This window comes from Carcharhinus amblyrhynchos, chromosome 24, assembly GCF_965287045.1.
Source record: "Carcharhinus amblyrhynchos chromosome 24, sCarAmb.v2.hapA, whole genome shotgun sequence".
NCBI lineage: Eukaryota > Metazoa > Chordata > Chondrichthyes > Carcharhiniformes > Carcharhinidae > Carcharhinus > Carcharhinus amblyrhynchos.
The window spans coordinates 24,713,335-24,857,513 of record NC_137347.1 but is presented as its reverse complement, the minus strand read 5'-3'; the positions used below and the strand labels follow the sequence as shown (position 1 = coordinate 24,857,513).

Below are 144,179 nucleotides of genomic sequence, written 5' to 3'. Positions count from 1 at the left end.
TCTTATAGTATAGCAATGGCCTTTTAGCTTTAAGCCACTTGGATGGACAATGACCACCAACAATGTGACCAAGGCTGACTTCTGATACTGAGATCCTTTATTATCCTAAGATTCAGCAGACAGTGGAACAGACTACAGAAGAACACTAACAAAACAACAGCTGCAGTAAAAGACAGTGATATTTGCTTTTTCAGAACCATCCATCAACAGCCAGTCTGAGAACCAGACACTGAAACCAGCTCTAAGTATTACAGCAACGAAGAAACTTAACCTGTTTAATTTTCAAAGTTCACTCAAGAACCAACTTCTCAAGAAACATTGCAGCCTTCTGTGAATTCTTCACTTTACAAGAACCTCACTTAAATTTCATACCATTAAATCTGTTCAAGAAACTACAGATCCATCACGTGAGAGATCAGAAATCGTAATTCAGAGACTAAAGTAATTTATAAAATATACTTTGATATATAACCAATTTTTGCCTGAGCCTGTATACGAGTGAGACTGAGTACATAACATTGCATTAATTCAGGATAAATGTGTGAGGACAAATGGCCCTTATTTTTTAATTCACAAAAGCTTGCTGCTGAATTATTTTAATTGGAATATACACAGCAAGGGTAAGAAAGGGAATATTTCTTTCTATACAAAGCCTATTGATTATGGGCAGTAAGAGACAAATACATTCTGTCCATGATATTGGGCTTTAAGAGTATCAATTGAAAATATATATAGGGTGAGATTTTCCAGTCTCGTTCACTGCAAGGCTGGAAAATCCTGCCCGAGGTCAATGGACCTTTGCATGGAAAAATTCTGCCCATAGTTTCCGAATGAAAATATTTTTAATTTTGTGTGGTTTATAAGCTGCATATCTGTATTAACCTGCAAAAATTCATTAGTTTCATTTCAGTTAAAATACAAAAGTAGATAAGATGCACACATAAATAAAGATGACAATTCGGCGTAGCGGTAGAACAAGTAATTTATCCAGTACAAAGGTGGCAAGTCATCTGGCTTGAAACAAAGTGTCTTTACCTACTGTTACGTTAATGGCTTAGCACACTCAGAGACTAAGTGCATGGATCAGAAGCGCCGGGAGCTGGATTTGTAACCAGAAGCAGATTACTAGGCCCCAGGTAATGAGTGGCAAAGAGTCAGCAGATAGCAGCTGGAAACTGGGGCTGAGTGACACAGAGTTCTATCGTATGTCCAAGTTGATTGTGTTGGATGATGATGGGCTCACCATGGGGTAGGGAGCAGATCAGGCAGGACCACCTCACTTAGCAGGAGGTGAAAGCTGATAGCGAAAGGACTGGCATTGAAATAGAACTTGCAACACTTCCTCAGGTCCTGTCAGAGTGGATTACAGTGCATTACATTCGAGATGTGATGACAGTTGTATGTCAGCGGGAGCTCAGAAAGTTTCTACAAATGCCAAATGAACATGCTATCTGGTAGTGATTGTGCCAGTAAATGCAGGTAGATTAGGAATTCCTTACTTTGTTCTTTGTAAAAGGACATGGAGTCTTTTAAAGCTTCCTGAAAAGGCAGACATAGTCTCTGTTCAATAATATCTCCTCTAAAAGATGCTAACACCAACAGGGCTGCTACTTTGCCCATCTCAATTACGGAGGCAATTTTAACTCTGCCTGCCTGGCAGAAAACTGGCAGGCAAGGAGTTAAAATCCGCCAGGGTCTTGTCCACCAAGGTCCTACTCTCTTCCTTAGGTTTTGATTTTAACTTGTTTTTCTGAGCAGGCGGGGATAGGCATCCATTGTCAGGGTCCTTCTTGAAATACGCAGACCCAGGCTCTGATGTATGTCAAACGTATGGGAAAAGAGAGTGCCTGCTTAAAGAAAAAGCAAGCTCTAAGTAAAGGCAAGAAACAAGAACAAACCAAGACTGCATTTAAACAGAAAAAAGGGAGAAATGTTCATGTTGTACAAGGGGATCAAGAAAAACACAGCGATTAAAGAAGAATTATCACCTAATATGCTAGCCATTGTGAATGCTGCACACCAATACTGGGTTACTCCACTGCTGGATAGGCAGCCAGCAAGGATGGAAGTTGACACTGGGGCAGCAGTCTTGCTGGTGCCAGAGACTGTTTGTAAGGAAAAACTCCAACACATTCCCTTGAAGCCATCAACTAAGTTTTGTGTTGGTGATGTACTCAGGTGAAATGGTTCCATTAAAGAGTTGCATTGAAGTAGCTGTGCGAACTAAAAGGTAAATAGCAGATATGTTTCTACATGTAGTAAAGGGCTACTACTCAGCATTGATAGACCATACATGGCTGGAGAAGATTTGACTGAACTGGACCAAGTCAACACAATGACCAATGGAGAATTAGGCCTCAAAAAAATTTTAAAGAAGCACACAATTGCTTTTTTAAAAAAATCATTCGTGGGAATGGGCGCCGCTGGTTGGCCAGCATTTATTACCCATCCCTCATTGCCCAAGGGCAGTTGGAAGTCTACCATATTGCTGTGGCTCTGGAGTAACATGTAGGCCAGACCAAATAAGGACCACAGATTTTCTTCCCTAAAGGACATTAGTGAACCAGATGAGTTTTCCGACAATCATGGACATCAGTAGATTCTTAATTGCAGGTTTTTTGTTATTGAATTTGAATTCCACCATCTGCCATGGCGACACTTGAATACAGGTCCCCAGAACATTAGCTGAGTTTCTGGATTAATAGTCCAGTGATAAGGCCACTAGGCCATTGCCTTCTTTTTGATGGAGAATTAGGGAACATGAAAGATATTACGGAATGGAAAATAAAAGATGGAAGCCAAGCAGAATGCTTGAAGGCAAGGTATTTACCAGATGCATTTAGATCGAAGGTGGAAGTTGACTTGGAGTGATAATGATGAAGATTGTCAGAGAATACAGCAGGATATTGATAGGCTGGAAAATTTGGCAGAGAAATTGCAGATGGAATTTAATCCAGACAAATGCAAGGTGATGCAGTCTGGTAGATCCAATTCAGATGGGAGCTATAAAATAAACCATCAAGGGCATAAACATAGAGAGAGATCTGGAAGTACAGGTCCATAAAACTGGCACCAGAAGTGGAAAAGCTGGTGAAGAAAGCATATGGCATGCTTGCCTTCATTGACCGGGACATTGAGTATAAAAGTTGGCAAATTATGTTACAGTTATATAAGATGTTGATGAGGCCATAGATGGAATACTGTGTCCAATTCTGGTTGCCACTATACCAGAAGGACATGGTGGCTTTGTAGGGGGTACAGAAAAAGGTTTACTAGGATTTTGCCTTGTATGGAGGGTTTTAGCTATGAGGAGAGATGCAATAAACTGGGATTGTTCTCCCTGGAAAGATAGAGGCCGAAGGGTGACCTGATATAAGTTTATACAATTATGAGGCACATAGATAAGGTAAACAGCTGGAAGCTTTTCCCCAGGGTAGAAATGACAATTACAAGAGGGCACAAGTTCAAAGTAAGGGGGAAAGGTTCAATGGAGATGTTTATACAGAGGGTGGTGAGGCACTTATTTGGAAAATCTCTTTCTCCAATTGTCCTAGTGTTGAGCCTGTTGCGAGCCTTTGGCATTTCTGAATAGTTCTGGGAGTGGCAATATAGACTCTGTGCTTACCTTAACCTCTGGTCCTATTGCTGCTTCAGATGTTTGGCTTGTAGATTGTGACCTGTACTCACTGCTGTTCGGACTCCAGGTCTATATCTAAACTTGCATAAGCTACACTCATGATGCTCCATTCTCAGGTGGGTCTATGATCTTTTCTTTATCCTTTTTTTGAAGGATTTGTACGTCTCTCAAGTCTGCAATCTTTACTAAAGAGTTTTCCCAGGTCTTTTATACACTGTTCGCTGCCACTACATTAAGTCTCGGATTCAGGTCTTCATTGGGGCTTCCTTTGGTTTGCTTGTTACCCTAAGAATACTACTGTTATTTGTAAAAGCCATTCTTGTTTAATTACAGATCTTTGTAAAACTCAGTATTGCACGGAGGTTGTACTTCTGTTTCCTATCAGATCTCAATTACTTAATCATGTGACATTATATTACAGTTACATCAGTAACAGATGATATTGTACAGCAGTGTTTCCCAAATTGGGTTCCACAGAACACTGGTGTTCTGTTGGATACACAAGATCAAAACAGGAAGTGCAGGGAAAGCTTGGCAACTCCAGTAGTATCTGTGGTGAACCGGACAGTGTTCTGAAGAAGATTTTGATTTGATTTGGTTTATTATTATCAGATGTCTGGGATACAGTGAAAAGTGTTGTTCCTTGTGCGCTATGCAGACAAAACATACTGTTCATGGAGTACGTAGGGGAGAAGGAAAGGATAGGGAGCAGAATATGGATAGAATTTTACAAGAATGATTCTTAGCGTCCAGCTAGCATGTAAATGGGACAGTTGCAGATCCGTTTTGCAAGTTTTCACGCCCAACCTTGTTCACACAGTGCATAACAAACTGGTCTAGACCGTTACTAGCTGCTGCAGATAGTGGGCTGGGCTTAATTCACCAGCCAGCCTGCAGAGGGAGCTATTGCATTTGTGCAGACCTCTGATTCTGCACATGTGCAACAGCAACAGCAGAGGTCTGACAGACAGGGAGAGAGCTGTCAGACCCCTGCTGCTGCAGGCAGCTTCAACAACCACTCCCCCACCCCCACTGCAGTTGCAGTGGCCCACAGCCTGTTGCAAGCCTCACACCACCCAAAAAGCAGGCCCTGCTGCTCAGAATGATCACACCCCCTCTGACCCCCACGCCCCCGTACTGATTGCCTGCAGAGCAGCTGCAGTCACCCCCCCCCCCCCCCCACCCACCAACCCCCCTGCCCTCAATCCAATCACAGGCAGAGTGCACTGTGGCCCCTCTGCCTTCCTGTTCGGGCAGTCCCTTCAGGCTCTGCTCCCATAGGCATTGTCCCTATAAGACCCACTCCCTATAAGCCCCATCACCAATAGGCAGTTCCCCTGTAAGCTCTGCCTCCCTGGCACTGCCCAGTGGCAGTGCTGAGATGCCTAACAGGCATTACCAGATGGTTCAGGGCTGGGCTCGCTAGTACCATGCAGATCAACATTAAAATACATTTGAATCATTTATTCAGCCTCTCGCCCATTTCTGGTGGGAGGAGCTGAGCTCACCAGAAATGCAGCTCTCACCAGATTTCCAGAGCTGAGAAATCAGGCATGATCCTGATTTCTCATTTCTCACATGATTTTACTGGCTCGTTCCACCCATCGATGGGTGGGGTGAGCTGGTAAGATCCCAGCCATACTGTTTCAGTTACAGGTTTAAAGTTTAAAGTTTTATTTATTAGTCACAAGTAAGGCTTACATTAACACTGCAATGAAGTTAGTCTGAAATTCCCGTAGTCGCCACACTCCGGCGCTTCTTCGGGTCAATGCACCTAACCAGCACGTCTCTCAGAACGTGAGAGGAAACCGGAGCAACTGGGGGAAACCCATACAGACATGGGGAGAAGGTGCAAACTCCACGCAGACAGTGACCCACACCAGGAATCGAACTTGGGTCCCTGGCGCTGTGAGGCTCACTGTGTCACCGTGCCGCCCTGGGGTGAAGAGAAGAATCAATGTGATTAACAACTCAAAACGTTAACTCTGTCTCTTTCTCCACAGACGCTGTCGGAACTGCTGAACTTTTCCTGCACTCCTGGGTTTTTAATCTCACAATTTAGTCTGCGGGTTAGGCAACTTTAATAAAAAACTTCAAAGATAACATTAATGATATTGTTAACCAACTAATGATAACCGAGGTTAATGGTTTATAATTTCCATCAAATACGCGCAGTATCTGAAAACTTAAACTCAAAAGTATGAAACAAAAGTCTGCAATACTCTTTCTAAAAATGCAATTTGGGCATTCAGTCAAGAAGGCACTAGGAGCAATGCCTTAAGAGATGTACTAATAATGGATAAACTACGAACAATTGATAATATATTGATAACTGATTCACAAATATAGTGGCTCGATGAAAAAGTCCTATGCTAATGCACCCTCTAAGTAACAGTAAAGCAGAAGTATTTATATGCGAATCCTTCTTGTTGACCTTGTATATTAGACAGCTGGTATTGATGTTTGCTGACAAGAAATTTGATGATAACTATAATTAAGCTTTAAGTTACATCTCATTTCAGTCAGTTATTATTTGGCTGGCTAGCAGATGACACATTCCAGATATTGTTTCAAAGATCATTTATGTAATAAATAATCATTGTCAGTGTGTGACCAAGGTTCATTCATTTACATTTTGCTTTCCTATTTTATAGACTTCCATAGGATACAGTTGATGAATTATCTCAGAGCTTCAGCAATTTAACTGGATTGGTTTCCAGTGTGGTTGCTCAGTGTGGTTACTGTGTCCCTTGCTTTTCGTGGTATATATGGTTTCACCAGGGCTACCCAGCTCCTGATACATCGCAGCCTTGATACTAACATGGAGAAAAGAGCTCAGTTCTAAAGGTCAAAAGAAAGCGACTGTCCTTGACATTAAGCCAGTGTTTAACTGAAAGTGGCATCAAGGAACCATTCAATTCAATGGGGATTGGGGGCAAGTCTCCACTGGTTGGAGTACTACCAACACAAAGTAGTTGGAGGGCATTGTTGGAGGGAGGCCAGTCATCTCGACCCAGGACATGGCTGCAAGAATTCTTAGTTAGGCAATGCTAGGTCCAACCATCTTCAGTTACTACGTCCATGACCTTCCCTCCAACATAAGATCTGATGGAAGGATGATTGATGATTGTTCAATGTTCAGTACCATGTGCAACTGCTCAGATACTTAAACAGTAAATGCCCAGATGCAACAAGACCAGGACAACATTCAGGGTTGGGTGAATAAATGGCAGGTAACATTCAGGCCAAATAAATACCAGGCAATGACCATCTCTAAGAAGGAGCAATCTAACCAGCTGTTTGACATTCATTGATATTACTGTCACTGAAACTCCATCGTCAACATTTTGGGATCACCATTAACTAGAAACTTATCTGGAACAGTGATAAAAATACTGTGGCTGACTACAAGAATGTCACAGGCTGAGAACTCTATGGATAGTAACTCATTAGGACTCCAAAGCTTGTCCAATGTTCACATGTCACAAATCTGGACTTTGATGGAATACTCTCCACTTGCCTGAATGAGTGCTTTTCAAGTAACACAAAAGAAGCTTGACACATTCCAAGACAAAGCAGCCTGCTGCTGGTTGCAGTGGCATAATGGTAATGTCACTGGACTAGTAACCCAGAGAACCCAGGGTTATGCCCTGGTGACCCGGGTTCGAACCCCACCATGGCAGATGGTGAAATTTGAATTCAGTAAACTAAAAGTCTAAAGATGACCTTGAAACATTGTCAATTGTCGTAATAACCCATCACTAATGCCCTTCAGGGGAGGATATCTGCCATCATTACTCCAGACCCACAGCAATATGGTTGACTCTTAAATGCCCTCAGGGATAGCCCAGCCAGTGACGCCCACATTCCATGAACGAATAAAAAAACAGTCTGCTACATCAGCATTCCATTCGCCACCATAAACTTTCACTTCTCCCATCACTGGCATGTAGTCACAGCAGTATGTACAAGATACACTGCAGCAACTTGGCTAGGCTCCTTTGACAACACATTCCAAACCCGTAACGTCTACTATCTAGAAGGACAAGGGCGGAAGACGCATGGGAGCACCACCACCTGCAAGTTTCCTTCCAAGTCGCACATCATCCAAACTTGGAAATATATCACCGTTCATTCACTATCGCAGGTTCAAAATCCTAGAACCCCCTCCATAACAGTACTGTGTGTATTCCTACACCACAAAGACTGTAGTTGTTCGAGGAAACAGCTCACCACTATATTGTCAAGGATAATTAGCGAGAGCCAATAAATGGTGGTCCTGCCAGAATTCTCACCTCCAAGAATGAATAAAAACATGTCAATAATTTAGATATCAATGTAGGAGGGGGTATGATTAAGAAGTTTGCAGATGAAACAAAAATTGACATATAGTTAATAGCGAGAAAGAAAGCTGTAGACTTCAGGAAGGTATCGATAGACTGCTCAGGTGGACAGAGATGAGGCAAATAAAGTTCAATCAGAGAAATGTAAGATCATGAATTTTTGGATGATTAAACAAGATAAAAGAATGCGCTATACATGACAAGATTCTCAGAAGTATAAAGGAACAGAGGGACCTTAGTGGCTAAAAATCCCTGCAGGTAGGAAGACAAATTGATAAAGTAGTAAAGAATGTCTACAAGATACTTTATTTTCTAGAGGCTAGAATATAAGAACTGGAAGGTTATACTAGAACTAGCTGAAATATTGCATGCAGGAAGGATCAGACTTGAGCAGGTACAGAGGAGATTTACCAAGATCTTGCCAGGAATGGACAATTTTAGCAATGGGCTAAGGATATGTTGGGGTTGTTTTCTTTGAGAGAGAGAGCATTGAGAGATTTCATTGAGATGTATAAAATTAAGAGAGAACCTAGATAAAGTGAATGAGAAGTTTCTATTTCCCTTGGCAAAGAGATCAATAATCAGGGACAACTGATTTAAGGCAACAGCAAGAAAGATTAGGGGAGAGTTGAGGAATAATTATTTTAAGAGCGGGCAACCAAAAAACCTTATCAAAAAGGCTTTCTTACAAAAAAAGGGAAAGTGCAGGAGAGAGATTCAAGGAGAAAATTACTAAGCTTAGGGTTATGGCAATGGAATCAGGGATGCTGGTGATGATTACAGAAATAGGGATGGGTGAGGTCAGGGAAGCATTTGAAAACAAGGATGGGAATTTTTAAATTGAGATACTAGTTCACTGGGGGCCAATATAGGTCAGCAAGCACAAGGATGGTGCGTGAACGGGACTTGATGCAAGTTAGGACCTGGACAGGAGAGTGTGGGATAACCTAAGTTTACAGAATTGGGAGCTGGGCAGGAATGTGTTAGAAGAGTAAGGAATGATGAAACATAAACATGGAAGATGATTTCTGCAGCAAGTGAACTGGGCCAAGAGGGTTTACCCTTATGGATTTATAAGTAACTATTGTTACTTGGATTAATGAGAATAGCAGATAAGTATCACAACATTTGCTTTATCAAACTATGAGTCATGTTAGCAACTTAAGGGTGGGGTTTTCTGGACCTCCCGCCAAAGGTAACCTGCCATTCCCCTGGCACAGGATGGGCGAGCCACAGAAAATGCCATCGGCAGGGCCAGAAGATCGCCAATAACTGATGGCAATCCTCCTCTGCCTATTGGAAAACTCACCATTGGGAAGGGGAGGGGGGCAGTGGCAATGGGTGGAAAATCCCAACCTTACCATGTTGAATAACAATAAATCATGATCATTCGGCTCAGTCTGAAACTAACCTATATAATTGTTATCGAATAAAATCATTCTAATGATGATATTTGTTTACAAATGCATATTCATTTTAAACTATTTCTGCTGTATCCAAACCTTTTCGCTATATATTTGCATGGAAAAATAAAGGAAGTTGTATATTTCTTGTTTTCACACTTTGGGCACAGTGGTTAGCACTGCTGCCTCACAGTGCCTGGGACCTGGATTCGATTCCCGGCTTGGGTCACTGTCTAGGTGACTCGGAGATTTTAACAGTAACTTTTTTGCAGTGTTAATGTAATACTACTTGCGACAACAATAAACTTAAGGTTTGGGGCGACATGGTGGCACAGTGGTTGGCACTGCTGCCTCACAAGGCCAAGTGCCCAGGTTTGATTCCTAGCTGTCTGTGTGGAGTCAGCATGTTCTCCCCGTGTCTGCGTGGGTTTCCTCCAGTGCACTGGTTTCATTCCACAGTGCAAAGATGTGCGGGCTAGGTTGATTGGCCATGCTCAATTGCCCCTTAGTGTTAGATGGTTTGTAGAGTAAATAAGTAGGGTTAGGGGCTTAGAGCCTGGGTGGGATTTTGGTTGGTGCAGACTTGATGGGCCAAATGGCATCCTTCTCACTGTAGGGATTCTATGATACATATTATTTTGTTCAGTATATATCACTGTTTCAGAAGGTGGTGACACTTAACAGTTCTCCGCACCAGCCTTCAAAAATTGGTTGTGCTAAAAAGATGTTCTTGGCTGATTGCAATTCTTTTCCACTGTGCAATCATACTACTTCTGTTTAACAACAGAGATACTGAGAAATGTGTGATATACTCATTATACACTCATTATATGGAATTTTCACAAAATAATTCCAAATGTCATAACAGCGTAAAAACGGGAGTGTTCTACAACAGGCTTTTGGGTGAGTCAGCGCTGCAGTCTTCTAGCAATCTGTTAGCTTTCCTGACAACTGGGAGATTTGCACCATCGGTGAGAAGGTATTTTGGGGGAGATTGCCCAGGTACGCCAGGGAAGCTGGCTTCAGAGTGCTTGAGCACAGGGTGCCCAATCACATACTGAACTGGGAGACCTCCTCCCAGCCCCACCATCTCCCCCCAAACCCAAACCATTATTGGCACAGTATCACTACTCTGCCCCCCCCCCCCCCCCCCCCAACATCAACAGAGGTTGCCAGCATCAGGGCATCAGGACCCTCTCGATGAGTTCCCCAGTGAACCCTGACATGTCCCTCCCTAAGTCACGAGCCCCTCTTTGGCCAACACCTGCATACACAGCCCCCCTCCACTTCCCCCACCTGCATTGTTCAATGGGCACTGGCTGTCCATGCCCCCTACCACGGGGGTGGGGATGTGGCCTTCAATGGCCTCCGATCCCCTCCATGTGACCATGGCACCTGGTCTCCGCTACTGCAGAGCAGGAGTGATTCTCGCCAGCATAAGGGCGGAAGCATCCAAGAGGGCGGAAGTAGCCGTACTGACCCAGGTAAATATATTTAAATGTTGTCATTTTGATGTTAGTAGGTTTTGTGTGGCCATTCTCACGGGTACAAAGGGGCTGAACATGAATCGGATTTTTGGTCTCCCACACTATCTTCCAGGCTTGCAATGCTTTTCAGTCAGTGCAGTGAGGCTGGTGAGATTGCACCCATTATGTGCACAGAATCATAGAATCCTACAGTGCAGAAGGAGACCATTCGGCCCATCAAGTCTGCACCAACCACAAACCCACCCAGGCCCTGTCCCCATAATCCCATGCACTTCCCTAGCTAGTACTTTGCGTGTTCCTGATATGTACTCCGTGAATATATCATATGTGAACATTATTTATTTTTTCAGTCAGGTTAAAAACAAAAGGATCTTGACAAATATTACCTTATGCAAAATGCTGTTGATTGGGCCGATAGTCAAGCTACTGAGCAAAGGACAGTTACTGCAGAAATTGGGCTATGAAAAGAGATCCATTGTTTAAGATCTAGAGATGTCAAATAAATTTTACAGATGGGCACATCATCGAGAGTTAGATTTAATAAACAGATAGTGTATGACCTGCATAAGAAATTAAAGATGCAGAATGTTATACCATCAAGATTTATTCAGCGCAGTACTGATCAGATAGGGATTCTATTAAAGATTTGTTATAAAACACAGAACAAAATCCATTGATAATGAGAGGGGAATGAATCAGAAATAAACTTAAAGCAAAAGAATTTAATATAACAAAATAAAACTATCTTGTATCGTTTTAGATCAGGGTAGTCTATCAGACACGACAATGCAGCTTCTTACAGTTTGCATAATATCTAATACCTAATGTAAATGTCATTATTTATTATTGTGGCTATTTGTCCCCTGACGAATGTGTTGAGTTCTTTTTACAGGAGAAACAGATTAATTAATAAAGTTAGACCTTCAAGAAAGTCCTGAATCCCTACTGAAGTTAGGGTGAGGCGCTGGCCTGGTGGTATTATCACTAGACTATTAATCCAGAAACTCAGCTAATGTTCCAGGGACCCGGGTTCGAATCCCACCATGGCAGATGGTGGAATTTGAATTCAATAAAAAAAATCTGGAATTAAGAATCTAATAATGACTATTGTCAGGAAAAACCCATCTGGTTCACTAACAGGGAAGGAAATCTGCCGTCCTTACCTAGTCTGGCCTAGAAATGACTCCAGAGCCACAGCAATGACTCTCAACTGCTGTCCAAGGGTGACTAGGGATGGGCAATAAATCACAGGCCTCCCCCTTCCAATTGCTAGTCTTCCCTCCCTCCCTCACCCCACCCCATCACCCGGGGCAATGCATTGTTGGCACTGCCAAGGCACATGGCATGAAGGTGGGCCTGAGTGGGCATCTGAGGTGGAAGGAGGACTAGGTGACGAGGTCTGGGGTAGCAGAGGCTGAATGGGGAGGGTGCTAAGTGGGGGATAGAACTGAGTGGAGTGTGAGGGAGGTGGGAAGGCTGAGTGGGGATCTGAGGGGAAGAATGGCTGAGTGGGGCGGGGGGGAGCCTGGAAGGGGGGAGGAGGCTAAGTTGGGGTTCTGAGGGGGGAGGGGGCTGAGTGGGAGTTCTGAGGAGGATTTGGCTGTGTGAGAGTGGTCTAAGGGGGGAATGGGAACCAAGTGGGGGGGTCTGAAGGGGTGAAGGGGCTGAGGGGTGTGTCCGAGGGGGAGGGGCTGAGTGAGATGTTTGTGGGAAAACTGAGTGGGCTGAAAGGGGGGGGGGCTCGGAGGCTGTTTGAGGGCTGATTATTGAGTCTGAGGGGGCATGAATAGGGGTAGGGGGGCTGATGGTGGGGATCAGGGCGGGTCATCTTTATGCCTGTGTGATGTGGGGAGGTGGGGGTGACCCGTTATTTGATAGGTGTTTGGGGGGAGGATTCCCCTCTTTGGCGAGGTGTTGCTGGTACTCCCTGGTCAGCAGGGTGGGGGGGTAGTGGGGGGGCTGCTGTTTTTAAAAACAGCACCCCAATCTCTGAACAGTCGGGTGGCCAGTGGGTTTTGCAGCCTGGGCTTATTTGCCTCTTTCAGATGGGTTAATCCCATCTGCCAGGTGCTGCCAGCACCAGCGGAAAATACTCCCATTTTCCCACTGGCATGGGCGCTTAGCCTGAAAACAGGATAATTCTGCCCATTATCTGTGACTGACCTATAGATCTGTATTTACTTATAGACATTGTAGTCTTTCATAGAATCATAGAACTTCTACAGTGCAGAAGAAGCCACTCAGCCCATCAGGTCTGCACCAACTCTCTGTCTGAGTATCTTACCCAGGTCTTTTAGAATCATAGAAAAACTACAGCACAAACAGGCCCTTTGGCCCACAAGTTGCACTGATCTTATCTACCACCTTATCCCTAATCCATCTAACCTGCTCATCTTGGCACACTAAGGGACAATTTAGCATGACCAATCTACCTAACCCACACATTTTGGAGTGTGGGAGGAAACCGGAGCACCTAGAGGAAACCCATGCAGATATGGGGAGAATGTGCAGACTCCACACAGTCAGTGACCCAAGCCAGGATTTGAACCCAGGTCCCTGGCACTGTGAGGTAGCAGTGCTAACCACTATGCCACCAGGCCATCCTGTGTAGTTTAGAACAATTCCTGTGTCACATTTGTACTTGACTGACTGAAAACAGATGTTCATAAAACAGCGGTAGAGCATACCAATTAAAAATCCAATCAAACATTAGGTACTGGCAAACAGCTACCAATATCTAAGAGAAAGCAAAATCTTATCAGCTTTTTTGGCTGTTCAGGTAAATCAAAAGAGATAGGAAAAGAAAGAACTTTAGTAGTTACTTTGCACTTTTCACAATGTTAGGATTTCCCAAAGTGCTTTGCAACAAGAAGAACTTTTTGTTAATCAGTGCCTTTAATGGAGTTGAATGTGCTGAGGCAGTTCAAAAGGGCATTGCTTGAACAAAGTTTCATATTGAACCACGGAAAGAGATATTAGCGCAGATAACCAAAAGCCTAATAGGGTTCGAGAATCGTCTTAAAGGAGATAAGAAAGGAAGTGGGATAAAGGCAAAATATGGCAGAAGCTGGAATCTGAAACAGAACATGCTGTAAAAATCTCAACAACAGCTGTGGAAAGAGAATAGAGCCAACATTTCAAGTCTGGATGACCCTTCTTCAGAGAAAGGAAATGATTCATTTTTCCAGAAACGATTAAACTATGAACAGGGGTGTTATTAGTTTGTTAGTTGAGAAGGAACTCTGGAAAGCTACACGCGTTTTGAGGGAGAGAGATTCCATAGAAGTGTGTCTTGCTAATGATAATCATACAGGTCAAACTCAAAAGACAAAAACTATTGTTGTGTAGTACACCTGACCTACCCTCTGTGAGTAGGGAACAGCATTCTATGGAACTATGTAGCTACATAATGCCACATTTGTTCAGGGAGTGAAGCTGTTGCTTTTACAATACCCAAAGAAGCACCTTTGTTGTATCAAAGTGAAACTTAACTTTTTATTTGAAATATCATTTGCCTGTTAATTCATGTGTGATTTGTGTTGAAGTAAAAATGGAATCTTCTTGGTACTTTCGTCATTTTCAGTTATTTTGGTTTACAGTCGTCTCATGGGGATTGTAACAACAGAATAATAGAACCATAGGACATTACGGCACAGAAACAGGCCTTTTGCCCCTTCTTGGCTGTGCCGAACCATTTTTCTGCCGAGTCCCACTGACTTGCACCTGAGAGAAATGAGACATTTGACAAATAAATTTGGCAGGGGGGTCATCTGAACTCGAAACGTCAGCTTTTTTCTCTTCGTGCAGATGCTGCCAGACCTGCTGAGATTTTCCAGCATTTTCTCTTTGACAAATAAGCCTTCTTGTTTGAAATTTAGCCTTTATTTAAGTTTCAATTACATTTGTATAGCTCCGGGAGTCAGCTGTAAAGGAACAGTGCTACACTGCCCAAAATAAAGAAAAACCACAAGCCCGTGGAAAACAAAAGCAGGTTCCATTAGGACAATTCAATAATACTCAGGGACCTGCTTTATAAATGGCTCAGTATACCAGCTCCACTTGGTGAGTTAATTACCACTCCCTAGGGAGCTTGTATCCAATGAATCCCACAGAGATACAATGCGAGTCCTGGGGGTTATCACAATTTAATAATGTGTTCTAAATTGACAAAAATGGCTCAAAATGTGCCATGTTGGAGAAGCTCCGTATGGTGAAAATAGCCAAAATGGTAAAAAATCCTAAGTCCCATTGCAAAGCAAGGCATTTCCTATTTTTGCAGGGAAAGGGCTGGAGATGAGCCAAGGTTTACATTTGCAATGGCAGCTGGCCATTTAGATCATCAGCTGCCTCCACTGAAGTGGGAGTTTGGTTGAGCAGTGCCATGATTTGAGCCCGAATTTGCCAAGCAGAACCCTGGGTGCAAAATCTCATGAGGTTCGGAAAAGAGAACGTGACATAATGAGGTTCCTGCCCAGGAATGTTGGTCAGGTGAAGAGCATGAACTGGCATAGGTTGGCATGAATGGGGCCTGGGGAGTTTTCGGGACAGAGGGGTGAGAGATGATAGCTTGGGGGCTTTTTTTGTTTTAATCATTTATTTAAATTGAATTCAGCAAAGAGCTGGGGCACAGAGGCAGACCTTCAGCACTCATTCCGAAAATGGCAAGCCCATCTCCGAAACCAGCCTGGACTCCAGAACAACAATTCGAACTGCAGGCAGCCATTTCTGAAGGTCGGGTAAACAGAGCTGGGAATTCTCCCATTTTGGTGCACCTGACCTGGGAGCAAAAACCTGGGTCTGGAATATACGGGTTTAAAGAGATTGACATGCAGTGTAATCTATTCTGTGCCATTAGTCAAGTTCAGAGTGAGTAAAGTCATTTATTTCTGAATTTCTAAATCTGACTCTATGTCTAAATTGTTTTTTTTCACCGGAGGAAGATTTACAGTGCAATTTCCAACTCAGAAAATTTCATTCTCTGGGGAAATCATTAAGATTTTATGTTTTCAAAAGTATGGCTGTGGTATGTATTCCTCACAGGCTGCATTGCGGCAACTCGTCAATGCTTGTTCAACAACACTTTCTAAACCCACGACCTCCACCACGAAGAAGGACAAATGCAGCAATTTCCTTTTTGGGAACACTGTCACCTTCAAGTTCTCATCAAAGTCACACCATCACCAATTGTATGAACTGAACACTCTTTCTTCGTTGGAACTGATTCAAAACCTTCAGACTCCCTACCTAATTGAACTGGAGAAGTAACTTTGCCACACAGGCTTTAAGAAGAAGGCCCACCACCATCTGAAGAGCAACTTGGATTGGACAATAAATGTTGGCCTTGCCAATGGCATTGGCCCCCAGGGAGCCAATGAAAATAAAACACCAGTATCAATTTATTAAATTGGTGAAAATTATTTTCTAAGTTCCTACTTTACAGATTTATTTATATGTCAGAATTCCACCGCCCCACTTCCCACAAGGAATTGGAGCGGGTGAGGGGTGAACAATGGGAAGGTCCCTTGACATCAGGTAGGGTTTTCCAGTCTTGAGTTGTGCGAGGCTGTAAAATCCCACTTATGTTGTTTAAATTAAGTTATTAGTCTTTTTAATACTATAGGTACATCAGAAAATTACTTTATCAGGAGTAGACAGTACCAGGTTAATGGAAAGTATCAAGGCATCAAGTATCAAGGGGATTATTCCAATAAAGAACCATCATAGACACATAGTTACAGGGAGATGGGGAGGGTGGAAAGGAGAGGCAGAAGGACCTGTCATTGGTCAGGATGTGAACCATTTCTTTTGATAATGGGCTTGGTCCCTACCAATCAGTTGGGGGGAAGGGGAGAGGTAGTGGGGTGCAGTTGGCCACCAGGGGATGAGGAGAGATTGGCCATTGTGCTAAATAAGGGAGAGACATTCTGATAGCAGACAAAGGACAAAGGCTTCCTTGAAAAGTTGGGTTGAAGGAGGGGAAGTGATGCATTCATGTTCTTCCTGACCCACAAAGAGTGCTGGGGGAAAAAAAAACCACTTATCTTGTGGTGCCAATAGCTTAAGCTTCCCTTCTACCACTGGGTTTCTTAATCCCTTGAAAAGCCATGTAGCAGCCGTGAATTTTATATTGGGCTTCTAATTGCACTATTGTAGTCTCTCTTGTGGTAATCAAATGCCATGATATCAGTTGTCAAAAAAGGAGGTCGGCATGTGTGTGGCAAATTGGCCGTGCATTTCCCATATTCAAGTCTTTGACTTTCCCAATCCTATCTTGTCTGTCAGAGAGGTTTTAACATCATGGCCAGTTGTGCAAATAGGCTCCTTTTGTGTTCTAAACTTCCAATCTTTTACGGAAGTGTTGGCCATGTAAGAATGCAAGGAGGCATGAGATACTCAGAGCAGTATGAATGAGTGTGGAAGAATACATGAGTGTTAAAGGGGAGTGAGCAAAAAAGAAAATACTGAATACAATACACCGTATCAGTTATCCCAAGAGTATGGCTGCAATGGAAGTGACCAAACTATCCTCATGTTTTCAGGGGAATTTGTCTGTTTTGTTCAAAACAGAATTATGCATGTCTGTATTATGAAAACAGATCAATAAAAAGAATTTTCAAAAGCTGTTGCTCATAACAGTTTATATTACAGCAAATTAAAATAGTTTGGGGTAAGCTGTCTCCAAGTTTTAATTTTGATTTAATCCAATCATTAGTTGCTTCTGAGTGAATGGAACTATATTATTACTGCCTGATGTACAATGAGTGGTGAGTGCAGTAAGTTTTCATTAATGTTTGTCAGCCTTCACTATTTGCTTGACTTAAAATCTACTCTGATGAACTGCCTCATAATCTTAACTATTATCTGTGAAGTACCTGCACGCTTTATTGTTGTCCCACAGTCACCTCATGTAGGCTGCTTTGCTCTTCAGAACAGTTGGAAGCAGACATTTTGGGTGGAATTTGTGTTTCCTGTGACATCAAGAATGGGGAGTTCTACCCACAATGCATTTTGCAATTTATGATGTTGTTGGGCTGGAACTTTATGAAAGTTGCAGGAGGAAACATTTGGCGTTAAAAGGTCAGCTGCTAGGTTGCCTGCAACTAACAGATTTAATGCACAACAGGGGGCATCAAGAGGTAACTATGAGACATAGGGCTGAATTTTCACATGGAGTGGTTCCACCACTGTCAGAATGAGACTCTTGCCCACTGTGGTGCCATTTTCCTACGTTGGGGATACAGGGTGGACCCAAGGTGGGATCTCCACCGCAGAGTGTGCGCTGGCCACTGTCAAGACATCCACTGCAGTGCCCGAAAAGGTGTCATGTTTAGAGGAGCTCAGGAGAAAACCTAACAGTCAGTGACCTCAAACAAAAGTGTAAGGGGCCTTGAATGAGGAAGAGGATCCCACATCTGGAGCTTCTCCTAAAGTTTAGGGGGATGAGCATGTTGGCACTGGCCCAGGATTCACTGCCATTCCTTGTCTGGTGGTCAACAGGATCGGCAACAGTCGGGAAGCAGGGAAATTTGTTATGTGTCTCAGCCCCTCTCTGTGTTTCACCCCACATTTAAGTGGGGTGCAATGAGCTACATGGATCTCTACAGTGAGGCTGGGATTTAAACCATCACTGACAGGGGCGAAAAAACATCAATAGGCATCTTTGTTCAAATCTCCTTCATTTTCCATCAATGTTATGCCCAACGTTTTAGTGGTAGAGCAGAGAAAAATCCAAACAATTTTTACTTGTTCGTTCTTCAGTGTTCCCCTGGAGCCCTTTCCTTTCTTCTTTAAACTTCTTTAAGTTTCAGCTTTGCAACTGTACACCCACAGAATCCTGGAAGCTGCTCAGCGGCTCATGGGAATAATGCCGCCGGATTGCTCGCAGCATCGTTTATAGTTGGAACTACATTGGTACCTGATCATCTTCGAACATCCAACTTTCATTCTTGAGCACATACTCATGATAGTCTTTTGTTCCACTAATACCAGGGCTTTCCAGTACACTTTTCATTCATCCCTGCAACATATCACCTCAACGATGAATCCATCCCAATTAAAATCTATCCTCGTTGAATCCATACCTCTGCAAAGTTTCCGCAATGAATTCACCCAAGTCCCATGTTCCACTCTTTGGGTGTCCATCTGGTTGCCATCTCTCCATTGCGCATGCTCTCCGTTGAGTCTGCTCTCTCCAAATTATCACTTCTGCAATAAGACCATAAAACCATAAGACATAGGGGCAGAAATAGGCCATTCGGCCCATGGAGTCTGTTCTGCCATTCAATGAGATCATTCATGACTGATCTGATATGATAATCCTCAACTCCACTCTCTCATCTTGTCCCCATAATCCTTGATTCCCTTTTTGATTACAAATCTGTCTATCTCAGCCTTGAACATACATAACAACCCAGCCTCTCCAGCCCTCTGTGGTAAAGAATTCCACAGATTCTCAATGCTCTGTGAGTACAAATTCCTCTTCATTTCTGTCTTAATTGAATGACCCCTTACTCTGAGAAATAAAATTATGTTAATCTTAACCAAAGTAAACATTATTCTAAAATTAAATGATTGGTTATTAAAAATTAATTATTTTGTGTCACCGTGCCTGAACTCTTCATCTGCAAGCTATGACATAGAAACATAGGGCGGGAGTGATGCAATTCTCCAAACAAAATGACCAAGTGGAATCTCTGGTAGGAAACACGGTATATTTCCCATTGGGTTAGTTGACCCACTAGAGTCCTTTAAGAGTAACTTAGACAGGCACATGACTGAGTTGGAGATGGGTGGATATAGGAGATCTTTTTAAATAAGGGTCGTCCCTGGTAATGTAAATGGGTATCGTATGATAATAATGTTTTTTCTCTTTTCATTCACAGATTTTAAGTCGGTCCACCTCGTGTCCAATGAGGGGCATACACGCGATGGGTCGTACTGGGGCTGCTCTTGGTTGTTCGAGATTGGCCTAGTGCTTCATGTCGTTAGTGTGTGCCTAACTGGACAAGATACTGGGCAAGATGACAGCTCAGTGACTATCGCTGATTGCTGTGCAGACACATGGATTTGGGCCGGTGTCTGTGGGAGTTTGTGCATTCTCCCCGTGCTTGCGTGGGTTTTCTCCCGGTGCTCCGGTTTCCTCCCACATCCCAAAGATGTGCTGTTAGGCTGATTGGCAGGAATAAATTATCCCTAAATCAGTTTCCCTCAATCTGGATGGCCATAAAACATTAGGCAGGGGTCGTGGGTGGGGAGGGGGACTGGTGGTGTTGAGATGGCGGCGCGGGCTCGTTGGGCCGAAGGGCCTGTTTCCCGGGCTGATTTTGTTCTTTGTTCTTTGGTACGATCCCGATTGCAGTCCTCCCCTATTTAGTCATTATTTTGGAGAGTGAGTGAATTGTACTGTGAATGAGACGGGTGGGGCCTAAAGATGCCGAAAGGCCTGCTCCTCAGAGATCGGGGTGCCATTTCTAGATGGTGCAGGAGTGTTTGGGTGGGTGAGGGGAGGGGATCCTTCCCTCAACCCCCCTTCACCCACACCCGCATCAAAGGCCCCCGCCCACTCTTAATCACTGGCATATTGGGATGCCCTTATCACCAGCATCAAAGTAACCCCTCCCACCACGTGAGTGAATGCACGCTATGAGCTTGCCACCTTCAGGCATTGCCTGTTGGGAATGCCAACCTGGCTGTGCCAGGATGCCAGGTGACACTGCCATGGCACTGTACAGCCATGTCCCTGTCCACCTGAGGGTTCCAATGGCCTCCTTGCTCCCCTAGCATGGTCATCACACCTGGTATCTGTTTCTGCATGCCAACAGTGATTCCCACCAGCTGATGATGGAGAACTCAGCTTTTTATTACTTTTTGCATTTGAATATTAGTTTTAAATGATTTATGAATCTCTCAAATCTCTTAGTTCCTCTTCACCACTTAGAAAGTTCTCTGATTTATCTTTCTTAAATCCCAAAGTGGACTTCACTTTATCCACATTAACCTCTGATTGTCATAGTTTTTCTTGCTCTTTTAAACTGTCTTTATTCCTTAAAGCTTTCTGTTTCCATCTATGCTATTTACTGTCCCTCCTGACACCTTCCAGGAGGTATTTCATAAAGATTATTGGCAAAAAGGGAGGCACAAATAAGTGGAGGTTGTTAGGCTTTGGAAATGTACTGCCTGGTTAACTGGCTTTCCATAGTCATGTGACTCTGCCCTAAGGCAAGCACCTGATTCTGCTACTTCCAGCCAGTTCAATAAAGACTTTCACTGAACAGTGCATTGATGAACACTGCTGTCCATATATGTGAAATAGAGGTAACCTTTTCACTTGTGTTGGAAGATGTTTGAGACAAACAAGATATTGCTTCCAGGAGCTTAACATCGGTTTACAGGTCTCCCCTATTAATCAGATGGAAACTTTGTTTGTTACAATAATTCTAAGCATTGATGGTAGGTAGGACAGAGGCATGATCATTCGAACCTTCAGGGATTTGACATTGCAGTAATGGAAATTAGAACACCATTACCTTAGCTGTAGTTCAGATCAGTCCACTCAGTACAAATAACAAATCAAATATATTCCACTTCTGTCTGCTAGTTAAAGAAATGACTCATCCATACTTGTGAGACTTCCGGACTCAACTGCTCTCATGCATTCCTGGCCAATCTCCCACTTTATGTGCTGTGTAAATTCGATCTACATCAAAATTCTGCTGCCCATACACAAACACAGAGCAAGTTCTACTCATCCTGTGCTCATTGACCACAGGCGGTGAACCAACGCAAAGTGAAAATTCTTACCTTCGTGCTCCAATCCCTTCATGATCTTACCCCACTCTATCCCTGCAACCTCCTCCAGCCCCCAAACCCTTACAAGAATTCTGTGTTCCTCCAATTCTAGCCTCTTGTACATCCCGACTTCCTTCACCCTTTACATGGTGTTCATGCTGGAAAGGCGATGGCCCAGTGGTATTATTCCTAGACTATTAATCCAGAAACTCAGCTAATTTTCCAGGAACCTGGGTTCGCATCTCACCACAGCAGATGGTAGAATTTGAATTCAATAAAAAATATCTGGAATTAAGAATCTACTGATGACCATAAAACAATTGTCAATTGTTGGATAAACCCATGTGGTTCACTAATGTCCTTTAGGGGAGGAAATCTGTTGTCCTTACCTGGTCTGGCCTACATGTGTCTCCAGAGCCACAAAAAAGGGATGGGCAATAAATGCTGGCCAGCCAGCGATGCCCATGTCCCACAAAAGGATAAAAAAAAGTCTTCATCTTTCAGTCCTGAATATTGGAATTGCCCCTGTCAATCTTATCTCTTTACCTCACTCTCCTTAAATTCCACCTCTTTGACCAAGTTTTCACTCACCAGTCAATTTCAGTCAAACTGTGCTCTTTTGGAGTACCTTGTGATGTTTGGTGATGTTAAAGGTGCAATATAAATGCAATAGGTTTTGTGTTTCACTGGACAAACATCTTGAGTCTTTAAAAAATCTACAGGTACATTTTTGATTCTCTGTTGGTAAGTCGATCTAGCACGGCATTGACCTGAGTAAAAGATGGCAATGTTGACTGTAGATTACTGATTGATTGACAACCATAGTTGCTCCATGATGTGAAAGGACTGATACTATTGAAGATGAATGCAACAATGCATGGGGATTTCTGGGCCTTCCTTCAACAGCAGTAAATGATTTTGCAATTAAGCAACTGGTTAGCCATACTGGAAAATGTACAGATGATATCTAATACTAGGAATACCATTGCAAACATGACCAGCAGTTACACTAGTTGCATTCATTGTAACGTTACTCATGAAATTCTGGCCCATGCAGTAAAATTAGACAATTAAAGTGGTTGTTGGTTGCTAAGGAAATGGTCAAGTTATGAATCTGTACCTGCCTTGAAAAGAGTAGCAAGTTCCTATTTTAAATTTAATGCACGCAATAGGCCAAGATTTAAATTCCCCAAAAATCATTCACTTACACATGGTCAAAAATCAGATTCCATAGCTTTCTAATCCAACCAGAATTGGATATATACCACCAAGGAAGTCAATTACAAATGAGCTGTTCTGAGATTTCATTGTTTAGGCTTCACAAGATCAAAGCACATCTCTGAGCTAAGCTACAATTGTTTTCTGATCTACCCTGTACTTGGTTGTAACAATGTCTGGCACTACCGTCTTGTCCTCGGAGCGGCTCCGGACTCGCGCAACAAACCGCCCTTTCTGGGATAAGAAGCAGCACGATGGCCGAGGAATGCGTAACTGCAGGTGGTATCATGGATGTCAATACTGCACTTCAGGAAGTGTTTTAAACTGTGTACCTCCACGATGGCTTGTGTTGTGGTCTCCGGGAAGCTGTCAAGGTGCTGGACAAATGACAAGCTCATTTGTGCGTCCTGGCAGGCAATTGTGATGAGGCACGGAATGTTAAGTTGGTAGAAGCCCTCTGTGTTGAGCATCAGATTAACCTGATTAAGTTGATGACAACAAGAAACTTGGTGAATGGATAGGCCTGTGCAAAATACTACCATCAACATGCCAGAGGTTACAAGTGAATGTGGATGACGACGTGGGGGACACTAACTGTAGGTAACACTGGTTAGATTCTGGAATGTGCGTAATCACTTTTTTGTTCATAATTGGCACTTACATAAGGCTTAGATGTTCATTTAGTAAGATAAAGAAAAGATCATTTGTATTAGATGTAATTTGAGGACTTCCTACATAAAGATTTTTCGTTTAAATTATAGAGCAGTAAAATTTTAAGTATTAGCTAGGGTATCTCTGTTGACACTCTACACTAGACATTTTGTGAATGAGGGCAGCATTTTCCGTCCTTCCTGCCGACGGGATCTTCCAGTCCCTGCCGAAGGTGACAGCCACTCTGTGATGGTGGGACAGGTGAGGCATGCAAACCGCTGTGAATGTCAGCAGGACTGACAGGTCCCACTGACAACCAGTAGCAAGACAGCTCCGCCAATGGAAAACTTGCCACAGGGAAGACGGGGATAACCAGGAACTGGAAAATCCCACCCTAAGACTGCAACATTGATTTTTGCAGTCCACAGAGCAGGAACTTGGCGGGGGGGGGGAGATGAAGGTCAGCTTTTATGTGAGGATGCCATTGAAGAAGCAGGATGCAGACGATCTGCCCGTGCCACACTGATAGCCACAAGATCTCAGGAGGTGTAATGTGCAGGCAGTGGGACATAACCACTTCTCTTTTGCCCTTTAGAGCCACGTCAGTGCACGAGAGACCTTCACAACCAGGAACATCAAGAGCAAGGTCAACATTTGGGCTTCCACCTTCAATCCTCGTGATTCACCAGGACCTAATCTTTTGGAAAGGTTAGTTGTAAACCCTGTATCTGTGTAAGTGAAAGTCAGCAGGGGCTACTGCAAAGGACTTGGTGTGGTTGTTGCCACCCTAATTGGAATGAGATGCGCATATGGTTAGAGATACCATCATGGCTGCAGGTCCTGTGCATTGGCGCTACCAATGAAGATAGCTTTCTCATTTTAAGAAACAATATTAGCTAACCCTCCAAGGTTATTGAGCACGCCTAGCTCCATGTTGGCTTGTAAGCAGTAGAGATTGCTAACATGTTTTGTGCCAATTTACAGTAAGGAGTTTGAAACGTCTCGCTAACGTAATACAAGAACTGAGTAACTGACATGACTCAGCTGTGCCTCACTGAATGGGAGCATGGCTCACCCTCGCAATAAGAGGGCACATCGAAGCATTTGCACTCAATGCTCTCAAAGGACGAGACCATTCTCATGAACAGCAAACATATTTAGAAAGGTGCCTGCAATATACAGTGATTGAACACCCTTGACTCAGAAGCAATGTTGAAGTTTCTTAATTTTTCTAACCCTACCACTTTGGTACCTCTGTGACATCCACAGCAGAGGTGGAGCCAACCTGCTGACTGCTACCTGTTATCTTTGTAACGTTTAAGGATGAACTGAAGGGCCAAGGTCTGGAGGGCCCTGGCCTGCTTTAGATGTCCTGTTGGAGCAAATGCACCCTCGTCGGCCTGTCCAGCTGGAAATGATGGGATCCCGCGCAGAGGGGATTGGGATTGGCTGGACACTCTTGGAATCACCTGAGTGGTTAGCCCTGATCTGTCCAGCTGCTGGCCCTTCTCCCTATGAATGCCCATGGGCCCCGGGGACTAAATCCCATGGCAGTGAATGGGAACTTGGAGTGATTCCTGCTGCAGAAGCTGATGGGAAAATACGCTAAGTCTTCTGGCCCTGACCTCATTAATTATGCAAGTGGGTGTCTTGCACCATACTGCAAGGCAGGCCTAATAGTGTCTATTCCACCAATCTGGGCGCTGTATTGAAAAGGCGCGCAGAAGAAGGTGGACTAATTGAAAATGAAGATGGATCTCTGGAAACACTCTGAGGCCAGAAAATGAAATTCCAAAGAACAAAGAAGGAGCTCCAGGAACATTCTGAGGCTGAAAGATCCCGCTCCAGGACACCAAATCTGGGAGGTCCCTCAGCAGATATATCCGCCCCCCAACCCCATCCACTGTTGCTGGCAGTCACTATCCTAAACTCCAGACACAGTGCCAGGCATGGTTCGATGAGTTCCAACATCTGTACACCACGTTGTTCCAGACTTGTTTCACACCGGCGTGCTTTCTCACTGGGGAGTCAGGCATGGTGGTGGTGGGGCGGGGGGGGGGGGGGGGGGGGGGTGGCGGGCGGAAATCTTCGTCTACAACCATTAATGGAATGTAAATGAGGTTCACGCTGGCCTCTGGCGACTTTCCTGATCCGCCATGCTGAACACCAGCGGAAGAATTTGCTGTAAGTTCACACCTGTGTAAAGAATCATAAAATCCTACAGTGCAAAAGGAGGCCACTTGGCCCATCGAGTCTGCAATTACTACAATCCCACCTAGGCCCTATCTGCACAACCCACTTATTCACCTTGCTAGCACCCCCCACCCCGGCACTAAGGGGCAATTTACTATGACCAAACAACCGAACCTGTACATCTTTGGACCGTGGGAGGAAATCAGAGCACTTGGAGGAAACCCACACAGACACAGGGAGAATGTACAAACTCCACACAGACAGTCACCCAAGGCTGGATTTGAAGCTGGGTCCCTGGCACTGTGAGGCAGCAGTGCTAACCGCCGTGCCACCGTGCCGACCTAAAGCCAATTTTTAGGCCTCATGTCGAATTCTCCACCCATTCCACCTGCCCCTCTACCAACCATTGAATCCACGAGCGGGAGCTTAAGAGAATTTTGCCCCCTGAGGAGAAGGAATTTCTGGAGGAAGATCAGGTACTCCACCCTCCTCTCACTGAGCTACTAATGAGCACACATAGACACCAATGCCTATAGCGATCGAGTGCTGACCCAAGTGCCAATCTGGCGGGTTCTGCTGGACCAAGGTGTCCAATCTGGCTACCACCCTTCCAATGGAGACCTCAGGACACTCACTTGTCAGAGCCCCAAGATCAAACTGGAGGCAGACAGACACCCCTATCCTTCGTTCTAGTCAGTTGATAGCCTCTTGCACTCTTACCTGATTTTCTGCTGTCTGTCATTGCATCTCCAGCATGTCCAAGACAAACCACTTGCAAAGGATCATCATCCGACTCTGACCCGGCAGTGCCAGATCTCCAGCAGTCCTCCGAATGTTGTCACTGCCTCTGAACGCTGTGGAGACGTGTCAGTGAGGTGTTTCCCATAATGTGACCCCAAGCCTAATTTGGGTCAATGACCCACTGGAGAGTGTGTGTCTGCACTGGCGAGAGTGCAGGAGTGCTGTGGAGATGCTGGCGTTAGACTGGGGTAAACACAGTAAGAAGTCTCACAACACTAGGTTAAAGTGCAACAGGTTTATTTGTAACAAACACCACTAGCTTTCAGAACTGGCTGTGCCTCCACCTGGCTTAGGAATTGCCAGTTCCAAAAGCTGCTGGCGTTTGCTACGAATAAACCTGTTAGACTTTAACCTGGTGTTGTGAGACTTCTTACTGAGAGTGCAGGAGAACAGTGATGTTTTTCATCCTGCTGTGAGACGGCTTTGGACTGGGGCTTGTGGTTGGTCTGTGATCTGTCTGGCTCTGCTAGTGCCTGTAAGAGAGAAAAGATATTGTTTGTTTATAAGTAGGCAGAATATAACATTGAAAGCCACTCACTGATTATTAGATGTGACCAACTCACGGAGGGTTCATTCATACTGACTTTCTGAGAAAGGCTGATCTGGCCTACTTCTACAGGAATGATCTTTGACTTTACCACGTGGCTCAGCAATATTATCCTCAAATAGGGACGGTTTCTGGATGTCTGTTGTGCCTCCTGCTGTCGGTGATATCACCCTGTGGTTGTGGCTGAGCTTGATCTGCATGAAGATGAATGGAATGTGATGAGAAGAGGTTGAGGAGAGGTTGGGAAATGTCTATGTCTGCTTTATGTGCTGAGCCCTCCCATATAGTAATATATAAGATTATGAAGGGAATTGATAAGATAGAAGCAGGGAAGTTATTTCCACAGGTGGGTGAAACTAGAACTAGGGGGCATAGCCTCAAAAAAAGGGGAAGCAGATTTAGGACTGAGTTGAGGAGGAACTTCTTCACACAAAGGGTTATGAATCTGTGGAATTTCCTGCCCAGTGAAGCAGTTGAGGCTCCCTCATTGAATGTTTTAAAGGCAAGGATAGATCATTTTTGAACATTAAAGGAATTAAGGGTTATGGTGAGCGGGTGGGTAAGTGGAGCTGAGTCCACAAAAAAGGTCAGCCATGATCTTATTGAATGGCAGAGCAGGCTGGAGGAGCCAGATGGCCTACTCCTGCTTTTAGTTCTTATGTTCTTTATAAGGGCTGAAAGTGGAAAGGGTGCAGCATGATAGCTGAGATGTTGGTAATGTTAAAGTGCCCATGAAACAACAAGTGATGATGTCTATCTAGCCCGACAGTATTGTGTAACCCTTTGAGTGCATACTGCCATTATGAGCATGTGAAATAAGAGAGAACTGAAGGTTGACTGACCCTGACAGAGCGGATTAGATCATTCATCTTCTCCCTGCACTGGATGGCATTTCTCAAGTGAGTGATCGATGAGCTCACCTCTGTTGTAACTGCCTCACAGACCAGCAGGCTGAGGCCCCTGGAGTCATCCCTTGGATAGAGGACATCCAGGTGCTGGAGGATTCCATAGATGAGGGCCTCGAATGGGGTCACTGCTGAAACTGGGAGCAGCTTTTTTCTTTGGTGGGGCCATGCCAAGAGGTTTCCTGCACCCGGCTGGCCTGCTGAGAGTAACATGTGTATTCAGATGATGTTCAAAAATTAGGTAATAATGGGTTGAATCAGTTCTTGTCCCACCATGTGATATGGAGAGCTACTCACCAATGCATAACTAATGAGCTTCCAGCACAAAATCGGGTGGGATTTCCCACCATGCCATCCAGCAGGAAACATGCGGCACAATCCTTCCACTGCACATAGATCCCTGGACTGGAAAACTCCGCACTCTCATAGAACATAGAACACTACAGCACAAACAGGCTCTTCGGCCCACAAGTTGCGCCAATCATATCCATACCTACCAGGCCTATCTATAACTCTCAATCTCATTAAATCCCATGTACTCATCCAGAAGTTTCTTAAAAGACCCCAGCGAGTTCGCACCTACCACCACCGACGGCAGCCGATTCCACTCACTCACCACCCTCTGAGTGAAAAACTTAGCCCTGACATCTCCTCTGTACCTGCTCCCCAGCACCTTAAACCTGTGTCCTCTCGTAGTGACCACTGCAGCCCTGGGAAATAGCCTCCGAGAATCCACCCTATCTATACCTCTCAACATCTTATAAACCTCTCGTGCAAGGAATCCTTTTTCCAACAGAGTTCCTTAGCATTGTTCCTTTGGTTCAGCAGGACTATTGCTGACAGTAAAAAGACAGGAATATAGGAAGAGAAGCAAACCATTCCATCTTTGGTGAATTATAACATGAAAGAACACTGAGCTACGTGAACTTCATTTGAAACAGATACGCATCACCACTTGTACTTTTGCAATTAGTAATGGGAGGATGCTCTTGCTACTGGCATTTTGCCATTGCGTGCTGTTTCCTAAGGCATCTTATTTGCTTCACTGATTAAAGGCTCATAAATTAATTTACTGGAGATTTTAGTCTGGGGTGCAGATTGGGCGGGGCCACTGCTTCATCAAACGATCTGAGGCTCCGAGCAGGGAGCTGCCAACGCTCTTCACGCTGCTAAAAGACAGCTTACCGTCTGAGAGGGTAGAGATTCCCCTGGGGCAGGTCATGGACCTGCAGCAACACCTGAAAGAGATAGAGCTGAAGAATCACCCCTAAGCAGAACGGCAGGTTTCTGTGACAGGAAATTCGACAAACACACGCAGCAGGACAGTGAACTTTTTGAGGAGGGATCAAAAATCCTTGAGACATGAAGAGAAATTTCAACCATATCTACTTTCCTGCATTTAAGGATCCCTTTGAAATATTGCCATACATGGCAACCTTCCTCGGAAGTGGCAATGATGCTAATGGATGTGAAACAGGCATTGGGGGCCCAAACAGTATGATAAACTCAGTTAACATTATGGGCACCCAGATTCGAATCCCGCTATGGCACATAGTGGAATTTGAATTCAATAAAAAATATCTGGAATGAAGAATCTAACGAAGATCATGAAACCATTATCCCAAACCGTCCATCTGGTTCACTAATGTCTTTTACCGAGGGAAGGAAATCCGCCATCCTTGCCAAGTCTGGCCTACATGTAACTCCAGAGCCAAAGCAATGTGGTTGACTCTCAACTGTCCTCGGGCAACTAGGTACGGACAATAAATGCCAGTGACACCCACATCCCATGAATGAATGAAAAAAAGATCATCACTCAAAAATTTGAATTAGGCATCTGTGTATTTGGTGAGGGATCCCTGGCTATCTGAATTTGGAATGGGCAAACCTCCAGAAGTCAGTTGTCATTTTGCTTTGGTTCTTTTCCAGCCTGTTTACATCTAAAAATGGGGCAGCAGTGAGAGGAACATCTTTTCCAATGTTAGTTGGGCTTTGAGGTCTACATGAAATATCGGAGTAGCTCACTCATAGCTGTGTGCTCAAGAAGGCAGAGTCTCACTTTTACACCTAAAAATAATAGCCTGGTGGCCAATCAGGAAGATGGATAATTGCCACCCGGATAGTGGACATTTTCAAACTCAATGAAAAGTTTAAACTTTTTAAAATTTTAATATTAGTGTCACAAGTAGGCTTACATTAACACTGCAATGAAGTTACTGTGAAAATCCCCCTAATCATCACACTCTGGCACCTGTTCGGGTACACCGATGGAGAATTTAGCACGGCCAATGCACCGAGTCAGCATGTCTTTCAGATTGTGGGAGGAAACCGGAGCACCCAGAGGAAACCCACACAGATATGGGGAGAACATGCAAACTCCGCACAGTGACCCAAGCCAGGAGTCAAACCTGGGTTCCTGGCGCTGTGAGGCAGCAGTGCTAACCATTGTGCCACCGTGCTGCCCCAAGTGAAAGTATGTGGAATTGCAGAGTAAAGTCAACACTTATGCCTAAATATAAATGTGTACCGACAGATATTAAAGAAAAAGTGGTTTAACGTGAAGGATAGTTTGAAAAAGCTCTTAAAGGTGGTGGGAAATATATTTTGCCGGCAAGTTGATCAAGCCAGTGTGATTGGTAGCTTTGCATCTTATTTATTCATAGCACTTGAAGATATAGGTGTGTCCGATGGAATGGATCTGATAGCAGCTTTTGCTTGTGACTGCTTAATTGCAAGCTGAACAAATACTAGGACTTTATTCTTGTTTTGTTAATATTTAATTGATAGGAGAAAGTTCCTAAAATTTTTAGAAAAGCCACAATGTCGCAGAAACTAGCTCCAAACATCAGGATTAGCTTTTCACTCCTGGCTTTACTTTTACAATGCATAATTATAGTAGTATTTGCATTTTTTGCTGATTACAGTGGAGATAGTCCAAAGAAATACAATGCCACATACCCAGGTAAGTGTGCTTAAAATGATTCCCCAAACCAATTAAAATGTTGAGTGTGTGTTTGTTTTTAAAGATTAATGGAGTTAATTCCCACCCAATAGGAAATAGATTGTGCCTAGCAAGGCCTAGTTTCATGCAGGAACTTTCATAACGGTGAGGCACAAGGAACTTTCCAGCATGCTGTCCAAATTAGCTTTGGTTTTCAATGTCAGAAGGCAGTGCTCGAACAGTCTGCGATTAGTCTTCTGCTATCACTTAATCACTAACAGATCCTCAATGAATTGAGCCTACTATGAGTGAAGCTCATTGTAACAAAGATATTCTCCACATCTGTAGGTGCATTTGTAGAATTATTGCAAGCTATTTAGTAAACAGTGGGGAATGATTGAATGTTTTCTAGTCATATGCATCAGAAATACAGGAAAAATTTAAAAAGTTGGTTGCTCTGGGCAAAAGATAATTAATTGCAAGCTGTGTTAAAATGGTGCTTTCTGTTTTAGACCTACGGCCGCTTTTACGTTGTAATTAGTGAATATGGCACAGTGGCACAGTGGTTAGCATGGCTGCTTCATGGCGCCAGGGACCTAGGTTCAATTATGACCACGAGTGACTGTCTGTGTAGAGTTTGCACATTCTCCCCGTGTCTGCATGGGTTTCCTCTGGGTGCTCCGGTTTCCTCCCACAATCCAAAGATGTGCAGGTTTGGTTGATTGGCCGTGCTAAATAGCCCCTTAGTGTCAGGGGTCAAGCAGGGTAAATACATTGGGATAAAGCTTGGGTGGGATTGTTGTCGGTGCAGGCTAGATGGGTGGAATGGACATTGTAGGGATTCTGTGATGAAGGAAGATTTTGGCTTCAAAACGAAAGCAACAAGTTGAAGATACAGAGCTCGAGAGTAACATTTCTGGAACTTCAGAATTGCCTTACGAAAGTGCAATTCAATAGGGTGATTTAATGCAGTGATGCCACAAGTTTATTTTTATGTAACATCAGCAAAATTTCACTTTTTGGTATTTTCTATTTCCACTTCCCCTTCGTTTTAAAGTTATTTTCCCCCTTCTGTAAGGTTTCTTTACACTTCATACCTTCTGTGACTGTCATTTAGTAAAAGGTACATCACTGCATGGCTCACCCACTAATTTCTTGCCACTTATTCTGGGGAGTAACCCGAAATCAATCATCCCTCAGTTTATGACTAAATGAATTTTTCACATTACCACCACCTTCTCAAGGGCAGTTAGGGATGAGCAACAAATGTTGGCCTAGCTAGTGAGGCCTGAGTGAATGAAAAAAATGTTCTTAATCATAGGCAAAAACTTTGTTTGCAATTTGTTACTTTGAAGTCCTTACTGGAGAAAAACTTCCTGCATCATCTGATTGCTCATTTTCTTTGTGCTTCTACCATTACAAAGGAGGGCAATATATCGTATTCCAGCAATAATTCTCAATTCACAATATCAATACAGAAGGAAAATCGCACGTTAGCTGAATATATTATTAACTTTTGAATTAGCAAAGTGTTAGATTTGTGGAGTGCCTTGGGATATTTCCTTACATTAATTATTTAATCCCCTTCAGCTTAGTCAAAGAAAACTACAACGTGTATATAATTAAATAGAGTTAAATCTCCACTGGCTAGAATTATTTATAAACTAAAACGCAAAGGAGAAAACACGGGAACCAAACCCAGATGGTTTGAGTCATATTGCCCAGTAATTTACGGTAAATTACATGTTTCACGGTGTGTTCTGTAAAGCAACATGTCACCAACAAGCCAGATCACTATGGAATGTGAATTTTCTCCAAGTTATATTTAAAAGACAATAGGGAAAATTTATGGTAATTCATGCAGGATTTAAAATGCTTTTATATATTTTTATATACTCAAGCCCAAATGTTAGCATTTTGGTGTTGGTTTGTTGATAACTAGTGGCGTGATTTTAAAACAATGTTGTTGAAATACTATTTATCTGTATGAGTATATTTTGTTATTCGTCACTGTGTGCAACAAAGGTAAAATGCGCAAGTAAACGTGTCTTAAACCCAGGAGTAAATGGAAACCTTTGAATGTTGTGTTCTGACTGTCCTGATGCAATATGTTTGGGTGAGGCTATAAAGATCAGTAGCTTACAGCAGCAACTCTTATGATACGATAAAGCCAAGCCACCAGTTCCAATGTCAAAATAATTGGGCGTTTAACTCTGACAGTGCTGATAAGGGAAACCCATAACTGTTTCTTCTTAAAAGTGACTTTGGTATTCCATTACGCTTAATCTTGACTTTAAACTAAGACACTTGACACAGGCAAAATACAATACAATACGCCTTCGTTGAACGTTCGCATTTGCATTGTTACACGTTACTGTGAAAGCTTTGCAGTTACTTATCACCAAGTCACTTCTTGGATGTATTTCTGAGCACTTCACATATAAGCAACCCCAACAGTCAATTTGCATAAGTAAAATCCAACAATCTGATGAAGGAGTTTGTTTTAGTGGTGTTTAGTTGAGGAAGGAATGTTAACCTGGACATTGGGAGAACTCTCTATGTTAAATAGTGACATTGAGATCTTTAATGTCCACCCAACCCACCAGAATGTGGAAAATTATCAACAACAAAGTGTTTGCCGTTGCAACAATTAACTTTGGTACTTGCAACATGTTCAAGCCACAGTGAAGTACAGATTCTGTATTAACTAGTGTAGATCAATTACTTCCATCCATTTTTGTCATGAAACCTGGGAACTGCATTGAGCAGATGTTAAAGGACATTTTGGTTACCACACACCAGTGGAGAAGGAAAGAACTTGCACTGGCATAGTACTTTGATGACATCAGGATATCTCAGAGAGCTATATAGCCATTGAAGTACTTTTGAAGTGTCGTAATTTAGGAATCCTATAGCCAAGGTGCAAACTTATAGCCAACACTGAAACAAAATTGCAATTCATTGAAGTTGATTGAAAGTCTTTTTATGTATTAATTCATTGGACATGGGTGTCATTGGCCAGCCAGCATTTATTGCCCATCCCTAGTTGCCCTTGGATAGCAGTCGAGAGTCAATTATATTGCCTTGGCTCTGGAGTCACATGAAGGCCAGACCAGGTAAGGACGGCAGATTTCCTTCCTTAAAGAGCATTAGTGAACCAGATGGGTTTTCCCTACAATCGACAAAGGTTTCATTATCAGCAGTAAATTCTTAATTCCAGATTTCTTTTTTATTCAGTTCAAATTCCACTACCTGCCGCATTTGAACGTGGATCTACAGAACATTAGCTGAGTTTCTAGATGAATAGTCTAGTGGTAATACCATTAGGCCTCACCTTTCCTATATGGGATTACTACATGTAATCACTACAGTGGATGTGTTAGCTCAGTGGAGTAATAGTGGGATACAACCAATAAGGTCATCTATCATTTTAGATTATGATTTAATTCTTTTTCATCGATTAAAATTTCAGTTTTGACTGCAGTTTCCTTTTACTTTTATTTCAATAATAGTATTTCAAGATGTCAACACGATGGTCTTTATTGGCTTTGGCTTCCTGGCTACATTCCTCAAGCGATATGGACACAGTGGCATTGCCTTCACTTTGCTCATTGCAGCCTTTGGACTTCAATGGGCCACAATCCTAGAAGGTGTGGACTTTGACTCTATGAAATTAAAGATACGAATAAGCGTGGTCAGGTAAAGTTTTCTTGATACCTCTTTATTAGAAAAGACATTAAACTTATTCGGTTGTTCAGAATGTGAATATCTCCAATCAATCTATGTCTAGTATTTTTCTTTAGTTTAATCTGTCACCTAAAGTGAACTGCATTGGAATAGTGAATCATTCTGTGGGATTACTTGAGAATGCAGCTGTTATGATGGCCGTGAAGGACATGGGGGATCATTGATAAACCTCTCTGTGGGCTTTGTGGAGTATGAACAAGCAGAGCCTTACCTAATGTGAAGCGGTTGGAGGGGAGGGGCTTTTAAACATGCTGCTCCACTGGCGATGTAGGCCCCGAGGAATAGACTCTCTCGCTGTAAGCGGCGGGTGTTGCCTTTTTCATGACCTTTCTCTTTGGTACAGGAAACCAGCTTTTGGCTGAATTACTATGGCAGCCATTTTGGAGAGCTGTTTCACAGAGCTCCTTGGAAATTTGAGTTACCTTTGACTAGACCTTTGTAGTCCTAGAAGTCCAACAGTATATAAGCTAGCCAGGATTGTGAATCCAGATTGGTTCCTCAGGGCTCTTTGCAAGCCAGGAGATATATACTTGATACCAGGATAGATGAATGGTTAACTGAGATATTTATGACTGCAGATTTTAAATGAGTCATGTACTGGATCAGCAGAAACTGCCACATAATAGGATCCTTATTAAAATGTCTTGAATAGTCTCTCTACTTTCAGGTTTATCTTTTAGGGCAGTTGTGCAATACACTGGGAATAAGTTGTACCACTGAGAAAATATGCTCTTTCCGGCACGAGGCGAGAATATATTAGCTTCACTTGTAAGACTACAATTTAAAAATGGAGTAATCTTGGCTTGGAATTTGCTGGTCTAATAACAACATGGGTGTCAGCGCCTGTCATTATTACACAATAAAACTGACTCCAACGTTTGGCATCTGTACACATGCAGTTAAATGTGGAAATGATACTGCATCTTCACAAGCTGTGCTACGTTATGGACAGGAGGGGGTTTAATTTAAACAGCCCTGATTTCTCCTCTCTCCACACGTCCATAAATAGAAAATTGTTTTTGATTCCCCCCCCCGCCCTTTTATAAGCAGTGGTGTATTTCCCAACCCTCAGTTTTAGCGTGACCTAATTCTCTATTTAAAAAACCCAATAGCAAACGTGAGATAGGATGAACTAAGGGGTGAGTTTATTTGCGCGCACTCGAATGTAAGCGGACAGCAGCGATGTGGCCTCCTTTTCATTCATACAATAAAGATGAGACAGAGAAAAGAAATTGGTACAGGACAAAGACCAGAGAGGGAAATAAGGATTATTGTTTCACTTGAGTCCAGAATCAAAGTCCGATGGTGAATTATTTCACAGAGTTAGCAGGTTGAAGACTGATGCTGGATAATTCACAGTTCCGGTAGAGAAAACTTCTACAATGGGATAGGCACATGAGGATGAATTAGTCTTGCAGGCAGTGGTACAGAAGTTCAAGTAGAAACAGTGCAGCTGGAGAGACAGGGAATCAAACCTGGACAGGGCCCTTTTTCTGAGGTATCTCATGATAGATGGAAAATGGCAGTCTGAGCTTTGGAGCTCCAGCAAGACAAGATAGCTGGTTCTCCCTGAAAGGGGGGATCATGAGATATGACTCCCACTCCTCTACTTTGTTTGGACAAATGATATACATTCTTTTATCTGGATTCTTGAGAATGATTAATGTTTCAACCACTCATAATTTCAACAGAGGTTTCAGGGTCCTTTGTCCTGTCAGGCAGGAAGTCACCATAGGCCAGATCTGGCCTTAGAAATGTAAATGGCTTTTGTACAGTTCTCATGGATTTGATCTCTATAGTCACAGGGTCCATTAGCATCTCTTTAGAGATAATGAGGTGTTGTCTCCTCTGAACGCCAGAACATTTATCTTGTTTGAGTCAGTCAGTCATTTTAAAGCCTTTGTCCAATTTTGACATCTGATTAATCCTTTGCCAATGGAATCTAGACAAAAATCTGTGGTGGTGCGAATATAGAGGTTACCCAAAATTCACACCCCCTAGATTTGTGAAGAACACCTCTGGCCCTGAAAAATTAATTTTACAAGTGTCATTTCCTCAGAAGAAAATTAACATTTCAGATTTTAAAATAATATACACTCTTTTTTTTGTCCTGTTTTTCTCATTTATAGTTCTCTCTTAATCCCAGATGTATATATCACAATCTTTATTTGGCAGCCTGTGCAATGATTTAAATTTCATTTCCTGTTCTTTGAAATTCCTGATTTATGATCTGTATGTCTTTCTGAGGACGTTTCTATCTCGATAAAAGAGCTGCCATGCTATGTGTCTTCACAGATGCATATGGAGGTTACGTCAGACTGGATAAAACACTCTACAAACTATAAATTTCTGTAGGAAAGCTCAAAAAGACTCTCCCAGCGATGCAAGATGTTTCTTTCATTGCTTACAGCAGAACCCAAGCCATAGTGATCTCTATGTTTAGCAACTGTATTTGTAATTCATGTGCCAAAACTCCCAACACTGGATTTAATTTGCCGCAGTTAAGATGCCTTGTTTTTAGTTTTAGCCAACAAAAGTGGAGTGTATGAGAATAGGAAATCATTCACCCCCCCCTGCTGATGCATTCACGTTGCACACAATACTGTTGCATCCATGGTGGTTTATCCAATTAGTCATGTAACTTACTGTTTTTTTTCTGTCTGTAAAGCAAAGCTGCGATTCAGGACATGATTTAGACTTGCAGCTGGAGAGCAGTTTGGCACAGAGTACTTGGCTTATTTCATTAGCCTGGTCAGAATTGTCGTTTCCTAGATTGGATTCTGGTCTGTGATCAAGAAATGATGGCATTCAACATGAAGGAGCTTATGCAACAAAGAATTGTCCTTAACCATTCTTCATATATGCTGACAATATGAACTGCTGTCACTTATAATTTGTAGTTAGGTTCAAACAAAGAACTTGGATAGATGGCAATATACTGATGATCTTCTAACTTATATGGCACAGTTTGTTAAAGTGTTTATATATTGTACCACACAGTAATGTGATGTGATTTTGCTTTCTTTAATGGTCATACATGCAAGCGGAGAAGAGCAGAGTTAAGGGCTGGAATTTTCCGGCCATTCACCTCCCCGTCACCGCTGTAGGCGAGAACGGAGAATTTGGTGCACAGCCAAATCTCCGTTCACTGCAGTGGGACCAGAGAATCCCATTAGCATGAACAGCTGGAAAATTCCGGCCAAGGTATTTGCCACAAGCAAGAAAACAAAAGCGGGGGAATGAGTCAATTTTCATTCCTCTTGGTAGACAGTCTAGAATCATTGATTTAGCATCAGATCAAGCCCAAGATGGTGTCAGCTTGGATCTTGTTTGTCTCCCTTGAGTTGGATTCAATTGGATTTTGAGTTTGGTTTTGGAGCGAGCAAGGAATGGATTTGAGTTTTCCCGGTCCATTCTGATCAGTGGCTTTGTAACTTTAACAATGGAGTAAAATATTTATTAAAAGCCATGTAAAAGCAAGTTAACCATGTTTTCATCAGTAATGTTTAATAAGAGAAGAACAAAAGATGAAAATAGAAGTAAGTATGGAGTCAGGAATAAAAAGAGTAATTGCGATAGGATGTTGGCATTAAAAAATCAGCATGTACTGCGTTAGGAATTCAAATACTTCCTGCAGTTTAGGCATAAAATGTAAACATTTCCAGCAGAGTGTCAAATTCTGAGAAATTGCAGCATTCCTTTGGGCCCACTGGTATTTGTATTCCTGCTAAACCTATATCTATGTATAATAAAAAGAAAATGAACCTGCAATCTTTAATCTCAATGAGAAACACTTGACTAAATCTGGTACCGGATACATGAATTCTTTGCAGTTGGAACAGTCTAAATGGGAATTCTTTTAATTGGCAGAGTTTTAAGCAGCGAGGCGATATTTAATCAGAGTTGGAAATGTGTGCAGGGATTTTAAAAGGTATGCTGTACATGGAGGCAGTTCAAAGGATGCATTCTATATAGATGGTTTCAGTGGCCAGATTTGCTTAGCTTTGACATGCTATCTCCTTGCAGTTCCTGTCTAATCAATAAAGGGATAGTTGAATCCTCCCAGGCATGGTGAGGGACTCCAATATAGCTGCTACTTCTGGGGATAAAGTGGACACACATCAAAGACAGAAGCATGTATAACATTGGATCTTGGGCTTGATTGTGGGCTATCCAATGAAGTTTATTTATCCATGTTCCTAAATCTGTGAAACTTTCTACTGCATATTATGTATTTCATTTTTCTGACTATGTCTCTCTACATCCAAATGACAAGGGCGATTCTCCCAGCCCGCCCAGTGCACCAGGATACTCAAGTGGACGCAACTTAGCGGGCTCCCCGCTGGGCGCCATAGCCTTATGGCGCCATCAGCTCTTTATTAGAAATCGGTGCATAGCTGTATAATTTATTTAAATTAGTATTTGCATCTATTTAGCAGGGCCAGGACTTAAATCTCCGGTCCCCTCCCCGCTCCACCCCCAATGCCAGGAGTGGGAATTACTTGTGGGGAACGGGCGGCCTGACCTGTTCGAGTGAAGAGGGGTCACCAAGGCCCTCCAAGAGGTCAGGGGTGCCCTTTGGGAATTGCCAGATTGGCAGTGCCAGTCTGATCCCTGGCACTGCCCACCGGGCACCTTGGCACTGCCCACCGGAATGGGGTCCCTGGTTGGGGAGGAGATCAGTGGGGGGGAGGGGTCCTGCTGCCACTCTCCATAGGGAGTGGTTGCAGAGGGAGGGAGGCCATCGGGGTGTGGTGGTGGTGGTTAGTTAGCCTGCCGGGGTGGGGGAGGTTGGGATTTTGGGGCTGGTCAGTAATCCAGCGATGCGGGGGGGTCGTGGGGCTGGCCAGCAATCAGGAGACCGGCACTGTGGGCCACTGCACATGTGCTGATCTTGATGCTGACAGATTGACGCATGCCCAATGGCTGGCTCATTGCTATGCTGCCAGTTTCCCCAGCGAGAATAGGTCCCTCCCACAGATTTTTGATTCACTCTGAGGTTCTCTGTGACGCATGGAGTGTGGGAGATTCATTTTGAAAATCCTGCTTAAAAAAAGCCAGCAGGCTTTACTCCAGTTGTTACGCACATTCAACACTTAGAATTTTTTTGGGAGAATCCTATCCGTTGGTTTTTACATTTTGTTTTAATAAACTGCTCTGTGAAGAAGATTGGTCAAAAGAAAGAACAATCTCAGTTGGTTTTGTTGTGGTTTGCTATTAGGAGCAGAATTCGCTACTCAGACACTTTTAAAATGCAACGAAACACTGGAGTGGATTGTACCACAGCTGAAGTGAACTAGAGGTGATAACATTATGAGAGGCATGGACAGAGTGGATAGTCAGAAGCGTTTTCCCAAGGTGGAAGAGTCAATTACTAGTGGGCATAGGTTTAAGGTGCGAGGGGCAAGATTTGAAGGAGATGTACAAGGCAGGTTTTTTACACAGAGGGCGGTGGGTGCCTGGAAATCGCTGCTGAGGGAGGTAGTGGAAGCATCTGATAGTGATTTTTAAGAGATGTCTTGACAGACGCATGAAAGGGATGGGAATTTAAGGATATGGTCTCTGGAGGGCCTGTGCTGTAATTTTCTTTGTTCTTTGCTATCTCATACCATTTTCCTTGAATGAGCTTTGTACCAGATGAGGGCCTGAATGGTTGTGCAAATATTTGCATTGATATGCACTTGAAACTGCTTCGTATTAGTGCAAAACTATGTACTTGGAACCAAAAGTGAGGCTGATGGTCAAAACTTTGTATTTTATATAGCTATACGTACGTATTTACAGTGCTTGGTGCATACTGATATGTGTCAACAAGCACTGATGTTATCATTTCATAACAAGCATTTCATGTTATCCCCAAATGGTTCCGTTGGCTCATTTTTATGTCTATAACAGCTAATGGGACTTGTTATGGTTTTCAGTCTAATCCATGCGGATCTGAGTGCAGTCTCTGCACTGGTCTCAATGGGAGCAGTTCTGGGAAACACCAGCCCTTTGCAGTTACTCATTATGACCTTCCTGGAAGTGACAAGTTTCACTGCGAACAAACGGCTCCTGAATTACTTGCTTGAGGTAAGCGAACAAGAGAGAAGGCAAATACTGTACTGGGGCGTTGGGTTTGGATGGGGAGATTAATCATGTCCAAGCAAAAAATTTAGATGGGCAAAATCCATCTATTACAAGTGCTCCCTAAAATAGCATGTCAGCTTTTTCCTCTATGTGACGTTGTCCTAGGACTATTTCCGCAGAGGTAAAAACAGAAAATAATGATTCGCTTCTATATACACATTCATAACTTCATATATTACCCACAGACTAGCATTCTTTCCAGTTATCTTTCCTGGGTTTTCTGTTCATCATTTTAGATTCATTCTGTTGTTTGGGTACCATCCAAAGATGTGTAGGTTAGGTGGATTGGCCATGTTAAATTGCTTAGTGTCCGAAGATGTGTAGGTTAGGTGCATTGGCCATGCTAAGTTGCCCCTTCATGTCCCAGGATGTGCAAGTTTGGTGAACTGGCCTGCTAAATTGCCCCTTTGTGCCCCAAGATGTGCAGATTAGGAAGATTAGCCATGGTAAATGTGTGGTGTTACGGGGTTAGGGGAGGGGAAAGGGCCTGGGTAAGATACTCTGTCAGAGAGTCGGTGCGGGTTTGATGGGTTGAATGGCCTCTTCTGCATTATAGGGATTCTATGATCTTCATCTAAGTGACCATGGAAATTCAGGCACAGAGCACGGGCAGGTGGATTAACTCTGGGAGCTTCACAGATAAGCTCAAATCTGTCCTTACTGGAACTGTTTCAGTCAGAGGTACGTGGGTAATTAGTGAGGAATAGGAACCAGCACTGATTACTCACCATTTGATAGTGTCCCCACTGGCAACCTAATGGAATCGACTAATTCGGGGACTTTCCTTGTTGGAGTGGCCCAATGCCACATCAGGTCATTTTTTTTGCCCACTGAACAATCAGAGAAATTCTACAGCTGAGTGCTAACTGAATGCATCAAAACTTCTAGGTCTGGAAATGTAGTTTGGGTCCATTTTCCAATGAAGTAGAGTCAGCACGCACATAGTGCACGCTAGAAGCTGGAGACCTGAGGTACGCCTGAAGTTGGGCCTTGGGTCTTACTTTAATTCCAGTGAATGGTCAATAAGTGAGCGATGATAAGAAAGTGATCCATAAGGGTAGAGTCAAAGAAAGTATTTCCTCTCGTGGGGAATTCAGAACAAGGAGACCTGTTGGTACAAAATCAGGAAATACTTTACATGAAATTATAGGATTCCTACAGTCCAGAAGAGGCCATTCAGCCCATTGAGTCTGACTCTCTTATAGAGTATCTGACCCAGGCCCTCTTCTCCACCCTATCCCTATAACCCTTACACATTTATCATGGCCAATCCACCTAACCTACACATCTTTAGACACTTAGGGGCAATTTAGCATGGCTAATCCATTTAACTCACACATCTTTGGACTGTGGGAGGAAACCAGAGCACCCGAAAGAAATCCACGCAGACACGGGGAGAACATGCAAACTCCACACAGACAGTCACCCAAGGCTAGAATTGAACCCAGGTGCTATGAGGCAGAAATGCTAACCACTTTTTCCATACAAAGAGCAGCAGAAAGCTGGAATTCTCTCCCTCAAAAAAGCTCTAGAGGATGCATTTTCAGACCGAGATAAAAACTGTTTTGTTAGGTAGGTTATCAAGGGATATGAAGCAAGAGGAAGTCACTGGAGTTGTGGTACAGATCAGTCATTACTGAATTGAAAGTTCAGGTGCTGAATGGTCTGTTCCTGCTCCCATAAATTGTTTCAAACTGATCTGGCAAGTTGTCTGGCTACATCCCCAGGTGAGCCTTGGGGTAGGCTGCAAGCAGATCCAGTGTGGCTCAGTGAGCAATTTGGAGAGAGAAAAGTAATGTTCAAATGTTAATTCACAATTTCATTGAGATGTAGCCAGATTTAAGCTCTTATGTTGTTCCATTGCAGATTAACTACAAAATTAGTGGCATGTACCTGCACCTTTTTGGAGCTGTTTTTGGATTGATGGTTTCAAGAATGCTCCCTCGCCCAGGACTGAAAGGCGGCCATGAGAAGGAAGGATCGTTCCCGATATCTGACCTCTATTCTATGATTGGTAAGCATTGTCTGCAATTCTCTGCTGCCCTTAAGCTATTTCACGGACAATCTTTTATCCCGGCCTAAGCATCATAACACTGAGAAATCTGGACCAGTCCACGACCATCTATCTGGTGTGGTCCAGGCCACAATCATCCAACACTTAGTCATTTTTTTGGGAGAGTTCTGGGAGTGACGGGGCCTAAACACATTGATGAGCCCAGGCACAAAGCGATTGAGTGTTGCTTTGAAAGAGTGCCCCAATCTCACAGTTTACTGGGAGATCCCCTCCCTCCTCGCATGGACATTGGGTCCTCTCCACCTCCCCCAAGCCATTCAGCGACATGTTTCCCCCATCCACTCCCTGACATGGTTCGCTGGCATTGGGGCCAACCCAATGGGTCTCCGTTTATGACCCCTGATATATCACCCTTTATTCTCCACCCCTGCATGACCTCCCCTCTGCTCAACACTCCCCCTGCATAGCTCCCCCCTGTATAGCCTCCCCATTAGAGCACCCCCCCGCCTCACCACCCCCTCCCCCCACCCCCAGGTTTATAGCCCTCCTAAGGTCCCGACCCCCTTAGGGTGCCAGGTGCACATTGCCATGTGGGCACTGCCAAATGCCCAGCCAAGTCCTCCACCATCCAGGGGGTTCAATGGCCTCCTGGCCCCCCGGAGTAGTCACCGCACTAGGCCTCTGCAAGTGGAAACAGTAGTGACTCTCGCCAGCCTTGCATCATGCCCAAGGGTCAGAAGGTCTCGGGAGCTGGGAAAATCCAACATTGAATGGGCTCTGCATATTTAAATGCTACTTTATGCTGATTGACTGTTTCCGGACACGATCCAGTTTGCGCCATTAGAAAGGGACCAGGTCAATTGCAAACTGTTTGGCACCAGGCACAAAGTTGGTTTTTAGACTTGCACATTACTCTCCGGGATCGGCATGACCTGTGCCAGGCACGGCAAGGTTGGCAAATCGCCCCCATTGTAAAATGTCTTTTAAAAACTCGAGTTTTATTATAAGTCAAACAGATGGTTCAGTCATTGTTTTAGGAAAGCCACAAAGACGTGTGTGACATTCCCTTTGTAACAATATTTCATAAAAGGAGAAAATGCTGGAAAATCTCAGCATGCCTGACAGCATCTGCGGAGAGAGAATAGAGCCCATGTTTGCAGTCTGGATGATTCTTCATCAGAGCTAAGAGCAAAGACAATCATAGAAACCATAGAAACCCTACAGTGCAGAGAGAGGCCATTTGGCCCATCGAGTCTGCACTGACCACAATCCCACCTAGGCCCTACCCCCATATCTCTAAGTCCTTCTAACCTGCGTATCTCAGGACACTAAGAGACAATTTTAGCACGGCCAATCAACCTAACCCACATGTCTTTGGACTGTGGGAGGAAACCGGAACACCCAGAGGAAACCCACGCAGACACAAGGAGTGCAAAGTCCACATAGACAGTGACTCAAGCTGGAAATCGAACCCAGGTCCCTGGAGCTGTGAGGCAGCAGTGCTAACCACTGTGCTACCGTACCACCCATTAAAATCAGAAGAGATTTATACTATCTAATTGGACAAAGGAAGTGTAAATGATGATAAGGCTGAGAAAGGTGCTAAACATGTCCATTAAGTGTGAACGGCAGGACAGAGGTACAGATTGTTAAGGGACTGCCTGAGGAACGTGGAAAATGGATGAATGAGATGAAAAGAAAAAAAATTAAACAAAATAAATGGAAATGGGGGTGAAGGTGGAGGATGAAGAGTCACCAAGACTCGAAACATTGGCTCTATTCTCTCTCCACAGCTCTTGACAGAGCTGCTGAGATTTTCTAACATTTTCTGTTTTTTTTTCAGACTCCAGCATCACGGTATTTCACTTTTATATTTTGTGAAAGGCTCTTTATCAGTAGGTAGAATTAAAATATGTATTTACCATTATTCTTTGCACTTTTCCCATACAACATGAGTGTGTAGATGCATTGCAGTTAAGTGCACTAGACTAAAACTCTTCCTCTTGTCCGCAGGTACTCTCTTTCTGTGGATGTTCTGGCCCAGTTTTAATGCAGCACTTCTTGACGTGAATAGGACGAAAGCTGTTATCAACACCTACTATGCCTTGGCTGCTTGCACTGTTGCGGTGTTTGCGATTTCCAGCCATACCCATACTAAAGGAAAAATAGACATGGTAATAGAAGACTTTTCATCTTACTTCACTTAATTTTGTTTATCAGAATTCTTGCAGTGACAGCTACCCTGCTTCCTCCATATAATTACTGCGCTACCGTTGCCAAGTTATTATTCTGGGTTGTAAACAACGATCTTGAGTGGGATTACAATGCCTCATTATTCACTCAAAGTGAAATATATATACCATTAAAACACTGCTTAAATAATAGATCTGTTTTAAACTTTTGTGATAAGTATGCAATTCATTCCGGTGTTAAACAGACTTGTGACTAAGGTGAACTGTATGATCCATGTACTTGTTGGAGACAAGTATGTTATTACTGTGCCAAGATACTACACACTTGTATTGTTTATTCACAAAAGTTTAAGTGCTTAAGTTTGACCAAAGTAGGACATTCTTGTTCACTGGGAAACAAACTCAGTTTAATGTTTCATCTAAAAGACTGTTCTGTCACCGCAGCACTCCTGTTTTTCAACCTATCTGTATACAGCACACAGGCATCCTATCTGACACAATTCAATGGGAATTGATTATCGCACAATTCTTTGAAACAATGCACGAATAAAATGAACTGAAAATCACCTGAAAGGTAAAGATTGGTCAACACCTGGTTCCGAGGAAGGATCTCAACTAAAATATTAGCCTGCCTTATCTCTTCAGATTCTGCCTTCCTTTCAAATCTCCACTGTTGGACTTTGCTCTTTTGGTAAACTGGATAACATTTCGAAACTTATTTAAAGAATGGCAAATTTTCAAAAGAAAAGAAAATCAGTGGGTGGCACAGTGACACAGTGGTTAGCACTGCTGCCTCACAACTCCAGGGATTAGGTTCAATTCCAGCCTTGGGTGATTGTCTGTATGGAGTCTGCACATTCTTCCCCATGTTTGCGTGGATTTCTTCCGGATGTTCCGGTTTCCTCCCACTGTCTGAAAGATGTTGGGCAGATTGGCCATGCAAAACTGCCCCTTGGTGCCCCAAGACGTGTAGATCAGATGGATTAGCCATGGGAAATGTGTGGGGTTATGGAGATAGAGCGGGGGCCCTGGTAAGTAAGTTACTCTGTCAGAGAGTCGCTGCGGACTCGATGGGTTAAATGGCCTCTTCTGCATCATGGGGATTCTATGATGATATTATTCTATTTTATTTTGCATCAGTTTCAGTTGCTTCTGAACTGAGTTGGGGTCAGGTGGCAAATTCTCAATGAATCACACTCTCCCATGTGCTAAAATTTTGCTTCGGAAAGATTTTTTTAACCTCCTCCACATTCTGAAATGAAATAGATTTCTGAAATGGGGTTGCAGGTTGAAATAATGATTGGTTGAGCCACACAGGTTATGTATGGTCAGACCTTTGATTTTCACTCTATGAGTTATTATAGAATCCTTACAGTGCTGAAGAAGGTCATTCAGTCCATCGAGTCTGTACCGACCACAATCCCAGCTGTGTCCAATTCCCATAAGCCCACACATTTGCTCTGACACCAGGATCAATTTAGCATGGCTAATCAACCTAACCTACACATCTTTGGACTACATAGAAACATAGAAAAACTACAGCACAATACAGGCCCTTCGGCCCACAAAGTTGTGCCAAACATGTTCCTACCTTGGAGATTACTAGGCTTATCTGTAACCCTCTATCTTACTAAGTTCCATGCACTTATCTAAAAGTCTCTTAAAAGACCCTATCGAATCCACCTCCACCACCATTGCTGGCAGCCCATTCCACGCACCCACCACGCTCTGAGTGAAAAACTTACCCCGATATCTCCTCTGTACCTACTCTCCAGCACCATAAACCTCTGTCCTCTTGTGGCAACCATTTCAGCCTGGGAAAAAAAACTGTGGGAGGAGCACTCAGGAGAAACCCATCAGACACAGGGAGAAAGTGCAAATTCCATACAGACAGCGACCGAGGCCTGAATTGAACCTGGGCCCCTAGAGCTGTGAGGTAGCAGTGCTAACCACTGTGCCACCGTGCTGCCTGTATTAATGGTCCTATACTTGGTTCCGGTGCCTCTGCCTCAGGATTGAGGCAATCGATTGAAGTACGTGCTGGTGACTGCTACCTGGCATCACCACTGGAAGTCAGGATGTTGTACAAGGGCAAGATCCAGGATGGGCGAAATGACTCCTGTGTTTAAACAGCTTGCTCACGCTCATGTGTTGAAACTCATGCATAAATTTGGTTGAGGTATCAGAGAGCAGCTGGTGCCTTAGAACTGTACTCCAGCAAGGAGTCAACGCCTTCTGTCAATGAAACAAAATAGAGGAAGAAAAATTAAAGTTCAGAACTGAAAGTGTCCACTCCAGTTTTGGGAGTGGAAATGGAATGTTCCAGAGGCAGAGCTGCTATAATTGGGGCAGAACTATCTCCAAGTTTTCAATTATTCTTCAATCCTGATAATGACATGAGTCTTCAAATGTAAAACAAAAACAGAAAAATGCTGGAAAATCTCAGCAGGTCTGACAGCATCTGTGATAGAGTCAACAGTTTGAATCTAGAGACTTTAGTTAGTGCTCCTGATGAAGGGTCATCTAAACTTGAAACATTAGCTCTATTCTCTCTCCACAGATGCTGTCAGACCTGCTGAGATTTTCCAGCGTTTTTCTGTCTTTGTTTCAGATTCCAGCATCCACGGTATTTTGCCTTTATCTTCAAATATAAAGAACTTATTCGGGATAGCTGACAACCTTTACCCAAGAGAGGGGCGAGGAGTGAAATATATATTTGAGTAATGGTTGACCTCGTGGATAAGTCAACCCTTGATTTTTGGCCATAAAATCCAAATTCTTAGTATTTATCACCTTCTTGCCACTGAAATCAAACATACTTTGCTGGAATCCCACTGATTGATAAAATCATTGACTAACAGCATACCATTGAAGGTCCATGTGTCTGTGCATGTCAATATGCACTGTCAATGCTTACCACCTCACTGGCGTGTGCTGTGTTCCCACCAGTCTTGCCCCCTAATGTGGCAACATGGTATCAAGAAGGAACACAGCCCAGTTCAAACTTGAAAGTCATTGAGATTGCAGAGCAGACAAATAACTGTGTGGCAGTAGCTAGTGAATTGAAGATAATAGAGAAGAACATCAGTGACTGGGGGAAGCACAGTGTAGCAGATGCTTAGGAATAAACATGCAGACTGAGGAAAACCAAGCATGTGGCTACAGTTGGAAAATTAAGTTGCAAACATGTCAATGAAAATCACCTGAAAGGTCACTAGGGTGTCACTGTGACACAGTGATTAGCACTGCTGCCTCACAGTGCCAGGGACCAAGGTTCGATTCCCAGCTTAGGTCACTGTCTGTGTAGAGTCTGCAATTTCTCCCAGTGTCTGTGTGGGTTTCCTCCGGGTGCTCCGGTTTCCCTCCACAGTCCGAAAGATGGGCTGGTTAGGTGCATTGGCCGTGCTAAGTTCACCCTCAGTGTATCCAAACAGGTGCCAGAGTGTGGCAACGAGGAGATGTTCACAGTAACTTCGTTGCAGTATTACGGTCAGCCTGATTGTCCCACTAATAAATAAACTTTAAACTTAAGCTTCATGTGAACATATCCGAAACTTCACTTTGAAAAACGAAAGAAAATTAGGCAGTGCAGATTTCAAAGCCAGCTCTGGATGGTGGATCAGGTTTATAAAGAGGGGCAATTTTATACTGCGACCAACATTTCACAGTGTTTCACAGATGAAAACTTGAAAAATAAACCCAGGGACTGGACAACAATTTGACCTGTGAATATAAAATAATGGTTCAATAATTGGTGTTTTACACTAATATTTCAATTGTGTCCCTACAGTCACACATCCGCAGTGCTACGCTGGCAGGAGGAGTTGCTGTTGGGCTTTCTGCTCCTCTGATAAGATATGCTTATGTTGCAATGATAATCGGCTTAATTGCTGGCGTTATCTCTACCCTTGGGGCGAAATACTTGAAGGTAACACTGAAAAAAACACTAAAACTAACACATTTATTATATCTTTTTCCATTTACCGTTCATTTTCTTTGACGAGAGGGAAATATAACTGGAATGGTTTGAAATATAAACACCAAGGGAAAAAGGTGAACATGCTGCTGGAGCAGTTGCAGATTTGCAGTAAGACGTGTCGTTTGCAGAAGTCAATGATCTACAGCAACAAGATTGTGTAAAATCCAGTCTGTGAATCCAATCATTTTTGCAGGGCCTGTATTGTTAGGATGGCAGGGGACAATCCCATCCTTGCTCACTCTGACAGGCCCACTGCCATCTCATGCTCAAAGGTGCATTGATTGGTAGAAGGCAGGATCTCAGTTCACACTTGGGCGAAATTCCAATCTTGGAGAGCCTCCGGCTAATGAGATTGGCTGGCAGCTCTCCAACCACTCCAGACACAGCGCTGCAGTGGCCGGAAGGGGCACTGCAACAACACACATGGAACTAACTTTGCACAGGGAGCCAAAGTAAAAGTTGGTGTCCTGGGGAGGGGAGGGTGGAGGACGCCTGTGACATTCAGGAGAGAGGGTGGTGGGGTATTTGGGGTCTTGGGAAAGAGGCCTAGGATTGGGGAGGAGGGTGAAACAAAGTTCTGGAGGTCTCTGGGCCCTGAAGGGAGGGTGTGCCCAAGTCTTCAGGGGGCTTCTGATGGATGTAGGGTTGGTTACTTTTCTATTTTCCCCCTCTGATCTGTCAACTGTCCGAGTGAATCTTGAGTCTAACAACATTGGAAATGTGAAAAGTTCTGGTCACCATATCTTATCAAGGATATATTGGCCTTAGAGGGAATAGAGCATAGATTTGCTAATTAACATCTGTACTCCCCACTGTCAGGCTATGAAGAGGAATTAAACAAATGAGAGTTGTATTCCTCAGAATTTAGAAAGTTAAGGGTGAGTTGATCAAAGCTTTCAAAAAATATTAAGAAAACAAATGGCGTAGATTGGGAAAAACTATTTCTGCTGTTTCGGTGGGTCCAATGCCATGAGGTTTATGTTTAAAAAATTATATCCAGAGTTTTCTGAGGAGAAATTAGGAAACATTTCTCCAAGCAAAGGATGTGGAACTTTCCATGTGACAACTGATGTTAGATCTTAGAAACATAGAAAATAGGAGCAACAGGGGACCATTTGGCCTTTTGAGCCTGCTCTGCCATCTGTTACGATCATGGCTGATCATCCAACTCAATAGCTTATTCCTGCTTTTTCGCCATAATCTTTGATCCTATACTTCCTGTGGTAATGAATTCCACAGGCTCACCACTCTTTGGGAGAAGAAATGTCTCCTCATCTCTGTCCTAAATTGTCTACCCTGAATCCTCAGACTGTGCCCCTTGCTCTGGATCCCCCACCATTGGGAGCATCCTCCCTGCCTCTACCCTATCTAGTCCCGTTAGAAATTTATAAGTCTCTACGAGATCCGCCCTTATTTGTCTGAACTCCAGATAAATCCAGATCCAGATCAATCATTAATTTTAAAACTGAAATTGATAGATTATTGTTGGCCCAAAGTAATAAAGGATATGGAGCGATGGCAGGTATATGGAATTAAGTCGCAGACTAGCCGTGATCTCACTGGTGATGGAACAGGCTGAAGAGACTAAATGGCCTCCTACTCCTGTTCCTACTGCGTCAACATGGCTGACCTCCCATTCATTTGCTGCCCCACGTTAGTTCAGGAAAGAATCTCTTAGACTGATACAAACAATTTTCTGGGTTTCATAACAATTGCTTGTTTACACACAGATGGTTATCAGGGCAGTTTGTTGAAAGTCTGCTCAAGGAGTTCTCTAGCTAAGCAAGCCAACTGCCGTGAGCATATGCCAATGTCAGAATGCATTCATCCATGCAGACTGCAAGGTCCCTGGTTCTCCGGTTTGATCTCTGGTTTGTGCTGATAGTTGGCTTATCGTCACTGAGCCACTACGAAAACTGCAGCCAAAGTTTCAACTTGCTGACCGATGTCCAGTGACTTGCTTTGGTGAGCGCACAAGTCTGTAGAGTGGACATATGTTCTGCTCTTTGTTGTTCGCCTAAGGTTGAGCTACCCGCTGATACTCACTGGCTTGCAAATGAAGACTGGACAGTTGGTTCATATCGCAGAGGGTTGCAGGCATATGTGAAACTGTACCAGCAAGAATCAACATGTTCAGGATATAAGGGGAGAAAACATTCAAAAAGATCTATATATATATATTTTAATGCTTCTGCAGTCAAAGATCCGTTAATGCATTTGTCAGTTTTTATTTGTGGCTGTCTTTTTCAGAGTGCTCTAAATATCCCTCACTTGTTTGCTTATATGTGTAGACAATATCTAACAATTTAATGTCTTTTCTAGGGCAGATTGGAAACATATTTAGGCCTGCACGACACTTGTGGTGTTTTGTATACCCACGGGTTACCCGGAGTCATAGGAGGCATAGTGTACATCGTCCTACTTTCAGTGTCACCTGAGGACAGGTATCTTCTCAAACTCTGCACTAAGTTAAATGCCAAAGGCCTTTTGCTGTGCGATATAAGCCTCCAAACATGTAACATGTTCACACAAAATGATTCTGTCCAACACTTACAGCAAGGGTTAGTCGTATAAATGGTGTGGAGATGCCAGTGTTGGATTGGGGTAAGCAGCAAAGCTGAATTTCAGGGCCATGAAAGAAATCAACTCGTACCTTTCATCCACACGTGTGTGTACGGATTAGCAGTGGTGGATATGCTGCAGCTGAAGCTGTTGCCTCGCACGTCTGATGAGTCACCTGATGAAGGAGCAGTGCTCCGAAAGCTTGTGATTCCAAATAAACCTGTAGGACTATAACCTGGTGTTGTGAGGCTTTTTACTTCGTCATATAAATGCAGTAAGTATTTTTGAGCTCCAAATTCGCGGCGCAATTTTTACATTCGTATCATCTGCGTGGTTTTATAAGTGGAAGTTCACTTTCATTTTCAACAACTTCTGTTCTCTAGAAAGGGTGCAGAGGAGATTCACTGGGATGTTGCCTGTGCCAGAGTGTCTCAGCTATGAAAGAGAGGCTGGTTAGGCCTTAGAACAGAGAAGGCTGAAGGGGAACCTGATTGAGGTGTACAAAATTAAGAGGGGCAGAGATAGAAAGAAACCTTTCCACTTGGTAGAGGGGTCAATAATGGAGGGGGGCATTGACTTAAGGTAAGAGGCAGGAGATATAGAAAACATTTTCACCCAGAGCACAGCGGAAATCTGGAACTCACTGCCTGAAAGGTTGGTAAGAACCCTTACAATATTTAAGAAGCATTTAGATGAGCACTTGAAACACCATAGCATACAAGACTATGGACCGAGTGTAGAAAATGACGGGTGCTGACAGTGGCCAGAACTCTACCACCTTTCCCACTATGGAATTAGCACGGTCCGGGGTCCAACAAGGGAAATTTCCATTGAGCTCAGGCGGGAATTCCCGGTCCCACCCGAGCGAGGTCGTAAAATCCCACCCAGTGAATCAAAGGGTCTCTTTTCGCATTGTAAAACTACAACTCCTTTATTTTATATTCTTTCCAAACTTATTTTTAGTCTTGTTTGCCCTTACGTTGAGAAAAGCTTCTATTTCTTTTCCCAATTCCTTCCTTTTTCTGTAACATTGTGTTGAAAAATTGAATGTTTCTGATTGTTAGCATCTGCATCAGAGTGCGTCAGAATCTCACTTTAAGCAGATTGTGGCAAAGTTGCTTTCTGAGTCAGGATGTCAATCGCCATGACAGCGTTTAGGGGTACTTCTAATGAGCTATTTCACTTTTTTTCATTAGTCTCCCTCTTATCCGTAAGTGACCCCAATTCCCGTGTGAGCCTGAAACTTGTAGCTTTACAGGAAGGCAAGAGGACAACGTTAAATTGCCTCACTTTGTACGAGGTGCTCGATGAGTTAAGAAGGTGCTAAGCCGGTGGGCAAACACCTACTCCCTCCAGATACACAGACGCCTTTGGCGATGTGCCAGGCAACAGCCTCAGCTGCAGCATATCCACCATTGCTAATCCGTACACACACGTGTGGATGAAAGGTGTGAGTTGATTTCTTTCATGGCCCTGAAATTCAGCTTTGCATCTGTGAAAAATCAAGAAGAATAACATGAGGTTCCTCCCCCGAGCTTTAGGTTATGATACATTGTTGTGGCAGAGTGCAAGGAGCTTCACAATGTATACATCCCCAAGCATCAGTACCCAGTGTCACCATAGGATTTCTCCCCCACGTTGATCTAGTAAGACGTAGGGAGGGATTTTCTGGCCACGATTGCCCCAAAGCTGGAAAATTGTGCCCGAGGTCAGTGGACCTTTGCATGGTCTGCCCTCTGCCCACTGTGATTCCTGTGGGAAGACAGGATGGGAAAATTCCACCCATTGTATTTGAGTCAGTGCCGGTGATTCTCCCAATCCTATTGGTGGGTGCCGGTATTTCTTCCATTCCCAAAACAATGCTACTAATGTTTGCCTTTTTTATTGTTTTGTCTTTGATCTAGTTATTCAGTCACAAGTTAATGGTTGAAGTGACTCCTCAGAGGCCGGTGAATGGTGGCCATTCATAGAGGCCATTACCAGATTCCACTTATTTACAAACTCGATTCCATTCCATGAGTATTTCAGATACAAAATCAGAATCAGGAGTGTCAGTAGGCCTCACTATATACACGGGTGAGAGACTCTCTGATTGGGCAGGCAATCATTACTTCAATCAGCGAGCTCATACTCCAAGAGGCCATTCTCATGGGCCTTGCTGAGGTCATTACCATGACTCAGCCATTGCCAATCAGGCATACGCCAATGCAGCACCTAACAGGTTTTCTCTAAAAAGAGGGAGTGTAGTGGCTGTGGGGAGAATCTCCATTAGTACCATGGGCTGAAGTGGGAGTGGGGGGGGGTGTAATAAATGGAGGATCCCATTTCTAAATTTAGCTGCAATAGTCTTGGAAGGCAGTAATCCTCGCTGTGAACACCACACAAACATTGGTTATAACCATCACAGAGTGGGCAGTTGACTAAAAGAAGGCTGGATGGGTACGGAAAGCTGGTTGACCATAAATTGATCAGTTGGCAAGGTCATTCCAGTTCTGCTGGTGATCAATGTAGTGTCTGCATTAGCACTTGGTCAGCTGCTAATTGCTATATCATCCCCTTCTCATTGGGGACCATAAATCTAAAGTTCAAGAGTTGTTAAATCTGTAAGTATCTGCTCTTACACTATTCATAGCACATAAGCATATTTAGCCCAATTCACAGTGTGCCACAGTATCTACATATCTTTGCTAAGTTGCCTGAATTGGAAAACTATTTTTGCCAAGCCAGCATTGTCACGATGGGCCAAATGTCCTCTCTGATACTGTAAGATCACACGAGTCAGTTCCATCCTGCAGAAATTGTGGCAGGGATTGGTGTTGTGGGACTCTAGGGATGCTAACTAATACACCAAAGGTGAAGAATTATCCTATTCTCCCGAACTCGCATCATTTCACGAAGCATACAAGATTCTGTATTTTATCAAGAAGCAGCCACTGTTTTGCAGTCAGGATTTTCCTGCGACTTTGCAATGTAATTTTACAAGTCCACCCAATAGCACAAATTGGGAAGGGAGAGACGTGCGCCACTCCCCATTTTCTCTGCACTGGTTTTAATATTGTGCGCCCGAATGGTCTGTATCTGCGGCTGGCGGGTTTAATTCCCTGCTGTCACTGCAGACTTGTAAGAAGTACACCTGTAGTTTCCTTCCTTCTTGGCACGATTTTAAGCTTTGTGGATTTTTTTTTGTTTTCAGGAAGCATGCTGACTGCTGGCAAACAGCTATGTTTATCACCATGGCGATGAGCATCCTAACAGGATTAATCACAGGTGAGAGACAGCTGTCATTTCTGTGGTAATGATATGAAATCTGTGCGCAGGAGAATGAATGTCTTAACTAACTCTGATTGATGTCAGGCACTTAAAAATCAAGTCTTCTCCCACCTAATGATATTCTAGGTAATTTACATCAGTTGCCAAGCTACATGATGAGCAGATTTGTCACTGCCAAAACTAAATTAGCATCTTAGAATTCTTCAAATGTAGCTCCTTGCCTTTCGAGGCAACAACAACTTGCATTTATATAGCACCTTTTGAGAAAATAAAATCTCCAAAGGTTCTTCACAAGAACTGTCTATGCTGATGACATGCAACAATTGTAAATGGAGCCTTCAGCAGATAGTCTGGGAATGGGTCATCAGACTTTGAGCATCAGTCTGCATACCAAACTGGACATCAACAAAGCAATATGCCCACCCAATTGTTTTACGGATGAGAGATTTGGACTGTGTACCAGCCTCATTCCAACGAGCTCAACCACCTTCACCTGAGCTACCTTCAGAAACTTCTGAAGATCAGATGTCAGCACAAAATACCATCCATTGAGGGGTTCATGCCAAGTGTCCACACCATGTCTAGACAGTCACAACGGAGTTGGGCTGGTCCTATAGCCAGAATGCCTGACACTAGCTTACCAAAGCAAATCTTTTATGGAGAGTTTGCATCAGGGCGTGCTCTCATGACAATCAAAGGAAGGCGAAAGACATTCTGAAAGCTTCATATTAGGAGCTTTAATACTGACTCCGGATTCTTGGAGAAGTTCATCCAGGATCACTGCTCATGGCTTAACCAAATAAAAAAATAGTGCAGCCTCCTTTGAAAGCAAGCACGTAACAAAGGCAGAGAGAAAGTACAAGGAGTCGGAATCCCAAGCCAGCAACTCATCCAGAGCTCAACTGTCTGTTGTAGACTGTCTGATTTGTAGCAGAATGTTCCAGGCACAAATCGGACCTTAGCAATCGCTTACATACATGCTGCAACCCTACCTAACAGCACAGATGGTGAACATGGTCATCTTGTAGTCAGAACAAGAACGAAGTTTGATGTTGTATCTCACGAGAAGATACTGGAGTCAATGACCAAAAGTTTGGTCAAAGGGACAGATTTTAGGGAATGTTTTAATTGGGAAAAACGCTGTGGAAAAGCTGAGGCAGAGAATTCCTGAGCTTAGGGCCTAGGCAGCAGAAGACATGGCACCCAATGACCAACCAGGAGTGCATTGGAAGGGTCAAGTCTAGAGGCCGCAATAGTGTGGAATTTCAAGCAGTGACAGGTCAGTTGAGGTGGGCTGAGGTTAGGTAATGTTACTGAGGTGGAAGTTGGTGGTTTTAGTGATGGCGGGGAGATGTAATTTTGGAAGCTCAACTCGGGGTCAGATGTGAGCACCAGGTTGCGAAGAGTCTTGTTCAGCCACAAACAGTTACCAGGGAGAGGGATGGAATTTTTATTAAGGGCAAATGGCTTTTGTCTCCCCAGTAGTTGGATGGAGGTTCAATACCGGATGCTGGGCAAGCAGTTTGACAATTTAGAGAGAGCGGTAGGTAGTGGGAGCAGGGGTAGTGGGGTGGGGGGAATTAGAACTGAGTGTTGTTAGTGTATATGTGGAAACTGTTGCTGTATTTTTAAATAATGTCATTGAGAGGCAGCATATGGATGAGAAATAGGAGGGAGCCAAGGATGCATCCTTGGAGGACACCAGAGGTAAAGGCGAGGAAGCAGGAAAAGACGCCATTGCAGAGGATTAGTTTGGCTGTGACTGGAAGGATAATAGAATCAGGCGAATGCAATGCCATCCAGTTAGCAATGGCGACGAGACTTTGGGGGAGGATGGTTAAGCAAGTCAAAGGCTGCATACAGTTCATGTAGGACGCAGAGAGAGTTGATAGGCAAGTAAAGGAGTCACATTAATTTAGTTATATATTTTGCTGGTCCAGATTAAGGAGAATAACTACAGTCTTGTGAATGCTCGTGGTGTCCACACAGACAGTGGCGACATCTTTGAAGAGGATGTTAGGATTGCAACATCCATCCAGGTGAGGGAGAGTTTATCATTGACGTTAGCACTCTGATAATTGGGTTAGGCCCATGACAAGAATAAAGCCCATTGCACTGAGGATGTGCTGATGCCTGTGATGGTGGTTTGCCCAGGCTAGGGTAGAGTAAAGGATCAGGGTAGCCAATGAGGTTAAACCAAGGCTTTAACCAAAAGAGAAAATGCTGGAAAATCTCAGTAGGTCTGGCAGCATCTGCAAGGAGAGAAAAGAGCTGACATTTTGAATCCAGATGACTTTTTGTCAAAGCCTTTGAGCTCTTTTCTTGCAGATGCTGCCAGACCTGCTGAGATTTTCCAGCATTTTCTCTTTTGGTTTCAGATTCCAGCATCCGCAGTAATTTGCTTTTAAATCAAAGTTTTACCTGATCCAATTTTTCAAAGTCATCTCAGGCCTTTTAGCTAAGACAAAGTGTCAGATCAAGCCCCGGAATGGGAGCAATGCCTCACCCTATCAGTTTGGATCTTGTTTGATCAAAATGGAATGTAATGTCTTGCTTTGTCTGTTTGAATCTGGTTTGTCCTCAAATCTGGTTTGTCCTTTGAATTTGTTTAAAGAATTGAAAGGTACCAATAAAAAAAAGGTTGCCTTGTTGACTTGGGGACAATCAAGAGTGGAGGCAAGCTGACTACAATTGCTGTGGAGTTTGGCAGAGCAGATTAAGTGACCATAGGGAGGTGAGAAACACATTTGTGAATTTGGATAGATATCACTCATGCTTAAACTGTGACAGTGATCTCAGACGGAATAATGGTGAATTTTGGGTGGCATTAACCTAAAACAATATATAGGTTTAACAAATTAAAAACATTCTGGAATGAAGTTTCCGTAATTTGATTCTACAGAAACTAAAACAACACATTACAGTTAGAAGTACAGAAGTAATGAAAGTGTTATTTGAATATTCATCACAACATTGTAAAACTAAAATGAATTTTTTTTTGGAACTGTCAGTGATGTTCACCTTTACAGATTGAGAGATAAGAACTATAGCACCTTCCGTGTTCAACACATTTCAGTGTATTTAAGAACTGAACCACATTGGGAACGCAACTTTATTTCAAGGAGCACAATCACTCCATCTACAGGTCATAAGGGTCATTGCACCAGTGATTCTTCCAATCATAATGGGTTTGTTAATAAAAATGACGTTTCTTTTAAAAATATATTTCACATTCTTTATCAAAGTTTGGAAGAATAAACTTGAAAGCTCCTACTCTGCTGTAAAAGCCTAATTGGTTCACTAACGTCCTTGTGGGAAAGAAGTCCTGATCCCGTCTGGCCTACATGTTCTTCTAGTTCCACTCTTAGTGATTGACTTTCAATGCCCTCTGTAATGACAAAGCAGGTTGTGGGTAATCACTGCAGAATGAAATGATATAAAGAAAATTGGACAGACTTATCAGTGATGACTCTGCCATAAAATCAGACTAAGATTAAGAAGAAGGCAGCATTTGACTAATATAGCACCAAAGATCCTTAAAAATTAAAGTCAGTGAAGAGCAAAGGGAAAACTCAGCCCAGCTGACTGTGCGTTGCCCTCTTCAACAACATCTGGGATCCAAACTGGGAGAACTGTTCCATAGATTACTCAAAGAACAGCCTGATGTAGTCATACTCACAAAATCATATCTTTCAGCCATCATCAAGGCAGAAACACATCTCTGGTTCAATGTGAAATGTAAAGGGGTATGCAAAGAGCAGCACGGGGCACCCTTAGAATGAGATATATTTCACAGGAAGATACTGCACAGGGCTGGCTGCATGCAAGACACTTAAAATAACAGGCTATAGATAGAGCTCAGCAGTTCCACAATCAATGGATCAGAGCAAAGCTTTGTAGGTCTATCACATCTGGTCAAATGGAAGGTATTCAAACAGAATTGTACCTTGATGATTTGGACGAAGGAATTGAATGCAATATCCCCAAATTTGCCCACGACACTAAGCTGGGTAGCAGTCTATGCTGTGAGGAGCGCTGACTTGGACGGGCTGATTGAGTGGGCAAATTTATAAAATACTGTGGATAAATGTGAGGTTATCCACTTTGGTGGCAACAACAGGAAGGAAGATTATTATTTGAGTGGTGGCAGTTTAGCAAAAGGAGAAATGCAACATGACCTGGGTGTCATGATGAAACAGTCATTAAAAGTTGGCATGTGGTTACAGCAGACAATGAGGAAAGCTAAAGGCATGCTGGCCTTCATAGTAAGAGGATTTGAGTATAGGTGTAAGGATGTCTTGTTGCAGTTATACAGGGCTTTGGTGAGGTCATATCTTGAGTATTGTGTGCAGTTTTGGTCTCCTAGTCTGAGGAAGGACATTCTTGCTATTGAGAGCCAATCGAAGGTTCAGCAGACTGATTCCCAGAATGGCAGGACTGACATATGAAAGAGAGATTGGATCGACTGGGCTTGTAGTCAAAGAAATTTAGAAGAATGGGAGGGGACTTCATAGAAACATATAAAATCCTGAAGGGACTGGACAGGCTAGATTTGGGAAGAATGTTCCTGATGTTGGGGAAGTCCAGAACTAGGGCTCACAGTCTAAGAATAAGGAGTGAGCCATTCAGGACTGAGATGAGGAAGAACTTCTTCACTCAGAGTTGTGAACCTGTGGAATTCTCTACCACAGAAAGCTGTTGGGGCCAGTTCATTAAATATGTTCAAGAGGGACTGGATGTGGCCCTTCTGGCTAAAGGGACCAAGGGGTGCGGAGAGAAAGCGGGAGCGGAATACTGAAAGTGCATGATCAGCCGTAATGATATCAAATGATGGTGCAGGCTCAAAGGGCTGAGTGGCCGACTCCTGCACATGTTTTCTATGCTTCTATGTTTCTAACACCATTCACAACCATTGTAGAGCCCAGCACCAGTGCAAGAGACAAGGCAAGTATTTGCAGCACCTTCTCACAAATATACCATGTGTAGGACCTTACTTTATTTCCTCCCAAGGACGCCAGCCACATGGATATCGGCCAGTTTAGTTCAGGCCACATGACATTATGGAGCAGCTGAGTTCAATGAGATACAGCAAACATTACAGACCCTGAAACACCCCAGCTGTACTCCAGAGTTAGTTGATCTCCTAACCAAACTATTCACCTGACACTGATGTCTGCCTGGAAGATTGCTTGAGTATGTCTTAGCTGCAGGAAACAGAATAGTGTTGCCCAGGTAGCATCAGAATAGTGACCATCCAGTCATTTGCAAAATAATGGTAAAAGTCGTCAGTTTTGTGACGAATGGCACCTTTTCATCTATAAAGGTGTTTAGTAATGCTTAGTTCAGATTCTACCATAGGTACTTGGTGAGGGATCACATAATAACCTTGACTGGGACATAGAAGTTCCAGAAGACAGGAATAAATAGCTGCTTGCAATTAAGGCAGCATTGACTAGTATAGAACCAAGGATCCTTAAAAAGCTAAAGTCAAGGAAGAGCAAAGAGAAAAGTCCCTAGTGCTTCCAGTCATACTTTACTCAAAAAATGCAGTTGTTCATCACAGCACCAGAACATTACTGCAGGAAGCAACCTCTGTTAAACCTCTCAGTTAGAGTCCAGTAATTAAAAAGAATCATGCAAGTCCAACTTCTTCACACCCACTTCATTCTCTTTTACAACTCCACACACACTCACAACAAACACCCAGTGCTACCTGTAATCCCTTTATATATCCTGGTGAGTACTATTAAACAATTAACACACAAATTAGGTCGCAAGTGGAAGTTTGCAGTTAACCCATTCCTAACAATCTCAGCCTACCATCTACAATTGGCTTCATTAATAATCCTTTCCCTGTCAGGGCAACATTGAGTGGGAAATATTCCCCACATCCAGAGAACAAAGAAAGTAACTATCAGTAGTTGGGCACATTTAGAATTTCCTGATGGGTTCAAATTTGGATTTGGGTCATCTGAAGATGAATCTAAGCAACAGACTCTCATTCCTCAGCATAAAGCTTTTCCTAAATGACATGTTGCTTAGAAAAATACATGATGTATGCTTTTTTTTATATTTGGAATATTAAATTTATTTCTTGATTGATTTATTTATTTTTATCACAGATATTGGGATACAGTGAAAGGTATTGTTTCTTGTGCACCATACAGACAAAACAAACTGTTTATAGTGTACATAGGGGAGAAGGAAAGGAGAGGGTGCAGAATATAGTGAAGAGAAAGATCAGCTTAATATGTGACAGGACCATTCAAAAGTCTGATGGCAGCAGGGAAGAAGCTGATCTTGAGTACAATGATACGTGATCTCAGTCTTTTGTAACTTTTTCCTGATGGAAGAAGGTGGAAGAGAGTATATCCGGGTGGTGTGAGTTTTTTGATTATGATGGTTGCTTTCCCAAGGCAGCGGGAAGTGTAGATGGAGTCAATGGATAGGAGGCTGTTTGGGTGACGGACTGGGCTATGTTCTCCTGGAACAACTGTTTTGCAATGCAGAGTCAAACAAAACCAACCATTTTAGTTTGACTAATGGCAAATTAAAATGGCATCCAAAGTACCAGCCTCACTTGCTCATGCACATTGTGACGAGTCTAATGTACAAAACTACTGGAGTACAATGTTGCAGATGTAAATAAAACTGAAGGGACTTAACAGTACTGACAGAATTCTGTCACTTGGTGGGGGGAAAGAATGGAGTTTTCAGAAACGTCTCTTGTTCTGTGACTCACTATAAAATGCAATGACTTGATGTATTGGGCAAATGTTGTAGGCACTTTGAATACTGAAAGATCTTACCAACTATAATAAATGGCCAATTAGTCTGAGTTTTGTTGATTTTTGTTGAGAACAAATGTTGACCAGGATATTAGGAACCAGCTATCTGCTCTTCCTGGAATACCGGCATGGTGGCACAGTGGTTAGCGCTGCTGCCTCACAGCACCAGGGCCCTTAGTTCAATTCTGGCCTTGGGTGACTGGAGTTTGTACGTTCTCCTTGGGTTTCCTCCGGGTGCTCCAATTTCCTCCCACAGTCCAAAGATGTGTGGGTTAGGTGGAATAGTGGGGTAAATACATTGGGGTATGGGGATAGGGTGGGAGAGAAGGTCTGGGTAAGATACTCTGTCAAAGGTGCAGGTGAGCCAAATGCCCTCCTACTGTACAGTAGGGATTCTATAAATATATCATACACTTCAAGTATCAGAGGAGATAGATGGAGCCTCAGTTTACCATTTTATCCAAATTCTGACATAGCTGACAATGCAGCACTTCCTCCTTCTGCCCCTTAAGCCCAAAAATAGAACATGAACATATTTCACCTGAGTCATGTTTGTGCCTTTAAGAATGCAACATTATAACTTTGCCTTTGGTTTTGTTTGCAGGTTTTATTCTGAAGTTAAATATTTGGAAATCGCCCCCTGATTTAAAATGCTACGATGACCAAGCATATTGGGAGGTAAGGAGGAAACAATTTGTGTGCAACAGGAACGCCCCATTTCCCTTTGGGAAATGTTACTGTTATTAGGTTAATTATTCTAAATGAGATTTTATTCACAGGTTCAAATGATCTGTGAATGAACTTTTATGAATAATTATTGACTGGTGAGCATAATATACTGTGGAGCAGCACTGTGTTGGATATGAATTTTCTATTCTCTTTCATTCTTTTGCCTGAGAAGACATAGGTTGCCACCAATATTTTAAACAATATCACTTGGGAGAATTCTACTGTCCTTTCTTATTTCTCTTTTTTTTGCTTCACTGTGATTTTTTTTATTCATTTGTGGGATACGGGCATCGCTGGCTGGCCAGCATTTATTGCGCATCCCATGTTGCCTTTGTCCAGAGGACAGTTACATGTAAACCACATTGCTGTGAATCTGGAGTCACATGTAGGCCAGACCAGGTAAGGACGGCAGATTTCCTTCCCTAAAGGGCGTTAGTGAACCAGATGGGTTTTTCTGACAATTAGCAATGGTTTCATTATCATCAGTAGGTTATTATTTCCAGATATTTTTGATTGAGTTCAAATTCAACATCTGCTGTGGCAGGTTTCAAACCCAGGTTCCCAGAACAGTAGCTGAGTTTCTGGATTAATAATGTAGCAATAATACCACTAGGCCATCACCTCCTAGAGAAGGTGATGCACCTTCTCTCCCAAACAATGGGTAGCTTGGTGGCAGGTTTCAAATGCATTCTTCTTGAGTCAGATAGGAGGTAACTAAATATGACTGTTTCTCCCTCCTTCTGGGGAGTTATGTTGCCTCATTTAAAATCTTGCAATGGCAGCACAACTGAGATCAAGAATTCTTTGGGACACAGAAATGAACCAGCATCCTCCGATGTTCATGAGTACTGTACCGTTTTTTGATTTGATTTAGTATAGTCGCATGTATTGGGATAAAGTGAAAAACATTGCTTCTTGTGCGCTATAGAGACAAAGCATGGCATACATAGGGTACACAGGGAAGAAGGAAACAAGAAGATGCAGAATATAGTGTTACAGTCATAGCTAGGGAGTAGAGAGAGATCAATTTAATATAAGGTAGATCCATTCAAACGTCGGATGGCAGCAGCGAAGAAGCTGTTCTTGAGTCAGTTGATACGTGACCTCAGACTTTTGTATGTTTTTCCTAACGGAAAAAGGTGAAAGAGGGTATGTCCAGGGTGCGAGCAGTCCTTGATTATGTTGGCTGCTTTTCCGAGGCAGTGAGCAGTGTGGACACTGTCAATGGATGGGAAACTAGTTTGAGTGATGGACTAGGCTACGTTCACAATCCTTTGTTGTTTCTTGCGGTCTTGGTCAGAGCAGGAGCCATACCAATCTGTGAAACATCCTGAAAGGATGCTTTCTATGGTGCGTGGTCTATGATGCAATGAAAAACATTTTCGCTCGGGTCTGCTGTCATTCTTAACCATAAAGTTGAACAAGATAGACTGGTTCAATAATTCTCCAACTTTGTTAGGCTAGGCTCACAAAAAATGCTTAAACCTCAAGTATATCTGCAGCAATCTTTGCAAACATGTTGGGTGGGATCTTCAGCCCCGCACTCCATGTGTGTGAGATCGCCAGAGTGGGCTCAAAATCTAGTGAAAACCAGAAATTGCAAAAATTACTGACAAGATCATGATCTCCAATTTTCCCAGACCCTACTGGCGATGTAATCTTGCCCACACCAGATCACATTTCAAAATAATTATACACCAGCCCCCCCCTTGCCAAATCACTCACCCTTACTAAATTTTCAAACCTTGCTGACATGATATCACATTGGCAAAATTCACAACAGATTCATCCAAATATGGAGCTGTCGAGGGAATCCCCCTGGGGGTGCAAAGATCAGTATAGCCCCCAGAAGGAGAGAGGAGGGACATTGCCAGGCAGTGCCCTGGCAATGCCCTCTGGTATGGCCCCAGTACAGATTGACACTGCCAGGTTGGCACAGTGCCAACCTGTGCCACCTGATGTCAGGAGGAGCCCTAAGGGGAGCCTCATGAGCAGGGACATCTATTTGTCGTGGTGGGGTGATAGCAGACGGTGAGGGCTTTGACGATGGTGGGGATAATCTGGTGGGGTAGATGGGGAGAGGGGCTGGGGATGCAGCGATGATTGGAGGGTGCAAGGGAGGTGGGTGAGGGGAGGCTGGTATGATGGGAATGCCAGGGATAATCAGGGGTGGGTTGGAGAGGGGATGGGGGAATGCAGCAGATGAGCAGAGGGGAATGGGGGTGAAATGGGAATGCCCTGGATGTCCAGGATGGGGGAGGGCGATTAGGAGAGTTTGTGCTTGGGGTGTGGCAGGGGCTCTTGTTCCGAGCTCCAAGCATTCCCACCCAGAGTCAGTAAATTCCACCCACTCTTTTAATTGGCTCTCAAATTGTCAGGATTTGAGTTTCAGACTGGTTTTCTCACCAGAATTGACACTTTGACAATTTTTAATTTTATTTATTCATGGTATATTAAATGCTGGCCAGCCAGCGATGCTATTGTCCATCCCTCACTGCCCAAGGCAATTAAGAGTCAATCACATTGCTATGGCTCTGAGTCACACATAGGCCAGAATAGGTAAGGACAGCAGATTTCCTTCCATAAAGGATGTTAGTGAAACAGATGGGTTTTCCATCAATCAGCAATGGTTTCATGATCATAAGTAGATTCTTAATTCCACATTCTTCATATTGAACTCAAATTCCACCATCTGCTGTGGTGGGATTTGAACCCAAGTCCCCAGAACATTAGCTGGGCGTCTGAATTACTAGTACAGCAATAATGCTACGGGGCCATCACCTCCCCTAGTTCTTGTAAGGTTCCCCCTCCAAAAAGGGGATGAAATTCGAGCAACACAGTGGCTAGCACTGCTGCCTCACAGTGCTAGGGACACGAGTTCAATCCCCAGCTTGGGTCACTGTCTGTATGGAGTCTGCACGTTCTCCCTGTATTTGCATGGGTTTCCTCCAGGTACTCTGGTTTCCTCCCACAGCCCAAAAGACATGCTGATTAGGTGCATTGGCTATGCTAAATTCTCCCTCAGTGTACCCAAACAGGTGCCGGCGTGTGATGACTAGGGGATTTTCACAGTAACTTCATTGCAGTGTTAATGCAAGCCCACTTGAGACACTAATAAATAAAATTTTAAAAAACTCATCTTGATTTGCAACAAAAACTAGACAATTATGCACCATCCAATGTTCTTCCCATTGACCTTAATCTTTCTGTCAAATCTCTCTCCTCCTTCACTAATCTTTATCCCTCTCTCTCTATTTGCATTTTTCTTTCTCTGTCCCATTCCTCCACTTTGAAGGGATGAGAAAGCCATGCAACACGTCACAGACATCCCACCCAACATGAGCCACCTCCACTGCTGCAAAACATACCATGGGATGGGGGTAAGGAGACGCAGGCGACGATCCCACCCAAAGTCTTTTAATCAATTTCCTTTGGCTTTAATCTAAAATGTAACATCTGTTCTCATTTGAAACAACAATGACACAAGCATTGGGTATTTTAAATAAACGCTCACTTATCTTCACAAGCTCAAATCTTTCAAATGATAAATATCATTGATTAAAATGTGCACAATTTTAAATGATACAAAAGCCAAAGAGCTGATCAATATAAGTGAACTGTTGTTACATCAGCCTTTCATTAAATCTATTTTTTTCTCTTCGAAAAGAGCTGTCTCCAAAGCAGAACTTCCCCCAGGGTTGAAAGCTCTGTTAAGAGGCTATCAACCTGGGGGAAGTTTTGCTTTGGAGACTTACATCTGCTATAAACTGAATCAGCTTCACTATTAACTCCATTTGATGCAATGTTTTTTTCCTAATATAGTTTCCACACCTCGTAACTATGGTCTGAGAACGTTCACCAACATTGTTCCTATTTGGAAATGACAACAGAAGCAAGAGATGAAGAATCATTTCAGAAGGGCGAAACTAATTTCACAAGTGTACAAAAGAAAAGAACAAATATCTCTTGAATTTTAGCATTGGAATAGTGTAAAGTATGTCCATACATGTTCGAAACCCACAAGGTTGGAAACCCTTTGTCAAAATGTTATAGCTTATGCATTGTTTTCTGTTTTTTGATTAAATGTTATATTGAATGTGTACAAGTTTGCATTGCCAGATAATGTGAAAATTTTAACCAAGCGTTAATAATAGCTGGAGAAATGTTTAATATGTAAATATTCAGAGACAGTGAGCGCCCCTGATGGAGCATATATCAAATGTATTGCACCCTTTAGAATAGCCATACAGACCAGGAAGATCCAGGTTCTACAGTCTGTGCTAAGTCAGGTAATGTGAGCCAGGCCAATTATAGGATTCTGCAATGATCTCTGTGTCCTTTGTAAAGGAATGAGAGAATCAGATTTGGAGGTGTCCATTCCTGATCACCACCCAGTGTTCCTGATGGAAGAACGTGAATAAAATCAAGGTTGGCTGTTTCACATTCTCATGCAGGAAGGATGATCTTTCAGGAATATCACTGGGGGCATTTATGAAATTGTGTAGGTTTCACAAGAATGTTCTGTGTAAAGCTTTGTTTGCCAAAAGCACTAATCAAAGATTTAGGCATGAAGGTTGGCATACACCAAGTGTTTTTCAATTAATTTTCTTTTTAAATAGTTTCTTGTGGACAGAAAGTCTAAATTTCTGACACACTGTTGTGTTTGAAGCTCCATGCCAAACATAAAAATTTATAAGATTTACTTTAATACTTCTACCACTCCAAATCCAATACCATCACTGAAAATTATCAGCTTTTCTCAAAGTTTCCTTCAAATTAATTTTTTTTTAATTGAAATCATCTTAAATGTTATAAACATATCAGAATAGGGATAAGATTCAGTCATTTCTATCATTTACTAATCCATTTTTCCAATCAACATGATTTTTTTTCCACCTAGCATCAAACATTTCTAACTAATATCGATCAACAACATTCCTCCAAAATAATTTAGTATCAGCTTTAGAATTTTTAAAAATCTTTTTAAACATAAGGCAAGGTGTCATTCTTACACAGTGGAACACATTTTTGCAACAGACCACAACTTCCTGAATTGTTTCTTATCTGAGGTAAATAGTTTGAAAATGATTAAAAGGCATGTTTTGTCTGATGCAAATATGTATTTATTACATCTCAGAATGTTTCCATGGAACAAATATATTAAACCTATTTGAATTGCAATGTAGCTACTATAGAGGTTACTCTTTGTTTTTGTTACTGTGATGATTCAACTTAAGATTTCTTTTCGTTAGCCAAAACTCAGTGACGGACACACAGGGCACTGTCTTTCTGTCCCACTGCGCAGTTTGCTGTCCCTGATAACCACGTGGCTTCAATGGCCTCTGAGCCCCTTGACATTGGCCATCACACCTGGTTTTCGCTGTGGGAGACCAGTACTGATTCTCACTTATCTCACGCTGCATCTGAAGATCCCAGGAGCTGGGAGAATCTGGCGTTGAATGGGCTATGCATATTTAAATGCCACTTTAAATATGCTAATCAGCCTCATGCCATTTCTGGTTTGCACCATTAGGAAGGGAGCTGGATGATTGTAAACTGGCAGTGGGCGCAAAGCTGACTTTTAAGCTCGCACACTATTTCCCAGGATTGGCTTGATCTGCAAGGTCAGAAAATCACTCCCCAGCTACCACATTTCCGATTTCTCTCTTCCTATGCTAGCCCTAATAGAAGCATTGATGAGAGTGTTTTTGCCAAACCATCTCTTCCAAAATACAGAAGCAAAACATTGAAATGCTGGAAATCTGAAATAAAAAACAATACTGGAAATACTCAGTGGTCTGAAAGCATCTATGAAAAGGGGAAAAAACCCAGTTCTGATTGAAGGTCACAAGACCCAAAATGTTAACTGTTTCTCTATTTACAGATGCTGCCGGGCCTGAAATTTCCTGCATCTTTGGTTTAATTTCTTCCACATCACTGATTGCCCTGTAAAGTTCCCAAATTACATTTTCCTCTCCAAAACTAGGACTGGCAGAAAACAGTTCACGATGATCTGCCCATGAATTGAAGACCAGGGCAGCCTTGAGTAACTCACTCAGTGACATTTCCACCCCTTCTTGTGAGGAAACAGAGTTTAATGCTGACCAAAGCATATGACCAAAATAAAGCAGTTACAATGCAGAGAATTATTGGACATATTAGGTGTAATCTCCCCAGCCGTTTACACCCACTGCCACACTTAACCAAATCTCCGTTCAGCGCAGTGGAACCAGAAAATCCCGCTGACATAAACAGCTGGAAGTCCCTTCACCCCCAAGGTTTACCTTCGACGGCACAGCACATCAAAAATCTAATTATAATAAATAGATTCAATCACTTTTCCACTATTTTTGAAATTTACTCATTTATTGAACAGATTTTAATACTTAGCAATTTTGCAATTATTACATTGCGTGTACACTTCATTATTAAAAACACAAATGAAAAATATTGAATACTCAAAATAGCAAGTCATTAAAATACATGATTGAGCCCCATGGCAACTTTACCAAAGCAAGAGAGAAAGTCATAACTGTGCACTCAAGTTTGCTTTACATGTCTGTGCAAAACTGAATTATATACAAAAGAATTATTACATGAACATTTTTATGGGACTCTTTTGCACTTGTTATCAGTAATGCAAGAGTTACAGCACCACACACAGAACATAATTACCAGTTAGCTACCAAGTGAGAGTGTGTGTGTGCGCGCGTGTGTGTATGTGCGTGCGCACGTGTGTAGATCAACATGGCTCATAGTGGAGTTAGCCATTTATACTCAAGATTTTCAAATAAACTAAAGTTTTAAGGATGCCACCATGACTGGAGTTTCCCTAACATCAGCATCAAACTTGTGGTTGGATACAGTTGATACAATGACCTTCATTTTAACTAATATAAAACTCTACTTACAAATCAACAATTACTGCAATGACATTGCTCCCCTACATCTGGCAACGGTCCTCTGAATTACCCAACTTGTGTATCGCTACTTGCTTTTCCAGTAACAGGTTCAGGCAGCCTGGGTTTGGCATGTCAGAAAAGAGAGAGCATAAGCGAGAACTAGTCGAGTTCAAGAGGAACTGTTGTCAGGATTCTCTGACAACGAGCCCTGAAACCTTTGCTGCAACTTTGCAGTATTCCCTAGCTCATCAATACTGTTTAAACAAACAATAGTTCTAAAAGGTTGAGGATTGCAGAAATTTAACCCATTGCCATTTATGGAAAGTTGTTTGGTAGACAAGCATACAGCAATTGTAACTACCCAAGATGAATTTCATTAGCTGTAAAGGTCCAAGACATCTTGGGCTTGTGCAAAGCATCATACAAATTAGTTAGTTTCACATCCAGGAACTTTATATTTAAAATACACTGGTTCAGAATTTCCTGAAAACTTCTATTGCAGCAATGGTGTGTTTACATTAGAAACTTGTTTCCCAGGATAAGAGCTGGAGGATGATATGGTGTGGGATAAACTGGTGAACTCTATTCTAATTTGCTAGAACATGTCTCAATTTGGTCAAAGCGCTCTTTATCAAACAAAATCCTCCAAAACCTAATACAGTTCTGACTCTATTTACAACAGCTGCAAGCACAGCTTTCTTGAAATCATGCTAGTTTGTGATATTCTCAAGAAATCTATGCATAGGCGGGCCTGATATTATCTTCTGGTGGAATATCACTCAGGAATCTCAGCCACGTAGAAGTACATGCAGCTTGTTTTTTTGTACTTTAAAATGATTTTTTCCAGTTCTTTGGTTGTTACTTCGCTTGAATTTATGTTGCGCACCCAAAGGCTAGTTGATTCCTGATACTAGTACAGTGGGAATCTCACTCTACACAATGTGTTCAGAATGGTAAAGTAGCTCCACTGGCACATTTTCCTGTTATTATAGGGAAGAGCAGCCGAGACAGGAATAATAGTGTGCGATTAACTATGGCAGGAGACAGCAGCAAACATGCTGTTCCTCCCCAATCTAAGAATGGATTTACAATCTCTAGATTTGCAGGTGAGATTGTGAAATGGGTGGTGCAATTTAAATATCTGGGATCACTGATCCTCAAGACACATTGAAGCAAAGCAGAAATACAATGTGCAATTGTGCCGAAGTGCCAAGTAACAATGAAGTAGAACAACTGCATTTTTGTTGCACCTCCCACAACCAATAGTTGCAGCGTTTGAGTTCTCTAGTATGTGCTGGAGATTTGGAATGTCTCCCCAGCAGCAAAACCACTGATGTCTTTGCAGCATTTACCAGTATGACCATGCCCTCATTTATCAGCTCAGAAAACTCCTTTATGCATCAGAATTGCCAAATGATCATTGCTATTTGCCTCAGTGAAACAGTCACATGAATCGTTCAGGGCACTCAATCCTTGTCCTCTGAAGATATGTCCTCTGAAGATCTAAATGACCATGAAACACCTGATTCTTGGAACCTTACAACTGGTCCCAGGTCCTACGACATGAAGATCTTCTCTAGGGCTGTGAAAAATGGATACATGTGGTCCACCAAGCAATGTTACAAAGAATGAAGACTACAGGCGCAAAGATCATATCAGAGTTCACCAGAGCAGCTGTGCAGATTTGACACTTTGAGATAAATAATTGAGCAGCGTGAGAAACTGAGCCCACCCTTGGTCACACTTCTTCCAAGATCCACTGAATGGCAAGTTTGCTGCAATGTGTGCAAATAAGTTTTACAGGAAATTTTGGAACACTCTCACATTGGGAAGACTGGTGACAAAAATCAGTGATTCCTGACATGGTTTGTCAGGAAATTCCCACCTATTGTTTAAAAAAAACAAATCATGTTATACTTCATTTACAATCCTCCACCATTCTGAATTCTGCCACTACTGGGGATAACAATTTAATGTGTTCTATATTATTTGTCACTCATTCTAACAATGTCTATTAATTAAAAAAAAACACATATCAAAGTCAGATATGAGTGACAAGTTCCAAAAGGGAAGTTGTAGAGTGATGGCAGCATGTAAACTTAACAGCAAAAGTTACTAACAAATACAGCAAGACAGGTTGTGTGAGAAAATACAAAATATGGTTAATACATTGCAATGCTTGGATATTTACTGCCACAGGTCTTCTGTACGTCCAAACTTGAAAACCAGTCCCCTGCACAAGACAGAAATTTCTTCAGTAAAAAAGTTGAAAGGTTTCTGTATTTCAGTTGCTTAGAATTGCTGTTCATTTTAGTTTTATCTTTATAAAAACATTTCAGAATGTATTACCATTGTTAAATGCTTACCCAAAGAAGATAAATGCATTTTGGAAAAAGACAGCAATTCCAGGGTAAACATCTGCCTTCTCTAGAAAGAGAAAAGTAATAATCAAATAAATATATATCTTTTAAAAATCTGAAAATACAAGTTTAGGAAAACAGAAAAACATACAGCACCTAAAACTTGGAAAAAATCTCTCAATTTTCAATACAAAACATTTTGTCTAATCAAGACATTGGAATATAATTATATGTACCGAAGATCATTTCAGTAGAGTTATAGAAAGGATAGGGATTAATTTAACAGTATGAATTTCTCCTCTCACCACTCATCCATAAACAGAAAGTTGTTTTTGGTTTGCTTCCCCCTTTATAAATGATGGCGTATTTCCCAACCCCTCAGTTTTGGGGTGATCCAATTTTCCATTAATAACCCCATAGCAAACATAAGACAGGATAGGCTCATTTGCCCAGACAAAATATGAGAGGGGGATGGTAACATTACCTCATTTGCACTCATACACAAGAGAAGAATAGAGAAAGGAAAAATTTAAGAGCAGAGGCAAGATGTACTGTTCCATGTGGATTCCAGAATCCAAGTCCAAAATGGTATTCTTTCACAGAGGTTGGTAAGCTGAAATTCTCTTTTTCAGTGGGGTTGACTTCAAAGGGATAGGCATGTAGAGCTAAATCAGTTTTGTTAGCGATGGTACAAAATTTCCAATAGAAGCTGTGTAGATGCGGCCAGGTGTCCAACCTGAGCCAAAGCTCCTGGTCTGTGATGCTGCTAGTTAGATGGGAAAATGGCAGACAGAGGTTGCAGTCCAGCAAGGTAATATTACTGGTCCATGCCTCCCAGTTCTTCATACTGTCTTTGACAAAGGATATGCAACTCTTGTTTGGGTCCTTTTGATTGTGGAATGCCTCAACCATAAAGAATCAAAAGGAAGGTGGCAGGGCCCTTTGGTTTAACATTCGAGCTGACTCCTGTTGGTCACCTGGGTTATGAAATTAAAGAAAGCCTTACAAGAGCTGTCTAAATGTGGTCTGTGCAGCCCACAAGGGGTCATTAGTGGCTTTTCAGAGACAACCATGTGCAAGTTTCCCTGATACTGACAGGTAGCTTATTTTGTTCAAGAGTTACAAACAGATATAATACGCAGCCATTATAGGTCTTTATCCAGTTTGAAAATTTTAGCAATAGCAACGAGCTGGCCTCGCAAGATTATTACATTGGCGATGAGGAGTAAAGCGATTTTTTTTTCTTCCTTCAGGGCCATTTTTACTGTCAAGACAAACAATCCTCTGGTAAGAAAAATGCCTCTTTTTGATAAACTTGAAGCCTACGATGCAAGCATAGAAAACTGGGCCCAATATGCAGAATGCATGCATTACTTTTTTTGAGCCACAATATTGAGAGAGATGAGAAGCAGAAAGTGATCTTGCTGACAGCATGTGGGGTCCCAACCTTCAGTGGAATAAAAAGCCTGACTTACCCAGATGACCCTAACTCCAAAGTCTTTAATGAATTGGTGGACTTGGTTAAAGATTATTATGACCCAAAATCTTCCATAATGCTCCAGCGATACCGCTTTAAATTGCAGGGTGAACCCCTGCAGAATCTGTCACCAAATTTCTGAACAGGTTTCAAAAATTGGCAGAACACTGAATTCGAGCCACCCCTAAATGACATATCACAACGTAGACTGGTCTGTAGAATCCAAAAGAAATTACTGACAGAAGCCAATTTGGATCTAAAGGAGGCCATTCAGAAAGCTCTCTCATTGGAGAATGCAGGAAAAGGAGCTCAGGAAATACAGGGGACATCAGATGGCAGCGTCCTCTGATTGGGGGGAGGCATGCAACATTCAACCTTCAACCCAGTGTGACGGACGGTGTTGGTGAAATATCTCTGAATGCCTGACAGCGGTGAAGCCAGAGTCATATCACCAAGCAGTCAAAGTAGGTAAGGCACAGCCTTCAAATTCCTCAGAAGCAAATTCCAGAAGGTTCTAGATGCTAAGAAAGCAGACTATTGGAAAATCTGCAGAAGATCAGAACTGAGGTTAAGATGTCAGGACAGTCAAAATACATGCGATTTTGACAAAAGACCAAGGCCAGCTCTGGAAATATAACATTACATGAGGATTCAAATGACAGCCCTCAGATGAAATGAAACACCACTTGAAGAAGGTGAGCTCAGTGTTGAAGATGGCATCATCCTCTGGGGTTCCCATGCAGTTATCCTTCACCCAGGCTGATGTCTGATACTTATGGAATTATACTACAGCCACCCTGGAATTTCGAAGATGAAAATACTATCCAAGAGCTACGTGTGGTAGCCTGACCTTGATGTGGACATTACTGACTTGGTCAGACAGTGCGAGTCATACCAAGACAATCAAAAGCTCCTACCCTCAGCCTCCCTATGTCCATGGGAGTGGCCTGATAGGTCCTGGATGCAAGTGCATTTAGACTTCACAAGATCTTTCTAAATTATGGTCAACCCGCACTCCAAATGATTGGAAATACATCGCATGGATTCCACCATTTCCCATGCTATCATTGAGAAACTACAACAATGTTTCTGCATGCACAAGCTACCCGAAATCCTGATCTCTGACAATGTTACCAACTTTACAAGTGCCAAGTTTCAGATCTTCAAGGTTAACTGGCCTTGGAAAGATTATTACAGTCTCCAAGGGACTCCATGTTTCCTATAAGTTTAAATAAAAAAAAACCACTTTCCCCCTTTCTTGCAGACAGTTAAGGGAAACCATTAAAGTGACACTGCATTCCGAACTATCAAACTGCATATCAGTAAACATGGCAATTGTGAAAATTTTTTTCCTTGCCCTTGTACATTGTGGTGAAAATGCACACTGTCCCCCAAATTATATATCTTTAGTTTTGTTTATTTATTAGTGTCACAAGTTGTCTTACATTAACACTGCAATGAAGTTACTGTGAAAATTCCCTAGTCACCACAGTCTGGCATCTGTTTGGGCACACTGAGGGAGAATTTAGCACGGCCAATGTATCTAACCAGCACGTCTTTTGGGCTTGGAGGAAACCGAAGCACGCAGAGGAAACCCATGCAGACACAGGGAGAACATGCAGACTCCGCACAGAGTGACCCAAGCTGGAAATTGAACCCGGGTCCCTGGCGCTGTGAGGCAACCCCTAGTTTTCCAATGTTCTGTAATGTACTGTAAACACTGTCTCCATTACCCAAGTGCAATTAAAACATGCAAAAATTGAATACTCAGGAAATACACAAAACAATGATGAAGTCTAATCTTAAAATCTCAACCTTGGTTAAGTAGCAAAATGTATTATAAAAAAAACAAGAATTCCTGATATATTGCCTATAAGTGTTGAGAAAATTGATTAACCAATCTGTTTGTGCCATTATTTTGTTTTAAACCTTTAGGAAGCATTGACGGAGAAGCAACCTAACATAAAAACTAGCAACAAATCACAGCTAATTATTTGGGTTTCGGCATCAGTCTCTGAAGACTAAGAAAATTTGGCACGGCATCTATGACTTCCATCAACTTTTGCAGAAGCACCATAGAAAGAATTCTTTCCAGTTGTACCACAGCATGGTATGGCTCCTGCTCTGCCCAAAACCGCAAGAAATTACAAAGGGTCACGAATGAAGCCCAGTAAATCACGCAAACCAGCCTCCCATCCATTGACTCTGTCTACACTTCCCGCTGCCTCAGAAAAGCAGCCAACATAATTAAGGACCACACGCAACCCAAACACACTCTCTTTCACCTTTTTCCTTCGGGAAAAGAGATACATAGGTCTGAAGTCACATAGCAATGCAAGAATAGTTTCTTCCCTGCTGCCATCAGAGTTTTGAATGAACCTATCTTATTATAGAATCACAGAACTCTACAGTACAGAAAGAGGCCCTTCGGCCCATCAAGTCTGCATTGACCACAATCCCACCCAGGCCTTACCTCTATATCCCTACCTATTTTACCCACTAATCCCTCTAACCTACGCATCTCAGGACACTAAGATGCAATTTTAGCATGGCCAATCAACCTAACCCGCACATCTTTGGACTGTGGGAGGAAACCAGAGCACCCGGAGGAAACGCACGCAGACACGAGGAGAACGCGCAAACTCCACACAGACAGTGACCCAAGCCAAGAATCGAACACAGGTCCTTGGAGCTGTGAAGCAGCAGTACCAACCACCGCGCTACCGTGCCACCCCAATTTGCTGAACATGCTATCCACGACTTCCTCAGCATTGTGGATGAGAAGGGATCTGGAAAGTGTGGATTGGCACAGGCTGTTTTCTGGTAAGGATGTAAATGGAAAGTGGGAGGCCTTCAAAGAAGAAATTTTAAGAGTGCAGAGTTTGTATGTTCCTGTCAGGATTAAAGGCAAAGTAAATAGGAATAAGGAACCTTGGTTCTCGAGGGAGATTGTAACACCAATTAAGAGGAAGAGACAGTTGTATGAAATGTATAGGCAGCAAGGAACAAATCAGATGCTCGAGGAGTACAAAAAATGCAAGAAGCTACTTAAGAGGGAAATCAGGAGGGCTAAAAGGAAGCATGCACTAAATTGATCTTTCTCTACACCCTAGCTCTGCACTCTCTCCTTTCCTTCTCTATGAACTGTACACTTTATCTAGATAGCATGCAAGAAACAATACTTTTCACTGTATATTAATACATGTGACAACAATAAATCAAATCAGTCAGGCATAGGGCTAAATAAATGGGTTTCAAAAAGGCCAATTCAAGGAATAACTTGCATTCACTTACGTGGCACAACATAACCACCAAAGAGGATCCACATGGATGCAATAAGCGATCCAAATGCCAACATAAAACCAATGAAAAGCCAGATTCGAGCGCCTGTAAAATAATCACTACGTATTAGGGTGTGCAGTAAACAAGATATAGCAAGTCATCTGAAATTGATTAAAATATACAGTAGCAACTTCAGATTCAGTCTCGAGAATCTTTCAAAAAGTATGCAGGTTTGCATTAGAGACAGGGTTTTATATTCACAAAGAAGTTGTAAGCCATGTGGATTATAGAACATTATGGCAGATTATTTACCAATCATATTATTTTGCCACAATGGTACTTTTCCACAATGATAAAAGGACACAATTATTTTTAATGGACAAGCAAAGTGTAGATGCAATGACTTTCCTAAGCTAGAATGATGTCCTCCTATTACTAGTCCAGTGGATAAGTAAATGCACAAGAGACATATTCTCCTCTGGCTGATTAAGAGGTCAGCAGATCCACAAACTTGTCCTCTAAGGGATAACAGAACTAAATTCTAAAGAAAGATGGTCAGAGAAGGGCACACCCTTCATTGGTTACAATTGTGGTTGGGAATGCTTGGCGCAGGGGCATGTGGTAACTGATATAACAATTCACCAACTTCTTAACAGATTGTTAAAGCAGATACCAAACTGAGAGGATTCAGACAGATTCACCTTGATTACAGGGAATCATAACCCATACATTAAAATAGAAACAAAATGTCAAACAGCCAAGAACAGAAATTAACTAGATGCCAACTCAGAGATCACTTAATTCACTTCATATTATTGATTAGAATGAAACAAAATACCTGTCTGTCCCATACAACCTTCACTATAACCATCTCCACGGACCTGTCCATTTGAAACAGCGTTTATCCTAAAAAGAAAAGACATTTTCAAGTAACGCTTCATTATAGTACCAGTATGCTGAGATGGTAACATAGTGGTAACATCATCTGGGGATGTGGGTTCAAATCCCACCAGGGCAATTAGTGGAATTTAAATTCAATTAATGAAAATCTGGAATACAAAGCTGATCACCATAATGGTGACAATTGTCACTGAAACCCAGTTGTTTCACTCATGCCCATTTGGGAAATCTGCTATCCTTACCCTGTCTGACCTACATGTGACTCCAGACCTATAGCAATGCGGTTGACTCTCAACTGCTCTCTGAAAAAGGTCGAGCAAGCCACCCAATTCAAGGGGAATTTGAGATATGCAGCAAATGCTGTTCCTTTCAGTAACATCCACATTCCAATAAAGAATAAATTTTAAAAAATAATGGCATTGAGAATTTGTATCATTGTATAGAGTTTTGGTGAGACCACATAGAGAGTATAATAAAGGTTCATCAAACTAATCCCTAGGATGGTTGGATTGTCTTTTGAAGAAATGTTGAGGCATCTGGGCCGGTATTCTCTAGTGTTTAGAAGAATGAGAGATGGTCTCACTTAAGTATTGATGCAGGAAGGACCTTCCCCCTGGTTAGGGGTTGTCTAGAAGCAAAGGACAGTCTCAGAATACAAGGTGCCATTTAGGAACATAATGGGGAGGAATTTCTTCAGAGGATGGAGAATCTTTTTGGATGCCCTTAGCCTAGAGCGTTGTGGAGGCTCAGGTCATTATGTTCAAAGTAAAGATCAATAGATTTTTAGATACCAATGACATCCAAGGGCATGGGGATAGTGCAGGGAGATGGTATTGAGGTAAAAGATCAACCATGATCTAATTAAGTGGCAGGAAAGGCTCGATGGGCCAAATGACCTACTCTCATTCCTATATAAGATAGGCAGTCCTGATGATGCAGACTATATGAGGACAAAAAGGACAGATCAGAATCAAATAGGATACTGAGGTTTCAAACAGTCTGGTCAGCCCAGAGAAGTGACCAACATAGATAGAAGATCTCAGATTCAATTCCTCCTCTGTCCCCAAGTTAGTTGCTCTAAGCCAAGGCAGCAATACCAATGTAACAATTTGCCTCATTCCCATAGGTTGGGAGAAGTATTGATTTATACAATAACCTCAACATGAAATATATATGTGCAATATTGGGCAAGAATGGGATTAGGCTTGACGATGATTATCCCATGTTAAACAATCTGTGCTGAGGCTTACATATGAATATTAGCTTGAATGAAATACCAGAGGCCATTCAGAATCTATGCAATTGTAAATTGCAAGGTATTAATGTATTCAAGAGAGAAAGAGAAGGAATAATTGAATCAGTGGCTCATGTGGTAGGGGCTGCAGATAATAAGCCTTTTCAGTATTTAATTGAATGGCATTTTAGCCTATCCAGAATTGATGGTGGACAGCCAATATGATGATAAACTGGCAGTGGAGGGGTCGAATGTTGTTAGTACATATCAGGAACCTTATGTCAAATTATTGGATAGAATTCACCAACAAACAACATGTAGATGAGAAATCGGCCAGGCTGAGGATAGATGCTTTCAGGTTCCCAGAGGAAGAAGTGTGGAAAGAAAAGCCATTGCGGGATATTCCCTGGCTACGACAGATTTGAGTAAGAGTGGTACCAGGTGAAGATCATTCAGATGAACAACACTGGAGGAGAATAGCATCGCAACTGGCTGTAGAGTAGTGGGGAGGTATGATGAGGAGAGAGTGCACTGTGTCAAAGTCAGTGGATGTTAAATGTGACTTTGCAGTTCTGTGGCAAAGGCAGAAGGTAAATTACAGGAAAGCTAGAGATTGATCTGGGTGGGCCCACACCATCTTCAAGACTGTTAAAGCTCATTGTTACTTACATGAGAAATGCAAGTGTTGCTATAACGCCACAGGTGTGGTAGGAATGGTTGAATTTGTCCATTTCAGGATACTTCACAGCAGCATCAATGATAACCCACCAGCCTGTGAAAAACTAGAGAAACAAAATGCCATAAGCAGATAGTTAAGCAAAATCTAAAATCCATTTTTCCTCATTTATATTAGCGATTGGCATATTTCCAAGCGCAAATACAATATCTTGGGATAAAAAAAGGTGAAGGAGGCACAACAAAAGTAGATCATGAGATTTTGAAGAGTGAGGACAGAAGATTTTCTTTCAAAACATCTATGTAATATGGATGTGAGCAAGCTTCAGACAATAGTCAATATGTTGACAAAACTGACCCAGTGAGCACCCTGCATTTGACCCATAATTCTATTTAATTGTAGCAACACAATCATGCATATTAATCTTAGTGATAAAGATGCTACTTCAATGTGGAATGTAACACAATAATTTAAACAGATAGCATTAGAAGGATTAAGAAGGAATATTAGAACAAGATTTTCTACATCTTGGTTACATCAAATAATTAGTGCCTCCTCATTACATACAAATCTTGTAAATATGCTAAATTATCACTTATATAATTATCTTATTTTTTAAAAAAATGAAGATTTGCAGGGTTACATACCAACACACCAGCAGCCATTGACGCAATGGCATTTCGTTTCTCACTCCAGTCAATACATTCACAATCTGGACATCTGATATTATCTAAAAATCCTGACATCCTATAAGGCCAAAGAAAGACAAGCCATACACATCAAGCCTTTATTTTTTAAAGAAAACATATACCTAGATTCAGACTTAAAGAAATTACAGAATCAGAATGGCTACAGCATGGAAGGCAGACATTCAGCCCCTCAAGCTTGTATTCGTTCCTTTGAAGAGTAATCAATTAGACCCACTGCCTCACTTTTCCCCATATCACTGCAATTATTTTCTCCCTTAAGCATATATCCAATTTCCTACAAAGGTTGTTATTGAATCTCTACTTTCTTATTAGGCATTGCATTCCAAATCCTAACAACTTGTGTAAAAAAATTTCCTCTTGTTGCCTCTGGTGCTTTTGACAATTCTCTAAAATCTACGCCCTCTGATTACCCTCCAACGCCAGCATCTCCACATCATGGCCACCAGCCATAAGATAAGAGCAGAAATAGGCCATTTGGCGTATAGAGTCTGCTTTGCCATTCAGTGAGATCCGATGTAATGCTCAATTCCACCTTCCTACTTTATCCCCACTAAGGGGCAACTTAGCATGGCCAATGCACCTAACCCGCACATCTCTGGACGTGGGAAGAAATCAAAGCACCCAGAGGAAAGCCACACAGATACGGAGAGAATGTGCAAACCCCATACAAACAGTGACCCAAGGCCGGAATCAAATTCAGTTCCCTGGTGCTGAGAGATAGCAGTGCTAACCATTGTACTGTCTTCTGAGACATTTTCTGAATTTAAGGATTCTTAGAAGATTACAATTACTGCACCCATCATCTCTGTCGCTACCTCCTTTAATACCCAGGGATGCAACCCATTAAGTCCAGGGATTTATCAACCTTTAGCCCTTAAATTTCTTTAGTACTTTTTCTCTAGTGATAGAGATTGTATTTATTCCTTTTCCCCCACCCCCCTCCCCTTACCTTACCTTCTGCCCCTTGATTATTTAGAAATTTTGGAATGTTATTAGTTTCTTCCACTGCGACGACTGACACAAAGTATTTGTTTAATTCCTTTGCCATTTCCTGCCTCCCCATTATTATTTCCTCAGTTTCATTTACTAAGAGGCTATGTCCACTTTGGCCTCTCTCTTCCTTTTCATACATTTAAAGAAGCACTTGGTGTTAAGTTTATCTTCTCCCTCTATTTTTGGTCATCTTTTGTTGGTTTTTAAAACTTTTCCAATCTTCTGGCTTACTCTTTGCCAAATTGTATGCTTTTTCTTTCAGTTTACTACTATCTTTAATTTCCACGGTCAACCATGATTGATTTAACCCTTTCATAGAATCCTTCTTCTTCACTGGGGTACATCTTTGTTGTGAGTCATGAATTATTTTTATAAATGCTTGCCATTGCTAATCAATTATCTTTTCTGCTGAACTCCTTTCCTAATCCACTCCTGGCAACTCTGCCCTTATTCTTTTCTAATTACCCTTATTTAAGTTTAGCATAGTTGTTTCAGACCCAAGTTTCTCACTCTCATTACCTCATCGTCTATTTTAAAATGGGACATGTTATTAAATTGCAAAGTCTTGTGCCACCTAAAAGCAAAAAGGTTCAGAACAGTTGGCAGCATCTGCACTCCACTCTGGCATGCAAACAGAACCCAGTACAGACCAGACACCATCTGGCACAGTGGTTAGCATTGCTGCCTCACAGCTCCAGGAACCTGGGTTCAATTCCAGCCTCAGGTTACTGTTTATTTAGCCTCAAAAAAGGAGAGAGAAATGGAAGCAGTGAGGGTTGGAGGATTACACAAGGGAGAGCCCAAATAATAAAAGCACCAAAGTGTCAGTGAAGGAATGATGTATAAATGAAAGGAAGGGCACCAGAAGCTTGCAATTTCAAGGAAGATTGTAGGGCTGAAGTAGATTACGCAAATAGCAAGGGTCAAGGAAATGAAGGGGTTAAATACACAATAAAATTTTAAATCAGTGGTATTGGAAGACTGGGAGTAGGTGTAACCAAACAAAGACAGGGGTGACAACGTAGGATGCAAACAGGGTCTTCAATGAATTGATGTTTACGGAAGGTATAAAATGAGGTACCAGGAGGGAATTAGAATAGTGAAATATGCAAACATGACAAAAACACAGATGAAGATTTCTGTGACAGATGGACTAAGGGATAGACAAATAAGTCATATTACAGAGAATATATGAGATCATAAACTCAGCTCAGGATTGGATAGGATACAAGGATTGCAATAGTGTGTATCAGCCAGAGACAGAGACAGAAACAAGGGAGCAAATAGTAACAGGATACAGGGTTTAGCAGAAACACAGACAGGTGATAAGAGTGATCATGCTTTATGGTCAATGAGATAAACTAATTGAGATTATAAAAATAAATAATATTTTCAATGCAGCAATGCAAACATTATTCAATAGTTTGGCAATCCAGAATATTTTAGAAGGTACTAAATGTAGTGAAATTATTTCAAACTTCAATTAATCTGTGCCTACATGCAGTCAACAATAAATATAGTAAAATGACTTCAACCTTAAATTAATCTGTGTAGATGCAGTCAACAATAAAGACCACCAATCCCTGCCCATTATTAGAAACAATTATCTTTTAGATAAATTAACAGCTCCACATCACTAGAGGATGGATGTAACAATTACTAAGCCGAGCCTGAAAAGTGAAAGGCTGGGCCCTGCAGTGTCGTTGGGATTTATAGTCCTGCAGGACTCCCACTCCCTCCCTGAGGCTGAAAGCCCAGCCTTGCACAAAACTACATCTCCCACTGAAGGGAGGGAGGGGAGAGAGGCAGAGATGGATGTTCGCATGCGCACCCCAAAGCTGCGACCGAACCCTATGGCAACGGCTCCGAATATATCGCCGTGAACAACAAAAACGGCCGCGCCCCGTCGATGGAAATCAAACATGGCGAAACGAATACGTCTATATTTTAAAAGGAAACGACCACAACGACGAAACGAATCCATACTTGCTCGGTCACCAGTAACTGCGATGGCGAAAAAAAACACACAAAGCTCAATCCTCCTTCAACAGCCAGCTGGAGATGCGCGTGCGCGCTCGGGAACGGGTCATCACGTGATCCCTGTCTGACGTCATGACTAGTGACACAGCCCGTCGAGTATATAAGGTGCGGTTCAGCCACTAGCGCATGCGCGCACTCCCGCCGTTGAACCGACAGGATGCCGAAGTATTACTGTGACTACTGCGATACTTACCTGACGCACGACTCCCCCTCCGTCCGCAAGACCCACTGCGAGGGCCGCAAGCATAAGGAGAACGTCAAGGACTATTATCAGAAATGGATGGAGGAGCAGGCCCAGAGCCTAATCGATAAGACCACCGCCGCTTTCCGCCAGGGCAAGATCCCGCCCACCGCTCCCTTCCCGGCGCCGGCCGGTCCGCCTCCTGCCGGTGCCGCCATCCCGCCGCCGCCCGGCAACGTGGGCGTGCCGCCGCCGCGGCCGGCCATCCTGCCGGGGCCGCCGATGGGGGGTCCACCTATGATGCCAATGATGGGCCCGGCGCCTCCTGGCATGATGCTGGTCGGGCCTGGAATGAGACCGCCGATCGGGGGCCCGATGCCCATGATGCCGGGTCCGATGATGGGGCCTCACCGGCCCATGATGGTGCCTTCCAGACCCGGATTAGTTCGCTCGGGAAGATAATCGGTGACCGTGAGGAGAGAGGTTTACACTGCAGCTTTTCATTATTTCCCCCCCGTGGAGCGGAAGTGGACAGCGTCGCCGGCTGAAGATCAGATTTGTAACTGTCTTTTTGTTAAACTGCAGTCAGTGGCATGTTAGCCGCCATCTTCCTCACTTGGCTAACGTGAGCCCTGCTTGGCCATCAATGATTCCAGTTCAATTATCTTCCTGAAATCTCCATTCTCATCTGGAGATGAATGCCCAGTTTCCTAAGAGTGGCTCACTAATTCCGATTTCCTCTCTGTATTACAGAAAACGGCTTGTGTAACATTATTCCGGCTGTAGGCATATTGCTCCATTGTATTGAAAAGGCATTTTGGTTTTCTAATTGTCCATTTTGATTTCTAACCTTCCACTGCTACATGTCATTCTTTGCTGGCAAGCAGGTGGATAGTTGGAAATCCTTTTGCCGGTCTGAATCTTTCATAGATACTAAGAGATCCCAAAGCCCACTGTTGTGGTTGACCTGTTCCACTGTACAATAACATTGAGCTGCTGCATTTGGGTTGCATTATATGGAACTTCTTTATAATGGTTTTGGGTAACTGAATCAACCAGTTGAACATCTTACCTTGGCAACACACTGATGTTGAACACAACTTGTTTTGATGATTTTGTTTTTTTGCAGTCCTTAATTTAGTGCTACAAATAGTACGTTTTTAAAATCTCTGTAATAAATGCCATACTTTGGACAGATTTTTGTTTCTTTTGCTATCTTTGAGGATGTAACGAAGCTGCTGCTTTATGCCTGAAACTTAGTGTATAATTTTAATGGCAAAAATTGTGCATTTCTAGTGTTTTGAAATCTTAGTGGGCTAAAGCTACTATGCCCCATTTATTATAATGTACTATTATATAATTTATAAAGTACAATTTATAAAGGGTAAGCTTCATTTTCATGAAGCCCATGGACAATTAATTCAAGCATAACTATATCACCAATTAGTTTATTTAGCAAAAATTTTGCAGAGGTCCAAGTAAGTACAAAATATGCTGCATTTTGAAACCAAATTTGTTTTATCATTTTGCCTTTTAACTTATGTACTCTTTGTAACTCAATGATTAATCAGGCAGATTATTTTTACCTGCCAATATCTTTGCATTGTGAAAGTGTCTACCATTAGATTTTTAATCTACCCCTAATGCGAAGTGATTTATTATTGTTTATAGATGGATTGAACGATACAAAAAAGTTCACTGTTATGTGATTGTTTCCTTTTGTGGATAAAGGCATTGGTTTTTCCAAAATGTAACTTTAAAACAATGTTTTAGGTTTTTTAAAAACAACCTTTACTTGGAAAATTTTTGAAGGTACATCAAGATTTGCATGTTCTCCCTCCCAAAACAAAATGAAAACTAATTATAGTATGAGCCTGATAAATGGTTACATTAAGATTACCATGGAAAATTAAGCAAGACAAAATTATACCTCAGACATCATTATTTAATCATCTGAATCAAATTTAAACTGACAACTTTTAATAGTTTCTAAAAAAAAATCTGATTTTACAGATGCTGGAAATGTACAAGCTGAGTTTTTTCTCAAGTATTCAGTAAATATTCTGATTGAAGCATCAACTTCCCCAACATTCTCTTCTAGATTCTGGTCCGATTTGATGTATATTTTAACATTATCTATTTGTTATCTTTTCAGTTGATTTTAATTTCAAGACATCATAATGCATGCTGATGCTAAGAGCTCAAATTGAAAACAGCTTGAAATATTGAGCACCCTTGTGACTGGCAATACATGTAACTGGGGGGGGGGGGGGAGAGGAGAGAATCTTGCGCTTAGTTCAAGATCACAAATTCAGTTTAAGCTACCAAGAATTACACATCCTTGACTGACATACAGAGAAATTGTATGTTGGTGGCAGAGGATGTAACAGCCAGTTGCCCAATTATTTGGAATGGTATTTTTCTGCTGGGGTTTGTTCAAGTATCCAGTTTATGAAATATAGCTTTGATTTGCAGTGCATCATTTCCTGCTAAATGAAACAGAACCTATTTTGTCCCACAAAACTTAATCAAAATGGAATGTTAAACATGTTGAAGAGGACACCATCAATGGCTGACATTAATTAAACAACTGGCAGAAAGTGGCTAAGATGATACTTATTCCAAAACGGCTGAATACGTACAATACCAGAACTATTGCTCTGTGGTCAGTCAATTATTTTCCTCCATCCGTCATAGTGGTAGATGGTTTAATGGCTGTTTATCATGCTGAAAGGAGGATTTTAAAAGCGACAACTATAGACAGAAAAATGACTCCCAGTAGACCAATGTATCCATAGGAACCCTTCATTCTTTTCTCTGGCACTATAAAGAAGGAGATAACAATGCATGATCTAAAACAACATGTTTTCAGTGAGATAGTAAATACTACATGGAACAATTTTTAATAGCTTTATACAGCATGCTGAAACTAAATGTAACTTTTGGACTATGTGCTAGTAGGAATTTCATTGTTTGATATAATATGGTCCAGTGAACTTCCTAGATGCTTATTTGCAGTGGGTGGAATAACTCAATGCCTTCAGGGAAGTTTGGTCAATGTTTAGGGGGCAGAGGCGGGGATAAAACAGGTGTCTGCATCGATTAAAGGAAAACTGACTTGAGTAGATAAAAAGATGAACACAAAAGCAAAGTGCTGCCAATAGCCAACATCTGTAAAGAAATGAATTGGGTTATGAGTTTTTGGATGTATCAGACAGGATAATTAACACTTGGTAAAAAGGGAGAAGCAATGAATACACCAACGGAAGAGAATTATTGGATTAAATGATCTGTAAACTGCTAAAGATTCTAAAACAAAAGGTTATCTGATGTGAAGAGGTTGGAATGTGTGAAAAGAAAAATGTGACACACTGAGAGGAATAAGACAGCAAATGCAAGAAAATGAAACTCATACAGAAAATGCTAGTTTTTAAAATTTGTATATTCATTTACAGGATGTGGGCACCACTGGCTAAGCCAGCATTTATTGCCCATCCCTAACTGCCCTTCAGAAGGTGATAGTGAACTACTGCTGTCCTTGAAGTGTAGGTACACCCACACTGGTTATGGAGGGAGTTCCCAGATTTTGACCCAGCTACAGTGAAGGAATGGTGATATACTTCCATGTCAGCATGGTGGTTGACTTGGAGAGGAGACTCCTCCGGGTAGTGATGTTCCCAGATATCTGTTGCCCTTTTCCTTCTAGATGGTAGTGGTCATGGGTTTGGAAGGTGCAGCTGAAGGAACCTTGGTGAGTTCCTGCAGTACATCTTGTAGATGTACACACGCTGCCACTGTTTTGGGATTGAATGCTTGTGGAAGAGATAGTAATCTGGCAGCTGTTTTGTCTTGGATGGTGTCAAGCATCTTAAGTGTTGTTGGCGCTGTATTCATCCAGGTGAGTGAAGAGTATTCCATTATGCTCCTGACTTGTGCCTTTGAGATGGTGGACAGGCATTGAGAAGTCAGAGGGTGAATTACTCATTGCAGGATGCTTGGCCTTTGATCTGCTCTGGTAGCCACAGTATATGGCTACGCAAGTTCAGATTCTGATCAATGGTAACCTTCAGGATGATGTTAGTGGAGAAAACAACTTGCCTTATGTTTATAACAAAAACATGCACAAGGCACTTTAAAAAGCTGTAATCAAAAGGACGGAGAGGTGACGAAAAGCTTTGTAAAAGTGTTCAAGGGGAGATGGAAGATTGTGGTTTTTAACAAAGGAATACAGAAATGAGTGTCTTTCCCATCAATATTATGGGAAATAACATTGAACACTTATCTCAATTTTCGTCTAAAGTATAAAAAGGTGTAGACAAAAAAGTTCAATACTATGTACCTCCTGAGTAATATCCCCATGCGTATGTAAATCGGCTGGTTACCCAGATTATACCAAACACAGAAGCAGCAATCTGTAATGTATGAAATAAATTAGATTTCATTATATCGTGCATGTAATGTGAACAAACGTTAAGAAGCCACAATGAAGGATATAATTGAGATGATAAAATCCATTGAAAATACTTCGACTAGGCTTCATGTGAGTCTTAAACAGACACTCAACATTCCCTGCTGTGAAGCTGAGGCATGCTGAGTTGAGTGACAGTGAACATGAAGATCAATTGACATATTTAGCAAGCTGAAATTAATATCAAACAGGTAATAATTTGTTGAAGAACCAATTTTTGGCATCACTGGACATTAAAAATCAAGTTGAATTAATTTATTTTGTGAAAACAAGACAGTGATAAACATAAATTCATGAATTTTACAATCCTTTGGATAAAAGCTTAATCTCTCTTTCAGTAGTATGGATTTATCTTGCTGGCTAAAAGGCAGCATGGAAAAAGATGGCACACATTATTTATGACTGCTTATTGAGCTTTTCAGCATTTTTACCGGATAGACAGATCCTGCTATCAGTTGGAAGATCACCCATTGAGGATATATCTCCAATGTGTTTAGATGTGCTCGTTGGATGCAGTTGAATATTGGGTCCTTTTCACTGTACATGTTTGGATACTGGAATGAAATACAATGCATTATTACAAAGTTAGAATTCCAGACATTTTGAGTGTTTCAGTTTCAAAAATCCCTTATTAAAAACTGTTTAATCCCAGAAATTCACCTAAACAAATCCAAAGCTTTTCACAAATGCTTAACGTTACATGGCACAGCTCATAAATTAATGTTGTATTTTAATGGTCCTTCTGACTGCCATGCTGCTCCTTTCAACTTGCCCAAGTCTGGAGCTGCACATTTCTCATCTGATCTGTCCCAGGCCTGGTGAGAAATGTGCAGCACAGCAACTACAAAGTGCTTTCAGTGTAGGGTGGCAGCGTTAGAGAAAGTACAGCTTAGAACACTAACTGTTGTGAACTAGGAAGTTAAGGTTCCAGCCACGTTTGGCAGTAGAGAAGGTAAGTCTGTGGGGGGTGAGATCAGTACCATAACCCAGAAGTTAAAAGTGGTTTGAATCCTTCCAATTTTTCTGCTTGGCATGTTGGAACCATCACGCCAAGCAGTAAATTTGGATTGGATGCTTCCTGCTGTAGGATAATTGCCCAATGAAGTTTAATCTTCCCACCCAATCTTTACATGGGATTGGCCAAGAGAGCTGTCCGCTTGTGTATCTTCTGGGACACCTCGCGTTTGACCATAGATCATTTCGGACCAAAGAATTCAGATAATATTTTCCAACAGAACCTTTCTTTGATTCTAAATTAACAATTCCTATTTTTATGATCCCCAGGGAACTGTAAACCAAAATAATCGGATTTACTGAGTGACTGGCAAAGGAGTTACCAACAAGATTTCACTCTTTGTAACTTTGCTTCGAATTCATGTTAATGTAAATTAAACATGAATTGATATGTTTTATCATTATTCCCTCCTGTAAATTCATGCTTGACTTGATATCTGTTCATTATCCCTTGAAGATTGATATGTTTCTACATATTAACAACATAAAGGATATGCAGATTATGTGAGGATAATCATGAAGTAGAAGATCAGCATGATTTCATTGAATGATAGAGCAGCCTGAATGCCTACTCCTCCTCCTACTTTTGATGTTAAGCAAATTATGATTCAAATAAGGTAGTAAATTTCACTTTTAACTAAGATATACCTCCCTTAAGCATTTGCATCACTGCACAAATGTGGTACTAGAGCTACATAGTTCCACAAATATGCTGTTCTTTATTCATGTGGGGTAGGTCAGGAGTTTTATTCTACAACAGCCTTTCACTTTAGAATTTCGTGTGTATTATAATTATCAGAAGGCATACTTCTGCAAACACTCTTATTTCAGGTGTAACATTCCAGGATTCCTTTTCAACTGACACCACCTATCTCGGTTTAGTCAACTCTGGGAAAGTACCAAGCTCCTTGTCTCTGAGCTATTTATGCAGCTTTCCCAGTTTTAGATGTTCACAGTGCCTCCAAGAGTTCCTGTCTCCTTTTCTATAAAACAGAAAAACAACCTCATCCTAAGAGCAATTTACTCTTCTCTCAAGAATTCTTTGTCTCCTTCTGCATCTGGCCTTCAACATCCAACTTCTCTGCTTGTAGCTCTCCTTTGTGGCAGTAGCTCTCTCTCAGGACATTAAGAAGCTGTGCAGCTTTCTGTTTGTACTGATTCTAGGGTTGCCAAATAACTTGGATAGGTATTTCTTGTATAAGAAAATTATATTTGATGCACTTCATGTCATTTTCAAACATTCTTAACAAATTCTGTAAACATTTTAAACTTACAATTTAATGTTCAAATGTTTGAACATTAAATTGAAATGGTCAAATGTTACCTTATTAAAAAGCACATATCAGAAACTTGTGGTCTGAAATATTGCAAAATGCCAGCATTGATATACTGATGAAATTTTGACTACATAAATGACCTCTAAGCTTGCTTTTAATCTAGCTAGGTAATCTTTTTCTTGCATCTGATAATGTTCTTGACTCAAAGGCAATTGGCTGTTTTATTCCATCAGGCATCCTACTCCACTCCATATGGTGATGTATTATAGGTCATTACCAATGACTTCATTAGAGCAAAGTGCATAGGCCACTGGCTTGCCCAGATTCAGAAAAGAACATAAGAAATAGGAGCAGGAGTAGGCCATTGAGCCCTTCGAGCCTGCCCCGCCATTCAATAAGATCATGGCTGATCTGTCGTGGCTCAGTTCCACATTCCCGCCCTCCCCATAACCCTTAATCCCCTCTCTTATCAAAAACCCATCAACCCGCGTCTTAAAAATATTTAGCGAGGTAGCCTCCACCACTTCAACGGGCAGAGAATTCCAGAGATTCACCACCCTTTGAGTGAAGAAGTTCCTCCTCAACTCTGTTCTAAACCGCCCCCCCCTTTATCTTGAGGCTGTGCCCCCTAGTCCTACTATCCTTTCTGAGCCTTTGGCTAAAGGTTTGCCTTTGGCTCCTGTTATACATCCTAGTTAATTTTGGAAGATCTCAGAATATTGACGCAGCAAAAACTGAAACCTCCTTGCAGGGTGGCATAGAACTTAGCACTGTTACCTCAGTGCCAGGGACCCAGGTTCAATTCCGCCCTTGGGTCACTGTCTCTGTGGAGTTTGCATATTTTCCCTGTGTCTGTATCGGTTTCCTCTGGTTTCCCCCCACGGTCCAAAGATGTGCAAGTTAGGTGGATTCCCCCTTAGTGTTATGTTCCAGGTTAGAAACTCCAAGATGTTTTATGAATGTAGCCTAGACCATACGTTTTGCACTTTGAGTTTGGTGCAGGTAAGCAAAAAATGTTTCACTCCAGATATGATTCAAACAACCTATTAGGAAGCTTTTGTCAAACAAAGTTTATTTAAGAATACAGTTAACATATTGAAAGAAAATTAGCAATAACTTTTACTAATTACAAACAAGAAAAACACATGATCTATAAAACTTAACAACTAAATGCACTGTTCAAAAGCAACAATCCTTTCAAATGTACACCCATCCCCAGGTTTAGCAGAGAACATAAAAATGTTCATGTGGTTTTGCAACTCTGCAACAGCCACTGTGAATTAGTCCTTTGGTTGGAGAATTGAAACTCTGGCTTCTTTGTTCTGGAAATCCCAGCTCGAGGTAGAGATAGTGCCGCTGCTGACCTTTAGCTAGCAATCCAACAGTAGCAGAATTTTCACTCCAGGAAGACAAGAAAACCTGCTTCTAACTAGCGAGCAGGGAGAGAGACAAATACATTGTCTCTAACCTGGTGTTCAAACAACCAAAACTGAAAAAAGAAGTTTTGGGAGAGGAAAACCTGTCCCACCTGACCTGTCAATCAGTCTTACCACAACAATTCAAAAAGGGTTGTAAACTCAGACTGCATTAGGTCCTTATTAAAAATAAATAAAGCTCCATTGAAACCTTTTTTTGCATAAGCATTTCAAAAGGTCAATAAAAACAAAAAGCTGCAAAATTTTAGGCAGTGACAGTGTGGCAATCGCAATTTCTAGCACATCTTATACAGCAAGAATCTTACAATAACTCAAAAGCAAATTAACTTTCCCCTCCCACAAAGTTAGTTGGCAATGTGTACCAACATGAAATAACTCTCACCAAACCAATTTATTGTCACCCCGTCACGGTACCAGCCAAGGTTAAGTGTCAAACAAAACACCACTAAGAACCATTGGGCCATCCAAATACATTGCCATAATGTGTTAACTATACAAAACAAAAATAAACTACAGTTTAAAATCAAATTCTCATATACATAACCTTATATATTTTAAAAAGAAGCAGTATGTGTACCGGGCAGGGGTAAATGCTCAATAGCTGAGAAATGTTGCTGGAAGAAAGGTAAAATCTTCAATCTTCTTCCTCCTCCTCCTCCTCCTCATCTTCCTCCACCACTTTCTTCTTTTCCAGTTTGGCAGCTGAAGCCTTCTTAGTGGAGTCAGACTTTGTTTTTGCACGATATGTTGCAAGATCCATTTCATATCTTTCCTTCAGCTTCGCTACCCTCTTTTTATATGGAACCTTATCATTTGCAGCCATTGCATTCCAAAGCTTCCTGGCTGTATCTCCAATTGATGACCCAGGAATTTCCTCTTTAATTTTGGGGCACCAGTCAGAGCCGAACACAAAGAATGCAAATGGAAGTTTTTCTGGTGCGTTTAGTTCCTTCTTTCTCTTTGTCTTCTTGGCACATCTTAGCACCTTCATTCTTCATTTCTTTCTCCCCACGGATCTCGTTTTTTTTGCCTTATCATAAAGTTTTAGTTTCTCTTTACCTGTCAAGGACTTCCATCTTTCTGTACACTTCTTTGAGAATTCGGAAAAGTTGACACTTGCATCAGGATGCTTCTTCTTGTGCTCCTTATGGCAAGTTTGGACGAAGAATGCATAGGAGGGCATTTTGCTTTGGGGTTTTTTAGGATCACCTCTTACCATTTTGGCCATTTTCCATTTAGAAGATGCCAGATTTTGCCCCAGCCCGGTGGGTGAGAGCAAGCCGCTGTTTGTGGGCTGCCCAGAAAAGGACTTATAATGAAGCAGGTTAGCAACAAGCACAAAAGAGCCTCTTAAAAGAACTGCAGAGAAACATGATCAAAATACATTTCTTAAAGGCACAGTTGCTTTGCAGTGTCCCAAGGTGCATAGGTTAAAGGCACGGGGATTAGCAGGGTATGTGGCATGTTGGGGTGGTGTGATAGGGCCTGCGTAAGAGTCAGTGTAGGTAGATGGGCTGAATGCCTCCTCCTGCACTGCAGGGATTCTATGAAACGGAATTCCATTCTATGAAAGATTTATTATTTCCAACCAATTTAAATTTACCTGCTTGAGCCAATCATGATCCATTAAAAGAGGTCTATGGCATGTAATTAACTGTCATTTGATTCTTGTAGGACGTGGTGAGTGTTGTCACCTCTAAGGTCTGCAATGTCTTTCCTGTATGTGTAGACAATATGGCCCAACTCATTCAACGTCAATGGTTGGAAATCTTTTTGAAGGTAATGCCTGCTCCTCTACAACTGTAGCTGTAGCTCCTGTGTTGCCTTCCACTTTAAGAAAGCTGCCATTTACTATCAAGGCTATCTCTGTAGGATGCACTTAGTTGCACCTAGTTTAGAGTAAATATTGGGTTACTTGTCAGGCTCCACATCCTTTTTTTTGAAGGTGTTAAACTAACATTGTGGGGTAGTTTTGCACATTCTGCCCTGACTGTTTAATTCTGCACCATGCTTGTAAATGACCCTTACCATTGTGCCTGAAGCACACACAATTTCTGCATCGGCAAGCTTCTTGGGAGTGTTTGATTTGATTTATTGTCACGTGAATTAACATAGAATGAAAAGTATTGTTTCTTGCACACTATACAGGCAAAACATACTGTTCATAGAGAAGAAAACGAGAGTGGAGAATGTGTTACAGTCACAGTTAAGGTGTAGAGAAAGATCAACTTAATGCAAGGCAAGTCCATTCAAAAGTCTGACAGCAGCAGAGGAAAAAGCTGTTCTTGAATTGGTTGGTATCTGACCTCAGACTTTTGTATCTTTTTCCCGAAGGAAGAAGGTGGAAGAGAGAATGTCAGGGGTGAATGGGGTTTTGAATTATGCTGGCTGGTTTGCCCGGACAGCAGGAAGTGTAGACAGAATCAATGGATGGGAGGCTGATTTATGTGATGGATTGAGCTACGTTTACAAATTTTTGTAATTCCTTGCAGTCTTGGGCAGAGCAGGAGCCATTCCAAGCTGCGATACCAGAAAAAATGCTTTCTATTGTGCATCTGTAAAAGTTGGTGAGAGTTGCAGCTGACATGCAACTTAGTCTTCTGAGAAAGCAGAGACGTTGGTGGGCTTTCTTAACTATAGTGTCGGCACGGGGAGACTCCCATATTGAAGACAAGTTTCTGTCCTTAATGCTGTATTCCATTTTTAAGCTCTGGTGCACCCATACTCAGGCTGTTCTTCACAACAGCTGTTTCCTGCCACAAATGGTTTCTTATTTGGTTCGTCTTACAACCTGCTTTTGCCTTGGTTGGCACATTTAAGGGTCAGACAGAATTAACTATACAATACTCCTCCCTAGCTCCAACTGCGGATCCTCCCCAACCTGGGATACACGCCCTTGAACCTGATTATCTGAGCTCCCTGACTTGCCATCCCATAGTGTCCGGCCCGATCACGTGGCATTCAGTGAACATCCCCTTAAAGAGGCCACATTACATCACTAACAGGAGGAGGAGGAGGCTTCATGAGTTTACCAATCCGCGTATGTCCAAAAGGCAGAACAAATCTAATTTGGCCAATTGCCACCTCATGAGTCTGATCCTAATCATCAGAAAATGATGCACAGTGTCATCCACTGTGCTATCAAGCAGAACTTACCAATCATATGCTCACTGACATTCAGTTTGCACTCTGCCAGGATCACTCAGCTCCAGATCTCACAACCTGGTTCCGACCATAGACAAGAGAACTGAATTCCGAAGGTGTGGTGAGAGTGACTGTCCTTGACATCAAGGTATCATTTGAAAATTGTGGCACCCACGAATCTTCATAAAACTGAAGTCAATGGGGATCAGGGCAAACTCTCCACTCGTTGAGGTCATGCCTAGCACAAAGGAAGATGTCTGTAGTTGTTGGAGATCAATCATCCCAGTTCAAAATATTCCTGCAGAGGTTCCTCAGGACAGTGTCTTAAGCCCAACCATCTTCAGCTGTTTCATTACTGACATTCTGTACATCATATGCTAAGTATCGAGATGTTCACAGATGATTGCTGTATTCTGTTTCATTTGCAACTTCTTGGACAATGAAGTAGTCTATGCTCATGTGCAGAAAGACCCAGTTGACTTTGAGGCTTGGACTGTTAATTGCCAAGAAACATTTTTCTTAAATATTAATTCCTGGGATGTTTGTGTCACTGGCAAGGCTAGCGTACATTGCCATGAACCACTCTCATGTTATCTGTGAGGTTGTCCCAACTTGAAACACAGGTTTGTGGTGTTGTATAGACTTTTTCTGAATATTGTGATTAGTCATATAAAACTCAGTGAAGAACCAATCCAGTTGTCATGTAACAATTATTGAAGAATATTTATTAACTTAAAAGAACACAAAAATATACAAAAGGACTACAATATTTTAAAACACTTAAGTACATGAATAACATACTCACAGTTTATGTAGAAATTGCCCTTTGTTCCAAAATATATCTATGATCCTTGAAATCACTAAGATTTCTCTTTCCCAAAAACATCCAAATCAAATAAATTTGTAAGTCAAATTCAGCTTATAGTTACCACACAATACAAGGCTGATGATCAAGTCTGGGAAATGTCTTTTCCTGGTCCAGCAAAGACAGGTGAACTTTACGAAGGTTTTCCTGGTTCGAAGACTTAGATGCAACACGAGAGCATCTCTGAGAAGTTACAGGACCTCTTGGTTGTGCAATTGGTCTTAGCCTCTTGGCTGTGAGTTGTGGGCTGATCTGTTTGCTTCTGAGAGGGGGGAACAGTTACACTGATTCACCTTTTGTTATTTCATACTCAAGAGTTGGCTATCTACCTATCTCAAATGCTTTCCATTTGTGGAACTTAGCATTGCTATAGCCCTGAAATCAGCCGTCACTTTAAGTAAACTTAACATTTCTACAGCCGTCATCTAAGCAATTTGTTTCTACTTCTAGAGCAATTCTGATCATTTTTAGATGCCTTTTGAAACACCCTGATCACTTTTAGAGTTTGTCTGCCTCTGGAAATACTGGCTGTTACAGTTGCAAGGCAGATTTTTATTTTTCAGGCCTTTTTAAATTCCCCTTACTGTTATTGCTAGGCAAATCCTTGACAATGTATTCCATCTTCTAACTGCTCCTGGGAAGGTGGCAAGGGGCTATCCTCTTGAATTGTTACAGTCCACGTGATATAGTGCTGTTAAGAAGCATTCCTAGATTTTGACAGTGAAGAAACAACTATACACCTCCAAATCAGGATGGCATGAGGCCTTGGGGGGAACTTGCAGTCCCAAGCAATAACAACTTTCCATCAACACTAAACAATTATCATTGCTGAATCTTGGGGATCACCATTGACCATAATTGTAGTTATACCAGCCACATCCTTCAAAAAGTATCTGGATGAACATTTGACACATCATAACATTCAGGGTTACGGGCCAAGTTTTGGTAAATGGGATTAGGTGGGAGTTCAGGTGTTTCTAATGTGTCAGTGTGGACTCAATGGGCCAAAGGGCCTCTTCTGTGCTGTATGATTCTAAGATTCCATATAAATACCATGTCTACAAGAGGAGATTGAAGGCTGCTTATCAGTAGCAATGAACTCACTTCCTTACACCCCAAAACTTGTCCACCATCTACAAAGCACAGTGGCTGATTATGGATTGTTTTCTAGACAGTTAGCTGCTTTGCTATCAATAATTATATATTCAAGTGTCTGTGACAATTACAGAGTGGGTTTCTTCATCTTAATTTTCCTGATTATGTAATTTCACCTACTTTTCTTGTTCATAATGATAGTTAGTCAACAGGGTTCCAATCTTCTTCCACTGGCCCTTTACCCACAGTGATTATTTTCCAATGAAGCACCAGTAATATGGTTTTCTGAATTATTTTGAAATCAACCATTGTCACAAAATAAGTTCTGATGTGGGAATGCCAGCGTTGGACTGGCGTAAACACAGTAAAAAGTCTGACAACACCAGGTTTTAGTCCATTATCAAATAAATCGGTTGGACTAAAACCTGGTGTTGTCAGACTTTTTACAAAATAAGTTTGCCAATGTTTTTTCCTCAAGTATTTTTTTTCTGGATGAGGGGAGGTGAACTGTATAAGATTGTGATAGTTTTTTATAAGGCAGTCAAATCAAAACTATTCCCATTACTGATAGTATAAGGGCTAAAGGGCAAATTTATGGTTTTGGGGAAGAGAAATGGGAGGAGCATGGTGATATGAGGAATTTTTTTTATATACAGAGAGGTAATGACCTCAAACTCTGTGCCTACAAGAGCAGTGGAAACAGAGACCCATCAATTATTTCAAATAGAAATTGGATGGGCATTTGAGGGAAATAAACATGGGGTTACAGGGACATGGGACTGACTGGATTGCCCAAACAAACTCTCCACTCTCAGTTCTCTCAGAACTCTCCACTCACCTGACGAAGGGGCAAACCCCAAAAGCTTGTGGGTTTACTATCAAATAAATTGGTTGGTCTTTAACCTGGTGTTGTGAGACTTCTTACTGTGTTTGCCCAACAAAGAGCAGGATGTGCCAAATAGGCTACCTATGTGCTATAGTGATTTTTAAGAAAATGTTTTATTCCATCCTTAAAGCTACAAAGGCAATACCCTGAATGATCCAGGCAAACCCATATCCATTGTTTGTTTGCTTCAAATAATAACTCAGCAGAAAGTGTTCATTAAGAAAAGCCCTCAGCAGGGAATGAAATAAAAACAAAGTGAGATGGCTTAAACTTGGGAAGGATGGTCAGGAAGTGTGGAAGCTGTCATCTGGATTGGAGTCACAGAGTATAATGAAGGGGGTCTGATGCTGGTGACCTGAGGAGAAGGGAGGCCTTTGCTGGTTGTGGAGGGCGTTTCCTCTCCCTGTTCCCCCCTTACCTTGACATTGTACTTCTTCCTGGCAATGCCCACCTTGAGTGCCAGGTAAGCCAGCATGACCCAGCTGTAGATAAACACCAGGATCACATAGCCGAAGTGCGGGTGTATGGTGTGAGGCAGGTGCGGCAGAATAGTCTGCGGGGGAACGTATTGCATTAGAGACGGCGAAGCCAGGCCGACTGACAGTGTGTGTGTGTCCCTGGAAAATGGGACCGGTGGGGAAGGCAGTCCTCCCGGGCAAGGGGAGCCGCCAGCGCCACCACACTCGGCCCAGCGGCATTGCAACTCCGCTCCCCACCTCTCCCTGCACCACCTGCAGCCAAGACATGGACCAGAGGAGAGGCTATGTGACAGTGCATGGACCAGAGTGTTCAGTGAAAGCTGTACAAGTCCGCAGGGTCCTCAGCCCAGTCAGGAAGCCAGAATGGATCCAATGAATTTTTTTTTCATTCGCTTGTGGGATATGGGCATTGCTGGCCAGCATTTATTTCATGATGTGGAGATGCTGGCGTTGGACTCAGGTAAACATAGTAAGAAGTCTCACAACACCAGGTTAAAGTCCAACAGGTTTATTTGGTAGCAAACACCACTAGCTTTCTGAGTGCTGCTCCTTTGTCATGTGACTCACCTCATGACACAAAGATTGGTGGAGTAGTGAGTGAGGTGGAGGGCTCTTGTAAGCTGCAGAGACATTGATAGGATGTAGAACTGGGCAGAAAAGTGGCAGATGGAGTTTAACCCTGATAAGTGCGAGGTGATTCATTTTGGTAGGACAAACTTGAATGCGGATGACAGGGTCAACTGCAGGGTTCTGAGGAATGTGGAGGCTCAGAGAGATCTTGGGGTTCATATCCACAGATCTCTGAAGGTTGCCACTGAAGTGGATAGAGCTGTGAAGAAGGCTTATACTGTGTTACTGTTTATTAACAGGGGGTTTGAGTTTAAGAGCTATGGGGTTATGCTGCAACTCTGCAGGACTTTGGTGAGACCACATGTGGAATATTGTATGCAGTCCTGGTCACCTCACTATAAGAAGGATGTGGAAGCATTGGTGAGAGTGCAGAGCAGCTTTACCAAGATGCTGCCGGGTTTGGAGGGTAGGTCTTATGAGGAAAGGTTGAGGGAGCTGGGGCTTTTCTCTTTAGAGCGTAGGAGGATGAGAGACGACTTAATAGACATTTATAAGATGATGAGGAGAATAGATAGAGTGGATGTGCAGAAACTATTTCCTTGGGTAGATGTAACTGTTACTAGGGGGCACAACTATATGTCCAAGGTAGATTCTTTACTCAGAGAGTGGTTGGGGTGTGGAATGCACTGCCTGCTGTGATAGTGGAGTTGGACACTTTAGGAACTTTCAAGCTGTTATTGGATAGGCACATGGAGCACACCAGAATGATAGGGAATGGGATAGCTTGATCTTGGGTTTGGACATAGCTTGGCACAACATCGAGGGCCGAAGGGCCTGTACTGTGCTGTACTGTTCTATGTTCTATGTTCCAGGTGGGCAACATGATGGCATGACGGATAGCACTGCTGCCTCACAGGGCCAGAGACCGAGGTTCAATTCCAGTCTCGGGTGATTACCTGTGTGGAGTTTGCATATTTTCCGCACGTCAGCATGGGTTTCCAGTTTCCTCCCACAGTCCAAAGATATGCGAGTTAGGTGGATTGGCCATGCTAAATTACCCCATAATGTCCCAGGGAATGGATCCTCTGTTGGAGAGTCAGTGCAGACTCAATGGACCAAATGGCCTCCTTCTACACGATAGGGAATCTATGAATAGAAGAAGATTCACATTTGATTCAGTTAACTCTCTCCACTGATGCTGCCAGATCTACTTAGCATTTCCAACACTTTCTGTTTACCGATTGGCAACATAATAATAAACACACTCAGGAGGGTCATTTCAATTATCTGCAGGCTCATTGCCATAAGAAGCGGGCCCCACTTTTTATATTGTTTACAAAAAATAAACACCACGCGCTTCTAATATTTAATGGAGACTGAATTGTAGGTACTTGGTTCCAGTGGCAGAGAGTGGAATGTGCCTGGGACATGAGTTTGAGTTCTGGCTCAACTTTAAACATGAATTCTGGGACAACATATCACTTTATGGTTTACGACATTGTCTTAATGACTGTTTCTGGAGTCCAATAGGGCAGAGTGGGCCTCTTTTAAGGAGTCCAATAGGGCAGAATGGGAGCAATGCTCATTCCTCTGTTATCTATTACAATCATTTTATCAGCTAATTTTATATTGCCCACTGCAAAGCAATCTTTAGTAATTGCATGAGTAAGGATTTTTTTCTCACCACATTAAGGAAGTAGTATAATTGTTTAAGACTAAAGTGAGGAGAAATTTCTTCACCTGGTAAGCGGTGGATCTGTGGAATTCACTACCATAGGAAACAGTTGAGGCCAAAACACAGTGTGATTTCAAGAAGAAATTAAATATAGGTCTAAAGGGATCAGTTGTGGGGTTGGGGTGCGGAGGCAGGAGCAGGATATTGAATTTGATTATCATTCATGATCAAAATGAAAGGTGGAGCAGGCTTGAAGGGCGAGATGGCCCACTCCTGCTTCTATTTTCTACGTTCAGTGACCAATAAGGTAAATGGTAGGTGCGTTGGCCATGCTAAATTCTCTCTCAGTGTACTCAAAGAGGCACCAGAGTGTGGTGATTGGGGACTTTCACAAAAACTTCATTGCAGTGATAATGTAAGCCTACTTGAGACATTAATAAATAAACTTTACTGTACCAGCAGAGGGGATGAGGCTTTTTTGGGGGGCAGGGTTAGTGGAGATGGATGATCATTGTGTTTTGATGTGGAGACGTGGATTTGGGTGGACAAGATGAGAAGTCACATGATGCAAGCTTTCCCAGTGCTACTTCTTTGTCTGAGCATATGGGCAGACTCCACCTATATATTCTGTGCCTGCACCCCTCGCTCCACTTCATGGAGGAACAGCTCTCCCCAAAAGCTTGTGATTTCAAATAAACCTGTTGCACTACACAACCTGTTGTGACCTGTAACCTCTCATTATTGGGTTTTGAGATGCAGGGGAGACAATAGCAAAAGCTGAAAAAAAATTGAGAAACTCCTCAGATTTTAAAGTATAAAATTGACATAAGGCTCTAGAATACAAAAAGGTTCCAGAATTTTCCCTTGGACCCTCTTTCATCGCAGACTGCCAGCCGTTGTTGGTTGATTGACAGACGGTTGCACCAATGGGGCGTCGAGTTGACGGCTGCTGCCGCGTCCATGCGGTGACTGACAGCTTAACTGACCAATAGAAAGCGGCACAGCCTAGTCCCTCGTGTCCTATTGGCCAACGTTAGGGACCGCATCCAAGTAATCCAATAAAAATGGGGATTTGGGGAAGCGGTGGCCAATGACAGAGCGGTGGGGGCGGGCTCTTGCCGGTAAGATTATAAAAAGGACAAATCAATTGCGTCACGTTCAGTCAGAAAATGGTGATAACTGAAGTTGGTCGGAGTGATAGTTGCTCAAATCTGCTACCCAATCAAGCTAGCGAGTGTAATCGGTGAGTACTGTAGGAGGAAAAGGACTCAGGCTACTAAAATTATTTAAAATTTGAAAAACATTTCGGGGGGCGGAAAATCTGATTTTTATCAAATAGTTTAAAGCCCTGCCCTTGGATGATGACGCACTTTTGATAGGAAGGCGATGGTGATTGGGCTGGGATCAGGGTGACAGTAAGGGGCCGAGGTGTTAGGGGAGAAAGTGAGTCTGAGACAAGATGTTGGGAGCAAAGGGATTATAGTCTAAATTCGATTGCTGGGGGTTAAGGGGGTGAAGTCATTGGGTTTGACTCATAAAGTGCAGAAGGAAGCCATTCAAGCAATTGAGTCTACGCTGACAACAATCCCGCCCAGGCCTATCTCCATACCCCAAGTGTTTACTGTGCTAGTCCCCCCTGACGCTAAGAGGCAATTTATCACAGCGAATCGACCTAACCCGCACGTCTTTGGACAGTAGGAGGAAACTGGAGCACCTGGAAGAAAGCCACTCAGACAGTCACACAAGGCTGGAATTGAACCAGGATCCCTGGTCCTGTGAGGCAGTGGGCTTGATTGGGCGCGAGGGGGTTAAAGTCAGTGGGCTTGATTGGGCGCGAGGGGGTTAAAGTCAGTGGGCTTGATTGGGCGCGAGGGGGTTAAAGTCAGTGGGCTTGATTGGGCGCGAGGGGGTTAAAGTCAGTGGGCTTGATTGGGCGCGAGGGGGTTAAAGTCAGTGGGCTTGATTGGGCGCGAGGGGGTTAAAGTCAGTGGGCTTGATTGGGCGCGAGGGGGTTAAAGTCAGTGGGCTTGATTGGGCGCGAGGGGGTTAAAGTCAGTGGGCTTGATTGGGCGCGAGGGGGTTAAAGTCAGTGGGCTTGATTGGGCGCGAGGGGGTTAAAGTCAGTGGGCTTGATTGGGCACGAGGGGGTTAAAGTCAGTGGGCTAGATTGTTGGGAGCGAGGGGGTTAAAGTCAGTGGGCTAGATTGTTGGGAGCGAGGGGGTTAAAGTCAGTGGGCTAGATTGTTGGGAGCGAGGGGGTTAAAGTCAGTGGGCTAGATTGGGTGTGAGGGGGTTAAAGTCTGTGGGCTAGATTGTTGGGAGTGAAGGGGTTAAAGTCAGTGGGTTAGATTGTTGGGAGTTAAGGAGCTAAAGTCAGTGGGTTAGATTGTTGGGAGTGAAGGGGTTAAAGTCAGTGGGCTTGATAGGAGTGATATGTTTAAAGGCAGTGGGTTGTCAGGAGATGGGGTTAAAGTCAGTGGGTGAGATTGTTGGGAGTGAAGGAGGTAAAGTCAGTGGGTGGATTGACGTGTGCTAAGGTCTGAGTCATTGGTTGGATTGTCAGGATAGAGTGAGGTCAATGTCAAGGTGTATGTGCCTGTTGAAGAGTTTCACTTTTTAGATTGTCATAATGCAAACAATTTGATAACATAAAATGAAAATGCAGAGTGTTTAACCTGTTGCACATATTTGTCAAATTACATTGTCGGCAACAGTTATAATTTCCACTCTTATAGTTCCTGCACTGGTAAGGGGGAGATTATTTTTACAGGATAAGGATATTTATATTGAGCTGCTGGTTCATCATGGATCAGCAGCTCATTTTCAGTCCCACCCTCTGGCCAATTCTCAGCAGTAGTTTTCTAGAGAGCCATTGACTCACTGGTGGCACTGATGTGGTTGAATAAAATGCACACTATTTGACTTCTGATTCCTTTTTTGTGTTTGTCAAATACTGTATGAAAGCTGCAATATAATAACACTGTACCTTTATAAACTCGTTTAATATAGCTGTAATCAAAAATTAATGGAAGATAATGCACGTTAATCTCACTGTCAGATAGGAGAGGGGGCATTTGAGGGATTTTGGGAATACGGAACTTAAATGGTTGAATGTGCAAGGCAAAAGGAGGGAAAGGTGCACCATGTGTACAGAACCAGAGGAAAATGTATTGAAGGGTGTGTCTTAGGAGTAGAATAGGTTAGAGAAGGAATGGGGTGAGGCTGTAATGGGTTTAAATTAAAAAATCACTGTTAGTTTTGAGGTTTCCACATAGCCAGAGTAACGTAATGAGTGAGAAGAACTTTGTTCAGTTTGGTTGGAACTTTTTCATTTTAATTGAACTGAAGTTTATGGAGGCTGTTGGTGTTAAAACTTTTTTGTTCCTAATTGCCATAAATGTGATGGAACTTCTTATAGTTTGAACTGAACTGCCCAAAGCTCACTTGCAGATTTTTTTTTGTTAACAGGCCAAGTTCAGTTGGTTTCTCCTGGGAAACGATGGGAGAGAAATCTAGCAATGGTAAGTCTAATTCATTTTAGATTTTTCTGGTCTCGATTATATTTGAAAATCAGTGGTTCTGCCAATTCCTGAGGTCTGCGAGAGAATCTATTCTTTGGACTGTGGCACATTTTACGTACCAGAATCTATAATGATTATTAGCATGGCCTTGTTGTGGATAAATATTTTAAGTATTCCTAAAAATGTCACATTCTGGTGTCCCTCTAGGGCTGTAGTGCGATATTCAAGAACCTGCCATTCTTTCAATGCTTCTAATAGGCAACATGTTTGTGACTTAAAGTTTTGTAGTATTTTTCTGATTGAGTGCCCTAAAAGTAATACACTTTCAAAATAATTGTGCGGCTAATGTTCCTTGGTGAACACGTAGCAATAGTGCTGACTTACTAATACTAGTCAGTGTTAAAATGCCTGATGCTTCATGTCATCAGTATTTACACCTATGAATAGTAAGTGCATCTTTGCAATGTTGTCCTTTAGCAGCATTACATACAGTGAAAACATGTTGCATCTGTTGAAGTATATTTACTGGCCCTATTAAGATCGACAACAGGTAAGACAAATCAATGAAAATGGGTCTTAGTTGATCTAAAATTCTCTCATTGCTGATATGAGGGGTGAGTTAAGTGGAGAGACAGGAGAAGCTGCAATTGTTCTGCTTCGCACAGAGAAAGTTGAGGGTGCTAAATGTTTGTAGTAACTGTTTATTGTGGCAGTACTTGAAAATGAAAAATGTGCAGAGCTATGGGGAAAGAGTCATGAAATGGAACTAATCAGATACTCCTTCGAGGAGTTAGCACAATCAAGGATAGATAACCTCAAGTGTTTTCTAATATGAAGGTTCTTTAATATGATGCTTGGTTAGTATTAAACCACTGACTGCAGCTTTGTGTAAAAAAAAAAGACAATTGAAATTCAGTTATTGCACCATGTACAAGGTTAGATTCATGTTTTCAGTGGAGGTTTGTGTTCACAGCCATGTGAATGTGATTATTTATCTTTCAGATAAAACAAATTTGCAACAAGGATATGATGTTCTGAAATCAGATTTAGAAATGGAGCAAGACATTGAAATGGAGTTGGAAACAGCTGGACATGCACAGGAGCAGGAGACTGAAAATGTAGCTGCTGTCGTGGACAAACTGAGACTTTGTTCTCCTTGTCAGAAGACTGGAAAGAAAGAGAGAACATCACGTTCTAGAACAGTTAGCATCAAGAAATCTAAAATCTCACGATTGAGTTCAGAGTCATCTTCAGGCAGTTCCCGGTCAGGTTCAGTATCATCTTCAGGCAGCTCGCGGTCAAGTTCAGCATGTTCTTCAGGCAGCTCACGGTCAAGTTCAGCATGTTCTTCTGGCAGCTCACGGTCAAGTTCAACGTCATCTTCAGGTTTCTCCCGATCGATATCATCTTCAGGAAGCTCTCGTTCACGTTCCATGTCCTCTTCAGGCAGATCCCGATCAGGTTCAGTCTCTTCAGAGCGGTATGGTTCAAGTTCAGATGAAATCTCTTTAGCTTCAAGAGGCAGATATGCATCTCTGAAGAGGAGCTACGGAAGATCAAGGTCCCGATCTAGAAGTTGGTCAAGGTCTTGTTACCAACGATCCAGAAGTCGGATGTCTTATTCGACGCATAGTTACAGGTCCAGATCTAGGTACTACATACCCTCTTCTAGATCATACCAAAGATCCAGATCCAGCTTGAGATACAGGAGATCCCGCTCACGATCATGGTCTAGGTCTCCACCCAGATCTCGGCGAAGTTACTATGGCTTTGCACGCAGAACCCCACCACCGTCTCATAGAAGAAATCGAAGCAGATCGAGGGACAGATCAATCCACTTATCGCAAAAAGGTAAAAGATATTTTTACAGCGTGTTCTCTTAAAAATTTGAGACATGATCTGGTACAGTATCTCTGTACAAAGTGAGTCTTTTAAACTATTGTCAAAACGTTATTTTTATCAATGGGGTTATATTACTCTTTTATAGTGGTATCTTTGCAGCTAAAAGCTTAGTTTCCCTTGAACAAGAAGCCCAGTCCATAATTTTGTACAGTGCTTTACATTGCCACACCATAAAGTTGAGAAGAAATGCGCTTGGGCACATGATGTATCCAGTAAGCTGAAGACCACAATTAAGTCTTTCTGTTCAAGAGCTGGGTATTATCCATCATTCAGTATTATGTTTAAAATTGCAGGGTCCCTGACTGTTCACTTATGGGAGTGGTAAGGAAAATGGCATTTGTTTTATTACAATAAATTAGATTAAATATCTTCAGTGCAGTAAATATCAGTCTATTAATGTGGCACCACCATTTATTGGCAAATGTCTCAACTTGTTTTGTTACTTTTGAAGTTGATCTCTTGTGAAGTGGTACTAATATTGCCCATCAGCACTTTAAAAGCTTAAGAGTTACTTGCTAAAATTGAGTAAGTCGTTCTTGTTTTCTTCCTCAGAGAAAAAGAAGTTGCTTGAAATTGCCAAGGCAAATGCTGATAAATTACTGGGAACAGGCAACATGCACTTGCCTCCCAGTCTGATGCCTCTCAAAAATGAGAGACGTTTTGAAATGAAAGCTAACAGTGATGCAGTGAAAGAACTGACTAAAAAGGTGAGTGATGAGCTCTGTATGCTGTAATGACATGTGTTACAAGTGCAGGTCTATATGTTGAAGGTCTTTTATATCTAACGTTTTCAGCACTCACTTTTACAAAGAGCTCTATGATCTTTATTATAGTGGCTACTGTCAGTTTACCCACTCTATTGCAGACTGGTGTAGAATAAATTGATAGTTTTTCTGTTTCCAGCTCAACCATTGATACATTGGTTTAATATGTAAATTACTGAAGAATTCAGTTTATTTTCTGAGTAATATTTCCAGTGGTGCACAACTGTGCAGCATGTAACCATTCCTACGAAGTAACCGTAGCAACTATTCTATGCTGACTTGCACTATAAGGAAAAGAGAACTTTTTGTGACTTAAAATATCCCAGTGATTTTGTAGCTAATTAGTACTTTTGATGTGTACTTGCTGTTTGTAATATCAAAAATTGTAATTACAGTAATAATTTAACTCTGCTGTAGCTTATCAACATGTCATTCAAACACTTCCCATATATCTATATACAAAGTGAAATTGGTTTGTGTGACTTGATTTATTTCTGTTTTATAGAAGCCTTGAAATGGACTGCACTTCTTGAAGATATGAGGTGGTATCTTTGTATCTGCGTGTGTGCAGTGTTTGCGGGCAGTTTGGCCAATGTAGTACAGTATGGTTAAAGAAACAATTGGCTTTCAAAAACACCATGTTACAAAAGAACCTGGGACACTGTATATCCACCCAGGTATTAAGTGGAAAAACTAAGATTAGCTTACCACACAGGTCCTGTGACCAAGTGGCAACCCATCTGGCTCTGCTCCATGGCAATCCTATAATTGCCAGCCCACCACAAGATGTATTAACTGGTCTACGTAATCCAATTTCATTGCCCTCTTTTTGTGTATTGTTTGGGTCAGGAAGACGTGACTGTGTCTGGATGGTCAAAATGGGGAGTTAAGGAAAATGATGGGAGTCAGATCTTCATCTAGCCACTGGAAGACAAGGCAGTACAGTATGTTGGTTCTTTTAGTATACTACATTGACTTATTTATGAAGGCAACTTGTCGTGATGCATCTTCATGCTGCCATTTGGGGGCTGTAGTGGCTAATGAACCATTCCTCCATAGCCTGCAAGACCATCATACTGTACAAATTGCCAGGACGTTTCATAGAATCCTACCGTGCAGGAGGAGGCCATTTGGCCTGTTGAGTCTGCACTGACTTAAACCCCGCCCAGGCCCTATCCCTGTAACCCATGCACTGACTGTAGCTAGTCCCCCTGACATAAAGGGACAATTTAACATAGCCACTCCACCTAACCTGCACATCTTTGGAGTGTGGGAGGAAGCCGGAGCACCCGAAGGAAACCCATGCAGACACGGGGAGAATGTGCAAACTCCACACAGACAGTGACCCAGGTCGGGAATTAAGACTGACCAGGCCAGTGGCGCTGAGTGTCAGCAATGCCAACCACTGCCACCATGCTGCCCCAAATGGAAATTTAACTAATTACATAGAGTATAAAGCTCAGAAACGGTGATTAAACCCATTTTCTGTGCTGGTGTTTGCTTCATGAGTCTTTTCCTTAGTGTCTGCCATTCAGCAGATTCTTCTATTCTTTGTCGTGTACTTGTCTAGTACATTTTCAAAATCAATTCTCCATTGTAGCTACTGAGTAAGTGATTACTCCTTTCCCAATTGAATTTAATAAGTCCTGTATTTATGGCAGTAAATATAGATTTGAAAGCATTTTATCCATCCATCCTGTACAATCCATTTATAGTTTTTAAAAAACCTCATCATATTTCAGTCTTTAGGTGTTGGGGGGGATGGTGGTACAGAAAAAAGCCTCATCCTGTTCAATGTTTCCCAATGACTGTAATCTTTATTATCCTTGTAAATATTTTTATACTTTATTACTACTGTTGTTTTTATAGGCACAGTAAGAAGTCTCTCAACACCAGGTTAAAGTCCAACAGGTTTATTTGGTAGCAAGGGCTTTTGGAGCACTGCCCCTTCATTATAAGATAGGAACTAGGACTTTTCATTGTGCTTTCAGATGTAACCTCACCAGGGTACTATACAAGTTTAACATTACTTCATTACTTTATGTATCATTTGACATAAATCTTAATGTTGTTTGAATTTTTAATTACTTTGACCTGAGATGCTAATGAATTGCTTGCCTGTATCTCTAGACCCCTTTGTCCTTCTACCCTGTTCAGTTTCTTTTCTATTTTTCTTACCAAAGTACATCTTGCAACTATCTGCAAAAGTTATTTTCTACTTAATTGCCTGCCTAATGTACCCATTCTTGCATTCTTCCTCCATGTTGGTTATATCTTCCAACTTGGCATCGTCTGAAATTTTGTTAGTTATTGTTCCCAAGTAAAAATTGTCAATTATGAATAACAGTAGTCTAGCCCTTGCCCTGTGGAAAATTGCTTTTTTTCTCAGTCCTGTAATGTGGGTAATACTCTTTTATTCTCTGCCTTTTTTAAGACCAATTTTCTATTCACCCATTTACTTGTCTCATGATTCCACATGCCCTGATCTTTCTTACAAGCCTAACCCTGTGGTACCTTATCAAAGGTACTTTAACTGCTTGGAATCAAATTAAAAATAAATTCCCCATTGGTTTTCTAAGTACTTGGAATAGAATCTTCAGTATTGCAGATTCCATAAATATGGCAAAGCAATAAAGCCAGTACTACCTTTTTAAAAAAGCTTGCAGTGTTTGCATTTGATGCAGAAGTAATTTAGGCAATGTAATGTGCATTAATGATTGATACTGCTGTGAATGGTTCAAGCCATCTAAGTCAGCTATAGCTGGCCAACCTCTTCCCTCAGCATTGGACTCAAGTTTAAAATGTAGGATTTGTTGGAGCTGTGTTCAAACAAAGCCCAGACAGTGTGTCTCTAAGTTGAGTAGGATTGCCCGTCTCTGTTCTGAGCAGGTCTGTCCCCACAATTTGGCTGTGGGTTGACTTTAATTTTGGCATCCTGTAATCGTATTGAAACTGGAAAGTTGAGTACTCTTTGAGATTGAGATGTGATGTCATATTGGAGGTAGTATGGAGGGAACTTCATTTGAATGTGCCAGTATTGCACTTGACATTGGGAGTACTGGTCTGATACTGGGTCCAAAAGCGCACTTGCCATTCAAAAAGCAGGGGGAAGCAAAATAAAATAGCTGTTCTGTGCTTTACTAGAATTCAACATCTGACGTAATTTGGTTTACAATCCATTGCCTATGATCTGGAACAGAGTTCTAAACAAAAAAGTACTGACGTATTTGGATCAGTTCTTGTTGCTTGCTGCCAGAGTTTCAAATGGCTAAATATTAGTATTTTAAATTTTTAAATAAAATAAAAACTCTTACTACTTGCATTTGTCCTACTTTTGAGGCATATGAAGTTGGGGTTTGACTAGATGCTGCTTTTGAATTCAGTACTGACCATGCATTACAGCTTTGTTCTAGGATTTTCTTGTCCTCATAACTTATTCACTGTGTTCCAGGAAGTTTTGAATATCAGATCTTTGCCGAAGAAGAGACCAACAGTTTTTTGAAGATAAGTTTATCGGCTTTTATAGCCTAGAATATACCTTATCAACACAAAGCTTTTGTAGTAGCAATTAATGTTACGGAAACTACTCGGAAGCATTTTGAATCCTGAAGTTGAAATTGTCATTGAAATAACTAACTTGTTCAGTGGTAATTCACATTGATCTGACCCATTGATTACACTGAAGTAATTGATGTCCATTAAACTTTGATCAGTGGATCAGATATTCTGGAACTTTACATTTCAGTCTATTCTTGATTCCTTGGGTCAGCATACTAAGATAAGGTTTGATGCATTCTAAACTCTTAACAATATTGGTGCAAATTCACAGAAATGGTATGGTGCCAAGCCACAAGGAACAATAGGAACTCTACTGCAGATTCTACCACATCAGGTAGAACAATAGTGACATTTAAGCAAAAGCCAGTGCTGTAATGTTGGGTCTGCCCAACCAGTGCTACAAATGCTTCATCTGAAGACTGTCTGATTGTGGGTCACAGTTTACAGTACAGTGGCCACTTTTAAGATTAACCTGCAGATGCTCTGTATTTTTGTGCAGGAATACAAAGAAGTTGAAGAGGATGAACCGATTAAGAAACTACCAAGTGCCACTGCAAGGACGGACACCAGTCACTGGATAGCTTTCAGTGTTAAAGTAAGTAAAATGCATCATTACATTCTTGGAGTTATGATGTGGAGATGCTGGCGTTGGACTGGGGTAAGCACAGTAAGAAGTCTCAACACCAGGTTAAAGACCAGCAGGTTTATTTGGTAGCTCAAGCCCCAAGCTTTGAGTGCTGCCCTTCATCAGGTAAGTGGGAATTCTGTTCACAAACAGGGCATATAAAGACATTTGAGTTTGTGTCTTTATGTGCCCTGTTTGTGAACAGAACTCCCCTTTCCTGTTGAAGGGGCGGTGCTCCAAAAGCTTGTGGCTTGTGCTACCAAATAAACCTGTTGGACTTCAACCTAGTGTTGTGAATTTCTTTCTGTTCTTGGAGTTAATCATCATAAAATCATTACAGTGCAGAAATAGGTCATTTGCCACATAGAGCCTATGTTGACAACAATCTCATCCAGGCCCTAATCCCTTAATTATTTAGGAGCAATTTAGCATGGCCAGTTGACCCAACCCACACATCTGTGGACTGTGGGAGAGAACTGGAGAACCCAGAAGAAACCCACGTTTCTCCATGGGGAGAATGTACAAACTCCACACACTGGCCTGAGGCTGGAATTGTACCTGGGCCCCTGGCACAGTGGCATCAATGCTAACCACTATGCAACAGAGCCACCCCATTTGAACAGGCACCTCTTGATCTGAAATCAAATGTTCTATCACTGAGCTATACCCCCTCTGTTAATGTTTTGACCTGTATGACGACTTCAAAGCTAAAGAGATAAGAAATGTGATGGATTTTAAACTGTACAAGAGGTGGTAGAGCCAAATAGGTCAGTAATATGTGAGCTGGTAGAGATTGGAATGAGATGTTTAGGGCACAAGACAAAGGAAGTATTAATGACAGTGTTATGGCATACTGAAAGTGCTGATTGTGGCATGTGCGAAGAGAACAAGGTCTGTGCTTGGTGTAAGCAAAACTAAAGAAAAGTGACAGATGGCTCTGTGGGGAGGCAGATGGGTTATGTTGGGACAAAGAAATCCTTTGGACTTTTAAAGAGGGGAACCAGGTAGAGAAAGTTCTGTTGAACCTAGTGAGTCCAGAAGGCTGTAACATGTTTAATTAGATGAGGTTTCATTCCTCCAGTTTGCGTGAAAGTAAATTTCTCAAGCTTGCACTGTTTGCTACTAGGATGTAAAAATGTAACACTATCACTTACTGAAATACCAACCTATGATCTATTTCTGGTTAGGATTGACCAAAAAATAACACTGTAATGCACCTGTGGATTTAAATTATCATTCTAACCAATTATTACAAAAATTTGGCAGTTATGTCAATATCTAATTAACTTTTGTATTTGCAGAATACAGTGGCAAAACCATTGATTCAAACAACAGCGAACACTTCTGTTAAGGAGTCTCCTGAACACAAGCGGAAAGGAAGCCCATATGGACAGTGGGTACTGGTACATAATGGCCACAGGAATGCTGATAAAACAAAGGCTCATTGAGGACGTTTTTAAAATGATAAAAGTATACGAAGCATATTATGTGTATATATATATTTTTGTATAGGGAACAATTATTCTGACATTCTGACAAAACTGCATAGTTACACAGAATATTGTGATTACACTCCCAGTTTAGTTTGAAGTGTGAGACACTAGCTTTAGCTTGATCCAAAGTTTCCACTTTTGTGAAAGTTTGAAAATGTAAGTACATTAAAATACATGTATGCTCTGCATGTTTAGCATTTGTGCTCGTGGACATTTAGGAGGCTGTGATTGATTCATGCCCAGTGTAATGTAATGCTTCTGAAATATGTTGCTGTTTTGCAGGTAAGATACTGATGTTTACTCAAGATTTCAGGTGGGACTATATCATTTTTGCAAAGAGATACCATAATTTGTTTTGTAGATGTGAACTTTGATTTCCAGAATTCAATAAAGATGATATGTAAATTTAAATCAGTTTCGATGGCTTGTACCTTTTCTGTTCAAAAAAATAAAATGCTAATTATGGCAAAATAACATTCTGGATTTTGACAGGTATATTTTTATTGCTCTTTAATTCTGAACAAAGGAACAGTTTTATTAGGCTATTGTTCATAGTCCTTGTGCTGAATCTTAGACTACTTCTCAGTAAGCCTTTGTTTCTTGTGTGGAGTTTTCCAATCATTTATTTTGCTGAAATTCATAATATCATGTGCCAATTCATTAAACATATTTGTAGTGTAATAGTGTTGAGATTTCTTACTGTTTCCTTAGATCACTTCTGTGTATTGTCAAAAGTCTAAAAGATATTGGAAACGACATAGGTTGATACTGTAAATGTAGTCTGTACCTTAAAGCTGCAGCAGTCATTGGTTAACTTGAGTCCATATGACTAAGTGTTCATTTCTGTAATCCTTTGAGACATTTAAAAAAACTTGAGTGGTAGATAAATAGTAAACACCAAGCAGAAGCAAGGGTAAAGATGATTAAAAAGCACTAATTAAGGGAATGCTGGTAATGGGTGAGGGTGTTCCTGAGGATTGTTAGTTGTTCAGTGATAAAATTCTAGGAATGTGGAATAGACCAGTGCGTTGCAGAGAGTGCAGGAATGAAAACGTGTGGTACAAATCCCTGTTTGATGTAAAAGAGTGCTTTACAAAGAAGCATATGTGGAGAGAGGACTGTTCAAGGAACTAGCAAAATCAAACTCAAAATCTGTTCCTTGGGTGGCTGATGGTTGGATTTTGAGACTCAAATTTATGTATTAGTGTCACAAGTAGGCTTATTTTCACTGCAATGAAGTTACTGTGAAAATCCCCTAATTGCCACACTCTGGCACCTATTTGACTACATTAAATTCTCCCTCAGTGCACCCAATGTACCTAAACAGACATTCTGTCCAAATAGCAGTGTCTTTGCAATATGTGCAAATTCCACATACTGTTACCTGAGGCCAGAATTGAATGCAGGTGAGCAGAGGCAACAGTGCGAACCATTTACAAAAGAAGCATCATCAATATTTTGAATCCATTCAATCATACTTCTGATCTGGCTACTGTACAGAAACAGCCCCTATAAAGTCACAAATGACATTCTCTGACTGTGATCATGATGAATTATTTCTTACTGACCTTGTGCTATCTCCACTTACCTGCCTGCTCACCATAACTCTTAATCCCTTTACTGTTCAAAAATTTATCTATCCTTGCCTTACACATAACGTAGTAATCTTAACATGGCCAAGATGCCATTTTAATACTACCACTGGGCCAAATAAACCATTTTGTAATCTCTATATGTAAGCTACAGAACCACACACGTACTAATCAAAACTTACCTGCCAGAAACAGATGATTGAATTGGTAGAGACCCGAGTTATATAATTGAATAAGTAATTAATCTGATATTTAAGGGTGGGTAATATTCTAATCTTTGAATCTTAAAGCGCTAACTTGCTATAAACCAATATTGTCTGCAGTGGGAAAGGGTGCAATCAGATACCATTTGAGCATAAACCTTCATTTTGTCCTTAGACATCTGGAGAAAGTGCATAGTAACGAACCTGGTTGGTATAAATTCTACATAGCATATACAACAGTAGAGCACACGGTGCTATATGGCACATGGGGTGGCACGGTAGCACAGTGGTTAGCATTGATGCTTCACAGCTCCAGGGCCCTGGGTTCAATTCCTGGCTTGAGTCACTGTCTGTGTGGGTTTCCTCCAGGTACTCCAGTTTCTTCCCACAGACCAAAGATGTGTGGGTTAGGTTGATTGGCCATGCTAAGAAATTGCCCCTTAGTATCCAGGGATGCGTAGGTTAGAGGGATTAGTGGGTATAATATATGGGGGTAGGGCCTGGGTGGGATTGTGTTCGGTGCAGACTCGATTGGCTGAAGGGCATCTTTCTGCACGGTAGGGTTCTATGATCTATGAGCACAGTACAGGCCCTCTGGCCCTTGATGTTGTGCCAAGCTATGTCCGAACCCAAGATCAAGCTATCCCATTCCCTATCATTCTGGTGTGCTCCATGTGCCTGTCCAATAACTGCTTGAAAGTTCCTAAAGTGTCCAACTCCACTATCACTGCAGGCAGTGCATTCCACACACCAACCACTCTGAGTAAAGAATCTGCCTTGGACATCCCTCCTATATCTCCCACCATGAACCTTATAGTTATGCCCCCTACTAACATCCACCTGAGGAAATAGTCTCTGCACGTCCACTCTATCCCCTCATCATCTTATAAACTTCCATTAAGTTGCCTCTCATCCTTCTCTGCTCTGAAGAGAAAAGCCCCAGCTCCCTCAACCTTTCCTCGTAAGATCTACCCTCCAAACCCAGCAGCATCCTGGTAAATCCCCTCTGTACTCTGATACTTCCACATCCTCCTTATAGTGAGGTGACCTCACTATAATGGGTGGCACGGTAGCACAGTGGTCAGCACTGCTTCTTCACAGCTCCAGGGACCTGGGTTTGATTCCTGGCTTGGGTCACTGTGTGGAGTTTTCATGTTCTCCTCGTGTCTGCATGGGTTTCTCCGGGTGCTCCGGTTTCCTCCCACAGTCCAAAGATGTGTGGGTTAGGTTGATTGGCCATGCTAAAATTGCCCTTAGTGTCCTAAAATGCTTAGGTTAGAGGGATTAGTGGGTAATAATATGTAGGGATATGGGGGGTAGGGCTTGTGTAGGGTTGTGGTTGGTGCAGACTCGATGGGCTGAAGGGCCTCTTTCTGGACTGTAGGGTTCTATGACCAGAACTGCTCTCAATATTCCAAATGTGGTCTCACCAAGGTCCTGCAGAGTTGCAGCATAACCTCATGCCTCTTAAACTCAAACCCCCTGTTAATAAACGCTAACACACTATAAGCCTTCTTCACGGCTCTATCCACTTGAGATCACTGGTAATTGGCCTCCAGTCTGAAAATTTTCCCTCCACCACCACCTCCTGTCTTCTCTGATACAGCCTAATAAGTCTTATTATTCTACTCAATGGGGAATGGGTGCAAATAGATAAAACCAATGAAATTGACCCAGTAACAACAATTAACTAACTGGCTAGGAGCAACAGTCTAGATTCAAGATGGGGTGATAGTGAACTTTTCCAATAGTCAATGATAGTTTCATGGTCAACATTACTGAGACTAGCTTATAGTTCCAGATTTTTAAAAATTAATTTGAATTTAAATTCCAGAAGCTGCCATGGTGGGATTTGAATCCATGTTCACAGAGAATTAATTGTTTGCTGTTCCAGTGTCTTCCCTTGTGGTTGAGTCCTCTGTGAGCTTGAGCATTTTAGGGGTTGATTTGGAAACGAGTTAGGTGCGCACAACTAAAGTAAGGTAATTTATATTTAACCTGAAATGCCTCATTAAAATTTATGTCTATGTAAGAATTTGATGAAATCTTTGTATCAGGAGTTTGAAGTATAATTTATGGTTTCTATTGAATACAATTTGTTGATTCATGTTTAATTTATGTTGATTTTGGTTTTATTGTGACAGTAAAAGTTGTAAAAAGTGACATCTTGTCATTAGTTTTTTTTCCTTTTGGCTCATTTGGGAAGTTAGATTCTTTTATGTTATTGGTCCCCACAGGGATTGTAACAACTATCTTAAGCTGGTATTGTGGAATTTTATGAGTGTTCTTACTGTCCATGATCAATATGTTTTGTACATGAGGTGTGAGTAATCTCGTTCCTCAGTGATGGCCCCAATTTAAATAATCCAGCAGCAAGATTTTGATTAGAGCCCCCAAATGGTTGAACAAAGAACAACCCAGCACGGGAAACAGGTCCTTTGGCCCAACGAGCCCGTGCTTGTTGGAGGCAGGGCTGGGCAGTGCCCATGGAACAGTGCTGGCCTGGCACTGCCTGCTGGGCACCCTGGCACTGCCTACAGGGCACCATAACTTTGACAAGATTATGAATGGCACGGGCAGTGTGGATAGTCAGATGCTCTTTCCTAGAGTAGAAAAGTCAAGCACTGGGGGCATAGGTTTAAGGTACATGGGGAAAAGTTTAGATGAGATGTGTGAGGCAAGTTCTTTTACACAGAAGGTGGTGAATGTCTGGAACGCGCTGCCCGGGGAGGTGATGGGAGCAGATAGGATAGCGGCATTTAAGGAGCAACTAGACGAATACATGAATAGGGTGGGAATGGAAGGATACAGACTCCTTAAGTGCATATGGTTTTAGTTTCAGCAGGCATCATGATCGGCGCAGGCTTGGAGGGCCGAAGGGCTTCTTCTTGTGCTGTACTTTTCTTTGTTCTCAGTAAATTGCAAGACTTTATGTAGTTGAATTTCCGGGAGGTTGGTCCTCAGGTGAACTCGGGACAGGTTGGGGAAGTTGTTCTCTTACTTCTGAGGTATTGCTGTTTATTACCTTGGCTGCTTAGTTGACTATAGCTGATTTGATGGTTTCCCAGTTGTTTTTGTGTGTCTGCATGGCTGATTCTTGTAACTTTAAAAGCCGGCAACAAAAATGGCTGACTCACCTGTCACAAATCCAAAGTCCTTTTTTAATTAAGATGGGTGGTCAGGTTTATAAGCATTTTCTGTTGTTATTGGACACTTAGAAATTTACCCAGTCATGGTTTGAATGATGAAGCATCTTAATGCAGTGGGAGGTCAATAGGGATCCAATCATATTTGTCTCACACATTGAGTTTGGTGTGTCTTTTGTCCATGGCGAAAAAGAAAGATGAGTCAGCCGGAAGGCTATAGTCCTTTTGTTGATATTCCAGCCTTAAACAAAGGGATGTGTGAATTCCTTGGATGTCTCTGACTGTCCAGTATTGCTTGACTCTCAGGATAGTTTGGAGCTGAGATCACCAGAGGTCACACAATTGGCAGCAGCTAGTTTAACAATCTACTTTTGTTCACAATTTTAAAATATTGCCTGAAATTGCATGATACATTGGAACATAACCCACATAAGGCTGTTTGCAACCTCCTGTGTGATCCTGAGTTGAATTTCTAACCACATATTTGCATGATCACCAAATAGGCCTCTTCTATCTCTGTAACATCCCTCATCTCTCTGTTCATCTTCTGTTGAAATCCTTTGTTACAAGTGCATTGCTTTAAGTTTAAAAAGGAGTACTTTGATATTTTAGATTGATCCAATTTGGATGTGCACTGCCTAATGAATCCAAATTATCCTTTTAAACTGTTTTTAAACCGGGCAGCACGGGTGGCACAGTGATTAGCACTGCTGCCTCTCAGTGCCAGGGTCCTGGGTTCAATTATGGCCTCAGGTCTGTGTGGGGTTTGTACATTCTCCCCATGTCTGCGTGGGTACCCTCCCAGTTGCGTGGATTCCTCCCACACGCCGAAGGTGTGCGGGTTAAGTTGATTGGCCATGCTAAATTGCCCCTTAGTGTCAGGGGGACTGGTAGGATAAGTAAGTGGGGTGATTGGGGTGGGGTTGTGGTCAGTGCAGACTCGTTGGGCCAAATGGCCTCCTGCACTGTAGGGATTCTGTGAATTTGACTCAGAGATAATCATCGGGTAAATACTTCGATACACACTAGTATATAGTATCAAAGTTTATTGATTATAAGGAAGCTCAACTAACTAAGAGGCAGAATTTAGGTAAGTATCCTTGTCAATGAAACTCTACCAACTTCATGCTTTCAAATGGGTGATCAACCCAAGAGAAGTGGACAATAACTGCTGACAAAGAAACAATCGCTGCCTCCGAGAAGCACTACACCTTCCTGGGCTTTCGACTGGCAGAGAATCTATTGCTGGACCAGCCCCAGTGCTAATGACTCAACTACCCTGAAATTTATTGGAAACGACCTTCATGCTGATAGGATGCTCAAAATACGAAAAAGATCTAAACTTGTTCTTCCACACATGATGTACACAAAGAGTTCCCACACCCCCTTTTCTCATACTCAAAAGATGTTGCAAGCCCACCTTAGACGAGTTGTTGGAAATGGCTAATTGGTTTATAATTTGTCAATAATGTAACCGAGTTAACTCCATTAGTTCTAGCTATTCACACACATTGTCTTAAAGTTAGGACAGTGCCTTCCTTTAAGCCACTCTCCTTATTTAGGTGTCTTTGCAGAAGTCCCATCATGAAGACAGACTCAACAATCAAAGACAGTGTGTGTGATCTTATAACCTCATCCCGCCTGACTTTCGGTAAGATCGGGCGAGAGATGAAAAATCAAGTTCACACCTCCCCACAATTGTACTGCTACTGTTTTGCTGGCAAAACTGGCTTCATGCCCAGAAGGGGTGCAAAGCCAATTTAAATATTAATGAGTTCCAGACACTATCGTCCGGGCTCACTTACTTTTACTACCTTGCTGGCTGAGGTTCTCCCCAGCGAGGATCACGTATGGCCCCCATCAATGAGGGCTAGATATGATGGCCTCACCGAGGGGATTGAAGCCCCCACGTGGTTGGAGACAGTGCCCATGGGGCAGTGCCAACCTGGCACTGCTTGTTGGGCATTCTTGGACTGCCCATGGAGCCATGCTGCTTAATATTAGGCGCTGTGGACTGGAGCCAGTATGGGGTGGAGCTGTGATGCAGGAAGAAAAGGGGAGAACTCTGCCAGTGTGGGGGGGGATGGGGAACTCTGTAGGGGTGGTTATCGAGGCGAGAGGGAGGGGACTTTGCCAAGTGGAGTGATCAGTGAGTGGGGAGGGAACTCTGCCAAGGAGTGATCAGGTTGGGAGAGAGAAAACTCCACCAAAGGGGTGGGGAGCATCCCAATGTCCATGGGAGGGAGGGTGGGGTCCTGATGTCCGTGGGGGAGAGGGAATGTCTGATGTCCATGGTGGAGAGGGGACAGTCTGATGTTTGTGATTGGCATCCTGATGTCTATCTGGAGTGGGTGTGTATGATAATCCCCCGGTATGCAAGATGCCCCTAGAGCTTAGCAGCCGGCTTCCCTGGCAAGCTTGAGCCTCTCCCCCTGTTGGCGTGAATCACATCGTGGCACTATTTTTGCACTAGGTGCGTAAGATCGCATTTTCAAACTCGCCTAAAACACGAGTCTGAAACTTTCCTGTTTTGTCACTTGTTCGGCCCTTGGAATATTTTTCCTAAGATTGTGCCCTCTGTGTGTGATATCGGGGGAGTCTGAAGCATATTCCATTTCTTTTCCAACTATTACAGCACTAATTTTTCTCAGAAGAAAAGGGAGAAACACAGAAACAACACAGTGACTTCTAATTAACTACTGATTATTAATTACTTATCCTTCAATTACCAGATTAATTGAAGTACTTTGTTCTAATGAAGCCATGGATTGATTGGGAAGAGCCAACATGGATTTCTAAAGGGGAGATAGTGTTTAACTAAGTTGTTATTTGAGGAAGTAACTAAAAGGGCTGATAAAGGTAATGCTATTGGGGTGGTAGCACAGTGGTTAGCACTGCTAACTCACAGTACCAGGGACCCAGGTTCAATTCTGACCTTGGGTCACTGTCTGTGTGGAGTTTGTGCTTCCTCCCACACTCCAAAGATAACGTGGTTTAGGTGCATTGGCCATGCCAAAAATTGACCCTAGTTTCAGGGGGATTAGCATGGGAAATGTGTGGAATTATGGGAATAGAGCCTGGGTGGAATATGGCCTGTACAGACTTGATGGGCCTTCTTCTGTACTGTCATGATTCAATGAGGTACATGGACTTTCAGAAGGCATTTGATGCCACGACACATGACAGGTTTGTAAGAAATTTAAAGCCCAGGGAATAAAAAGGATATAAAATTGGCTGAATAGTAGGAAGCAGAGTGTAATTATCAGTGGATATTTTCTGGGCTGGTTGGTAGTGGTGTTCCCTAGGGGTTGGTATTGAGACTCTTATTTTTTCTGATCAGTATCAATGATCTCAATCTTCGTGTGGAGTCGACAATTTCAAAGTTTGCAGATGATGCAAAACTTGGAAACATTTTAAACTGCGAGGAGTAGAACTTGAAAAGGATATAGACAAGTTGGTGTGGGCAGAAAGGTTGCAGATAAAGTTCAATGCAGAGAAGTAAGTGGTCTTGCATTTTTTTTAGGAAGAAACAATGTAAAATAAGGGGTAAAATTCTTAAAGGGGGTGCTGGACAGAGGGATATGCGCACAGATATATGAAGGTGGCAGGACAGTGAGGGAGCAGCTAATACGTCATATAATATTCTGGGCTTTGTTAATGGGGCATAGAGTACAAGAGCAAGGAGGTTTTGCTGAACATATACAATGTACTAGTTAGACTTCAGATGGAATATTATGCACAGTTCTGGATGCCACAAATAGCAAAGATGTGAATACATTGGAGAGAGTGTAGAAGAGGTTTATAAGAATGTCTCCAGAGGTGAGAAACTTTAGTTATGAGGATAGACTGGAGAGATTGGGACTGTTCTCCTCGGAGAGAAGGAGGCTAAAAGATGCTCAAAATCAGGAGGGGGCTCGCCAGAGTCGATAGAGAGAAACTGCTCTTTCTCATGATAGGATCAAGAACGAGAGGCCGCAGATTTTAAATGATTTGCAAAATAAGCAAGAAAAATAAAATAAACTTTTTCACACGTGTGGTTGGAGTCTGGAATGCACTGTCTGGAATTGCAGTGGTGGCAGGTTCAATTGAAGCAGTCAAGAGGGCATGAGATGAATGTTTCACTTGAAACAGTATGCAGGGGCACAGGGAAAGGATGTTGTTTGGGGAGCTAGTGCAAATTCGATGGGGCAAATGGCCACCCTTTGGCGTTACAATTCTGCGTTTCTAATCAGTGACTGCTTTGTAATACTGTTTTAGATTAGTTTGTTGTAAAAGATAAACAATGACGAAAATCTTTCTTATCTCAGCGTTAGCATAAAATGACATTTTAGCCATTTGTTACAATTAATATAATTTAAATTAACCTGAAAGTGGTTGGGTTACTTTAAAACCTAGTATCCAGACTTGGGCCAGGATTTTTCAGCCCTTCATGACGGTAGGAATTTTTGATTCCGCCTACGTGAATGGAAATTTCAGTAACTCTCCAGCCCCACCACAGGGTAACCTGCCTTACTTGAAATACCCAGGCTTATTTGCACTTTATCTATGCCTTTATTACCTCTGGGCTTGATTATTCTAATGCTCTTTTGGCTGGCTTCCCATCTTCTACCTATGTAAACTTGTGCTCATCCAAAATACCTGTTCCGCATTATCTTAGCGCATTCTCTTTTAGCCAGACTCACCTGACATTGCCTCAATCCTCATCCTTGTTGTCAAACCTCCTCACTGCTTTATTCGTCCCCATTGGCGTAGTCTTTTCCAGCCCTACAAGCCTTTACGCTCCACATTATGTAGATTCTGGCCTTCTGAGCATCCCTGATTGAATGGATCATTGGTATCCATGCTTTTAGCCTCATTGACCTGAAGGACTCAATTGTCCTATCCTAAACCTCCGTACTGTTCTCCTATTTTGTGACCTCCTTCTTTGATCAAACATTTGGCCATTTTGCCCAATTCCTCCGGTGTCACAAAATATCCAAATTGTATTCTTCTTGATAATGTTCTTGTTCAATTGCTTGGACAATTTCACTACTTTAAATGCACTTTATAAATGTATGAAAGGTCTGTGCAATATCTTTAACTTCACCGTTAATGAAGATCTTAATAGGCTAGGTCTTAGCAAATGAGTTTGACTTGCTACTTTTCTGAGAAATACAAGCCTCTTTAATATATCTTGTAGCTGACATATACATGCCAAAAAAGTCATTAACCTAATTAAATTAGTAAATTTGCTGATGACACCAAAATTGGAGGTGTGGTAGATTGTGAGGAAGGGTGTCATAGTCTGCAGGGAGACTTAGATAGGTTGCAGAGCTGGGCCGAGAGGTGGCGGATGGAATTTAATGCAGAGAAGTGTGAGGTAATTCACTTTGGTAGGAGCAACAGATGTGTCGAGTATAGGGCTAATGGGAGGACTTTGAATAGTGTGGATGAACAGAGGGATCTAGGTGTGTGTGTACATAGATCCCTGAAAGTTGGGAATCAAGTAGATAGTCCATCTACTCTCACAGCTGCTAATGAGGAACAAGAATCAAAACTCCCTGGTCACTGATGAGAAACCTTCCCTTGAACATTTTCCTATTTATTACAATCCAATTGCACAGTGGTTAACACTACTGCCTCACAACGCCAGGGACCCAGCTCAATTCCAGCCTCGGGTGATTGTCTGTGTGGAGTTTGTACATTCTCCTTATGTGCAGGTTTTCTCCAAGTGCTCTGGTTTCCTCCAACACTTCAAAGATGTGCTGGTTATGTTGATTGACCATGCTAAATTGTCCCATAGTGTCAGGAGGATTAGTAGGTTAAGTATCTGGGGTTAAGGGAATAATGTCGGATTATTGTCATTGCAGGCTCGATGGGCCAAATGGCCTCCCTCGGTGCTTGTAGGGATTCTATGATTCACATTCACATTATGCAACATGTAGACTGATGGTGGTATTCCTTCACTTTGCAAAGGGTTTGATCTGTACGCTGCAGAGGTGCACCTGTCAGTGACATTAACCAGTGGTTTTCAGTCTCCTTAAGGATTCCCACTCTGTTCCTGGGCAGAAAGTACAATTCCACTCAAATAACGTTGAGCTCAGTCAGAATCCCAATCGCCTGCTTCATGAGAACAGTGTTAGGCTGCTTGAGATTCCTGCCACTATTCTCTTACCCCACTGCTTTTCCTCACCCCTCAGCCAGAACAGTTTTTAGTAATTTGACACAAATACCATCCATCCATGCTGCCCTCTCATTAAACTGGCAAAGTGTGCGGAATCCATTATAAGTTGCATCTTTGTACAGTGCACTGCAATCTATGCAGATGGTCCTCACGGCAGGTAACTAGGTCAACTACCGGATTAGCACAGTGGTCTCTGTAGATTTTTGGACATGGCACCAAGTTTGTCAGCTATTGATATAATCCTAAGGGAACTCTTTTGGCTATGATTTGATAACAGAACCTGCCTCATAGAAAAGCAATTTTAAATATTTCTGCGTTAGTTGTAAGGCTTTGTGGATGATCTTATCCAGCAGCACCCCTTTGTCTCCCCAATGGCTCTTCTAGCTTCATCATAATCTATCTTCATAATATATTCCTTATTTCCCTGACAGGGTTTAAGTGCTGTTTTTTAAGTGTTAAGTGCTGTGAAATGGTTCTTTGCTTTTGCCTGACAGCTTGCCCTCATTTTGCAGTGCGTTAGATAGGTTATTATACTAACTTCAGTTGTAAAGGCAAGCTAATAATTTGTCTTTGAATTTATTCTATCCACAGTGACAAAGACCCAGATGCTGGTATTAGGGTTGGCAAGAAATAGCTCCTTGTAGTTGATTAGCCCAATTGGATGGTGACCATCAGCTTATCTCACTTGGCAGCCTTTGTTACGAGGCTGCCATTGATTTGATTTGGTTTGATTTTATTGTCATGTACTGGCATAGTGAAAAGTATTGTTTCTTACGCACTATACAGGCAAAACATACTACTCATGAAGTATCTAGAGGAAAAGAAAAAGGAGAGGGTGCAGAATATAATATGGCAGTTACAGGCAGGGTGAAGAGAAAGATCAGTTTTACATACTGTTCAAAATCTGGTGACAGCAGGGAAGAAGCTGTTCTTGAGTCCGTGTTTTCAGACTTCTGTATCTTTTTCCTGGGGTGCACGGAGTTCTTGATTATGCCGGCTGCTTTTCCAAGGCAACGGGAAGTGTAGATGGAGTCAATGGATGGGAGGCTGGTTTGCATGCTGGACCAAGCTTCTTTCACAGCATTTTGTAGCTTCTTGCGGTCTTGGTCAGAGCAGGAGCCATACCAAGCTGTGATACATCCAGATAGGGAATTCTGCACTCTTGACAAAGCAGATAACCACAGTGGTGTGAAGTTTACAAACTGGATGGCAAATTGATGTGAATTTTACTGAAAGGGAGGTTGTGCAACATTACCACTAGGTGGCAGCAATATAACATTATAATATAGCTATCAAAGCACAGCTTCTGCAGACGTAAGCCTGCAGTCAGGCAGGGCTACCCTCTCCCTCCCGTCCTATGCGTGTGTCATATACAATCCTTTCTATTGGGAAGGATTCAGGCATATGAGGAATGACGATCGCAGGCAATGAAGTTACTCAGGTCTAAGCCTCCCTGTACATGGATGGTATTACCGTTTTGTGCTCGGGTCTATGGTCAGTGCACAAATTAAAATCAACCTTTGCAACAAGTTCAAACCGACCTTGGGAGCCAAGGCGAATCGTGGCAAGAGTGAGGTCGTGTTCTCTGGGAACTGAGCTGATTGATCCCTTGTTCCTTTCAGGTCAAAGGGACTGACGTTGTTGGGGATATGGGTTTGGAGGAATCAGGATGTACATTAGGAACTGGAGGAAATGATAGGTATGATGAACCATGTGGGTGTGTGGGAGTGACACACCCTCTCCATAGCAGATAAGAACCTGGTCATCAGGTGTGAGGCACGCTGGGTGTTGCTGTATGTGGCGCAGGTCTGGCCCATTCTTCACAGTATTTTGGCTACAAAATGCAATCTTTTATTTAAAAATCATAATTTGACATTGAAGACAGGACTATAATTAACTCATTGAAAACGTGAGTTTGAAATTGTTTTTTGTTTCTTCATTATATGGATGAACCTTTTAACACCAGATGCATTGGAAAGGATGCAGAAGAATTTACCAGGAAGAATATGGACTATGAAGGAAGACTATGAAGAAAGGTTGAACAAACTTGGATTGTATTGGAGCATCAGAGGATGAGGGGCTGGGGGATGAGGAGGGGGTTGGTGTTGGGAGAGCAGGACCTGATAGGGGAGTACAAAATTATGACAGACTTGGATAGAGTGGATAGTCAGAGTCTTTTTCCCAGGGTCGAAGGGTTAATTACTTGTGGGCATAAGTTGAGAGTGAGAGAGGGTAAGTTTAAAAGAGACGTAAAGGGCAAGTTTTTCACTTAGAGGGTGGTGAATGCCTGGAACTCACTGCCGGCTGAGGCGGTGGAAGCAGATTTTATAACATGGAGAAAGGCCACTCTGCCCATTGTGTCTGTAAACTAGCTATTCATTTTAATCTCACTTTCCAGCACCTAGCCCATGGCCTTGCAGATTACAACATTTCAGCTACAGATTCAGGCACCTTCTGAGTGAATTAGTGCTTCAGCCTCAATTCCAGAGGGTCATCACCCTCTGGGTGGAAAACATTTTCTTCATGACTATTCTAATCCTTCTTCCAATCACCTTAGATCTTTGCCCCCTGCTAATTGAACCTCTCAGCTAGGTGAAGCAGGTGTTTCCTGTCTGCTTTATCTAGGCCCTCATCATTTTGTGTACCTCAATTAGATCACCCATCAGCCTCTTCTGTTCTGAGGAACTATAGGGACTGTGTACATTTGATTTGATTTGATTTGATTTGATTTGATTTTTTATTGTCACATGTATTAGTATACAGTCCAAAATATTGCCTCTTGTACGCTATACAGACAAAACATATTGTTCATAGAGAAGGAAAGGAGCGAGTGCAGAATGTAGAGTTACAGTCATAGCTAGGGTGTAGAAAAAGATCACCTTAATGTGAGGTAGGCCCATTCGAAAGTCTGATGGCAGCAGGGAAGAAGCTGTTCTTGAGCCAGTTGGTATGTGATCTCAAACTTTTGTATCTTTTTCCTGACAGAAGAAGGTGGAAGAGAGCATGTACGGGTGCATGGGGTCCTTGATTATGCTGGTTGCTTCTCCGAGGCAGCAGGAAGTTTAGACAGAGTCAGTGGATGGGAGGCTGGTTTGTGTTCATGACCCTTTGTAGTTTGAGCAGAGCAGGAGCCATACCATGCTGTGATACATTCAGAAAATATTCTTTCTATAGTGCATCTGTAAATGTTGCTGAGAGTTGTAGCAGACATGTCAAATTTCCTTAGTCTCCTGAGGAAGTAGAGACGTTGGTGGGCTTTCTTAACTATAGCTTGGAGGGACCAAGACAGGTTGTTGGTCCGGGCACCTAGAAACTTGAAACTCTTGATCATTTCCACTTCATCCCTATTGATGTAGACGGGGGTGCGGGGGGAGTGCTGCCTTCCACCACACTTCCTGAAGTCAGTGACTATCTTCTTTGTTTCACTTCATTGAGGTAGAGATTATTGTCACTGCACCAGTTCACCAGATTCTCTACAGGTGGGGGGTTGGTTGGCTCAATTGCTGGTTCAGTGATTCAGAGCAATGCCGACAGCATGGGTTCAGTTCCTGTACCCATTATTCACGAAGTGTTCTCAACCTTTCCCCTCACCTGAGGTGTGATCCTCAGGTTAATTCACCACCAGTCATCTGGAACTATGCCAAGTTTACCTTTACATGTATACAGTAAAGGGTTCAAGTGGGAACTGCTTGCTTGCTTGTGCACATGGCTCTGACCAACAGCAGGTTGACACTCTACATGCGGGTCATCTATTCTCTTACATCACTGTGTGGGCAGAACCGTATTCCGTCCGATGTTAACTGTGTGTGTGCCAGGTCCTTGTGCTACAATTTTGGATACCAACCTGTCCTGTTCTTACTTAAATGGAATCGACTGAAGAACCTGTTTTGATGTCTTAGTTACATGCTCTTGATTTAAATCCAGACATTAAAGGGAATGATTCTGGATTGAGTTGAACCTGATCAGAGTTCTCACAGTTGGACAAAGATCTGCTGCTCTTTTACCAAATAATGTGACGATGGTTTGATGTTGGTTTTGGCTCCTGCGCAAGAATCTGTCACAAGAGCTGTTTTTAAGTCTGTTCAACAACAGCAATTCATTTCTTTGAACAAGTCCCTTCCTGATCTCTTGGTGAACAGGTGTGATGTGGAACAGCCAAGATTGGTCTTTATATAAAAGTACTAATCTCATGTAATTTCTACCGATAAAATAAAATCCTAAGATCAGCTTAAGACCAAATAGATATTTCATGTCATTGGACTGAATGTTTTGCTTATATGTGAGGCCAACTTGCAGTTTGGTAATTGAACACTTAATACTATCCTTCTCTTTTTAAAGAGCTTTGGCTGAGAAAGGTATGATATTGAAATTGAAGAGCGCTGATGCAATTCACATTAATTTTTCAGAGCTTTCGCTACTTCCCTACAAATTAAACCAACAACTATAGTAAGTAATGGAAATGCCTAAAGTACTTAGGCGCAAGAGTTGTAGTAATGCAGTCCTCAAAGGATTATACAGGCTATTAGTTATAACCCTCTTTATCTTAACCTTATCTAAAGGTTAACCCTCCTTGCCAATTCTTCTGTATTGCAGCCGTAACGCTGTTCTCAAAGCAAGCGACACTACATCTTTGAGATATTGTTTTACATGATTATCTGACATCAGTCATTTATATTTATTAAAAATTATAAATCAGGATGCTATGCATAATTATTTTGTGCAGTTTAATTCCAACTCTTGACGTCTAAAAGGCACCACCCAAAAAAGAGCACAGTATACCACTAAGCAGGCAATTACTCTCGGAGACGGCATAGAGTGGAGTGGTTTAACAAGGTTAAGGTTAAATGATAGTTGACAAAAAAATTGGACAGAGTGAGCAAACTCTGAATTGCATCCAACTCATATTACAGCAATCCCTGTAACTGATACTTGGTGGCTCTCTATCTGAAATAACGTGAAGGTGCAGACTAAAAGTTACCAAATGGAGGAATAAACATATTTCAGAGAACATCATGTTTTTTGGGAAATGTACCAACCATTTTCACCTGCTTGTAGCTAATTTGGATTAATAATGTTTGCATTCATCAGTGTCTTGGCTTGATGGTATTATTGGATCTGAATTGGATGGTCATGATGTGAAATGCCACCTTGGTAGGCGTATCTCATATAGTCAAAGCAGGATGCCATGTGGCACAGTGGTAGTGTCCCTACCTTTGGATTGACCAGAAGCTCTGGGTTCAAGTCCAACTCCAGGACTTGTTGGCCACGGAAGGAGGGTTCAACATGATTCAATGGAATGATAATCAGCTCAGGAATCCTTCCACCCCTCAACCCCCCACACTTACCACCAGCTCATTATTCCCCAAAGGGTAAAAAAACAACATGGGGTGTAAAGATGCACTGCAAAAAAGTAGGGCAACACTATGTTATGCATTGGGAGGAACTGCCATTTGGATGAAATATCGAGTCTAGGGTGGTGACTGCTGGAGGCCAATAATACTAGAAACTTATGTGCTGTGTGGGAATTGTATCATTACGTATGAAAACCTGTTGCGGTTTGAGAGAGAAAAGGCCTAATTACTCATTTAAGAGAGAAACAACAAGATTGGAGCTGGTGAGGAAAAAAAATTGAAAGTCAAGGACTGTTTTTTGAGCCCAGTCAGTTTGAGAAATGCCTTTTGTAAAAGAAGCAGTTGAGAGATTGTATACTATATTTAAATTATGAAGAGAGATTGGATAGGATTGGGTCGTTTTCGTTGGAATAGAGAAGACTGAGGGGCAACCTGATCGAGATGTACAAGATTATGAGGAACATTGACAGAGCAGATAAAGAGCTGCTATTCCCCTTAGTTGAAGGCTCAGTCACGATGGGGCATAGGCTCAAGGTGAAGGGCAGGAGGTCTAGGGGGGATATGAAGGAGAACTATTTTATCCAGAGAGTGGTGACCGTGTAGAATGTGCTGCCTGGGAGAATGGTAGAGGAATCCTTTAAAAAGTATCTGGATGAGCACTTGGCACATCATAACATTCAAGGCTATGGGCCAACTGCTGGCCGATGGGATTAGGTGTGGGGTCAGGTGTTTTTTGTGTGTTGGTGCAGACTCAAAGGGCAGAAGGGCCTCTTCCGCAATGTGTGCTTCTATGATTCTATGTCATTTCAAAGTATAGTCAATCTGAAACTCTCAAATACTATGACAAAATGCAACTTGACAAAGTAATTGGAATCAAAGTGCAACTTCTGAAAACAGATTAGCTGTGGCATTGTATATCAATGTGTTTTGTTTGAGTTTTTGTGTTTCTGGGTATTTTCCATCTTTCCAGGTAAGCGTTACCTCTTGCACACTGATACACCCACAGCCGAAAATGTGAAGAGTTGACATGCTCCCAGTCCATTGCCAGCTCATCCTTCATCCACCTACCAGGTGGGGTTGATAAAGGATGACTCTCCCTTCCTATTTTCTCTCCCTGTTCCCTGCCCTGGCAATCACGCACCTCAGCTTTTGCTCAGTAGGTCCTCAGTTAATTTAGCTGAGATCAAAGACAGAATCTGATCTCAGCCACTAATGTGTGGTTGTTCTACCTCACCCCATGCATGGTTTATACTTTGAAAGCATAAGCGCAAGAAATTCAAAGTGCTGTTGGCAACTGTCTTACATGTTATTGGGTCATGTTCCCTTTCAGAAGTTCTACATGAAGCTTGATTGATTGCAGCTTAGTAATTACATTTGCAAGGAAATCAAAGTACTGCAGTCACTTTATGCAGTTTTGAAGAATATGATGCCTATGAAAGATATTTTTCCTGAAATTTACTTTCAGCAAGCGTGCTCACTTTGCAAGTGCTATCTTAAACATTTTCTCTTTATCTCCTCTAGTTCTTCTCTTCCACTTCCTTGCTGAGCAGCAATTCTGAATGTTTAAGACGAGGCAGGCTATTTTGTAAACATGTTATTAAATTCAATATATCCATTACCTTATCCATTACGAAGTTCCATTGAAAACACAGATGTTATGGCTTTTTGCCATGTTAAATGTGTCTCTGCTGCCTTGTATCATCTGAATATTATTCTTTTTCTCGTGACACCTGTAAGCAGCGCAGGTTGTATTTGTGGCGTGTTTTGGATATTGTAAAGTCTCTAACGGCAGTACAATTAATTTCTGTGAATCTGTACCTCGGTGAAGATTTCCAGTTGCTGTTTGGCTTTACATTCAAGCATTTGTGTTTTGATTATAAGCTTTAATTTATTGAGATGCTGTAGAGAAATATGCAGAACTTCATCCAAATGTTGTTTCTTTTTTATACTCATGCTTTGTATATGTAACACTGGTATTTTTAAGTTTAATTTTAAGCCTATTTATTAGTGTCACAAGTAGGTTTACATAAACACTGCAATGAAATTACAACATTTCCCTAGTCACAACATTCTGGAGCCTGTTCAAGTAGACGGAGGGAGAATTTAGCATGGCCGATGCATCTAACCAATGTACCTTTCCTGCGCTTTACTCTTAAACACAAAATATTCTGGTGTACTCCTGCACTATTTCTAAGGCTTGTCCTAACTCACTCTTGCAATTGTACTTCCCTCCCTACAGCTTTCTGCTGCTGATATTTTTGTGGTGACTTACGGATGCATGTTTTAACTAGGTTTTCAAAATACGACATGGTTCAGCACAGTGGTTAGCACTGCTGCCTCATGGTGCCAGGGACCCGGGTTCAATTCCAGCCTTGGCTCACTGTCTGTGTGGAATTTGCACAATTCCCCCCATGTCTGTGTGGGTTTCCTTTGGGTGCTCTGGTTTCCTCCCATAGTCCAAAAATGTGTGGGTTAGGTTGATTGGCCATGCTAAATTGCCCCCAGTGTCAGGGGGATTAGCAGGATAAATATATGGGGTTATGGGAATAGGGCCTTGGTGGGATTGTGGCCTCCTTCTGCACTGTAAGGATTCTATGATTCTAATTCTATGACATGCTGCTGGTAGTCTGTCTCTGCTGGCTGTTGAGTAGACTGATTCAGGAGTTGCAAATTGGCTTTCCCTCTCGACTTAGCCATCTCCCATTTTCTGCTTTAAATATTCTGTCCACTCAGTTAGCTGCTCTCCAGTGCTTCTATGTTTCTTGCTTCCTGCTGTTAAGAGATGGCATTAGCATTGAGATCCAAATTTGCAGCACTGACATTTTGGCTCTCACCAAAATAGCATTTAACTCAGTTGTGGCAACCTGCATTCTGGGGGCCACATGTGGCCCATCTGGGTTCTGAATGCAGCCAGGAGAAATCTTGTTGACTGTAACCCATGTGAGAGTTGCTACATTCCATTGACTTCCATCTGCGTAGTTTTCTCCTAGCAGTACGACTGAAGTGATACGCATGTAAAGCAAGGGCAAGTGAAGTGAGATGTGGATTGATTGCTCATAGCATTGACTGTGAGAGACGTGCGCTCCGTCTGTGTCCAAAGTGTAAATATTTCTTTTGTTTTTACCATTTGAAGTTGACAGCTCTGCTAATGTATGAATGATTAATCATTTTCTATAATTTAATGAAATATCTGACATCTATTAAATGTATTCAATCTTATTCATGGGGTCATAGTTAATCAACATGCCTGATTACAATCTTGTGACCCACTGAGATGAAGGAGGGTTACTTATGTGACCTACTCACTAGCCGAGCTAGCCTATCACCGATCCAGCTCCTTCATGTTGTTGTGTCCATTGCATTCCCTTCCAGACCCACAACCATTTCCATCTAGAAGGACAAGGGTAGAACATGGGACATGGGAACACCACCACCTGCAAGTACCCCTCCAAGCCACTCACCGTCCTGACTTGGAAATATATCGCTGTTCCTACGCACTTGTTGGGTCAAATTCCCTCCACAACGGCATTGTGGACCAACCCACAGCACGTGGATTACAGCAATTCAAGAAGGCAAGCTCACCACTACCTTCTCTAGGGCAACTAGAGATGATAATTAACGCTGGCCAGCCAGTGACGCCCCTGTCCCACGAATTAATTATAAAAACAGTAACGACATTTCAAAAAGCATTTCATTGACTTCATGACTGTAAAGCATCTTGAGACAACTGGTAGTCGTGAAAAGTGCCACATGAATGTACTTCATTCTTTTAATTTTATGCAACATTTGTGTAGTGTCATGACATTTCTAATCAGCTATCACAATGTACATCTTTACAATGAGAAATTCTTGTCCAGCTTTACAATTACTTCAGTCCCTAATATGTACAAGAGGTGGATACACAACAGTTGCCTCCCTGTCCAAGGGCTGGAGAAATCAATGGGGATTGCTTAATGATTCCATAATCTGGTGATAAAGGGCACAGTTACTCTCCCAGATTGTCAAAGAGCCTACCAGCACTCACTGTGTGGGCACATGCAAGACCAGCTCCCTGGATAAGGATCTATGTAGCCATGTTCCTACACAACTCATTCCTTTCAGAAAATGCAGCGAGAAACTTATGATGCAAAAAAAAACCTAGAATAGAAAGAAAGCTATTTTTCTCAGCAATGTCTGTGAGGCGCATTCCTGTTAAACAGGTTGATGATTCTGTGGCACGTACTGAGGTGGGTATTCCTCCTTTGTTTCTATAGCCAAACCATGAGAAAACTGGCTATATGTATCAGTTGTCAGGTATTCCTGGAATTGTAGGACTGTGAATCAAACCATTTCCCCTGAAACAAATTAGAAGATACTTTTAGTTAATCATTTGCCTGAAGCAACTAACAACTAATTTTGCAGATCATAATTTATTGGATGGTGTATGAGGATAGAATTGGGGCAGTGGCATGGGCTATTAATATTATGCTTTAATTTGTCCCCATACGTACCTGTAGATAGAGATGAAAACAATTGGTCAGGAAATGGTTGTCTTAAAAATTTCATTTGCGGACTCAGGGCATCTTGACTGTTCAGTGAAGAATCATAGTGAACAGTGTTAGGTAACAAGAGGAGTCATAATTTTCAAGTTTGGTGTGATGAATACTTCTAGGTAGATAGATATTCAACAGCAAAATATTTAATTGTGATCACTAGTGCCAAATTATATAGTTTTACTGCAATTGTATAGGGTGTTGGTAATGCCACACCCGGAGTATTGTGTGCGTCTTTGGTGTCCTTATCTGAAGGTGAATGTCCTTGCTATATAGGGAGTGCAGCGAAGGTTTATCAGGCTGATCCCTGGGATGGTAGGTCTGTCATATGAGAAGGAATGAAGGATTAGGATTATATTCAATGGAGTTTAGAAGAGTCAGAGGGGATCTCATAGAAACTTATAAAATTCTAACAAGGTTAGACAGGGTAGATTCAGAAAGAACATTCCCAATGGTGGGGGAGTCCAGAACTAGGGGACATAGTTTGAGGATAAGGGGTAAACCTTTTAGAACTGAGGTGTGGAGAAATATCTTCACCTAGAGAATGGTGAATCTGTGGAATTCACTCCCACAGGAAGAAGTAGAGGTCAAAATGTTGTCTGATTTCAAGAAGAAGTTAGATATAGCTCTTGGGGCTAAAGAGGGCAAGGGATATGGGGATAAGTGGGGGGGATCAAAATATTGAATTTGGTGATCAGTCATGATGATGAACAGCAGAGCAGGCTTGAAGGGCCTACTCCTGCTTCTAGTTTCTATGTTTTTATATACAGTTCAGTGTGCCATGCCCAGTGACGCCATGTACCATTTGTAACTTTGCAGATGGAATGAATGCATTCAATAAATAATTTTCTGGAACTATCTTTCATTTTATAATGAGCACTAAAAATAACTACCAAAGGTCAGATGATGTTTTCATTTCTACCTTTAGTCTTAAGCCAGAAAGTTCCAGATTAAATAACCATGGGTGGGAGTCTCTGCCCTTGAATGGACATGCTGAGACAAAACCCATCTGGGGGATTTACACCTGCTTTAGTCTGTGATCCACCTGAAACTCAGAACTCTGTGCACTCTGAGACTCATTTGATATTTAACAGAATAATCATAAGTACATGTACATAACTATAATTTATCCCACATTGTATAGCCTTGGCTTTTGACTCCCAAACCATTCTGGGTGCACATTAGCAGTTGATCATATAACCAAAGTTGAATTTTGCTCCCAAATTATTTTATTCCAAAAATACAGAGAAAAAAATGGACTTTCTTAAAAAAAAACAAGAATTAGCTACAGGAAAAACTCATTAGCATCCATGCCCTTTGACAAACTTATACTTCTTCATCTTAAAGTCTCCCAGCCATTCCTTTTCAGTGTCCACTGGCACAGAAACGTGACCTTCCGGTAAGATAACTAGAAATAACTAATTTTGTCATCTGCTGAAAGAAGCCATCTCTTTTAGGGAATTCTACACAAAGTTGATATATGTACAACTCCAGCTATTGAAGCCACCTAGATTACCTTTTCAGAATGAACCATTTAGTTCAGTGGGCCTGCAACGACTAATTTTCCAAATGTAAGTCAAATGTGAATTATGAACTATTCTTTTGTTTGCAACTTGTAAAAGTGCACTATCCTCTTGAACTGAAATTTTCACGAGTGTGTGATCTAGCATTTAAACTTCCAGGGTGAATGCATGACTATCTACCCCTCTTTATTTAAACCCACAAAAGCTTGCTGCTGCATATTTTGAAATTGACCACGTACTCAAGGGTTGAAAATCGAACTGGTTTCCCTTTCCAAGAACACACTGATAATGGACAATAAGTTAAAAGGGGAAAAGGTTTCAGTTCTCTCATGATTTTATCTGTAATAGTACTTAAAAAGAAATTGACTAGTTGTTCACCTCATTTGCTGTTTTGAGGAATTTGTTGGTGTTTAATTTGTTACACTAGTCTTGTGAAACGCTTGGCAGCATTCTAAAGAATATGATACAGTGAATTCAGTGCAATACTGAAGGAGTCCTGCACTGTTAGAGGTTTTGTCTTCAGATGTGGTGTAAAAATCAAAGTGCTTTTTGGACTCTCAGTTGAATGACAGATCACAGTGGCACTTCTTGAAGATGAGCAAGGGATTCCCCTCATGTCCTGATTAACATCACCAAAACAGACTATCTGGTCACTTACTCCTTTTCTGTTTCTGCAACTTGCTGTGTGTAAATTGCTGCAAGAAGTCTGACAACACCAGGTTTAAGTCCAACTCACAAGCTTGTGAGTTTACTGTCAAGTAAATCGGTTGGACTTAAACTTGGTGTTGTCAGACTTCTTACTGTGTTTACCCCAGTCCAATGCTGGCATCTCCACATCATGTAAATTGCTGGCCATGTTTTCTATATTACAGCATTTCAACAAAGTACTTGGGATCTGAAAGGTGCTGGACACACTTAAGTTTGTTCTTCCTCAGTCATAGTCCGCGAAATACTTCTTAACTGATATTAGCAGAATATGACCTGGATTTTTGCAGCTAAATGACAGCAAAAGCTGTTAGTATGTGCCGACATTATGACTGTGGAATTGACAGCAACTTCTAGTGTCCACACCTGTGCATTTAAACACAGAAATTAATAAATTGATGTCTGTAATTCCCTCCTCCCCAACAGAGTGTGCTGTTGCAGTTTGCATACAGAGATCTGAGAAATCACTTGATTTGACATGACCTTTCACTTTTTACGCTATTAGCCTCCCTGTCTTCTTTTTGTCACGTTGCTACACGTTACCTAGTCATTGACCCATGCAGGTTCTGGCTTGAGAGAGGAGGTCAGGTATAATATTGCAGGCTAAACAAAGCTTGATAGAAACTGTGGCATGAATGCACCCTCTGTGGCCCTGCAGTATCCCTGCGAATGTCCTCAGAAAATGTTTTTAACTGTGTACTAATACATAAAAATTGGAAAAAAATTTTGGAAAAATTGAAAAGAACTATTTCTCTACTTGTGGAATATCAAGTTTCTGCATTATGACACAATGGCCGGAATTTTACTGGCCCGCCTGTCATGGGATGCGTAGCAGGCGAGGGGTGGAACATGGAAAGGTTTGATGACCTCAGGTGGGATTCCACAGTTTTGGGATGGGCAAAGCTGTAAAATCCTGCCTAATATTTCATTATTTAGAAATAATCAAAATTTTCTCAAAGTTTATGCTATTTCATTTCCTATCTCAGTGTCTGGTATAAAATGGCAAAAAAAAGCAGGAAAATCTATGGGACTGTTTCATTGTGATTGACAGCTTTGCCTGCTTCATAGGATTAATGTCACTCATGTTATGGACATGAGCGGGATTCATTTAAACAATGCTGATTTCTCCTTTCTTTTGTTGGATGTGGCGTCTGGCCAGAATTTATGACCCATCCCGATTGCTCTCTTTCAGTGGGCATTTGACAGTCAATCACTTTGCTGTGGCTCTGGAGTCACATATAGGTCAAACCAGGTAAGGAGGATAGATTTCCTTCCCTAAAGACATTAGCGAGCCAAATGGGTTTTTTACAACAATTGACGATAGTTTCATGGTCATCATGAGATTCTTAATTCAGGATATTTTTTATTGAATTCAAATTCCACCACCTGTAATGGTGAGATTCAAAACTGGGTCCTCAGAACATTAGGTGAGTTTTTGGTTCAATAGTCTAGCGATAATACCACTCAGCCACTGTCTCCTTACGACTTGTCCATAAGCAGAATTCACATTTCCGTTTCATTAGCTAACTCAGGGAGGTATTTTCTGGGCATCTCCCCTGATGCTGAGAGAGGTTCCCACTAGCGGGGATTAAAGCTGGTTCCCATTAACAGGGACCAGGCATGATCACCTCACTAGTGAGGACAGAAGCCGTTGGGGCCTCCCTGTGAGGCTGGGAATGGGGGGGGGGGGGGGCTGCCCCGTGGACTGTGTCAGCTTGTCAATGCCCACTGGGCACACTGGCATGGCCCAAACAGTGGCAAGGGGTTGGGGTCAGGGGGTGGTGGGGCGTACTGGGGGGGACTGATTGGTGTTAATGAGGGGGTGGGGGGAGATGGGTACCCGCTGCACACTTTGCATTGGTGATCAGGGCTGCACATGGGGAGGAGACGATCGGGGCTGCACATTGGGGCGGGTTAGGATTGGCCATGGGTGGGGAAGTGGGTCAGGGCTGGCTAAAGTGGGATGATAATTGGGACTGACCTGGTGGGTGAGCATAGGGAGACCAGTGATCTGGAGTGAGAGGGTGGGTATTGGGAAGCTGAAGATCAGGAGAGGGGTCTGGGAAGCAATCAGAAGGCCAGTGATTGGGAGGTCAACAATGGGGAGTGGGGTGGGAGGGAGCAGTGTGTATGCGTTGGTCTCCTCACTGACAGATTGATGTGTGCACAGTGGCCTGTTCAGCGGTCTGATTCCAGCCTCTCTAACACGTTCAGGCCCTTTCCCCCACTTAGGGCATGAATTCCCCTGAGGTACTTATGATGCACAAAGTGTTGGAGATTCATTAAACTAATGAAAACAGGTGGGAAAATCTCCCGTTTTCCCGCCCATTTAGGCATTTTGATTTTGTTTGGGACAATCATACCCTTATTTTTCCAGGTCTGGAATTTTGAGATGTTTAATAGAGGAGTCAGGGTTCCTTTCATCCTTACAGATAAACTGTCTCCATAGCCAGAGCTCTGCCTTAGAAATGTAAAGGGCAATGGGACAATTCTTTGGAATTTGATTGTCTGCAGTGACGGAGGCCATTAGCATCTTTTTAAATGTCACAAATTCCCTCTTGTTTTCTGAATGTTAGATATTCCTTTGCTATAAGTCATGTCTAGTCAGGGACGTCAGGGTAAAGCTTTTGTCATTTGAAAAATAAAACGTAGTTATGTATTTTCTTCCTTTCTCTCTTCTGGATGGACAGCAGACACCAGAGATGCAAGAACAGAATAAAATTATCACTGAGAAAGATCAAATACACATCACAGATCGCTATATCTCTGTAGGCAGCTTTATCAACGATCAATGTGGGACCACCACTTCACTACTGACCACAATCCGGAACCAGTTTTTACTACTTAGAAATTTCTCCAGGATATATTTTTAACATGGCCGTATGAAGATGGTTGGGGTTTTTGGAGGCGAATGATCTCAGCCCTAGAACATCACTATGAGAATCTCTCAGGGCTGTTTCTTAGCACAGATCATTTTGAGTTTTCCTCCAACACAAGTTCAGGGGTGTTTATTGATGAATACACAATGTTCACTATTATTTGTAAATACTTTCACACATTTGTATAATTCTGTTCATAACCAGTCCATATCAGCATGTCTCAGAATCAGGACAGCATTCCAGTTCACACCACACAATGCCAGGCAATGACCCTCTTCAAAAAGAGACAATCTGGCCATCTGCCCATGACATTCAACTGCTTTACTGTTACAGAATTGCCCATCAACATCCCAGAGTTGTTAACCAGAAATGTGCCATATAAATACTGTGGCTACAACAGGTCAGACGCTGGGAATTTAACACTCAAGCTTGACTTCATGCAGGACAAAGCAGCCTGCTTAATCAGCATCCCATGTGGCACCTTAAACTTTCACTCCAGTCACCTCTAGGGCACAGAAACAGCAGTGTGCATCTACAAAATGCACTGCAGCAACTTGCCAAGACTCCTTTGACAGCCTCTCGCAAATACTTTTTGACCCTCACCACCTAGAACAAAGGTTGACAACCTGTGGTTCAGGAGTTGCATGTGTCTCTTTAACATCTCAGTTGTAGCTCCCAACCTTTATCAGCCAGTTTTCATTTCACGTAATTTATAGAGAATGCCAAATGAAAAGAACTAGAAGTTAATCTTTGATTCCCACAGGGAAAATAGTCTTAAATAATTTTGGTAAATTTCATGGTTTCTTAACAAAAATAATACCCTAATTGAAATAATGGGTTGTATGTCTCCATAATAGTTACAGATAAATCTTTGTGTTCAAGAATGAGGTTTTATGGTAGCAATATTAATGTTTCTAACATAGCTGAAAACAATGAATTATTTTGAATGTTTTTAGATACCACTTTTGTACAAGAATTTATAGGCTGGGAAATTGTTTTCTGAACTTGAGAAAACTTCTGCTTTTTAAAGATGATTTTATTGACAATTTAAAAAAAATCAGTTATTACACACATGAAAGCAAAAAGCATTCTATCATTTTTGTAAGTACAGTTTTTACTGATGTTTTACTCAGAATAGAAAACCGATGTGTTGTTGAACTTAATCTATTTTTGTTGTGGTCCTGAACAGTTTGTATTTTCAGCAGATTTATTTAAAGAAAGACTCTTTGATTTAAAAAAAACTGACCTCCAATTTAGGACAAGGGAAGCACACATACGGTGACGCTAAATCATGCAAGTTACATATAATCCTGACTTGGAATTATATCACTGCTCATTCAGTGTTGCTGGTGGATAGCATTGTGGGTGTACCCATACCACACAGACTATTTTTTGAAGGACAATTAAGGATGGGCTGGCCTTTCCAGTGATATCCCTTGAAAGAATGAAAGAAAAAGTCTCTTTCAAGGAATTATAGATTGGAAATTCATTACAATCTTTCTCAAAATGTGAAAAAAGCTTGGAACAGAAAAACATTTAAGAGGTAGTTTATTTTGTTTTTACAACTAGTCGTACATTGGTATAAGATATTTACATAGATAAATCTTACAGAAAAACAACTCTTCAACAGCACTAGAGATCAGTGTCCAATAATGATTGTTTGCTTTAAGATGAAAATATTCACAGAAACTATACATTGAGTACCAACTTGAAATATTAACAAGATATCAGCACCTTGTATTTGTATTCATGTACATATTGTGAAAGTTTGGAATTAAAAACACTTTGACCAATAGAGGCAAGCTTTGTTCCACAGTTTATCTTAAATCTTCTTAAGAAACCAAAATATGACCATTAGACATTAACCAAAAAAACTTAGACATTATACAAAATGTCCTTATGAATATATAACAATATTAATTGCTCAATACTCTGAACCAAAAGTCAGAAAGAAATTCTGCAGGGACATGATGAGCCAGACAAATACTTTATAAACTTAGTAGTCACCTGAAAAGCATATGCCAGCAAATGATGTGATGTACAATTTTTCTGTTAGAGAGATGTCCATAAGTGATGCTAAATATTTTGCAACATTGGTTAAAAAGATTGAATTTATACAGCAGTGCAAGTTACAAAGCTTATCATAACCTCTACACAGCGCAGGCAGATAAGCCATTTGCATATTTTAGGAGAAGTTAAACAGCAGTTCCTCTTTCCAAGTTCTGCTTGATCTCTGCAGTGTACTTTCCATAGAATCGTTCTGCCTTCTTGTTGAAATTGGCATTTCTCTCATTAATATAGTCAATGTCAGCATCATCATTGTAACGGCGACGTCTGCTGTATTTGGCACGCTTCTCAATTCTGCAAAAGGAAATTAAACTTTGTGCTACTACAAGTAACAAAAAAAGCAAAATGATGTGCCAAAATTTGTCCAGAAGAGATTTCTGATTCTTAAGCTAATTTGAAAGGTATATATACGAATATACAAATCAACAGGAGTAGGCCATTTGGCCCCTTGAGTTTGCTCCATCATTAAATAAGATCATGGCTGATCTGTTTGTGTTTTGAATTCCACATTTCCATCTACCCCCAATAACCAATGATTCCCTTACCTAACAAGAATCTATGCACCTCCGCCTTAAAAATATTCAATCACCGCACTGGAGGCAGCACGCTCCAAACTGCACAACCCTCTAAGAAAGAAATGGTCTTTGTTTCTATACAATTGACGCCAACATGGCTAAGACTGTGTCTTGGTTGAAAGATGTGTATTTACAGACAGCACTATTTCATTAGTTGCTAATTTCACTAAATACATTTGACATATATAGGAACTGCAGCTTACTTAGCACCTCACTGGAATGTGCTCTCCCAATGGCTCCCAAGGGAGACATTAAAAACGAGGCCTCTATGCTCAGAAACACTGGAATTGTGCAACATGTCTGACTGCTTTGTATTCTGGCAGCTCCTGAAGCGTTTCATTCAATGGTTGTAATTAGAACTTTACAGGGGAAAATTCATTAGGGTGGGGGATGGGGGGTGAGGAGTACTTTCAGAAAAGTATTCCTCTCAAAAAGACTGTAAAAGAACAACCTTATTTGTTCCAGTTCAGCAACACCCTTGCAGAGACCCACTGTGTTGGGTTTCCTGGCCGGAAAAGACTTGCTTGCATAATGTATTCAACGGATTTGTTTCCTGACAGCTGTCACTGAAACGAGATGGGGAATTAGCTCCTTCCAGAGTTCTGGATGCCAATCCTGGCACTGGGAAACAACTCGAACATTCAGAACCAGCCAGCATCCCCATAGGGCTGTCCAGAAATTTGATGCACATTCCTCACCAATCGACAGATCAGAACAACTTGGGAATTGGGAGTCTTCCAGCAAATCAGAGGCACATCAGGTATGCTAACTAATTATAAAAACAACAGACGTTAATCCCTGGCAGTACCTCAGAAAACATTTTGAAAGTGTAAACTATTACAGGACACACCTGGAAGTATCTAGTAATTGCTCTAGTGTACAATCACACGTGTTTAACACTGCAATAAGGCACCACAAATTGATTAAAGCTTGAGATAATAGCTGAACTCTTTAAGCAGCACCCACCATCAGTTCCCAGCACAACACTAACACAAGAACCATTAGTCTCTATCAGTCGTGTGTGATAATTTTCTATCTGTTCAGTTCTACAAAATGAACTTTTGTTGCAATATGCATACTTACAAACACATAATAGGCAATAAAGCATTAAAAACACACTCACTGTTTCTCAACATCTGCCACTAGCCTGTCCACGCCTGCTTTGGATGGAACATGGGTGCCATGCATCAGACTGTTTGCAGTTGCGTAGAACTCCTCTCCACTGTTGGTAAGAAATACAAAAACATGCCTCCTTAGCAGAGTTAAAAAGATGTTTTTAACCCCAATAATAATCGTAGAAAAATTGCTCTCAGTAACTCACTGGGATATCAATAGAGATTATTTTGAAAGCCAATTGATCCAAATGCTTTGTGGAAGAACTGCACGTAAGAAAAGGCAAGTACATTCTAAAGAGAAAATCTGAACCATTATCAGATTTATTCAGTAATAGCAGAAACCCGCAAAACATTTGCAATCAAATTTGTACCTTTATTGCAACATTACTTCTCGAAATACAGGATTTTGAGTTATTCTTTCATCAAAGACTTAAACAGAATCAAAACTTCCCATTCTGGGAAAAACTATATTAGACTGTGCATAAGAACAGGCCTAGAAATATTCATCAAACTTTGTCAGAAGTCTGGCCACATAGTCTCTTTATAGTCAAAGAATATCAAAGTCTAATCGGAAACTGTTTTCTTTTACATCTGACGGGTCCAATGTTACCTTGAAGAATAAAACTCTACTACTTTGAAGTCTGCTTGTTATAATTTTAGTACTCAGCATTGAAGGAAACAGCTTTCTAATTACAAATGCTGTTCCATGACAAAGGCCTGGTTTAATATTCAGGTTTCGTAGCAACATTATAACTGTGCCTGCCTGGGTCTAAATTTACGTGGTAGCATGTCAGTTGGAATTAGACTGTAAAGATACTGTACAGACCATTATCACAGTCCTTATTTATAAAATCAATGCTGACGTATTCTTTGTATTCAACTGACAGTTTTTCTAAAATCTTTACTTTCAATTTGACTCTCCATTTTAAACACAAGGAATAGCTTTTGAATAATTCGCCGTATTAAAGAATTCTTCCTGCCATTTTATCACACTTAACCAATCTCAACTAATATTTCCACCCCTCCTATCTCCACCCTATGCCATGCCTTTCTTTTCAACCCTATCCCATTCCTTCTCCTCCTATGCCATTCTACCCATCCCATGCCATCCCCTCCTTCCCAAGCCATTCCATTCCTCTCCCGGCATCCCCATTTCACTCATCAATTCAATTACATCATTGAAGGAAACCATCTCTTCAGCTAGGCAATTTTGTCATTGGATTCTCTTTACCATCTAGTTTATTTTCCCCATTAACAGCCTACCCCACTACTGCTGGCACCAAATGCTGGCAGCCTGTATGTGTGCCATGTGTTCCAGTTCTTTGTGTGTGCAAGAGGATTGACAAATGCACACCTTAAACCGACCACCAAAAACAGTTTGAACAGACAAAAACTGATGATTATGATAGGTGAGGTTTTCTGAAATTCGAAGAGGCATCATGAATTAGGCTTTCACGTGAAGCACTTGGAATAGGCCTATCACATTCACTTTCAAGGGGCATGTTATGATGACCAATTGAGAAAAGTACAGAAAGTCACTGCTGTCTATGGATGGTGTTCCAAACAAGAGACAGCACCTTCCAGATTGTTTGCAATCTCAATGGAAGAATGTAATAGCTTTAATATTCATCTGAAGAACTACAGAGCCAGGACTAAGACTACCAATTTTGAGGATCTGCTGGGAAAAATTTCATGAATTATAGTGGAATCTTTTGAAGAGTTTTTGAAGTCCTGTCTGGTTGCAGATTTGTCTATTTTGTGTACAGTGTTTAGACAACAACAAATATTAGAGACCTTATGAGTTACTTTGAAATGTATTTTGAAAAAAAGTAAATCTTCATGTCTGGGTTGGAGAAACATCGTATTGGTTCATTTCCTGGGTAAGTTATCACTTTAAAAAAATACTCGTGCTATTTAAAGACTCTTAGAAGGAATCCATTTGTTGCATTATTGAGACTGTCTGCTTCTACCATCTGTAATACTATATTTCTCCACACATTCCTTGGTCAATCTGCAGCTGAGACTAGACTCTCACCAATGCTATTCTCACCTCGAAGTTTGACTATTTTAATGCTCTCTTATACTATAGAACCCCTGTAGTGCAGAAGAGACTATTCGTACCATCCAGTCTACACCAACTCTCTGACAGAGTATCTTATCCAGGCCCTCTCCTTCACCCTATCCCCGTTTACCGTGGCTAATCCGCCTAACCTATACATTTAAGGGGCAATTTAACATGGCCAATCCACTTAACCTATACATCTTTGGACTGAGAGAGGAAACCAAAATACCTGGAAGAAATCCATGCAGACACAGAAAGAACGTGCAAACTCCACACGGACAGTTATCCAAGGTTGGAATTGAATCAGTGTCCTTGACGCTGTAAGGCAGCAGTGCTAACCACTGTGCCGCCACGCTGCCCTCTTTACTGACTTCTAACCTTCGTAAATTTCAGTTCATTGTACTTTTGCTGCCTG

At 41.9% G+C, this 144,179-nt stretch overlaps 6 protein-coding genes and 1 pseudogene across 12 annotated transcripts in view; 3 read left to right on the top strand and 4 right to left on the bottom strand.

Annotated features, from left to right (window-relative positions):
* The first annotated feature begins 30,703 nt into the window (after window positions 1-30,703).
* Window positions 30,704-67,623, top strand: rhd (Rh blood group, D antigen). The gene is made up of 10 exons (XM_080211732.1): window positions 30,704-30,935; window positions 34,427-34,613; window positions 40,583-40,733; window positions 42,657-42,804; window positions 44,818-44,978; window positions 48,787-48,924; window positions 51,298-51,419; window positions 54,731-54,804; window positions 62,200-62,273; window positions 66,147-67,623. The coding sequence occupies exons 1-10, from the start codon at window positions 30,794-30,796 to the stop codon at window positions 66,171-66,173; spliced, it is 1,224 nt and encodes a 407-aa protein (XP_080067858.1). The 5' UTR covers window positions 30,704-30,793; the 3' UTR covers window positions 66,174-67,623.
* A 1,046-nt stretch (window positions 67,624-68,669) lies between these two features.
* Window positions 68,670-82,938, bottom strand: tmem50a (transmembrane protein 50A). Its single transcript, XM_080211366.1, has 7 exons — window positions 82,845-82,938; window positions 79,803-79,902; window positions 79,149-79,261; window positions 77,184-77,251; window positions 76,358-76,450; window positions 71,593-71,653; window positions 68,670-71,459 (listed from the first exon to the last, which is right to left on the bottom strand). Exons 2-7 carry the CDS (start codon window positions 79,899-79,901, stop codon window positions 71,414-71,416), a joined length of 480 nt encoding a protein of 159 aa, XP_080067492.1. The 5' UTR covers window position 79,902; window positions 82,845-82,938; the 3' UTR covers window positions 68,670-71,413.
* A 79-nt stretch (window positions 82,939-83,017) lies between these two features.
* Window positions 83,018-84,276, top strand: snrpc (small nuclear ribonucleoprotein polypeptide C). Its single transcript, XM_080211248.1, has one exon. It carries the CDS (start codon window positions 83,056-83,058, stop codon window positions 83,539-83,541), a length of 486 nt encoding a protein of 161 aa, XP_080067374.1. The 5' UTR covers window positions 83,018-83,055; the 3' UTR covers window positions 83,542-84,276.
* On the bottom strand, window positions 83,986-97,907 carry mgst3b (microsomal glutathione S-transferase 3b). Its single transcript, XM_080211249.1, has 4 exons — window positions 97,683-97,907; window positions 87,979-88,101; window positions 87,419-87,491; window positions 83,986-85,902 (listed from the first exon to the last, which is right to left on the bottom strand). The coding sequence occupies exons 1-4, from the start codon at window positions 97,836-97,838 to the stop codon at window positions 85,802-85,804; spliced, it is 453 nt and encodes a 150-aa protein (XP_080067375.1). The 5' UTR covers window positions 97,839-97,907; the 3' UTR covers window positions 83,986-85,801.
* LOC145357713 (high mobility group protein B1 pseudogene) lies at window positions 91,417-92,823 on the bottom strand (annotated as a pseudogene).
* Window positions 97,908-101,145: 3,238 nt separating the features above from the next.
* rsrp1 (arginine/serine-rich protein 1) lies at window positions 101,146-112,265 on the top strand. 7 transcript variants are annotated; one of them, XR_013889365.1, is made up of 7 exons: window positions 101,146-101,231; window positions 103,457-103,509; window positions 104,512-105,360; window positions 105,964-106,118; window positions 106,681-106,717; window positions 109,627-110,328; window positions 111,660-111,689. XR_013889365.1 is itself a non-coding variant. In XM_080211189.1 (7 exons), the coding sequence occupies exons 1-6, from the start codon at window positions 101,158-101,160 to the stop codon at window positions 111,804-111,806; spliced, it is 1,374 nt and encodes a 457-aa protein (XP_080067315.1). In that variant the 5' UTR covers window positions 101,146-101,157; the 3' UTR covers window positions 111,807-111,828; window positions 112,134-112,265. The 7 variants fall into 7 exon arrangements, 2 of the variants coding, with proteins under 2 accessions (XP_080067315.1, XP_080067314.1); XR_013889364.1 differs by having other exon boundaries at window positions 106,681-106,852; XR_013889363.1 differs by having other exon boundaries at window positions 106,681-108,182.
* A 27,210-nt stretch (window positions 112,266-139,475) lies between these two features.
* syf2 (SYF2 pre-mRNA-splicing factor) overlaps window positions 139,476-144,179 on the bottom strand; it is a 24,478-nt gene continuing 19,774 nt past the window's right edge. Inside the window, exons 6-7 of the mRNA XM_080211447.1 lie at window positions 141,711-141,809; window positions 139,476-140,306 (exon numbers count right to left, since the gene is read on the bottom strand). Coding sequence (XP_080067573.1) covers window positions 140,141-140,306; window positions 141,711-141,809 — 265 coding nt within the window. The 3' untranslated portion in view covers window positions 139,476-140,140. The remainder of the gene's footprint in view (window positions 140,307-141,710; window positions 141,810-144,179) is intronic.

Bases quoted from the DNA above. Each gene is read 5' to 3' on its own strand.
- rhd (XM_080211732.1), top strand. From the start codon at position 30,794: ATGTCGCAGAAACTAGCTCCAAACATCAGGATTAGCTTTTCACTCCTG. The intron at 44,979-48,786 runs GTAATAGAAGAC...GTGTCCCTACAG, and splicing joins CTAAAGGAAAAATAGACATG to TCACACATCCGCAGTGCTAC. The intron at 62,274-66,146 runs GTAAGGAGGAAA...TTCCTAATATAG, and splicing joins ATGACCAAGCATATTGGGAG to TTTCCACACCTCGTAACTAT.
- tmem50a (XM_080211366.1), bottom strand. From the start codon at position 79,901: ATGTCAGGATTTTTAGATAATATCAGATGTCCAGATTGTGAATGTATT. The intron at 76,451-77,183 runs GTATTTTGTTTC...ATTATTTTACAG, and splicing joins AGGTTGTATGGGACAGACAG to GCGCTCGAATCTGGCTTTTC. The intron at 71,654-76,357 runs GTAAGTGAATGC...TTCTCTTTCTAG, and splicing joins TGGTGGTTATGTTGTGCCAC to AGAAGGCAGATGTTTACCCT.
- snrpc (XM_080211248.1), top strand. From the start codon at position 83,056: ATGCCGAAGTATTACTGTGACTACTGCGATACTTACCTGACGCACGAC.
- mgst3b (XM_080211249.1), bottom strand. From the start codon at position 97,838: ATGCAATACGTTCCCCCGCAGACTATTCTGCCGCACCTGCCTCACACC. The intron at 87,492-87,978 runs GTAAAAATGCTG...CATACATTACAG, and splicing joins TAGCAGGATCTGTCTATCCG to ATTGCTGCTTCTGTGTTTGG. The intron at 85,903-87,418 runs GTACATAGTATT...CCTTCTTTATAG, and splicing joins ATGGGGATATTACTCAGGAG to TGCCAGAGAAAAGAATGAAG.
- rsrp1 (XM_080211189.1), top strand. From the start codon at position 101,158: ATGGTGATAACTGAAGTTGGTCGGAGTGATAGTTGCTCAAATCTGCTA. The intron at 103,510-104,511 runs GTAAGTCTAATT...TTTATCTTTCAG, and splicing joins GGGAGAGAAATCTAGCAATG to ATAAAACAAATTTGCAACAA. The intron at 110,329-111,659 runs GTAAGTAAAATG...TTGTATTTGCAG, and splicing joins GGATAGCTTTCAGTGTTAAA to AATACAGTGGCAAAACCATT.